This window comes from Carcharodon carcharias, chromosome 5, assembly GCF_017639515.1.
Source record: "Carcharodon carcharias isolate sCarCar2 chromosome 5, sCarCar2.pri, whole genome shotgun sequence".
Classification (NCBI taxonomy): domain Eukaryota; kingdom Metazoa; phylum Chordata; class Chondrichthyes; order Lamniformes; family Lamnidae; genus Carcharodon; species Carcharodon carcharias.
The window spans coordinates 123,573,813-123,717,991 of NC_054471.1; the positions used below are offsets into that span (position 1 = coordinate 123,573,813).

Genomic DNA, 144,179 nt, shown 5'->3' on the forward strand with positions numbered 1-144,179 from the left:
CATTTCAGCAATATGAATTCTTCCAGTATTTATTTTGCTTCACTCATTTTGCATGACTCCACTACTATTTAAGAACCATTGTTCTTATTCTTAGCAAGTTTACAGGTAAAATCCAAGATTTTAAAAACATTCTTGGTCAGTTTTTTTTTATATAGAGTTTGTTTCTCAACAGTTAATAGACCTGTTGACTTAACTGATGCCCCAGAAACTTGTCTTTTATGATTCTCACACAACCTTTTTGACTGCACATGGAATTAATGTAAGGTGCAATCTTTTCTTTCATTGCCTCTCCAATGCACCAGTAGGAAGTGAGAATTATTTATATGATAAGCATGAAATTGTACTGTGTGATATTACTGATAAATGTATTATAAATAATGTTTCTGTCAGCATTTAAAATGTCTTCATTTAAAGCAGCTTGCAAAAGAATTTCATAGTAAAACCCAAACATTTTAGTTATATCACACAACATGATTTCAGCTCAAAAATAAATAACTGCAAACATTTTTCTTGAGTTCTTTTTTCCTCTAACTGTCACTTTAATTTTGTAGCACTTATTTTTCCTATTAATTGTTCAGTTAAAAACTGACTGGCATCGTAAATGAAGAAGAAAAATGAAAATGAAACAAACCTACCAGTATCATGCCACTGACAAGTACACCTGTTCTATTTGGCCATTACTAACTTCTTGTCAGGAATGTGTAACAAACTAAAGCGACAGATTAGGTAGCAGGCATTTTTATCATTCCAGTCAATCAAAATGGCTCCTAACGTACATGAAATGAACCACTACATAAGTAATAATAATTCTCCAAACTACATACTATAATACTACATATAGAGGGATATTCATGTCATAAAGATATACTCTGAGAACTCAGTAAAGGAAATATATTTTTTTATTTGAAATACAGGTGCTTTTAAGCAGTTTAGTGGCATCTGTTGACAACAATGACACTAGCTCGGGTGTGTGCACTGTTTCTTACAGAGGTCATAAACAGAAACTTAAAAACAATACTTTAAAAGAAAGGTAACAGTTGGTTCTCCAGGCTTCAAATGACATTTATTACATTCCTGTATATTACAAGGCAGCAATCTGTTAATAATTAAAAGAAATAAAGAAAAAAAGGATCCTATTGTCATTTTATACAGAAACCAGAACATGCACAAATGCATATCACATTTGATGAGGAATCTCCAGTACTGAAGCTAAAGACTTCCCTTAACATGGAATAATTTTTCTCAGCATAGCTGGCTCTTTTTTAACCCTTAAAGGGCTAGCCACATTACTTGTTGTGCTAACCATCTGGATTTCTAATTTATTCGGTGGGGCAGGGATTAATTATGCCTAATGTTGTATAAACTTAGGTATATCTACACTTTCGGCTTCAACTGTAGTCCTTGAAATGATTAGCAGTGTCCATGAAGGTCAGGAATAAGGATTAAAAGTAGGAACCCAGCACTGGATCCGTTATACAGTGCACCTCTATAGGTTAGCTTGTTAATACATAGCAGCATCAGAAATCTCAGCAACCAAGTGAGGCTTTTAGTGAACAGTGCCCACTGTTGTGGGTATCAGTTTCTTATTCTGCCCTCTTCGTTTCTTGTTTTCAGGCTTTTCTTTCCTTACTCCTTCTCTGTTATTTTTATTTTCTTTGCCCCTATTTTTAGCTTGTTTGCCTTGCTTTGCTTCTTTGTTGCCTTCTTTTCTTGATTTCTTATTCTTCTCTTTGCCTTTATTTCCTAAAATGAAAGTGCACAGATTAATTATCAATAAATCAATTTAATGTTTAGGACACAAGAAAACATAGCATGAGAAAATGTTATTTGGTATGCTTTTGAAGAATCTGCTCTATCATGAACATTGCTCAACCCTATGAGGAAGGTAAATAAATGCAAATCAGGTAAAACTTCAGAATGCCCATCAAGTGTTAAATCCTACATCACACATCCTAATGCAAAATACTGCAGATGTTGGAAATTTGAAGTAAAAAAATAGAAAATGCTGTAGATAGTCAGCGAATCACACAGCACCTGTGGAGAGGGGAATAGAGTTTTTAACAGGCAGAATCTTTGCTCTTGTTGGGCAGGCTTGGCGGGGGCAGTCAGGGGCAGGCGGGAAGCCGTCCGCCGCCCGTGATTGAGGCTGGGAATCGATTTCACACTGGCGGGCCTAGCGGCAGCGCTCAGCACTGCCTGTGCAGGCAGGGGGATGAGGGCGAGCGTGAACTTCATGTATGCGCACGAGTGCATCCTTTAGAATCTCCCTGAGGCACAGAGCTGCCGCGGGGAGATGAAGTGTTTTAAAGAAAAATAATGAAGAAATTAAAAATGTTATAAAACATGCCCCCTCATGTGACTGTCATGTTACTAATGTTATTAATTAAACTTTAAAATTTTTACTTTATTTTTATTTGCTGTAGAAAACCTCATCCCACCCATGGATGAGGTTTCCTAGAAAGCTTGGCCTTTTCGTCTGCCCGCCAACTGTAAGGTTGGACAGGCAGCGAAAAATGTCAGTCAATTGATACTTCAATCGCCTTAACAGGCCTTTTAATTGTTGGCATGTGTGCTGCCAATTTCTACGCGTGCCTGCTGACAGAAATATCACATGACTGCACATTGATATCAGGACGCTCGCCCAACATCAATGCACGTCACTTTACGCTCGAGCAGGTCGGGCGCACACCTGCCCACCGAGCTAAAAATTTTGCTGTGTGTTTCAGGCCAGTGGCCTGAACTGGAATAAAAACGGAAATTACTACAAGCCCTCAGCAGAAAGAGAGTGCCTGTGGAGAGAGAAACAGGGACAATAGGCGGAATCTTCTATTCTGAAGTCTAAGTTCGTTGGCTGACGTGGAAGTGGGAGTGATACCCACTCGGTCGGCTGACCACGAGTGATCTTGCACTGATCAGTTCATTAAATACACATCTGTGTGGAGAACGTTGAACCTCATGGCGGGAAGGGCAGGAAGTTGCTGTCCCCACTGTTACCTTATGGGCTTAAAGGTCTGGACCCCATATTTAAAGGGCAACCGGACAGCTATTCATTCACTGCAGGCCAGGAGCTTCAGCCTGGATATCTGTAATGTCCCAGAAGTGGAAACAAACTGCAGCTGAACTGTCCAGCAAAGCTTCCCTGGAGACTCTCCCCTAGGCCGTCCAGCAAAGATGGGAAGTCCTGTTTCCCCCGGGATGGCAGCAGATGACCCTTCTGTCTGACCACAGCAGCCTGAATGGAGGCCGCAACAGAGGCTAGTGGCCGTGGAGTCCAGCACAGAGACACACAGGAAGTGCAGTGCAGGAAGAGGATGAATGATCTGCGGTGCTCTACCAGATTAAGTGCACCGTTCACTCACTGCAAACTAACACACTCATAAGGGTATCAAGCAGTCTAAGTGCACAAGTATACAGGGATGTCATGCAGGAGTTTGGGTTGCAGCACTCATCAGCAGATGGGACTGAATGTGTGCCAGCCACTTCATGATCAAAATCTCATATTAGTTGCAGGGCAACCGGCTTCTTAATTTCTCACTGGGGAGGACGCAGCAGCTGCCACAGGCAAACATGCTCCTGAACTGCTCATGAACAATTGGCATCTCCATCAATCTTTCTGCCTTTCTGCAGGAGAAGAACGCCAACACCAAACGTGAGTGCTCGCAGGCCAGAGGTGGAATTGCAGACATCAGAGTTCTCACCCCTTTCGAGGAAATGCTGCAGAGATAGCCAGGAAAGAGCAGGACCATGCCTGTGCCGAGGGTGAGATAGGATTCCCCAGAAGCCAGTGAGGATTCCTCCAGTCTGCAGCTGTTAGCTGCGCCTACTGAGTGAGAGATGTGTTTAAATAAGGAGCCTGATTAGACAATCACTAAATCTTTCTTTTCTCCATTTCAGGCACCAGCAAGAGAACTGGGGTGGACAGCAACCTAGACCAACCCCAGGCCCATCCCCACCTCTGAGGTGGATGCTTCAGAATCCTCAGAGGATGCACCGTCATGGCGTTCACCTGCAACCTCCACCAGTACAGATGCAGTCACCTCGGTGAGTCCAAGTTCTAGAATAGGTTCAGGATCACAATCTGGCGAGCACATCACTGACACAAGTCCACAGCTGGCAGAGGCACTGACACTCGGAGGACTGCTGGAGAACAGGCCCCTGCTGAGCCCCATGCAGATGAGGAGTCTCTATACCCAGCCTTAAGAAACTTGTTGGAGATGCAGAGACAGGTGGGAAACATCAGGATATCAGGCGGAAATGCCTGAGGCCATGTGCAGACTGGACTGAAGGTTGGAGGAGTCCTTCCACGTTCTCTCTGCTGTTGTGGCTCCGGCATGCGAGCGTTTGGCTGCCTCTGTGGAAAGGATAGTGACTGCCTTGGAGACCCAAGTCCAGCAGAACACACAGTGGCTGCCAGCACTCGGACCAGTGCTCCGTTGCTTTAGTCATGGGCGCAGTGTATTAAGTCTAGTTGATGGGGGGTGGGGAGGGCACACTTTGACCTCACTCTAGGTGAAACCTTCTCTTCAAAGAATCTGGGAGGAATCAGAAATCATCGGGAGGAGTAGCGACAGCTAAGCATGCCGAAGGCTTCATCCCACAACATTCCAAGGGTGTTCTACTTGCTCCACCTGCCACTGACCCCATTGCCTGCAGCAGGTCAGGCTGAGGGCGTACCTAGGAATGTATGAACATAGAAACAAGAAGCAGGAAAAGGCCATTTGGCCCCATCGAGCCTGCTCCACCATTTAATAAAAGCATGGCTGATCTGATAGTTATCTCAAATCTGCATCCCGCCTACCCCCGATAACCAATCGCCCCCTTCCTTACCAAGAATCTATCTAGATCAAAGACTCTGTTTTCACTGCCTTTTCAGGAAGAGATTTCCAAAGAGCCAGACCCTCTGAGAGAAAAAAAATTGCCTCATCTCCATTTTAAATGGGCGACCACTTATTTTTAAAAATTGACCCTAGTTCTAGATTCTCTCAGAAAACAAAACATCCTCTCTACATCCAGCCTGTCAAGGCCCCTCAGGACTTTATATGTTTCAATCAAATTGCCTCTTACTCTTCTAAACTCCAGTGGATACAAGCCTAGCCTGTCAAACATTTCCTCATAAGACAACCCACCCATTCTAGGTATTAGTCTGGTAAACCTTCTCTGAACTGCTTCCAGTGCATTTACATCCTTTCTTAAATAAGGTGACCAATATGATGTGGTCTCACTAGTGCTCTGTATAACTGAAGCATAACCTCCCTACTTCTGTATTCAATTCCCCTCACAGGAAATGATAACATTCTATTAGCTTTCCTAATTACCTGCTGTACCTGCATACTAGCCATTTGCGATTCATGGACTAAGACACCCAAATCCCTCTGCATCTCAGAGCTCTGCAATCTCTCGCCATTTAGATAATATGCTTCTCTTTTATTCTTCCTGCCAAAATTGACAATTTCACATTTTCTGACATTATACTCCATTTGCCAGATCTTTGCCCACTCACTTAGCCTTTGTAGATCATTTTGTAGCCACTGTATGCCTTCTTCACAATTTACTTTCCTACCTATCTTTGTGTCAACAGCAAATTTGGCAACCATCCCTTCATCCAAGTCATTTATATAAATTGTAAAAAGTTGAGGTCCCAGCACTGATCCCTGTGGCAAACCATTTGTTACATCTTGCCAACCTGAAAAATACCCATTTATGCCTACTTTCTTCCTCCTGCTAGCCAGCCAATCTTCTATCCATGCCAATCTGTTACCCCAAACCACAAGCTTTTATTTTCCACAAGGTAAGTTATCAAGTGCCTTAGAAAATCTAAGTACAGTACATCCATTGGTTCCCCTTTATCCACAAAACATGTTACTTCCTCAAAGAACTCCAATAAGTTTTCCCTTTCACAAAACCACATTGACTCTGCATGTTTACCTTGAACTTATCCAAGTGCCCTGCTATAGCTTCTTTCATAATAGCTTTTAACATTTTCCCTATGACAGATGTCAAGCTAACTGGCCTGTAGTTTCTTGCTTTCCGTCTCCTTCCCTTTTTGTATAATGAAGTTACATTTGCCATCTTTCAATCTAATGGGACCTTCCCCGAATCTAGGAAGTTTCAGAAAATTAAAACCAATGCATCAACTATCTCACTAGCCACTTCTTTTAAGACCCTAGGATGAAGTCCATCAGGACCTGGACACTTGTCAACCGCAGATCCAACAATTTACTCAGTGCCACTTCTCTGGTGACTGTAATTTTCCTGAGTTCCTCCCTACTTTCCAGTTCCTGATTTGTAGCTGCCTCTGGGATGTTACTTATGTCATCTATAGTAAAGTCTGATACAAAGTACCTGTTCAATTCATCTGCTATTTTCTTGTTTTCTATTATCAGCTCTCCAGATTCACTTTCTATAGGGCCAACACTCACTTGTTAACTTGCTTCTTTTTTAACCATTTATAGAAACTCTAACTATCTGTTTTTATACATCTGGCTAACTTTCTCTCTTACTCTTAACCTTTTAGTTATCCTTTGCTGTTCCTTATATTCTGTCCAATCTTCTGGTCTTCCACCTATCTTTGCACAATTATATGCTTTCTCTTTAAGTCTGATACTATCTTTAACCTTCTAGTTAATCACGGATGGTGTGTCCGTCCCTTGGACTTTTTCTTATTTGTTGGATTGTACTCTGTTCTGTGTGTCCTGAAATGTCCCCTTAAATGTTTGCCACTGCATCTCTATTGATCTATCCCTTAACTTAATTTGCCAATTCTGCTTTCATGCCCTCATAATTGCTCTTATTTAAGTTTACAAACATAGTCTCGGAACCACTCCTCGCTCCATCAAATGTAAAATTCAATCATATTATGGTTACTGCTACCTAGGGGCACCTTCACTATGAGATTATTAATTAATCCCATCTCTTTGGACAATACTCAATATACTATAGCCTGCTTTCTTGTTGGCTCCAGAATACTCTGTTCTAAGAAACTATCCCGGAAACATTCTATGAAATCCTCATCTAGGCTACCTTTGCCCATCGGACTTTTCTAGTCTATATGTAGATTAAAATCTCCCATGATTATCATTGTGCCTCTCTGACAAGCTCCCATTATTTCTTCCTTTATGCTTCATCCTACCATGCAGTTACTATTAGAAGGCCTGTACATGACTCCCTACAAATGACAGGAGACACTTAGCAGGCCAGGACCTGCTAAGCCTCAAGCCACCAGAGGATGCCCGCCAAAGCCCTTACAGTCAACGCCCTGAAGTCAGGGTACCTCTACCTAAACTCTGGATGTAGGGGCTGTACCCAGACATAGCAGTAGGCAAAAAAAAATTTAGAAGTATTGAAGGCACACAGTTGTATAATCGTATATAGTTTTGGCACTAGTAAATACATGTTCACTTGCACTGTTTGGAAGTCTCCTGGATTCGATCTTGCTGCTAGTTGTTTCAATGGTCGTGGGAAGTTAAGAGTCTAGAACCTGGGCCTCTATCATAATCTTATCATGAATGCCCACAGTTTCAGTTATCCTACATTATCAACATAGTGACTACTTAATAATCGCACATGTGCAGGATTAATCACTGGCTATCAGTTGTGAGTGTGCTGCCAGGCCACACATCATGCAAGTCATTGCTTGCAGCTCACCATGTTGTGACCTCTGAAAATGTGTTCATCTAGATCATTGTATCTCCTGCTGTTTTTGTAGGTATGGGTGGATACCACAAGTACTCAAAGGGAGTTAAATCTGCTATGTGAGTGGCAAGGAACACTGTGGATGCAGTTTCAGGGCTGTGAGACTGAAGATCTATACCACCTTCTTAACAGTAGAAAACCAGAGGCTTCACTACATGTCTGGAGGAAACTGTGCTCAGCATGCTCAATCATGATTGGCCTTCCTTGGTGATTTGTCATTTTCAACTAACATGCAGGTGACGCAGCAAGTAAGGAGGCAGCGGGCATATTAGCCTTGACTGCAAGAGGGATTTGAGTGTAGGATTTAAGAGGTCTGTGCTTGAAGCCTTTGTCAGACCTCACATGGAGATTTGTGTGGCCTCCACGTCTCCTTATGAAGGGTGGTAGCAGATCTCGCATAATGGGTTTGCAACGAAAGTGTATTGGACATCATTTATGGACCAGGGTTTTAGTGCGTGAGGAGAGATAGAGTAGATTGGATCTATGCTGGATCATGCTGAGGACTGGGAGGCTGGCTGTCCATGTGAAGCATCAGCAACTCTAACAGACCTCTGCAGTGTCCGTTCAGGAAAGATACTTACTTTCACTGGGTTGTACGCAATGATGGATCACAATCTTCACACTAATGCTAAGGCCACCTAGGATTGTGATTTGTATGGATTGCTGCGATTGGAAGGTTTGGAGTGGTTGCACCTCAGCAACCCATACTGCAGGTGAGGCACTCTCAGTCAGTGGACTCCAAAGTTACCTCAAAACTTCTTGGTACGATAAAGATGTCAAGGGATATGGGTTGCTTCAATGGTTGTGGGAATTTAAGAGTCTAAAACCTGGGCCTCTATCATAATCTTATCATGAACGCCCACAGATTCAGTTATCCTACATTATCAACATAGTGACTACTTAATAATCGCACATGTGCAGGATTAATCACTGGCTATCAGTTGTGAGTGTGCTGCCAGGCCACATTTCATGCAAGTCATTGCTTGCAGCTCACCATGTTATGACCTCTGAAAAAGTGTTCCTCTAGGTCATTGTATCTCCTGCTGTTTTTGTAGATGTGGGTAGATACCACAAGTACCCAAAGGGAGTTAAATCTGCTATGTGAGCGAGTGATGATCAAAGGACAGGTACATGGTCATTCCTCATCAATCTGCATGGGGGAGCGACCTCAAGGGTCCAAATGGTGGTCTCATGCTGCTCCTACTTATGGACCCATCCATCTGGTTCTACTTGAAAGAGCTCTCTGCCAGGTTGGTCCCCCCTTTGAGAGCTGGTGTCAGAATGACATGAGTGCATCCATGCCGAGGTTAGGTTTGACATTGTTTCCAAGTTTCCAGGCCCATGGACTTTGTGAGGGCATGGATGAAACCACAATTTGATTTACAGGTGTTTGAGGTCACGGGAGATTGGAGTGCTGTGCAGCTTATCATGCCGTCAATCTGGTATCTATCAGATTGGCACGGACCTGTCTGTTGTTTCATAGCCCTGCCATGGCCTCTGCATGGGGCTCAGTGACATCCTGGCCCTTGTCAGCTCCATCCCCTTCACTGTCCTCATCGGAGGAGAAACCTCGGTCCTCCATATCTCCCTTGGCCAAGATGCCCCCACTTCGTAGTACTAGGTTGTGCAAGACACAGTAGACAATAATGATCCGGGACACTCTCAATGGTGAGTATTAGAGACTGCCACCTGAGTGGTCCAAACATCTGAACCTCATCTTTAGGAGGCCTATCATCTATTCAATCATGGACCTGGTGGAGGTTTGTGCATTATTATAGCTCTCCTCAGCAGCACTCTGAAGATGGTGAACCGGTGTCATCAGCCAGGTCTTCTGGGGGTATCCCTTGTCCCCAAGGAACCAGCCCTACAATCGCCAAGATCCTTCAAAAACCTGTGGTACCAGGGAATGGTTCAGAATGTAGATGTCGTGAGAGCTCCATGGGAACTGAGCACAAACATGCAGTATTTGTCTTCTGTGATCACATATCAGTTGCACCTTCAAAGAGTGGAATCCTTTTCTATTAATGAATGTGACTGACTGTTGCCAGGGAGGCCTTAAGTCGGCTGTATGCAGTCAATAGCTCCTTGCACTCATGGAAACCTGAGATTGCTGCAAATCCCAACGCTCTTGCAGCCTGGCTTTCAGGATCCAGGTGGAATTGGACAAGTTGGTGCGCTCTCCTGAACAGGGAATCTGTCACGTCACATATGCAATTGTGTGTCACTGACTGGGAGATGCTGCACAGGCCCCCAATGGAGCCCAGGAAGGAGTCACTGGCAAAGAGGTTTAAGGAGACAGGACCTTAAATGCCACTGGCATGAGATTCCCTCCAAGTCCTTGCAGCCGTAGGTCATCATGGAGAAACTGGCAGTGTGTGTAACCACATTCTGGGACATTCTTCAGCACCTTTGGCATTGCCTTTCGCTCATTTGTAGATAACTGAATCGCCTGTGATACACCCATGGTTGGGCCAATATTCGCTGTTGCCTTGGACCATGTTCACCAGCATCCTGATCTTCTTGAGGCCCACTGCCTCTTGCTGCTCAGGCTGTTGCTCCTCCTGGCCCTGTGCCAACCTGCGATGGTCTCTCCTTCTCATCTGGATGAGAGCCAGTACCAGGGCAGAGTTGCCTAGAGCCTGCATCATCAACACCTCAATGGATGTGTGAACACATTGAAGTAATAAATGTAGTGCGCAAAGCCTTTACAGGTTTCCTTCCATCTCAAGCCAGTAAGCCAGTGCTAAGCCATGTGCCTGCCTGCTGTCTAGACATGGCATCCCACCCCATTCCTTCCAGGTAAAGGAAATCCTGGAGAACCAGAGATAGGTACTCCCCCCATTCAAACATGACTGTGTATGGAGACATTGTTCTTTGGCAGGTGTTGAGAGCCATGTGCGAGAAGCTTGCCTCCACTACCTTTGAGACTCTATAGAAAGACCATCAGCTTGGCATCATAGAAAGACTAACTACGTGAGTCTTTGTCAGGCATGACTATTCAGCAGTGAGGATGGAGGTTTGGAGTTGTGAGTTGGTTGGCCTCCACCATCCTTGGAGGCGTCCACTTCCCTCCCTCCCATCATCCCTGCCTCTGACTGCAACCGATGGTATGGTTCTCAGCCAGCTGCCTCATCATTATTAGGGTGTCCCTTTAGTCAGCCAATTGTGCTGACCTTGAACTCCACCCACAAGAAAAGACTCTCCCCTCCACTTCAAGAGATTGCACTTATTGACTAACCACGTTCTCCAGGTCAGATTTTAAAAATAGTGTGTGTCACCTTTCAGACTTGCTCCACCAACTTCTGCCCTTCCTCTGGCCATCAACTTCCCTCACCCTTGACCCACCCAACATCATGATTCCTCTCTCCTCTGTTACCCTTGAAACCACCACACCCTCTGCCCCCACCTCCCTCTTCCCCCCCACCTATTATCCTGGATCCTATCACGATCCACCTCCACATGCCTTCCTTCCCCTCAGATCCGACACCATTACTGTCCCACTGTCCACCCTGACCCTGACCATTATCTGAGCCACCTGTATAGACCGCCCCCATGATACCCACCCAAATATGAAACCTTCACTTACCAGACCATCACCCTGGAACTGCCACTCTATTGCCTCCCACTCCCCCCTCTGACTGTGACTGTTTCCTCCTCTGCCCAGTACCCTGAGTTCAATTCTCAGGATCCCACCATCGACAGCACTGACCTTGCGCCCTAGGTCATGTTCTCTCCAATCATCCTTTGCTCATAAACTTCCATTGCACAGCCAGCTACAGGACCCTGAGACCCAACAAGGAAGGCCGTTCCCTCCATTCAATGTCACTGCATCCTCTCATTCCCTTGCTGCCTCCCCCTGCCTTCCATGAACAGTCTCTCTCCCACTCTTCCCTGGACACTCACCCACCCCCCACCCCACTTCTCCAGACATTCTCTCCCCCTCTTCCCCAGACACTCACCCCCACCTTCCCCCTTGCCCAGACGCTCTCTTCCCCAGGCACTCGCCACCTGCCCCTCCCCCCCCCACTCCCTGGACACTCCCCCCGCTCCCCCACCCTTCCCTGGGCACCTTCTCCCTTCTCTTCCCTGGCCACTTTCTCCCTTCCCCATTTCTCCAGACAGTTACCCCCCCCCCCCACACCCCCTGCAGCCTCCCCCTTCCCTGGACAGTCTCAGAGTCTCTCCACTGCACCTCCCTGGACATTTTCCCCCCACCTTCCCTGGACACTCTCCCCAACACCCACTCCATCCTTCGCCTGCCTCCCGTTCCAGCCTTCATGCAGCTTTTGCTACCAGTAGCTGATACATCAAGTTATAAGCGGTCCCGAAGGCGGCAAAAGCAAAATCTACTGACCCCAAATACCCGAAAGAAGTGAAGCTCGCCAGTTGCAAGCCACCAATATACAGTCGTAAAACTGAACATCCTGATTTCTGATTAGGGAACTTAATTTGGAAGGGGCCTTTTACTGAGCGTGCATGATATGCTAATGCATGCTAAAGGGCTTCCTGACATCGTTTTTTGGGAAGCTCGCCTTTCAAGTCCTGAGAACAAAATTCCGAAAGTTTAGTCTTACATCGGGAAACTGATTTTTGGCCTCATCTCAAATTAAGTTCCTCTGCCTGCCAGGCTTCCCACTGCTGACAGGACCAGAAGATTCTGCCCAACATTACAGGTCAATGAATGTCGGAACTGTTTTGATCGCAGTATAACAATTAACTTAACAAATGAGCAGTATGACATTACTTCTGGCATCCCCTATAATAGTAGTCCTACTCTGCAGTTGTTATTATTTATAATATACGTGTCTTCTACTTGCAGGTTTAAGAACTATAATTGAAGTAGTTTTAAGCTAAATTGCCTCTCCTTCATGTCCCTTCTAGCTGGGAAATGTGCAGGAGCAGAGAATATGAGTAAAATGCCTCCTCCTACTGAGCAAAAAGAAGGCACAAAAAAAGGTATTAAATGTTATTTGTGTTGTGAAACAATTATTTGTAAATATACTTCGAATCACACTGTGCAAAGTAACTTTGGTGAACAGCTGTCAGGTCATTTTGAAAGAAAAGTTCAAAAAAGACCCACATCCATTGGAAAAAGAACCCAAATACCTTGATCAGTAATCAACAAAGCTTGAAACATAGACATAGCCACTGAGTTATTGTTTGACATTCTCTTATAATGATAATATTACATTTCACAGCTGCACTACAAAAAAAGGGAAGAAGTCAAACTCAATGAATGGCACATCCTGAGGCCCCCGGGTGCATTTCGGCATTTCTTAGTCATTGATGATGAAAGGACCCTGAGATCATTGCACTTCTGACTTTTAGTACGTTGCAAACTATTTAGAGCAGTCGAGATAAAGGAGGAGGGTTTTTGTCATAACCGATATGTCTTTGTCCTCCATAGGAATCTTATCAGCTGGGGAATGCTTGTTTCCTTCGTCTTTCTTCTTTTCCATTTCCATCCTGACTACTCAAACTAACTATATCTCTATCACAGTCATTGTGAAACAGCTTTGAACTCCTGTAATGCTTCCATTTTATTTCATGAGTATAAGTCTCAAAATTTACTTTTGGTAAGCTGCAGCTGTGGATAGTGCTTTGCAAAAGACTCCTATAAGCAGCACAAGCACAATTGACTCAAGACTGTTGTTTATATAGTAAAAGCATAATTTCAGCACATGTAATTGAGTATTCCTTCAGAAGTCAGGGTTCTAAGCACCTCCCCCCAACCCCCCAATTTTTTCCCCTCTACTCTTGCTCTCTGTACCTCACACAAGGAGCCAATTCCCATGTGTGTCTATTTTCTCATGTGAGAAATTTGAAACTACAGTAGCATGGTATGGAAGCATACAGTCTATGACAGTCTTAGATTCAATCCCTGGTCTGGAGCATAGGAACAGGAGCAGGCTGTTCAACCCTTATCTGCCATTTTATTTGATCATGGCCAATATGTCCATCTACATGCCCAGTTCCATAACCCTTAATACCCTCCCCTAACAAAAACATATCAGTCTAAATTTTGAACTTTTCAACTGATGTAGCTGCAACAATTCTTTGGAAGAGAGAATGCCAGATCTCCACTACTGTATTCTGTGCTCAAATAGATATTAGGGCACTGGAATATGATGCCTGTAGACTAGACAGTGGGGGTGGTGGAGGAAAACAGCCAAAGCTCTTGCTCAATGACATAGCACCATGCTCAATTCTCCTTCCCCACCTGACCAAATTATGTTGCTTTATTGGTATAACCTTATTGGAGATTTCGGTCCATTTTTCTTTGTTGAATAGTCTCAAGACAGTCCATTGTGATCAGAAACACCAGAGGCTGCTGAATGCTATTTCACCATCAATAATCAACTGCTTCTTGCCATCTGAATCCACTATGCCTTAATGATGCATAGTATTGAATCTAGACTTGATAGTATCACATAATTCCCTAATACTTGTTACAAGGATGTGCTTTTCAAAGATACAATTTCTATTTTTTCTTTTTCTGGGTGGATTTTAGAACAACTGGTACCCTCTCTACAGACAATGACAAAACTGCCCAGTGTGATGCAATGCACACAATTTTGCATTCAATCCAAGTGGGATGAAAACAGACACTTCACCCCAGGGTGGGCATGAAAGAGCCCATCCCTTGTCGATTCACATCATCCTGAGACTTTTCAAATATTTCTGAGATTGGACATCAAAATGCAATGATCTGTTCTGAAACAATAAATGCAGCAGACGTGAACTAATCGAACTTATCTGGAATATGCACCCAGCAAAGTACTTTATGGATGCTTCACCAAGCAGGAGGCAAAGAACAAAAGACAATGTTATACTGAACAGAGGCTGCTGAAGCTGCGTGCCCTCTCTGTCTCTCTCTCTCTCTTTGAAGTACTGCCTGGTTTGCAAAGTAACCATCCTGAGAAGAGAAACCAACTGCAAACTGTGATCCTTTTGGAAAAAAAAGTGGAAATCTGCTCCACACAACTACATCCAGGAAGACAGCTGAATGAAACGGTCAGAGTATGGAACCACTGCATCAAGATCAGCCAAGGAACCACTAACTGTATCTTCCTTTGTTTTATTTTTCATGAACTGTAAAAAAATCCTATAAGCCTATCCTCTTACTTGCCATCTGAACTGGTGTGTGCCTTGTCCCAGACAAATGCATGTGACATATGAATGGTGGCTGTGATTTACCTAGGTATTTTTTAGCTCTGGAAATAGTTTCAATAAACTTATCTTGTTCTTTGTTTAACCTAAGAAAACCTGCCTGACTAATTCTTTAAAACCTAAAAGTGTAAATAGTGGGACTCTTAGAGAATTGACAAACATATCCCCTCTGCTTTCACAAAAGAAACGTTATGGTCAAACCTGGAGTCGGAGAATCTTCATGTAGTCATAACATACTACAATTATCTATCCTCACCTCCTTCAGTGTTCTTTTCATCATATCCATTATTCCTTCTGCAATCCCTATCCTCAATTCTCTCATCCCTTCCCCAGTCCTCGTATTTATATTACTTCAATCTTCCTCATCCTGTCTGCAATTCATGCCATCATTTCCTTCTTCCCCCTTTGGATTCCCTACCCTCATATCGCTTATTTGCTCTCCCATGCCAGTACTCATCGCTTTCATGCATTTGCAATCGCTCTCCTTATCTCCTCCCTCCCTCCAGAAGTGAGCTAGTAGTGCCTGCTCTCGACAACAAGGCAGAATCAACTAAGCGTAGAACAAATAAGTCAGAGTAAACCTGAAGGCAGTTGAGACTGGGGGAAAAGTTTCCACTGGTTGGAATCATACCTAGCACAAGTGATGATGGTTGTGGCTTTTGGAGGCCAACCATACCAGCCCTGGGACATTGCTGCAGGTTCCTCACGGCCATGCCCAAGGGCCAACTATCTTCAGCTGCTTCATAAATGGTCTTCCGTCTATCATACAGTCAGAAGTAGGGCTGTTCACTAATGAATGGAGTGTTCAGCTCCATTTGTAATCCACCAGATAATGAAGCAGTTCATGGCTGAATACAACAAGACCTGAACAACATCCAGCTAGAAAGTGACAACATTCATGCCACATAATAACCATGTCCAACAAGAGAGAGTTCAATCATATCCCCTTCACTTCCAATAGCATTACCATTATGCAGTACCCATCATTTACATCCTGGGGCTTGCCATTGAGCAGAAATTCAACTGGACCACCCATACGAATGTCACGGTCACTCATTTCCTCCTTTTAGCTCAGTTCTTGACTTTACAAAGCCTTCGCAGCAACCACATGACACAAGTCAGGAATGTGATGGAATGTCTGGTCAACCTGGACCTTCAAAGCATCAGCACAATCAATGGCGCAGGCACAATTAAAACCCCTTGAAAAAAACCATAATATGTTCTTGCAGGTAATTAGGTAATGCTATTATCTGTACACTTTCTGCTGAAGAATGGTGATTTTTAAAAAAAAATTAATGTATTTGAGATAGCTATGAAGCTATGCATGCTGGTTGTCTTCACCTTTCCTTAAAGCTTGTGCCCTTGTAAGTGAATTTATGCTCCTGTGCTTTGCAGCTATGGCAGCAGGACCCTAAACAGCAGTTCAGTTGCTCTGTAATCTGCACTGGAGGGAGCTGGTAAGAGGGTGGCACTGTGATACTAAGCAGTAGGTGATAGAACAGGGAAAACATCTGGCTATGAAGACTGGTGTTGCTAGATTAGGAGGGTGGCATTAGATTGACTTTGAGGTTTCTCTTTTTATTCCAACTGACATGGAACAAGGATGGTCCCTACGTGTGACAGGGAAACAGATATTTGTTGCTCAGAAGAGGCTGAGGGGAATTACTTCAGCAGCTGTAAAAGGGATTCTGGTTGTTTCCCCCCATCTGCCTCCAAATAAACAATGATCACAAAAGGGTGTGGGCTGGGCAAATGGCACATAACTGAACATCAACAAGCACAAATGACAAACAGCAGCAAAACTATATTTTGTTCAAAATGGCAAAAATATAGACCTATCTTGGCAATATCGACCCATCCTTTAAGATATATAGTACTGAAACAGTATCTCTAGAGTCAGTCATGCCAGGTTTTTGCCGTTGGAACTCTAGTTGCCGCCATTGCAGGAAATTTGGGTGCACAGGTCTCCGACACTCATTTACATTCATTTACATTACAGAGCACCATGCAGATGCAGTCAGATATCAGACACCTGAGAAAACCATGAAGTTCGTGTGCAGTGCTATTAAAAAGCAAAATGAGGGAACTTTCAAGTGTGTGCCAGCTGCCTGATGCCCATGTGACCCCACCTAACCATCGGGCAGGCAGAGCATGCTTGAATGCTGTCATTTTGCTCCTCTATAGTTTGCCTTGCTCATGTCACCTGACTGAACTTCCTGCAACGACCTGAGCTTGCCTGTATTTCTCAATGCAGGTTATTCTTATGCTCAGGTGGTTGGAAATTTTCCCCAAGAAATCTTGATAAAAGAAATATGTGAAAGGTTCAGATCAGTTACTGACTGTATAAAGCTTGTAGCTGCTGCTGTGTGAATTAAAATGTGAAAAATTAAGTCACCTTCTATGATGTAAGTTTAATTAACATATGAAGATTCAAATGCCTCTGACCTTCCTTGTCACTTGGGGCACACTAATGTTCGAAGGAAAGGTGAAATAGTCTTACTGAATGCTTCATATTTGGACATTTGAGCTTAGCTGTACACAGACCTGCTGACAAATCAACTTTTGGCCAGTTTGTGCCAAGCTGCAGTCAGTTTATCCCTGTTCCTCCATACCGCTTGGCTTTGGTGATTCCATCATATTCAGAACTCCTTTTTCGTTTTTGTGTCTGCACTTCTGGTCATGCATTCATGCACATGAAATTTGCTGCCAGGTTTTGAAGATCACGCTAGTTTTAGCATGTTAGATACCTGCACGAAATAACTTGGCTGTATTCCTCATTGCTTCAGCCACAAGTGACTCCAGTTTAACGGCTCACTTACATCATTTTTGCAATTTAGAGCTGCCAATACTCCTCATGAATTTTCAGCATTGTGATCAATGTGTGAGTGTGGGAGAGAGAAAGGGAGAGAGACTGAGTGTGGAGCAGAGAAAGTGAGTATGTGGGAGAGAGAATGAGTGTGGAAGAGAGAAAGAGAGGGAGTGTTTGGGAGAGAGAGTGGGAGCTTCAAGGTATCAAAATTTGTACCAAAATCAGGACGCACTGGGGCCGATTTTCTCCACCCTGATTTAGGGTAATAAGAGGGTGAAAGAGGCTGGGAAATCAGCTCCACTTTCCTACGGAGTGAGTGTGGAAGACAGAGTGTGAGTGTGGTAGAGAGGGAGAGATTGTGTGTGGGAGAGAGAGAGAAAGAGAGTGATTTTGGGAGAGTGAGAGAGAGTGTGTGGGAGAGTGAGAGTGTGGGAGAGAGAGAGATTGTGTGCAGGAGAGGAAGAGAGAGTGTGTTTTTGGGAGAGTGAGAGAGTATGAGTGTGAGAGAGGGAAGGTGAGTGTGAGAGAGAGACTGAGTGTGTGTGGGAGAGAGGGAGAATGCAGGAGGGAGAATGAGTGCAGGAGGCAGAGAGAGTGAGTGTGGGAGAAGGAGAGAGCGTAGGTGTGGGAGAGAGAGGGTGAAGGAGAGACAGTGGGAGAGAGTGAGTGGGAGGGGGGTGTGGGAGAGAAAGAGAGTGAGAGTGTGGAAGAGAGAAAGAGAGTGTGAGTGTGGGAGAGAGAAAGGGAGAGCGACTGAGTGTGGAGCAGAGAAAGTGAGTATGTGGGAGAGAGAATGAGTGTGGAAGAGAGAAAGAGAGGGAGTGTTTGGGAGAGAGAGTGGGAGAGAAAAAGGAATGTGTGGGAGAGACAGTGAGTGAGCATGAGAGAGTATGTGGGATAGAGAGAGTGAGTGGGTGTGAAATAGAGAGCGAGCATGGGATAGAGTGTGGAGAGAGAAAGTGGGAGAGAGAGTGAGGGAGGGAGAGAGAGTGAGTATGAGGGGGAAAGAGAGGGAGTGAGTGTGGGAGGGAGAGACAGTAAGCGTGGGTGGGAGAGATTGAGTGGGAGGGAGACAGAATGTGGAAGAGGGTGAGTGTGTGGGAGAGAGAGTGGAAGAGACAGAGAGAGGGCATGTATCGGGGGAGAAAGAGAGTGAGTGTGGGAGAGTGAGAGAATGAGAGAGAGACAGTGTGGGAGAGAGAGAATGTGAGAGAGACAAAGCACGTGGGAGAAGGAGAGACCATGGGAGAGAGATTTTGGGAGAGAATGAGTGAATATGTGTGCGTCTGGCTCACTCGCAGTCTCAGGGTTCCCACTGACCCTCACCCCCACACCAACACCCAATCAAACCCACTCACATAGTGGGTGAGAGTGAGTGAGTGAACATCAAAAGATTAGGAGTGAGCCAGGCAAACAGACTTTGTCCCTCTCACACTCTAATGATGATCTTTATTAATTAATCTTTTTTAATTATCAATTTATTGCTTTGACTTTGCTTTATTTTGCTCAGCAAGTTGTTTCTTTCCTTCATACCTCAACTTATTTTGAAATTCATGTTTAATGTTGTGCTCAACCTTATCTTTCTGAAATTTGCTCATTTTGCCCTTGAGTGAGAAAAAGAAATGGAAATGTAGCTGCCCCAAGTGAAAAGGTTGGACAAGCCTGGATTAGACAGTTGGTCAGTGCAGTTTATTGTGGGATTAGACACTGGTGCTGAGGCCGTCTGGTGGTGGGATTAGGTAACTGGGGGCTGCGCTCCATCAGTGCAGGTTAGATGGTTGGTTGATGCATGCTGTCTGAGTGATTAGACAGTCTGTCCGCACTCTCTGCTGGTGGCAGGCCATCAGCTAAAATTGTCTTTTACATTTCAAAATACTCCATTGGCCGTGAAGCACATTGGGACCATATGGGGTCATGAAATGCACCATACAAATGCAAGTTCCTTCTTTCCTCAATATTATTTGCGTCCAACTATGAACGTATAAACGTACAGACCTACAGAACTGAATTTAAAATATATATATTAGTTATGATACAAACCATGATGCATCACAAATACACAGAGGCACACATGAAGGATAAAAACTGCAGCATTACAAAGTTTCTATAATGCAGGTCTCTTTATGGTCCATTGGACTATAACCTTTTCACCCTCACTCCACCTCCCAAACCCTAACGTGTCTCTCTACCCAGGAAAGTCCCAGAAGGAAAAAAAAACAGTAAAAACTGGGAGATAATATGGGTCCGAACTGGTCTTGCATACTATAAAATGGAACACCAGTAAAGCTGGGAAATAAGAGTACTGGTCCAAACTGTTTTTTCCTTTAGGGGTGGCAGAGCCGATCCCCATCTACCCACTGAACCAACCTAGCAAACTCCAAATGACCTCCCTGCTCCTACTAAACAAGTTTCTGACTCTTTTTTTGCCTGCAGCAGCCACTAAGAAGTGACTTCAACCCTGCCAATGTGCAGTGTTATCTAACTGTATGTAGTTATTTATATATCCCTGTCTCCATGATTACCAATGCCAATTATAGGTGATTCAGATGCTGTTCAGATCTTTTGGGTTGAATATTCCCAGCCCTTGGAGTTGGGGTTGGAGGTGATGGTGGGAAGGGGGGATGAGGGGTGGGGTGAGGTGGGCAGGGGCCAGGAAAATATGGACAAACTCGCTGACTCATTCCCACCTCAGTTGTCTTTCCATAGAGTCTGGCAGTCAATTAGAGCAATTAAGATGCCACTCAGGAGTCATTCTGTGACGACGACAGATTTTCTTACCATCAGAGTGGCCACCCCTCCCCACCCACTGAGTGTGAAGCCTGCCAGCTCAGTGGAGGCAATTAAAGGCCACAACCTCATTTGTCACTGCTGGCAGTGACTCTCTTCCGCCTCAATGATTGTATTAGCTTCAGGCCTCTTTATTTGATTATTTCATTGCAAGCAGCCAAGGCTCCCTCCATACTGAGGTACTCTCATGGTCACCTGCCTGCCTCAGCAGTGAGACTGACAGTCTGACATCACTGCAGGCCCACTGATTAGGTCTCCATCCTCAGGAACCTACAATTAAGAGGCAGCCCCCTAATGCCTCCCTCTCCTCCCCACCGCTAAGAAGGGCATGTTGATGACATGGGCGAACTCGGGACCCCCATTTAGGCCCGCGCTGAAAATCTAGACCTTTGCTTCCTCGGTAGCAATAATAATCCTGAATTCAATTATTATCCCAGCTTCCACTAGATAGCGCACTCGCAACATAAGAAACCTTGTCTGGGTCCACAGTCAGAATAGGATCAAAATAGGATCCATCCACTTAACTGTCCAGACAGCCACCAGGTTTTTACATTTTTTTTTATTTGTTCATGGGATGTGAGTGTCACTGACTGGGTCGGCATTTATTGCCTGTCCCTGATTGCCCTTGGGAAGGTGGGGATCAGCCAACATCCCCATTTCTGACCTTATGATGGAAGGAAGGTCATTGATGAAGCAGCTGAAGATGGTGGGGCTGAGGACACTATCCTGAGGAACTCCTGCAGTGATGCCCTGAGACTGAGATGATTGACCTCCAACAACCACAACCATCTTCCTTTGTGCTAGGTATGACTCCAACCAGTGGAGAGTTTTCCCCCTGACTCCCATTGACTCCAGTTTTGCTAGGTCTCCTTGTTGCCACATTCGGTCAAATGCTACCTTGGTGTCAAGGGCAGTCACTCTCAGTCTTCCTGCACATGTTATGAATGGATAGCTGTCAGCTAAGCTCTCCAACTACCTATGCCTGTTAACACTCACAGGGCATTTGTTATCTCAAAACACTTAGCTACCATTCAGCTTAAGGGCTCACTAATTTATGCAGATCACTGCTGAACTGAAACTCAGACTTTGAAATAATTATTCAGAATTACTACTGTGCTTTATTACAGTGTTCTACATTTTGATTTTAGTAGAAAAATAAACCAAAACATCAGGTGAAAACCACAGCAGTAATTTCCTGACCTGGAAACTGGATTGCAAGTTATACTTAGTAAATGGAATACTTCCCACAGCCTCAACTTTTACAATATGACATTAATATTTCCATAACATGTAGAAGTCAATGAATAAAGAAGTTATGCAAAAAGCTAGGGCAGAATTTTCCATTTATGAGACTAAGTGTGGTAGCGGGTGGTTTCTGCGGCGCCCACCCCACTGGCCAGAATGGCGGAAACTCTATTCCGTGCTTAGAAGCTTATTATTTATGCACCGGCGAGTAGCGGTCTGATTCGTCCGCCGCTGTCAGCTGGCAGGGCCGAAGGTCTAAGCGCCACATTTAAACACCAGTCCAACACATACATCTCACTTTCTCCAGCCCATCTGGCTTCAGGACACGTGCAGAGATGTCTTCCAGTGACAAGAAGAAGGCCAAAATCCTCAAGTAGGAGGCAGCACCCCGTCTCACTCACCAGGCCCTCCAGGCCTTGATCTGAGGAGTGCGGGCGCACAGGCACATCCAGTATCCCAGGGGCGGCTGCAGGAAGCACAGCAGCTTCACCTCTCCGGCCTGGGAGGCCGTCGTGGAACAGGTCAGTGCGGCTGGCAACCGTGCCCAAAATGCCACCCAGTGCAGGAAGAGGATGAACGATCTCATCCACTCCACCAGGGTAGGTCATCCTTCAACACCCTCTAATATCAAACTCTGATCATGCCATCATGTGTTCAAACAGCTACTATCTTCAGAGATCTCATGCATCCATTAGCGGAGAACTCAGATCAACACTCACTCTCTCACCAAGACTTTCACATCTCATCTGTCATGTTGCTCACACTCCATCCTCTGGCCCTTCTGGGGAGGGCTCACCACACACAGGGGACATGCATCTCACCCAACCTCTGCTCCATCCCTTATCATCACTTGCCTTTCTTTCTTCATACAGGCCAAACTGACGCACAACAGGCGCAAGAGAGCACAGACCGGGGAAGCGACGGCTGCCATCATTGCCCTCACTGAGTTCGAGGGGCTGCAGCTGAGCTGGCTGGGGAGGGCAGGAATCACTCCTGTGGGGAAGGGGAGATCGGCCTCTCCCACCAACCTAGTGCGGATCACAGCTCCATCACTTCATCAAATCCTGATAGTCACAGTGACTCACATGCAGTCTTATCCAGCTCATGCTCATTAACTGAAACTCTATTTTCTAGGTACCAGCAGATCGAGGTCCATAAGCCAGTTGAGCATCAGTCCGAGCCCCCAAGACCACGTCCAAAGTGGAAACTCTGGAAGAACCGTCACGGTGCTCAAGCACACCCTCCACCAGCTCAGAGACACACATGTTAATGGGCACAGATATAGATTAGGCTTCGGCTCACTTTCTGGATAACACCTTACTGACATGCCCCTGCAGCGGTTGGAGGCAGGGACAGCCCCAGCACTCGGAGGGCTTCTGGGGACCAGCCACACACTCAGTCCGAGTCAGATGATGAGCCTCTGGAAGCGGCCACCATAGAACTCGATGCAAGGACAGGTGGCAGGACACCAGGCAGAGATTCAATAGGCACTCAGCAGACTAGGGTGAGCAATGGAGGACTCCGTCCATGTTCTGTCTGATGTCGGGGCTCTGATGTGCGAGCACCTCGAGGTCACCATGGGAAGGCTGGCCCCATCATGGAGACCTTGGTCCAGCAGGTCTTGCTGGATTTGCGCTCAGCCCTGCTCTCCATGGTCACACACTCTGGTGGGCATCATCAGGATGTAGGTGGCATGGGGATGAGGCACCTTGACTTCCCTCCAGGTGTACCATCTCCTGCAGGAGTCAGGGCATCCACAGAGAGGATGAGCATCATCCGGACACCCAGGGGCCTCCTCTCAGGACACTCCAAAGGTGTGCAACTACTCACAGCCCCCTCTGCCTGTGCCCCCATCTACTCCAGCTTCTCAGGCCACCACAGGTGCTTCTACTCCTGAGCAGGTGACCCTTATCAGTCTGGGATTCCCCCAGGCCTTGGGCCACCAGAGAACGCCCACTAACGTCATCACAGACACCACGGCATTGCATTCAGCCGGCTGCCGCCACCTCTGCTGCAGATTTCATGGCTGCACCCAGGCCTAGCGATAGGGTTAGGAAATACAAGAAAAGGTTATGTCACTTTTGGGTCATGGATGTGCTAGACATGTAAAGAAATTGCAATTTTTTGAATACATTTGATGATTATGCGAATGTTTTGAGCAACTGAATCCATTATGATTTTGTACTTTGGAATCCTCTTATTTCAAGGTTTAGCCATCCTCCCACTCAGTGATAGTGTCCCACTGTGAGATTAACATCCCTGTGATGTCAGCCTCAGTAGAACTAGTGTCCGCATCCCTTGTGTGATGTCAGGGAGATGTGTTTAAACCTTTATTGGAAATATACGATGTAAATGTTTCTAACCCTTCTTCCTCAAGGAACATCACTGAGTGAGGGCAGCTCATCAGCTTTAATAATCTAGAGGCATTTGTGTCTCCTCAGTGGTAGTGGCAGAAGAAAAGACTTGCATGGGAGGAGGAGATCCCTAGACATGTCCACATCTCAGTTGCAGCAGTGTTTGCATCATTAGATGGCAGTGAAGACTTCAAGTCTCCTCTTGCATCGCTCTTGTTCCTCAGTGGGCTCTCAGTTCCCAGAGTGAGCTCACTCACAGGGCAAAGATCATGGCCTGGTGATTCATGAGGCCAGAACACGCAGATGTGAATGAAGGACTTGTTCTCGCTGCAAGTGGTTTTATATCCCCTGAGATGAAAGGGAATGTCACTGAGGGCTAGGAGAGATGTGACCATATGCCCTCACTTAACTTTACTCTTCCTGGAACCTGTCATAATTAATGTATCATGGACATGTCTCCAATGTCTTCCTTCCTCCATGACGTGATCGCACTTATGCTGACACTCAGCAGCCTCCTGAGATTCCTGGGCCTCCAGATCTTCATCCTCTGATGAGTTCTCATCCTCCTCCACTTCATCCTCTGGCAGGGGTTCACCTCTTTGCATGGCCAGATTATAAGGGTGCAATACACTGTGATGATGCGGAAAACCTGTTGGGAGTGTTTTGGAGTGAACCACCTGAGCGGTCCAAGCATCTGAAGCGCATGTTCAGAAGCCCTATGGTCTGCTCTATAAGGGACTGTGTGGAGCTGTGAGCAGTGTTGTACCTCTCCTTAGAACGACTCTGAGGGCGATGCACCAGTGCCATCAACCAGCTGTTCAGTGGGTACCCCTTATCCCCAAGCAGCCATCCCCACAGACATAATGACCCCTTGAAAATCTCAGGTACCTGGGAGTGACACAGGATTTAGGAGTCATGGCAACTCCCAGGTTTCTTTGCACAAAGGTGCAGTATGTGGTTCCAGTGATCACCCACAAGTGGTACATTGATGTAATGGTAGTCCTTGTGGTTTATCAACATTAGGGGCTGCTGCCATGGAGCACATATAGCCACATGGGTGCAGTCTATTGCACCCTGCGATCTAGGGAAGCCTGAGATGGTGGTGAAGCCAGTGAATTTCGCAGCCTGGCTATCTTCATCCAGAACAAACCTGACATAATGATGGGCCTTCCTGTAAAGGGCATGTGTGACCTCCTTTATGCATCAATATGTTGTGGACTGAGAGATGTTGCACAGGTCCCCTGTCGATCCTTGGAAAGAACCAGAGGCAAAGAAGTTGAGCATTGCAATAACTTTCAGAGCCACTGGCAGGGGATACCCTCTAACTCCATGTGAGGTCAGGTCTTCATGAGGAATGTAGCCCTGTTCGCCCTTCCCCCTCACTGCCATTCCACAACCTTCCCTCCTTGTTGCCCTCTTGTGCTTGTCACCCCGACCCTCGCCTCACAGCCCACCCCCAGTTGAAGTGCTAGTTATGAAACTGGAGTTCTGCCTGACTACCACGCACAGTGCTGTCCTGTGGATAGCAGCCTCACCCGCCAGGAGTAGAAGACCCCTGCGCTCCCCAGCCCCGGCCGCAGTACTGGTTTCTGTCTGAAAGTGGAGGCCTGCATGAGTACCCCAGTATAGTGCTGTCCTTCGGAGTAACGTAGGCAAAGAGCAGGAGCAGATCAACCCCACTGCCCCAGCAGTGTGACGTTCATCACAACAAGACTGGCACAGAGCTATGGCAAGTAGGTTATATGTGTTCCACTCATTTCGAAGTTATGTGCGAACTGAGGTCCGCCTTGTTTTCAAACGGGTTTGGGGTCGATGTAATTTTCCACTGGTGTGGCGGAATATTGGAAGGCCTGACAAGATTCCAGCGAGCAGCTGTTTTAATGAACATTCATGAGATGTTAATGAATGCAAATGGCGTTCATACCACTAGTCGGCAGGATAATCAACCGACCATTAACCCACCATTGGGAGAATTGCAAACTGCTTTTTAAGCTGTTGGATTTCCAACTTTTTTCTTGCCGCTGGATTCTCTGCTCCCACCCGCCACAAAACTCGCTGTGGGCAGGATGGGAAAATTCCACCCCTAGTGTTGGTAATCGTGACCATGAAACTATCCAATTGTTGTAAAAACCTATTTGGTTCATGCATCTCATTTAGGGAAGGAAATCAGACATCCTTACCTATTTTGGTTGATGTGTGACTTCAGATGCATAGCAATGTGGTTGATTCTTAACTGACCTCTGAAATCATCTACCATGCCACTCAGTCAAATCAAACAGCTACAGAAAAATAAATGAGGAATAAAACCAGATGGTCCAACCATCTAGGCACCGGAAATGAGATACCCTGCCCAGTCAACCCTGCAGAGTTCTCCTCACAAACATTTGGGAGCTGTACTAAAATTGGAAGAGTTGTCCAACAGAATAGTCAAACAACAACCTGACATAATCTACTCACCAAATCAAAACTTTCAGGCAATGTTCCAGACTCTTCCATCCCCATCCCTGGGTGTGTTCTGTCCACTGGCAGGACAGACCCACCAGAGTGACTGTGCAATGGTTTACAATCAAGAGGGAGTTGCCCTGGGAATCCTCAACATTGATTCTGAACCCCATGAAGTCTCATGACATCAGGTCAAACATGGGCAAGAAAACATCCTGTTGATTGTTACCTATCACTCTCCCTCAGCTGAAGAATCAGTACTCCTCTATTTTGAACACAACTTGCAAGAGCACCATGGGTAGCAAGGACACAGAATGTACTCTGGCAGGGGACTTCAATGTTCATCACCAAGAGTGGCTTGATAGCACCACTACTGACCAAGCTGGCTGAGCCCTGGAGACATATCTGCTAGATTGGGCCTGCAGTAGGTGATGAGAGACACAACAAGAGGGAACTTACCTTCATCCTCATTAATCAACCTGTCTCAGATACATCTAGTGATGATAGTACGGGTTCGAGTGACCACTGCACAGTCCTTGTGGAGACAAAATCCCATCAACACACTGTGCATACATTCCATCAAGTTGTATGGCACTACCATGGTGTTAAATGGTATAGATTCAGAACAGTTCTAGCAATGCAAAACTGGGACCCCATAAGGCACTGTGAGCCACCAGCAGGAACTACAGAATTGTATTCAACCAAAATCTGTAACCTCATGGCCCAGAATATCCCTCACTCTACCTTACCTTCAGGCCAAGAACTTAACCCTGGTTCAATGTGGAGTGCAGAAAAGCATGCCAGGAAAAGCACAAGGCACCCTAAAAATAAGGTGCCAACCTGGGAAAGCTACAAAAGAGGGCTCCATAGATGCTAAATAGCAGAAGCAGCATGCAATAGACAGAGCAAAGTGATCCCACCCCAACCAACGGATCAGATCAAAGTGCTGCAATCCTGCCATATCCAGTCGTGAATGGTGGTGGACAATTAAATAACTCGCCGGAGGAGGAGACTCCGCAAATATCCCCATCCTCAATGACGGGGGAGCCCAATACGTGAATGCAAAAGACAAGGCTGGTTTTGCAGCCATCTTCAGCCAGAAGTGCTGAGCGGATGATCCATGTTGGCCTCCTCCTGAGGTACCCACAAATGCCAGTCTTCACCTAATTCGATTCACTTCACATGATGTCAAGAAACAGGTGAGTGCACTGGATACAGCGAGAGCTAGGGGCAACATCCTGGCTATAGTACTCAACATTTGTGCTCCAGAACTAGCTGTATCCCTAGCCAAGCTGTTCCAGTGCAACTACAACACTGGCATCTACCCGGCAATATGAAAAATTGCCCAGGGTATGTCCTGTCCACAAAAAAGCAGGACAAACCAATCCAGCCAATACCATCCCCTTTCAATCATTAGCAAAGTGATGAAAGGTGTTATCGACAGTGCTATCAAGTGGCACTTAGTCATCAATAATCTCTTTACTTGATGTTCAGTTTGGATCCTGCCAGAGCCATTCAACTCCAGACCTCATTACTTCCTTGGTCTAAACATGAACATAAGAGCTGAACTCCAGAGGTGAGGTGAGAGTGACTGTCCTGGACACCAAGACAGCATTTGACTGAGTGTGGCATCAAGAAGCCCTAGCAAAACTGAAGTCCATGGGAATCGGGGGGAAACTCTTCACTGGTTGGAGTCACACCTAGCACAAAGGAAGATGGATGTAGTTGTTGGAGGCCAATCATCTCAGTCCTAGGACATCACTGCAGTAGTTCCACAGGGTAGTATCCTAGGTCCAACCATCTTCAGCTACTTCGTCCATAACCTTCCCTCTATCATTAGGTGAGAAGTGGGGATGTTCACTGATGATTGCACCGTGTCCAGTGCCATTCATGACTCCTCCAATACTGAAGAAGTCCTTGCATGTATGCAGCAAGACCTAGACAACATTCAGGCTTCGGCTGATAAATGGCAAGGAATATTCACACTGCATAAGTGCCAGACAATAACCATCTCCAACAGGAGAGTACCTAACCATTTCCCCTTGATGCTCAATGGTGTTACCACCACTGAATTCCCCACTATCAACATCATGGGGGTTACCATTGGCCAGAAACTGAACTGAATTAAGTATGTAACCAAGGGGTTTGGTATTAGGATCATTGCTTTTCTGTATTTATATTAATGACCTAGACTTAGGTGTGCAAGGCTTAATTTTAAAGATTACAGATGACACAAAATTTGGAAGTATTGTGAACTGTGAAGAGTAGTCACAGATTCCAAGGGGCCACAGACAAGCTGGTGGAATGGACAAACACATGACCAATGAAATTTAATTCAGAGAAGTGTGAGGTGTTAGACTTTGGTGGGAAGCACCATGAAAGGCAACATAAAATAATGGATACAATCCTAAAAGGGGATATAGCTTTTGGGGTGGGCCACTATCCTTAATAGCGAAAGTAGCCCCTACGGCAGCCACTTAATTGGCCACCTCCCTAAAGCTGCCTCCCTGGATCCTGTTGCCTGTCAAAGGCTCCCACTTCTGGCTCCGATGACAAGACATCGGCTGCCTGCACAAAATTCAGCCCATTGTGTCCAATTCTCAGCACCACGCTTTAGGAAGGATGTGAAGGCATTGGACAGGGTGCAGAAAAGATTTACAAGAATGGGATCCGGGGATGAGAAACTTCAATTATTTGGTAGATTGGCAGAGCTTTGGGCTGTCTCCTTAGAGAAGGTTAAGAGATTTGATAGAGTTATTCAAGTTCATAGGAATCTGGACAGAGTAAGTTGGGAGAAATTGTTCACCTTGGTAGAAGGATTGAGAACCAGAAGACATTGATTTAAAGTAAATGGCAAAAAAAAGGCGACTTGAGGAAAAGCATTTTTATACAGCAAGTGTACTGCCTGAGAATGTACTGGTAGAGCATTCAATTGGGACTTTCAAAAGAGAACGGGATAATTATCTGAAGAGAAAATATTTGAAGGACTTGGGGAAAAGGTAAGGGAATGGAATTAGCTGAGTTGCTCGTACAGAAAGCCGGAACAAACACAGAGGGCTGAATAGGCTCCTTCAATTCTGTAACCATTCTGTGATTCTATATTATAAATATTGTGGCTACAAGAGCAGGTCAGCAGCTGGGAAATTCTGCCACGAGTAACTTATGTCTTGACTCTCACAAAGCCTGTCCACATACAAGGCACAAATCAGGATTGGATGGAATCCTCTCCACTTACCTGGATGAGTTCATCTCCAGTAACATTCAAGAAGGTCAACACTGACCAGGAAAAAGCGAGTTATTAATTGTACACTTTCACAATTTATGCCAAAGAGGCAGAGACTCAGGAATATCATGAGAGGAATCTTTTTCATATTATTTGAATGTGAAATGTTTTACCACAAGTGGTTATTGAAACTATAACATAATTTGAAAGGAAATTGGATACATGTTTAAAGTATATGAAAGCATACAGGAAAAACACAGGGAAATCATAATTGACAGATCTGGTTGCAGCAATAGAGGCACAGTGGGCCAAATGGCCTCTTGCTGTGCTGTCATTTGAATCTAGGGCAGGGTATCAAATGGTGCCAAGTGTTTTGCATATGCTGTTTAACATTTTTTTTACGTTCTGTGCCTAACAATGTTGGATGTCTGATGCCCATCAGCATTTCATGCGTGGGTCACCAAATGTGAGACACTGTTCATTTGAAATCCTGCTGCTCCTCCCATTAACATGTTATTGGTTAGTATTTGTGAAATATTGTCAGATAGCAACTCTGAGATGTTGTTACAAAGCAGATTTGAGACACTATTTTTGATTATCACACATGAAGCACTGTCAAGTGCCAGACATGAAATATTAAAAGGCATAGAATTACGTGTACAATTCTATGAAATACCTTATGAAAAACATTAGAGGCAGATGTTACCTTTTAACAGTGGTAAAAAATAAATGGTAGCAGATTGGGCGCCCGTAATATGCTGCGTTCTTTATACACATATCCAATTCATTTTTTCCTTCAACTTAATGGAAAGGAATATCAAATGATGGTAGATAATAGGCTGCCAATCTGCTACTGCCTGTTTTTCAGCACCGCCAAAAGTTAAAATGAACTTTTATTGGCCACAACATACAAAAGCATTGTGGGACACCAGGTGCAAAAGCACCTCTGGTTACCATCTATCAAACACACTAGAAAACCAAACACAAAGGGCAGAATCGTCCCAGATTTGCAGTAGCGGGTGTGAAAAAAGACGTTTTAACTGCAGCTGCAATGATGGATTTTCGTGCCATATCTTCCCTTTCCTGGGGTGTCCGGCCTCATTAATAATGCATTCACGGAAAACACGCTGGATCACTGGTGGGCAAACTCAGATTTGCCCACCACATGTTTAAAGTGCACCAAAACACTGTCTACTTCAAGTCTGCAGACCAGGACTGCTCCAGGTGACAGATGACTCCGAAAGCAAAGGTGACAGCAGCCTCTCTGGGGTGCCTGCTGGAAGCAGTGGAAGGCCACTGCAACGTCTTCTACCCCTGCTCTGGCCACAGGAGGTCTGTCAGAGTTACCAATCTGGCATGGGAGATGGTGGTAGCACCACCGGAGCACAGAAAAGGTCAGCCATCCAGTGCAGGAAGAGGATAAATGCTCTCATCCATTCCATCAACCACCTCTTCACTCTCAACAGACACTCCCAAACCCATCACATATTCTCAGGGATCTCACACCTCCTGCTTTTGACCCTGCTGCCATGCACTAATTATTTCTACTTTGGTTCACAGGGAGCTCTGCCAAGTGACCGACATTCTCAGCCAGTCAGTCCCTCAGCTCCAACCACGTCCTCATCTCCAGCCAAAAGGACACCTCCTCCACTGAAGAGGTGGAAATAAGCAGCCTGGAAGACCCGTCACATCGCTTACCCACACCCTGCACCAGCACAGAGACACACACCTCAGTGGGACCTAGATCTACAGCAGGCTTGTGTGCACAATCTGACAGTCACCGCACGGACATGTGTCCACAGAAGGCAGGTTCAGCTTCCCAGCACTCTGAGGACTGCTGGGGTAGAGGCATCTCTGAGGTCGGAATCAGATGACGAGTCTCTGGATTTGGCCTTCCAACTCATCGTGGAGAGTCAGCAGAAGGCGGAGGAAAATCACGCAGAGCTGTTGGAAGCTCTCAACAGAGTGGCACACGAGTCAGAGGAATGTGTCCACCTGCTCTCTGATGAAGTGGTACCCACACGTGTGCATACAGCAATCTCCATGGGGAGGATGGTGGACGCCATGGAGACGCTGCTCCAGCAGAACATGGAGATGCGTGCAGACCTGCACTCCATTGTATTAGCCATGGGTGAGTTCCCGCAATGGCAATGCAAGGAGGAAACGTCCCCCCAGGTGCTTCCCCTCAAAGAGTCAGGCCGGGGCCCTCAAGCACCTGAAGGGAGGAGGAGCAGCAGCTGGACACCCCTGGGTCATCCACTCAAGAATCTCAAAGGCTGTCTGCTCCCTCCAGGTCCCCTTTGCCTGTGACCCCCTCAACCTCATGTTCTGTCACCGCAGAGGGAGCAGTTGGCCCCCAGGAGGACAACAAAAGCAAGCCAGGGTTTCTCAATGCCTCAGTTCTCCAGAGGACGCAAACCAAAGTCATCATGTGCAATAGGGCCAACCATTACACAGGCTGTCTCTACCCCTGCTGCTGATGTCAGGGCAGCAGCTAGGAGAAGTGGGAGGCCTAGAAAAATTAAGAAATTCTGATCACAAGTGGTTGCACAGATGAACACATTTTGTCACTTTTTAACTTGAGAACATTTCACTGAGTAACGTGTAATGTTGTCTTTCAGCTTCATTGAAAGGCTTCGCAAGTCACCTCCCTGCATCCCCCCAAGCTCCCCCCAACTACCCGACCCTCCCATTAGTAATTCAGCTGCACACAGCTGGACGATGAGTGACTCTGGAGGGCGAAGTATATGTGTGGCAGGGCCTTTCGGAGTCTGGTGCAAGCATTCTCCCATGCACACGGAAACTTTATCCATCATACACATCTCACTGTCCTGAGCATTTTCAATGCTGCCTGCTGGGGTTCTCTTTCAGTTGTCCATCTGCACTGACCTGAATCTCCACCCACCCACTGACTGCGCTCCCATGTGGCTCCTGTGCCCGTCCAACACAAACTCTGGTCACTTTCGATTTGAAAAATATGGTCGTTGTCAAGTTTCTCGTAAGCTCTCCCAGCCTTTCCCCTCCTGCAGTCACCCATGTCCTTTCCCCCATCACAGTCAACCTCCCTGGCATCACCTTTGACCGCCCCACCATCACTTACTAACTGAGATGTTCAGGTGAGTGTGCACATTCCTTACCTCCCTGAGAATCCAAACCCCATTCACATTGACTTCCCCGACCTTCTCCTTCCCACCCCCAGGGTCCGTGTTTGCCTCTATGTTCCCACCAATCACCCTCGCCACCCCTTTTACCACTAACGATCCATATCCTCGTTCCCAACCTACCAGCTCCCTCTGCCCCCTCTCACATTCACCATTCTGCCCTACCACACCACCCTCAGTTTGCTCCCCTAGGAGGCAGTCACTGACTCCGCAGACCCCCAGCCTTGCATGTTCACGTGGTCGTACTAACTCCTTTACGCCTTCCTCCACCCCTACTCCCACCTACATCTGTATACCTTCCCCCTCCAATCTCCCTTCTTTACAACTTTCTCCTCCCCTACACCTACCTCCCCTCTTGCAGCATTCCCCCATTACACCATCCTCCACCTCGTATTCCTTCCTCCCCCCATACTCCCTCCTCCCCTAACACCCCCCTTCCATCTCCCAACCGTACCCCAATGACATCTTCGTCCCCCCCACTTCCAACCTCACCCTCCCGACATCTTCATACCCCGACACCTTTGTGCACCACTTCACCCCGTCCAACCTAACTCCCAACCCCCCCCACTGCCCCGGTACACCTTCCTCTCTCACTCACACCTAGACCTTCCTCTCTCCTGTGACCCCCAGCCACCTTCGCTGATCATTTGTACCAGACAATGGTGAAGCCTGTGAAGTTCTGAAGCAGGCCCAAAGCATCAATGGAGACCATGCGATACACGTGTTCCTCCAGGGTCAACATCTTCTTCTCAGACCCTAATGCTAAGTCCCAACGTCTGCATGTCATGCTTGTTCAGATGTGCTCTGGGCCATCAGTGGGATGCAACCCGGGTTCACTCCGGCCTCCAACAGGACTCGTGACCCGCCATGGCAGACACCATTGGATAATCTCGATGTGATTTCACACCAGCATGAAATCGATTTCTGCCCACCAATGGGAGCAGACGATTTCAGCCAAAACCTTGCGAAAACCACATTTGAGACACTGTAGCAGGATACTTCTGCATTCCACACACAAATCATCATCAGATACAACTTTTTCTGATTTAAGTCACTTTAATACAATTCAAGAAATTTAAGAGTAAAAATGGCATTTCTGCCCCTTCAAATACCTCTCAAAAGTGACTGCAAAAGATCCTGCCCCAGAAGTCAATGACATTTAAGAGGAAAGTAACTTAAGAAGATGACAAGTATTGGGACAGAGAATATGTGATCTAAGGGATGATCTAGATAAGTGGAATTTTATCATATGTCCTCTCATTGTATTATACTGAATGAAATGCTGCTTTTAAATTTGTGATATGTAGAAATTGAGTGTTACTGAATGTATTTACATGCAATTTCAGAAATAATTATGTTCATTTCAAGTATATAAATTTACTGCAAATTTGTTATGTTGACATTGATCACCCGAGAAAAATCTTCAACTAATGTTTGTTGTATTTTTGTTTATTTATTCATTCATGGGATGTGGAGTTCACTGGCTGAGCCAGCATTTATTGCCCATCCCTAATTGCCCTTGAGAAGGTGGTGGTGAGCTACCTCTTGAACCATTGCAGTCCATGTGGTGTAGGTATACCCACAGTGCTGTTAGGAAGGGAGTTCCAGATTTTGCCCCAATGACGGTGAAGGAACGGCAATATATTTCCAAGTCAGGGTGGTGAGTGACTTGGAGGGGAACTTCCAGGTGGTGGTGTTCCCATCTATCTGCTGCCCTTGTTCTTCTAGATGGTGGCGGTCGTGGGTTTGGAAGGCACTATCTAAGGAGTCTTGGTAGTTTCCGCAGTGCATCTTGTAGATGATACAAACTGCAGCCACATTGCGTTGGTAGTGGAGGGAGTGAACATTTGTGGATGAGATGCCAATCAGGTGGGCTGCTTTGTCCTGGATGGTATCCAGCTTCTTGAGTGTTGTTGGAGCTGCACTCATCCAGGCAAGTGGGGAGTATTCCATCACACTGCTGACTTGTGCCTTGTAGTTGATGGACAGGCTTTGGGGAGCCAGGAGGTAAGTTACTTGCCACAGCATTTCTGACCTCTTATCCTGCTTTTGTAGCCACCATATTTATATGGCTAGTCCATGTTGATAGTGGGGTATTCAGTGATGGTAATGCCATCGAATGTCAAGGGGCAATGGATAGATTCCCTCTTGTTGGAAATGGTCATTGCTTGGCACTTGTGAGGCTTGAATATTATTTGCCACTTGTCAGCCCTAGCCTGGATATTGTCCAGGTCTTTCTGCATTTGGACATGGACTGCTTCAGTATCTGAGGAGTAGTGAATGGTGCTGAACATTGTGCAATCAGCGAACATCCCCACTTCTGATCTTATGATGGAAGGAAGGTCATTGATGAAGCAGCTGAAGATGGTTGGGCCTAGGTTGGATGTATCTCTACTGCATTAACATTAACAATTTAAAGAAAACTAAGGAAAAACTTGACAATTTTACACACACCTCAAATTCTACTTGAGAATGCACTTTGTTAGCTGTTTGTAAACAGCACGCAATTACAAATGGGCAAAATTTGAAAGGAAATTAGAACAGACCTTAAAGAACATAAAGACATCCTTCCACCTTCTCCACCTTTGCATATTACTCATTATCGGCTACTCAGTCTAAGCCAGGAAAACACAAGCCCTGAACTTCCTTGTGTTCACAGCTAACAGTGCTCTGTGATTGGCCAAAGGGAGGAAATCAAATAATGTCTGCTAGGTCTTTCCCCATTCTGGTAAGGGTGTCATTGTTTGCATTGTACTCTCGCCATCAGCATAGCTGAGAAATGGTAAAAATCATCCAATGGAGACAAGTGAGTTTGCCGTCCCCTACAGTTGAAGGGCTTTAATAGTGAAAACAGTGCTGATTGTGGCTGAAATGACCACTTGTACTAAGGGGGGAATTTTATGGAACCTGCAAGAGTGGGGAATGTGGAGGGGCTGGTGAGTTATTTAGGCTGGTCCTGATCACTTCCCCCTTGGCAGGATTAAACTTCAAGATTAAGTCAGCGGCATGTTTCTGGTGGGCTGCGCCTCATGCCATCCCGTGGTGGACTTATAATGCATTTGCATGCTCGGAAACTGATATTAAAACTTTCTATAATTCCATCCTACCTTCAGGATTAAGTCAGCGGCACACAAGAACCTCAAGCATGGTTTTCATTCATTTAAAGGCAGCATGGAACTATTGGCTTGGTGCAGTCATGCCTGAGGACAGTGGTTTTCTATGTTGAACTCTGTGACACAAGGGAGGGGAACAGGAGACGGGTAGCTTGCATGGAGCTGTGGACCAGCAAGAGTGAGTCAGGGATGAGGGGTGGGGTGTGGAGTGGGGTCATGGGCATGGAGGAGTGGAGGAGGGGTCCAGGGGAGGTCAACAGATGGGGTTGGCGGCATGGAGGAGTGAAGTGGGATGGGCCTGCTGTCCTAGATGTAGTGGGAGGGTGGTGAGGACAGTCAGTTAAGGTAAGAAAATGAGGGACCTAAAGGGCGGAGTCAGTACTGTTGACATGTGTGTCCATCTCAGGGTGTTGGCTGGCAGAGTCCTAACAGGGCTTTGAGGTGACTTACATTATCCTGGCTGAAAGTGATTTTGGTCAATGTCGTCTAACACAAAGAAAGGAGGACCAGCTGAGCTTGCAAGTTCAGTCATGTCCCATCGAGTGGTGAGGACAGAGACATGGACATTCAAAAAACAGTGAATGCAAAAAAAAGAGAAAATTTCTTCCACAATAAAGGAAATGTCCCTAATTCCCAGTGTCCAATGCATCCCAACCATGAAGCGCGCCAATATCTATGGGCGGAATGGCCTGTGCCCGCTGGCATCGAGCATGCTTGGCGGCGTGAGCGGACAATATGGCAAGAAGGCCAGAAATCGGTTTCACAGTGTCGTAAAACCAGTTTGCGATCGTCTGCTCAGCCCGTTGATAGTGGGCTGCGTTTCCCGCCATTGGACGTCAGAACCTCATCGTAATACATCTGTATATCATTATAAAGCCAGCCAGCCAGAATCATACCCCCCATGCTGGATCATCCATCCACGTCAGCGTGATTCCACGCCAACCTGTTTCATAACAACATATAAAAGACACCCATGTGACAGGCTGCACTTTGAGGGGAACTTGGAGGTGAGTACACAGTAACATTGCACTGAGCTTGCCTGGGTCGCCAGTTGGACTTCAAGGTTGAAGTGCATTGGAGGCATGGGGCCAAGGGCTGCCATGCAGTTGAGGTGACTTGTGGGGAGGGGGAGGCAAGGGTTGCCTTGCAGTTGAGGCAACTTGTGGGAGAGATGGCAAGGCTACACTGTGGTTGAAGGTAGGGCACAAGCACGTGCAGGGTGGGGGGAAGGAAGCGGCCACGCATTAGGGAAACCTTGTATAAAGTGACCATTCCCCTGCAGCTGAGACTGTTCAGGTGCAGCCACATTGAGATGCTTGGAGTAGGATCTCTAGGTTCTCTGCCCATTGAAGCAAAGCAGAGACATGCAACTGCCACCAGGTGCTCCAGAGCTTTTCACCCTTTGGACACAGACTGCAAACTAATGAGCATTTCAGTGGACTGAAGCACAGTTGGACAACTGGGCACATTGTACAATCTCCTTGCTAAAGCTGGCCATGGAGCAGTCACTGGTGTAGGCACTCTCAGCCCCTTGCAATGACAGCATCCCAGTTTGGACCAGTCTCCCACATAGTTCAAGCTAACAGTGTAGCCTTGCTGTGAGAGTTAGGAGAATACCTGTGCCTGAGCTGAGAGCACAGCATGCAGTCCAATGGGCAAAGCTGCTGCCGATCAGTCAAGTGGAGTGGGGTGGAGGCGGTTGGGGTTTGAGGCAACCAGGCAGTGCACTGATCTCTGGCCATCCAAGTGGTGGCCAGCACTCTCCGGGGTGCATTAAGGAACGTTCAGACTTAACCAAGAGAGTTTCTTAGTATGCCCACGCTAACACATGTGTCGCTCTCCTTCATCCTGCAGGAGGAGAACATCAAAAACATGGAATCTGGTGAACGAGCTGTATGCCTTGTGATGTACAGAGAGCAGAGATGACGGAGAAGAGACAGAGACGATGGAGAAGAGAGCGAGGGAGATGCCTGGCTGCGCAGAGGGAGGAGTAGCACCCTCTGGAAGAAGGGGTGGCTGGGGCTCCCACAGACAACGCTGAAGATCCACAGCAAGCCATCTTTGGTTGGCGCCTAGATAGACCCAGGGTCTATAGATGCCGCCTTTCATTCCTGCAGATGACCGAAAACCAGTGTCGCCGAAGGCTGTGCTTGTCTAGGGAAATGGTCGGTCACATCTGCCAGCTGCTGCAGGATTTGGCACTATGGGGACATGGAGGGCATCCACTGTCAGTGGCTGTGAAAGTGACTGCGCCACTCAATATTTACACCAGTGGCTCCTTTCAGGGCACCACAGGTGACCTCTGTGGGGTATCACAAGCCTCCACCCACAAATGCATCCATGAGGTCATGGATGCCACCTTTGCGAGGGCACACAACTTTCTGCATTTTGCCCAGCACCAGGGCAGCCAGCATGCAAGAGCGATTGGATTTGCCAAGATCTCGGGTTTCCCACAGGTGCAGGGTGCAATCGACTGCACTCACATGGTGCTCAGACCTCTGTTGCAACAAGGGTCAACCATGTCAACCACAAGGGCTTCCATTCATTGAATGTGCAGCTGGTGTGCGACCACCACAAAAGCATCCTGCAGGTCTGCACACAGTTTCCAGAGATTGTTCATGACTCCTAAATTCTCATCAGTCACAGATCTCTGACGTCTTCCGGGGTCCACAGTGACTGCAGCGTTGGCTCCTCAGGGACAAAGGATACCCACAGAGGATGTGGCTGATGACACCCATGCAGTGGCCTCAGACTGCAGCAGAGTGAAGGTACAACGAGGCTCATGCTGCAACTCGCAACTTGTTGGAGTAAACCATCAGGATGCTGAAAATGAGGTTCCAGTGCCTGGACCGGTCTGGTGGAGCCCTGCAATACAGTCCACAGAGGGTGTCACACATCGTTGTCACCTGCTGTGCCCTTTACAACCTGGCCCTGCAACGGGGAGACGAGGAGGAGATGGAGGAGCTGGAGGCCTCCTCTGGTGAAGAGGACTCCAGCGATGATGAGGGTGAGGAGGTCCTGAAGGTGGCAATGATGGTGATGAGGCCGTCGCACTGGCCAGACGAGGCAGGCGCGCTCAGGAGGCCCTCATAGCTGGTAGATTTGTGGAGGATGATGACAACATGCAGTGAGGTGACCCAACAGATCCTCATCATGCATTTGTGAACATTTGACTCTACTCTGGCTTATGGCAGCTCGAATACCCTCTGTGAGAAATCTCCTGTCATTGAGAAGCAGTGGAGGCCCTAATTCTCGCTCAATTGCAGGAGGATGGATGCAGTGGAGGCCCACTGTGATGACTTCTATCCCCGCTTTGGCGTCCAATAGGCGCTCAATGGACACATCACCGAACCTGGGGGCAGCAGTCTTTTTGCCTTTTGGAGCCACGTCTTCTGTGCAGCTGTCGTGGGCTGGGAGCACTGAGACGTGCACTTTAAATATGGTGCCCGGCGTGATGAAGCAGCGAGGTGATGGCGTAGTGGGTGAATGAGAGCCCTTCTTCAATTTAAACGGCATGTTTCTCGGGAATGCATAATTAATAAGGCGGGTTTGGGATGAAAAGGCATGAAAAGTTGCCATTGCAGCCAACAGGTAAAAATCTGGGACAATTCCTCCCTATAGCTCTCTGACTAAGCTAACCTCAACAAATAACTATGATGCACACATGAATAAAATGAAACAATGTAATGTGAAATATTTACAAGTGAAATTTAAATTTGAAAAACCCCTGTGCCACCTTTGTGCTCTCAATAGGTCTTAAGTGAGTAGCAATGGAGTTGGTTAGGAAAGTTGTAGACATGATGCAGAGCCTCATTTTTTGGCCAGCAGGCTCTTTTATGGCCGATCTATAGGTATGAAAAACTTCCTCCACCATGTGACTGCAAGTGTCTCTTGTGCATGCTGCCAGCACTTTAAATTTTAATTGGAATCAAGTGGGAACTGGAAAAAGGAAGAAAGTGGAAGTGGCACCGTCAAGGTTAAAATTCCAGCTTAAAAGTGCATTTGGCAACAATAGAGATTATGCCGTCATGTCCTCTAGTAGGGTTTGAGCCCACAATCTTCTAAATCAAAGGAAAGAATGCTATCAGTGAGGCAACATAAGACATAAGTTACCAAGTTTTCAAGCATTACTAAAAATTTGCTCCCAACAGAAAACTGTCACCAGAAGCACATATTTAGGAAACTGTGGGCACATGCCTCAAGTTTTCCTGTTCACGTAACATCATCCATCTGATAACCATCTCTGCTGCCTATGATAATGAGACAATACATTTTCTGAGTTTATTAACCATTTCAACTGTAAGGCACCCTAGAGTGTTGAAGACATTATATGACTGCAATCCTATCTTTCTATAATTGAAGCCTTTTTAAACCTTTCAGTTAACCATTAACCATTTCAAATACTAGATGTCCTAAAGATTTAAAAAGGCTTCAATTATAGAAAGATAGGACTTGAACTTCTTTAATAATGTCTTTCAACTCCTCAAGGAACCCATAGGCTGCACAGTCAAGGAATTACTTTTGATGTATCATCACTATTACAGAAGCAAATATAGGAGTCAAATTGCACAAATCGAGGTTGCATAAAAATTAAGATAAATGGGGATGTTGGTAGAGAGTGGAATGCTGTCGGAACATTGTGAGAATTCTCCTGCTCTTTCAAATATTACCATGGAATCTTTTACATCCATAGAATTTCCATTTAATCATACAGCTGGCACCTCTGACAATGCAGCTCTCCCCCAGTATGGCACTGAAGTCTTATCATTTGCAGCTTGTTACAATCAATTTGTAATGATAATCCTTCCTAAACTTATTGTTATTTAAGGACTTGAAGCAAGAAGTTATCAAATGCCTATTTGGCTGACACGTGGTGGAATGTTGTGAAGAGTCCAAGGTAAAGCTGAGATCAGCTGATATACTTCATATCATGTTTGCCTCTTGTCCTCAAATACCATTCAATGTAAAATAAAGTAGCTTAAGTTGTAGTTAAATGTTAAGACTTGATACAAAATAACAATAAAGCAGGTGTAGGCATGGTAAACTCCAATTAAAAATCTCATCACCCAAAATATACCTGGGCTGACAGTCTGTAGCCCTTCAAGTGCACAGGCATGGCAGAAAGATCTCAAATTAAGCAAGGACCCAGAAAATTTGGACCCTGGCCTTCTACACAAGTTTTAGTGGAGCCTCATTTGGGAAAGAGCCTGCATTCAACCCAAGTCAAAAGAAGCCAGATGGCAGTGAACGCGCATTCAGGTCAAGGGTTTCCTTCCCCAGTCTGACAGAATGGCTTCAGCCAGTGAAAAGAGCCAGTGAAATGACTGATAGAGCTAAGACTATGAAGAATGAGCTTCCAGGAGAAATAACCTGCAGTTTACTGTACTTACAAAAGGTTTCTAGCACTCTGATTTGTAATATGTGGCACTTTAGATGGATTAATTGTAATGGAGGACATTCATAAACAGATTGTGTCTATTTGGTCCTAGCTTTCAGATTGAACACATTTTCAATAACATTTAATCATATTTCAATCATATCATATCCTGACTGCAGAGCATTGAGACTTTGTTTTCAGTTGCTTTCCCAGGAAAAGGGAAAAGAGACTAAAATGAAAGGTGAGTTAAATGTCTTGCACTACCCAATGACCCTCCTACACCACCTCCAAGAATAACATTCACAAAGGACTGGGGATATTTCAGACTGAATTTGCTGCTGGTTGTGTGCAGCTGGTTTGATTCAGGTGAATGGTGTCAAGGAAGTTGTGCAGCTAAGGCTACTGTTTGGTCTGTGCTAAAAAGGTGCCCATTGCACTTCTCTTGTGGCTGTATGTCCATGGCAATCACCCTCATTTTAATCAGGAGTCTTATTAAATATGTACGCAACATGTTAATAAAGTCCAGGAGCAAGCTCCTCTTACTTTCTGATCACCCATGCAGTGATGTTCCTGCACATTGGGCATTGCATAATATCAACATTCATACTACATAATGATACATTGCATCCAACGGGACCAAATCTTTGTCAAAACACTGCTATGTTACTACTTGGATAATGTCTTGAAAGCACCTCAATTGGAATAACCTAAAGACAAATATTTTCTCTTTATATTTCTTATTTGAAGTTAGAGCTATTCAAGTTTTCATGTTGTGAGCTAATGAAGTATTTGGAGGTGGGAAGGGCATTTAATTGGGCGGAGGCTGGTGGGTGAGCACCCCTTCACCTTCCTAACTCCACTCCGATTAAATCTGGAGTGAGAAGGCCCATGATCGACCTTCCTGCCCTGCAGCCAATTGAGGCCCTTAAGCAAACAATTAATGAACAGTTAAGGGCCTCATCCTTCCGCCGCTAGTATTAACCCAGCTGTGGATGGGCCTGTCACAATGCACCATGCATGACAAGTAAACCTGTGTGGTTGTTGTTGTCTCCCGGGGAGGCGGGTGCATGTGGTCGCTCACTCAAAGGCATTTAGTGCCTGACTGAGGGACCAAGCATCGGGTAGGGGAGCCCTGCTAAGAGTCATCCTCCTAGCCTTGCTGCCAATCCCCTCCTTCATGCCCTTATATTTCACTCCCTGCCCCCACCGCACACCACCACCCCTCCCCACAGTGAGCTCCACCCCACAATATCTCTCCCTCTATTACTTACCTGTGATCTGGGTCTCTCCATGATTCTGGGGCTCCAGTGGGGTCTTTCCTGCAGCAACCACTGCCACCCCTGTGGTGCTATGGAATAAAAGAGCTGCCAGCCTCTGATTGGGCAGCAGCTTTTGGTAGGCTGGAACTCCACCCCCGGGGTCCTGATTCCAGGGAAAGGCCTGTCACTGGCCTCTCCACCGCCTGATTGGCTCATGGTTTGGCATGCCTTCCTCAAAGGAAGCAATGCAGGTCTCTTGACGGCTCTTCTGCCAGCAGGCAAGACCCCCACGATTTTCACAAGATTCCACCCACAAAGTTTAAATCCATGTTCCCATTAACTTGCATGCATCTCTAATTGCTAATGTTAATAGATCTTGGTGTTCTGATTCAGGATGGATCCGCCAATGGAGCAACAGTGCTAATAAAACAAGATATTTTCCAACCTCCACACCCACAAAATACAAAACCAATAAATAATCCATTTTAGTACAAATAGGAGTAAGGTGCCTTGGCTTTGAGGCCAGAATATGAGGAGTGAGGGCATTGAGAGACTTGATATAGCTCTAGGCCAACTGGCTTGTTAGGCTTCAGGCCACTAGAGAGCTAGTTAGTGATTTGTGCCATCTGCTGCAAGAACACCCGATGAAAATCTGAACCACAGGGTAGACACTGCCAGTGCCAGACAAGTATAATTCCTTCCATTCTAGCACAACTTCTGCAGTGTCAATCAATGCCCTTCCCCAGATACATTCCAGCATAGCTGATCATCTCCTCTGCTATCAATCGTTTCCAATTATCATTGCATTGCTTTATTTCCAAAAGTGCTTGATGATAACCAGCAGATTCTTGCTTCTCCTCAGCCATTTGTTCCTTCTCATCTGTGACCCACCCAAGAGATGTGAAGCCACTGACTTTCCCAGAATGTGTGAAGCTGTGCTGAAGCTTGCATTCAAGAGAGGGACACAGGATCCCATGAGTAGCTGTCTTGTTCTGGTCCATTGGCAACACTGGCAGGCTGATGTATCAGGGCTACAGTGACTGAAAAGTGATTTAATGAAACTAATTCCACATCTCTGTGATCCTGGTAGTCTGTCCTGTGTGCAGAAAGTGCAAGTTGGGTCTAAGGTTTCAGACCTGCACTCTGTTCAAGTACAGTTTCTTTGATTTCCTTGATAGTATTGCAAGGTTGTGGCATTAACCCTAACTATATAATGCTATTTCAACACAGCTTGCCTAAGCTATGCACGTTGTTTTTGTACTCTACTGTGGGAGTGAAAGAGAAAAGAGGCAAGCCATTAAGCCATTAGAACACATAGCGCTAGATTGAAAGCTATCTGTTATTTTCTTTCTCTTACTTCTTTGATTTTTCTTTATATAAGTGAGGCAGTTTTGAACCTAGCTATGGCCTCCTGCCAAGCTTACCTATTATCCTCAGGGCATGCAACTCTCTGTACTTACAAATATAGCAATTCTCACATGCATCTCACAAGCAACATCTCTACTTGACCAGGCATGAGACATGGTGCTGGGATGCTGCACCACTCAATCACTTGCTCACAAGCTCAGTTTCCTGCTTTTACTTTTATTGCACCAGTCACTAACATTGGGAGATTTTTTTTTGTCTGAACCAGTCTTTAGAAATGGCCAGAAAATATTTGCAACCATTTGTAGTGCTAAAAGATCTTGAGGTGTCAACATTCATCCAATTAAGCAACAAAAGAACCATAAAGTTGTGTCAGGGTTTTGCATTGGCTGGCAACAAACATAAAACATGTTCATGGACTACACTTTATAGCAAGTATACTTGAAAGGTGCTATGAACTACAAAACAGGGCAACTCTCCTTATACTCAACTCATGAAATAGGCCTTCAATTATCTCTCCCGTCAGAGATTTCAGATGTTATGCTGCTTCTTCACTTGCCTGAAGCTTCCATTTCCCGCTTCCACAATCATTTTGCCAGCACTTAGTTTCCTCAAACACACAAAAAGCCTCTGCAACAATATTCACTCTTTAAGTACTTATACCTCTCTGATATTTTGCCCTTAAGGCCTGCTGACATATCTCTATCACCAGTGCAATACGGCTACCAGCTCACAATGAGTACTTTAAAGTCCTGGGAGGTCGGACTGGCTGACAGTCAACCACTGTCATGCTTTATGATTTTCTGCTTTACCCCATTATCAGAAATACACGCCATGCCTCACTTTGCAAAGAAGTTCAGGTTTATACATGAGTACAGCTTGTACACAGAATTATGCTTGTTCCCAACAGTGGAAACAAAATAAATGAAGACCTTAAATTTTACAGTGCACCCCACTCTCTGAACTGATGGGAGACTCACAGTACCAAAGCAAAGCCCCAGAATTAAAATAATTGGTCAGAGGCCACATCATAAAACATTTCAGTAATCAATAATTGTGAAAATAGTTCTTTAAATTTTCAGTCCTAGAATTGTTCATTAAGAAAGAGAAGCATTAAGCTTTACTCATGTAGCCTAGAAAGCCTACAAAGCTGTTCAGAAGGTGAGTCAACCTCATCATCTCAAGGACATATAAGGAAGGGCAATAAATGTTGGTCATGCCAGTAATGCCCACATTCCATGAATGAATTTTTTAAAAAAATTATGCAAGTCTATGTAAGAACTGCTACATGACTATCAATCAAGTGCGCCAATAGCATTTCATGCTCACCATTTCTGAAGAACATAACTTAATAATTTCCAAAAAAAGAGACATTCATCTTGCACTTATCAGGACAATTTGCAAGAATATCAAATTTAAAGGGAACAACAATCTATACTGTATGAGCAGAGAGTGCTCATGCGTTGGCAAATGGACTCTGATTGGTAGAGGCATTGCCATGGAGAATGCATTGGTTCATGCTGACTGACATTTAACTGCCAAGCATTGTTTGAAATGTAAACCAGGCGGCTTGACTCTATTTGGTCAAAACATTGTCCAGAGGAATGAATCAGTGAATGGCTTTCACTTACTTTGTTTAGCTGAAACAGGCAAAAAGTGTGTCCATGTTCTTTTTATCTGAAAGAACAGGGCCCTGTATATTAATATATGTAGCTTCCAGTACAAGCAAATGCACCACACTGCAAGCCCGACTGATGATATTAAATTGGCTCCCAGTGTAATTCTTAGCACACTGAGGATTATTCAGCAAATGTTGTCCATTTGCTGAATCACATCTAATGTTGGACAGTGTATTTCCGATATGTGAATGATAGGTTTGCTATATTTAAATCTGTAACTGCAAGTAACTCACATATCTTAATGGGCTCCATCCTGCACTCAAATTCATCTTTCAAATGGCGCAGTCAAATGAACTCCCCTTCCTTGACATACTAGTTGAGAAATCTGCCAGGGGATTCTCTACCATGGTGTACCATAAACCTACCTTCACTGGTCAAGATATGCTTTGGAATTCTTACAGTTCCACACAGGATAAGATTGATCTGATCGGCAACATCGTAAGCAGGGCCTGAGCTATTTGCTCACCATGCAATCTTGATGCTGAAATAGGGCACACCAAAGCATCCTGCAGGATAATGGCTACCGCGATCAGATCATTTTGCTCTGTATATTGCGCAAACTCATGAAAGTGCCTAAGGCCATCACTTCCGGCTCTGAAAAGTGCCCTGAAATGGCAAGATATTTCAAAAATTTGAGCAACAGTGAAGCTAGCTGTTTCACGCTGCTACTATGTAATAGTAACTCAAGTGGTATTCACCACTAATCGGATGCTACCATCAAGCCAAAAAGATATCCTGCCTATCACTTAAATGAGTAATGTGGCATATGAATTTCAGTGCCAGTGTGATACTAGGTATGGAGGCCATGTAAGGGGCTGCATCGCCTGTGTTGCTTACTAGGCTTACCTGTATTGGCTATTGTGCCAACGGTGGACAAATTATGCATAGCCTATTGACTCTGCCTACCCAGTAGTATGGCTTCATACTTGCATCCACTTTGTAGTAATGCTTCCACACTGTAATCTTTGGGTTGGTCCAAGAGGTCTTTTTGGAATGCTTCCATTAGGGTAGATGATATTACAAGCTCAATTATTCAGTCAGCTAGCTCGGCTGCTGTGAGTTTGCAACCATGCCTCTACTCTCTGCACCTATTTGTGAATTGGTCAATGGTCTCTGATGGTTGTTGCCCAAAGGACATCAATTCCAGACAGTGAATTTGGAAGTTGAGCTTCTTTCGTAATTGAGCTTCAAGCATTGACCATATTTTAATGGATTTTGAAGATAGTCGTCAGACAGACCTGATGAGGCCAGCCTGTGAAGGCCTTCATTGCCTATAGCAATTTTGTTTTTAATGGCTTGTTTATCTGGTTCAGAAATATTGAGTTCCATAAAAGACAGCTTGACGTGTTGCCGGAACAAAGTAAATTCAGATGGGAGATCCATTGCCTTTTGATTTAATATTGGAAATTTTGTGATCATCTTTAACTTTTTTCAGGATTTTTGATGCTATCTGGAGCTTTTAACTCAGATTCCCCCCAGCTCTTTTAGAGTTAATTTCACTGTGATTTGCAGTACCTTTAGTGGCCACTGCCTTAGCTGGTCATAGGTTACTGCTTGATAGCAATGGTGGCGCTGTTGAGCTATTTCTGATTTGTTCCCCCCGCCACTTCCCTGCACCCCCCACCTCCCCGCCCCCAACTCCACCAACCCCAGCTTACTTAAGCTCCAAGATAAAAGCAAAATACTGCAACTGCTGGAAATCTGAAATAAAAACAGAAAATGCTGGAAAAACTCAGCAGGTCTGACAGCATCTGTGGAGAGAGAGAGACAGAGTTAACGTTTTGGGCCCGTATGAGTCTTCTTCAGCTCTGCTGAGTTTTTCCAACATTTTCTGTTTTTATTACTTAAGCTCCACCTACTTCGGTGAGAAAATGGTTGCAGGACTTCAAAACTGAAAGCAAACATTGAAACATTGAAAAAAAGCTTTTTAAAGGTTCATTTTAGCTGTTCGGAGCTGTTTCTGGATAGATTTTATTTCAGATCTCCAGCATCTGCAATATTTTGCTTTTATGTTACTGGATAGATCCTTCTTCCCAGCCCAGGCTGCAGTATTTAGCTTTCCCAGACCTCCCATAGGGACAGTAAGCAATAATGGTAGAGTGGCAACTGGGTCAGATTGCCACTCTGCTCGTAAGTACTTACCTTGAAATCTAGCCACTCCTATCACGCCTGACCTTCCAACTCAGGCTAGGTGAGATCACTCCAGTGCAGTGGGTTTCCAAGGCCTACAGTAGAGGTCAGCTCAGTCGAAGTTATTAAGCCATGGCCCCTTTCTCATGGCATGAGCTGCCATAAAGCAAGTAAGTTTAAAGGTCCAGCTACTTTCACAAGCCAGGGAGAAGATAAGCGTATAAGGTAAGTGGGTAGAACTGGGGTGGGAGTGGAGATATTGGGTTGAGTCAGGTTGGGGGAGGAGGGTTGTCGGGGTGTAGTAGGGGCGTGGGGTTAGTCTTGTGTGAGGTTGGATGGGATTGGGGAGACCTGTGGAGGGTAGTTGGACTGTAGTGGGGGTGGGGGGAGTCTCATAGGGGGAGTCCTGTGGGCGATTGTCAGAGACGGGTAGTAGGGGATGGGAAGAGTCCCGTAGATCACTGGTCATGGTAGGTGTCTGGAAGTCCTTTCCAAAGGACCTTCGGTGTGGAGGAGAACAGTGCGGGATCAATGTCCTTGGGATCTCTCTCTCGTCTCAGCTTGTCAGGTTTTAAAATACAGACAAGTTATACTGAAATGAGGACTTCTAGATACTGATAACTACACTGAATTTCAGACAAGGCAGGGAGAGAGCAAGTTGGGCAACTTTCTCCTTTTCAATCTATTCCCATCCTGTGAGTGGTCTGGGAGGTGGGGGAGTACTGTGGAGGGTCAGGGTGGGTCATTGCTATAGTTACCCAGATCTAGAAGTGGTTTTAATTCTTAGAACTTTTTCTGGATAACTATTGCTGTAGGACGGTCAGAACCATCGGACGTTTGTGTTTTAAATCGCATTTTCGGATGGTTCCCAGTACAGGGAAATTGACATTTCTTCTGCCAGATACTTCGGTCCCTTGACATTCACAGGCTTGTTGCCTCATTGCACATTTGAAAGTTACATTGCCCCACCAAATATTCTTCTCCTGAACTGGACTTATCTGGGTCTCTAGAGTGTGGTATGGAAGAGAAAGGTAGGAATCATCCCAGATTTGCACTAAGTATGGTAGCGGGTATGAAAAATGACGTTTTACTCGGCAGCCACAATGGCTGATCTTCGCACCATATCCTCCCCTTCCCAATGCAGCGGCCAGCCTCATTAACAATGCATTCACAAGAAATACGCCAGACCGCTGGCGGGCGGCCTCCGATTTGCTCACCATGCTGTTACCTCACTGCTTCCTCACTCTGGCACTATATTTCAAGTGCAGCCACGCTCACAGTTTTCAATGCTTGTAGCAAAGGACTGCTCCAGTGAAGATATGGCCCCAAATGCCAAGAAGAGTGCAGCTCCCCCGATTAAGTGACATGTCCCTGGGATGCCTTTTGGACACCATGGAGGGAGGGCCGCCGCGATGTCCTCTACCCCCACTCTGGCTGCAGGAGGCCCATCAATCACACCAGTCTGGCTTGATAGGCGGTGGCAGAGGTGGTCAGTGCCAACGCTGCAGAAAGGAGGTTGGCCATCCAGTGCAGATAAAGGATGAATGATCTCATCCATGTCACCATTTCAGCACTCTCAATTCACCCACTCAAAAATCCATCACACATTCACTGGCATCTCACTCACTACAGCTCAAGGGACATCACCACTCACTCTTCACACACACTGTCAAATCTCCATCTGGCCTCATCTTCTCTGGAAATCACCTCCTCATCCCATCCATGGCTCCACTCAGCACATATGCATGCCTGCATCCTTCTTATTTGGCCTGACATGTGCCTTGCTCACACTCTCTCCATTCAACAGGAGTGGCCCCAGGGCAGGGTGGAGCCAGATATCAGGGTCCTCACTCCATTTGAGAGTCATTGCTGGATCTGGCCATAGGGGATGTGGACTTATGGTGGGATTGGTGGCAAGCATCCATGTAAGGATCCTGTACCAGATCATCCTTCTGTCAAATCTACTCTGAGTCCACTGTTCTGTGTATAATGCAGCTGCCAAGCACTAATAATCTCCACTTTCTGTCCTAAACACATCTGCCACATCACCCTCAGGCAAGCTTGACCCTGACCTCAGCACCGAGAGAACCTCGGATGAGGACACTGTGGGCAGCACCATTAAAGAACCATCACAGCACTAACCCACACCCTCCACCAGCGCAGCGACACACACCTTAGTCGGAGCTAAATGTACAGCAGCCTCAGGATTATAATCTGGTGAACACAGCAAACAATCTGTTCCACAGCAGGTGGAGGCAGGGACATCCTTGGTCCCCGGCACTCGGAGACTGCTAGAGGCAAAGAAGCTGCTGAGTCTGAGTCAGATGGTGAGCCTCTGGTCTTGATCCTCAATCAGTTGGTGGAGCTGCAAATATAATCACGGAGACAGCAGGAAGGGATGTCTGGTGCACTCTTCAGATTGCAAGGGACAATGGAGGAGTCTGTCTGCCTTCAGGCTCAGGTGATAGCACCAGCATGCCAATGCACCGAGGTCAACAATGTTAGGATGGCGGCTGCTATGGAGACCTTGATCCAGGACATTGGTCCTGCACTGCTGCATGGGCTGAACTCCATTGCTGACGCCATAGTTGACCTCCAACAGTATCATTGCGAGAGGAGTGCAGGGCAGCTTGATCTCACTCCAGCGTCCCCTTCTCCACAAGGAGGCAGCCAGGGGCCATCGAGCACCCATAGGGAGGAGGACCAGCAGCTCGACACCCCAAGGCCATCCACCCAGGTGACTCTGGGAACGTCTGGCCGATCCAAATCCCATCTTCCTGTGACCCCATCATCTCCAGCTCCACAGGCTAAGGAGGACCTGGCCCAACCAGGACTGCTAAAGCAGGCTGGGGTTCTCCAGGTCTCAGCCCTCCAGAGGATGCCGGCCAAAGTCATCACAGATGACAAGACGTATCAGTCAGCAGGCTGCCTCCATCTCCACTGTGGATGTCCAGGGAACACCAAGACGTCATGGTAGGGTTAGGAAAATTAAGAAGATGTAGTTACACTGCATGGGCACAGGTGTTAATCACTTGTACATAATGTCCACTATTGTTAATAAACTCGCAAGAATGTCTCCTTGTCTATAGTTCCTTGTTATGATGAGCAAGAATTCACGTCACTCAGTTGTGAAACCTTGATTCCTGCACAAGGTAAAGGCAGATGTCTCAGTCCAGGGCCTCTTCCTGTGCCGTGTGTAACCAAAGTGATGGTCTGCCTTCACACTCACTGGACACATTACTGATGTCTGCACCTCGATGGTGCTTGTAATTGCTGCCAGAATGTAGTGGGCAGGCATCACAGAGTTCTGTTATTCTCTCTGTGTGCCCTCAGCACCTTTAAGGTGGGGTTGACACGCATCTCTTCAGCATCTGTGACCAGTGACGGTGTGCTCCTGAAGGGGACAGGTGCTGAATACTGACAAAGGATCAGGTGTACTGAAAGTTTCATGGCTGTGTCTCCATAATATGACCCTGATCACAGAGTGCAAATGAGCTTCCCTCAGCCAGAGTCAGGCGTTCACGGAGGCAATAGAGTGTCATCATCATCTTCCTGGAATCTATCAACTATTAGGGCCTCTGCTGCGTCTCCATGCCATGAGCCTGAGCACTGAGGATATCTCCGCTGCCATCAACCACACAGGAGTCAAACATTCACAGATGCAAGGCTTTTTTTTATTCATGGGATGTGTGCATCGCTGGCTAGGCCAGTATTTACTGCCCATCCCTAATTGCCCTTATTCAGAGGGCATTTACAAGTCAATTACATTTGCGCAGACCAGGTGAAGACAGTAGATTTCTTTCCCTAAAGGACATTAATGAACCAGATGGGTTTTTACGACAATCAATGGTCACCATTAAACTTTATGCCATGGTGGGATTCAAACCCGGGTCCCCAGAGCATTCCCCTGGGTCTCTGGAATACTAGTCCAGTGACAATACCACTACGCCACCGCCTCCCCAGGTGAGGACATCAGTACTGTACTCACTGCATCTCGCCATCATTCTCCACAAATCTTGTGGCTATGAGGGCCTCACGAGCGTGCCTGCCTTGTCTGGCCAGGATGAGGGCCTCATTGCCGGCAGCCTCACCTTCAAGGAGCTCTTCACCCTTATCCCCTTCAATGTCCTCCTCATCGGAGGAGATGTGCAGCTCTTCCATCTTTATCTTAGCCAGGTCCTCCCGCCGTTGCAGTGCCATGCTGTATAGTGTATAGTAAGCTATGATGATGTGCGGCGACACCCTCTAGAGATTGTATTGCAGTGCTCCACCAGACCTATCAAGGCACTGGAATCTCATTTTCAAAATGCCTATCATTTGCTCCACCAAAGTCTGGGTTGCAGCATGAGCCTCGTTATACTGTCACTCTGCTGCAGTCTGAGGCTGCTGCAAGGGCGTCAGAAGCCACATCCTCTGCGGGTATCCCTTGTCTCTGAGGAGCCAACCCTGCAGCCTCCGGTATCCCTGGAAGATGACAGGGACCTGAGACCTGCTGAGGATGTAGGAGTCATGGACAGTCCCTGGGAATTGTGTGCAGACCTGTAGGATGCATTTGTGGTGGTCGCAGACCAGCTGAACATTCAGCGAGTGGAAGCCCTTGTTGTTGACATAGTTGCTTGCTTGTTGCCAAGGAGATCTAAGTGCCACATGAGTGCACTCGATGATACCCTGCACCTGTGGAAACTGGAGATCTGCACAAATCCCAGCGCTCTTGCTTCCTGGATTTCCTGATCCCGTGCGAAATGCACAAAGTTCTATGCCTTCGCGAAATGGTGTCTGTGACCTCCTGGATACATTTGTGTGTAAAGGCTCACGAGATCCCACACAGATCACCTTGGAGCACTAGAAGGAGCCACTGGTGTAAAAATTGAGTGCGACGGTCACTTTCATGGCCAATAGCAGTGGATGCCCTGTTTCCCGTGGCGCCTGCAAGAGGTGGCATATGTGACTGACCCGTTCCCTAGACATGCGCAGTTTTCGGCGACACTGGTTCTCAGTCATCTGCAGGACTGACAGGTAATGTCTATAGACCCTGGATCTAGTAAGGTGCCTATGAGCGATGGCTCACTGTGGATCTTCAGCTGTGTGTGGAGGCCCTGCCACACCTTCATCTTGAGGGTGGTGCTCCTACCATTGGCAAGCCACGTGCCTTCAGCGCATTCTTTTTCTTCTCTGCTCCCTGTTAGCCACGAGGTATACTGCTAAATCACCAAGCTCCATGATCCTGATGCTCACGTCCTGCAGGATCAAAGAGAGTGACGTGTAGGTTAGCATAGGTATCATAAAGGTCTCTCTTGGTTAAGTCTGAAGGCCCCTTCGTGCATGCCGGTGAGTTCTGGCCACCACTTAGATGACCAAGTGTGTAATGCACTTCATGGCTGCCTGAGCCCCAACCACCTCCACTCCACTTGACTGATTGGCGGCAGCTTCAGCCACGGGACTGCATGTTGTGTTCTCAGCTCAGGCGCAGGCATTCTCCTAACCCACACTGCAAGGCTGCGCTGTTCGCTTGAACCATGAGGGATACTGGTCCAAACCTGAACAAAGACATTGCAAGGGGCTGTGAGCGCCTCCACCAGTGACTGCGCCACAGCCACCTTTCACAAGGGGATTCTAGAACTTGCCCAGTTGAACAATTGTTCTGCTGCCCCCTAAAACGCACATTAATTTGCAGTCTAAACCTGAGGGGTGCATCTGGAGGATTTGGTGGCACTTTCATGCTTTTGTGTGGCTTGAGTGGGCAGAAAAGCTTCAGAGGCTCAACTCCAAGCTTGTCAATGGAGCTGCTGCTGAACGGTCTCAGCTATGGAAGAATGCTCACTTTTGACAAGCTTTTACAAGTGTGTGGCCGCTTCCCTCACCCCCTGACATGTGCTTATGTACTTCCATCAGTCTGTGCTGCTTTGCCCCCACACTCCCAGCCTCACCCTCACTGGAGCTGGGAAAAGGTGACTTACCTGTGCCCCCTGAATGCGTCGCACCTCTTCCTATATGTCACGAGCATTGTGCAAGGCTGTATGCTCTCACGTCCGAGTTCCCCTTGAAGTTCAGCTCACCAGATGCATGCCTTTTAAAGGCAATCGTGAAGCATGCTGTTCTGAAGTCACCCGGCATTGGGGGTAAATTTGACATGGGGGGATGATTCCAGGGTGGAGGCACAAGTGCATTAAAATTAGGTTCCTGACAGGCGGAGTGGAAGATTGCAAACTGGTTTCACAACGGTGTAAAACCGATTCCTGGCCTTCTCGCCAAATTGTCCGCTTGTGTCGCCAAACACATCTGCCACCAATGGGAGCGGAAAATTCCAGCCAAAGTTTACTCAAATCTTGTTGAGCCAATTTCTGTCATTCACAGATGGATTAATGAATCGTTTGTCATTTATGATGATTGTGTAGCACGTTAAGTGCTGCAAAATTAATAAATGATTGATGTCTCAGCTGCATTTGGATTGGCTCCTATTTTTTCTTGCACCAATCAAGTTGACTTCCAAACAAATGTCACATTCCAAAACCACCATTCAGCAACAGAATTAGTAGATTATGAAGTAAAGTGCTTGTTCTCCCAATTTTTGAACAGGGTGATACGTCTTTCTGAAATTTTAAATTAATATTTCACAACAATAACTGAATCTATACATAACATTTTGTGCATTATGATTTAGATTAGGTACTGTTCGATACACAATTTTAGTTTCCTTCCCTCAGATAACAACTTGTGTTCATTTTGCAACTTTAATGTAATAAAATATCCCTCTTCATAGAGCTTCACAGGAAAATTATAAAGCATATTATGACGAGCCAAATAAGGAGATTTTAGGCGGACTTTGGTTTCAGAGGGTATTTTATCAGATGGGAGGGTGGATGGAAGGGGCCCTTATGCCTTTTCACGTCTACTTTTATTAAGCCTGTAGCGGGATGGCTCGTGGATGGCCTTCTCACTCTGTCGCCAATTGAGGCCTTTAAGTGGCAAGTGAATGGTCACTTAATGGCCTCATCCACCGCCGCTGGTGTTGACCCAATGGCGAGCGGAGATTCGCCAGGTAGGGAGCATGACAAGCAAACTCTGGTGTCTTTGCAACTCCTGGGGGCGGGTGGGAGGGATGGCTTCTTTTTTCAAAGGTACTCAATGCCTGATCAAGGGACCCAACATTGGGATGGTGGAGCTCACAGAGAGCCACCATCACTCACCCGAATCTTTGTTTGATCCAAGGCCTTGGGTGGGTGTTATACTGGTAGCAGCCACTGCCTCCCTATTGGTGCTGCTGAATATAGAAGATCTGCCGGCCTCTGATTGGACAACAGTTCTCAGCAGACAGGAGCACCACCCCAAGGTACTTGATCTCAGGAAAGGCCTGCCGCTGGCCTGTTCAGTGCCTGGCTGGCACAAGTTGTGGTGGGCCTTCCTGAAAGGAAGCGACAGGGGGCTCGCACCACCTTTCCAGCTGGTAAGCAAGTCAATCATTGCCTCCACAAGGTTCCACCCATTAGGACAACAGCTTGATCAAAGAGATAAGTATTAAGAAATGTCTTTATGGAGGAAAGCAGGGTAGAGAAGAGGAGAAGGGTAGGGAGTTTGAGGCCTAGGCAACTGAAGGAATGGCCACTAATGGTGGAGCATTAAAATTATGGATGCACAAGAAGGCAAAATTAGAGGAGCCAGATATCTTGCAGTGTCGTTAGGCTAGAGGAGATTAGAGAGCTAGTGGGGAGCATGAGGCCATGGAGGGATTTGAAACCAGGCAAGGGAATTTTAATATCAAGGCATAGCTTGACCAGGACCCAATGAAGGTCAGTGAGCATAAGGGTTACAGGGAATGGGACTTGGTACAAATTAGCATACAAACATATGAATTAGGATCATGAGTAGGCTGCTCAGCCCCTTGAGCCTGCTCTGTCATTCAATATGATCATGACTTAGAAACAGAGAGCAGAGTTTTGCATGACATCAAGTTTGCAGAGGGTAGAATGTTGGACACTACCCAAGATTGCATTTAGTCAAGTCTAAAGGTAATGAAAGCATGGATGATGGTTTCACCAGCTGATGAACTAAACAGGGGTGAAGTCAGGAAATATAATCTGAAGGTTCAGTAGATTTCTGGGTTCAGGGTATTGTTCTACTTGAGGAGAGATCAAATAGAACAATACCCTGTTCTATGGGTAGGTCATATTCCTATACCTAGGATATATTCCCTCAAGTTTAGAAGGATGAGAGGTAATCTCATCTTAAGGGATTTGATAGGATAGATATGGGGAGCATGTTTTCCTTGGCTGGGGTCACAGAACTAGGCGTTCTGTTTCTGAATAAATTCTACTTCTTAATAAAGAGTCAGCTATTTAGGACTGAGATGAGGAGAAATTTCTTCATTTAAAGGGTTGTGAATCTTCGGGATTCTCTACCCCAAAGGGCTGCGGATGCTCAGACATTGAGCACATTCAAGGCAGAGATTGATAAATCCCTTAGTATCTAAATTTTAAAGGATATAGGGATAGTGTAGTAAGGATGAGTTGAGGTAGATCATCCTTGATACTACTGAATAGTGCAGCAGCCTCAAAGTGCTGAATGGCCTGCTATTGCACCTATTTCTTACATAGGCGAAAACACATATGTCACAAAAACTAGTATTTATTGCTTTGCATCTATATGGAATGTAATCCCAATACTTAAGGATGTTCAAGACCACTAGTAATCCTATGCCTTTTATAAGAAGTAACTGGCTGATATTTTTTGCATTCAAGCAAATTGTTGTCTATAGTGTATTGGGACTACTTACTTTTGTGAACCTCATTAGTAATTCTTCTTTTTATAGCTTCAAATATTTTGTTTTTAAAACTTACAGAGGATAATATGCGTGCTAGTAGAAAACATTTTGTCAAATCTTTGCTGAATCTTAGTCAAGTAAATGCTACTAAATCTCCCATCCAACTAAATTCAAATCAATCTTATTTGTTGCATCATGCACATGTGGAAATCATGCAAGTTAATTTGGAGCAAAAAGAGGGCATTTTGGACATAAGGAGTGTGTCAAATCTTCAACCTTTTTGCAGTTTTTATTCGTTGCTCATCCTTGGAGATACTTTAAAGATTTGGAACTTGCTGCAAGAAAAATAAGGAGCTCGTCAACAACACCCTTCTGTTCAATGATATGTAGGACATTGCAACGCAGGCAGCCCAACTGCCCTGCTGTCCAATGTAGAGGTGAGCTTAAACCCGTTTACAGCCTGTGTTCCTTTAACTTGTCAACACAATAAGATTCTGTTGAGGAAACTGCTTTCCTGATGAATTAGATAATAATCCAGATGACACTTTATCAAAATACAAACATCCTGTTATGCACAAAGGGCCCTATCCTACTAAAGTATTTTTGCATGCAAGTTAGGGTTGTGCTACACACTTTTTTGCTGCCTTTTACCAAAACATTACTTTCAATATTTTTGTACATTTGTAAAAATATGTCACAAGTTTAATTGGAGAATCAGGCACATACTATAAAAATAACATTGACTTGGAAGCCTGAGGAACTATTGTCATAAATTAAAATTATAATGATGGGAATGCTCATTTGCCTCAATAGAAATAAATATTAATAATTAGAAATATTGCTATGCTGGTTAAAAGCTGCTATCTTTTATATACATCTGTAGCATGAAATACATATTCCAGCGCCTTCTAATTTTTTGTTTGTGGAGTTGAGCTTGAGTCTGTTCCAGCCTAATGTGGTGCAATACAAGCAATGTGAACTGTCTCACCCTGTGACTTAATGGGGAATCATTGCATGATGCAGCACTGAGGAATTTCTTTTGAGAATATTGAGGTTTGATTTGGATCAATGATGGGTTAGTCATAGGACAAAAGCAGTTGTCTTCATTGTTTCTGTTCTGGTGGGAGAAATAAATCCCACTCCTGACCATTATCAGGGGAATGCCATTATAAAATATTTGTTTCGTTTTCAGAAGAAGATTAAGTTGTCAGGTGAAGGTTAAGTTTAGCTGGTTAATAGCCTTGTGACATTTACTCTTCATACATGGGGCAGAATTTTCTCCCCATCGAGGGGCAAGTTCAGGAGTGGGCGCATGCAAGTGTGCCTCCGATCAGCGCCCCCAACTGGGGGGGTACCGCCATTTTACATGGGCGGGCCAATTAAGGCCTGCCCCGTGTGACGCCCTCCAGGAAGCGCAAAGCGCTTCCTGGATGGGCAGGAGGGGAATTCCCTCAGCCAAGAGTGTGCTCTTCCACGCATGCGCGCAGAAGAGTGCATATGTCTCCCTGAGGCTAAGTGCTGCCTCAGGTAGATCGGCGCCAAATTCAAAAATGGTAAATGTAGAGATATAAAATTTCCCTGGCATGTCCCCTCATGTGACACTGTCGCACGAGTTGGGACATGCCTATCACTTTTAATTAAACTTCTATTAAATTTTTAAAAGCCTGTGGATGAGGTTTCATGCTTTTTCTAAAGCCCATCAGGACTCCCGCCAAACTTAAGGTTGGATGGGCAGGTCCATTAACTAATATAATTAATTTTTAAATTGTCTCAACTGGTTGTTGACAGGTCGGTGGGTGCACAGCTGATTCGACTGCACCCCTGCCGATTTGAAAATTGAAATGATGTGGGGTAACATCGGGAGTTCCGCCTGACGTCATCCCGCATCTTTTTACGTGTCGGTGAGCGGGCCCAGCCCCCCACTTGCCAACCTCAATATCCTGGCCATGGGGAATAGCCGTGAGGGTAAGTTATCAAAGGGTTGCTGCCAGCTTTGGGAGATGAGGGAGACTGAAGAGGAAAAACTGGAAACTATTAGTACAACGCTTTACAAAGAACCACAGAAGAGCCATAGAATTATTACAGCATAGAAGGAGGCCATTTGGCCCATACTGCCTCACTGTAGAACAATCCCATCTGTCCCTTTCCCCTGCTCTTTCCTTGTAGCCCTGCAGGTTTAATTCCCACAACTGCTTATCCAATTTCTTTTTGAAAGAACCATACTGGTTCTTGGAGGTCAGACAGATGAATAACTTGTTCGGTATTCCATTTTTATTGATCATGTTCAGTATAACAGTATTAGAAGTGGAACAAGACTCAGAAAATTCCCTTTACATCATGTTACACAATATTAAAGATAATGCCCAACTACTATGTATAGTTCTCAAGTATCACTCTGTATCCATCTAAGTGTCCATCTGCAATCAGTTTGAATCTTCAGAATTTCAGTCCAGTGCTCTAGCAGTAAGTAGTTTCAACTGACTTAAAATTTGAATATGTCTTCAATGGTGATATTTAGCATAAAACTGTAAATAATAGTTCAGAAATGAGCTAAATTAGCAAAGTTGGAAATTTCCCCAGTGTAGAACGTTTAACCCTTTTCTCAACTTATGCAATTCTGCTTGAAGCTAGTGCAAACACATGGGCCAGAATTTCCCACTCCCACCGGTGCCAGGAATAATGCCGGATGGGTGCACCTAATATGGTGGGAGAAAAAAATGTTTCCTGATGGCCGGTTAAACTGTGCGAATTTTGTTCTCTTTATTTTCAAGGGGGGGTTAAAGTTGGGTTGCGTTTTCTGACGAACAATGTGGGCAACCCCATTTGCGTTCATTAGCATCTCATGCATGCTAATTAAAAGGCCACCTCGCTGGAATCAAATGCATCCTCCAAATTAAGTTCCCGCCAGCAAGAATTTAGAACATTCAGTTTTATAACTATATATAAGCTGCATGCACCCAGCGAACTTCACCTCTTCCATGACTTTGAGGTCAGTAGATGTTGCTTTCTCCTTCTTGGGGACCTTGCATAATTTCACTTGAGTCCATTAACAAATGTTGCACCGAGACTGGACAAGGGACGCAGGCAAAGATTGGAAGGGACGGGGGCTAAGGTGGAAGGTTGGAGCAAAGGCTGGACAGGGGAGGCAGGCTTATGGGGTAACGCTTTGGAGAGAGACAAAAGAAGTGGGGTGGAGAGGATCTGGGGAATGTAGGGGAGTGGGGGGAGCAAGGAAGAGGGGAATGTCTGGGAAAGGGGGCAGGGTGGCATGGTTTAGAGGCCGGTGTCAGTGATGTTGACCATGGGGTCCTGGGGAGAGAACTCAGGGCACTGGTGATAGGAGAGAACAGTCACAGTCAGAGGAGGGAGTGGGATGTGGCAAGGTGATGAGAGTCTGGTAGGTGAAGGTCTTATCAGATGGGTCATGAAGGGGGTCAAGGCAGGTAGCTCAGATAATGGGAGGGGTCAAGGTCAGGTTGGGCATGGCAGTGGTAACGGATGTCAGCTCTGAGAGGAGGGAAGGCATGTGGAGGTGGAACATGATAGAGCCCAGAGTAATGGGGGGAGGTTCAAGGGTGACAGTGGGGAGAGGAATGGTTATATTGGGTGGGTCTATGGTGATAGAGGGAAGTTGGTGGGTGAAAGGGGGAGGGTAGAAGGTGGTGGAGTGAGTTTGACAGGTGATGCGCACCATTTTTAAAATCTGACCTTGACCACACAGTTAAGTCAGTCTGTGAGATCTCTTGAGGTGAAAGGAAAGTTTTTTCAGGTAGGTGGAGTTCAAGGTCACCACAAGTGGTCAACTAAAAAGGCACACTAATAATTAAGAGGCAACTGGATGTCAAAGATGCTCACTTGTGTTCTTCTCTCTATGATGAAACCTACATTGGAGCAGGTTTGTTTCCAACTCATAGGTCTCATAACATCGAAATCCCAGCAAGGTGTGAAGCTGCCATTCATTCTGTGCTATTGCCATCGGCTGCAGTCAGAGGCAGGGATGAAGGGACAGAGGGAGGTGGATGCCTCCAAGGGGTACGGCTGGTGGAAGGTAGCCAACACACGACTCCAAACCTCCATCCTGCCAGGTGATTGGTAATGGCTGACAAGGGCTTATGCTGCCAAGGCAATGGTCTCTTTATAGAGTTTCGAGGGTAGTGTAGGCAAGTAGAAAAATGTCCGAGTGAGGCTTCTTGCACATGGCTCTCATTACCCTGGTCAAAGAGCAATGGCTCCATACACATTCCCGCAAAAATGGGAGGAACACCAATTTCTGGTCCTCCAGGATGTCCTTTACCTGGAAGAGATGGACTGGGGATGCCACATCTAGAGGGAGGCCAGGCAAAGGGCTGAGCACTGACTTGCTGGTTTTCAGATGGAGGAAAACTCATAAAGGACATGCTCACAGAATGTATCACTTCAATTTGTTCACACATCCACTGATGTGTCAATGATGGGGCTGCAGGCAATCATGCCTTGGTACTGCCTCTCATCGAGATGAGGAGTAGCAAGGCTTGTCGCTGGTTGACACAGGGCTAGAAGGAGTAAGGGCCTGAGCAGCAAGAGGCAGCGGTCAAGGGGCTGGTGAACTTGGACCACTGCAATGGTGAGCATTGGTCCGACCATGGGTGTTGCCAGCGGTGCTTTTATGTCCCGAGATTTGGTTGCTCACATCTGCCAGCTTCTCCAGTACAAGCTGTGGTTGTAAGGACTCTGGAGGAGTAGTGCAGAGCTCCTGGCCTGCAGTGAGTGAATGTCTGTCCAGGTGCCCTTTAAATATGATGGCAGGACCTTTGACTCCATGAGGTAACGTTGGAGCGGGCAACTTCCTTCCCGCCTGCCACGAAATTTGCCAAGCTCCTTGTGGATGCCCAATTAATGAGCTCAAAAGCGGCAGATTGCCCGTGTTCACCAGCCCGCCGACCAGTGGGAATCATGCCAACCATCATGCCCGCCACCGGACTTAGTCTCCACAATGAAAAATTACGCCCATTTACTAGATTTTCAAATTAGTGTTATTTTAATGCCAGTGTTAACTGGTTTAAATAAATGAGCTAATGCCAATTGAAAAACCTAGGCTCCACTGTGGGTCCAAGATTGAACTAGAAATGAGCTCACAAACACAATTTGTACAGATAATGCAAAATCTTTGGAATCTTTGGAAATTTGATCAAGGCATCAATAGAGCTGAATGACTTTGCTGTTTATCCCCTATCATGCTTCTTTGTAACTTCAGTACTATTTTAGGATATGTATAGAGTCCAAAGTCGTCAGTGTACACTACATAACAATTTGAAGATAAGTGTCTTTAATATCTACAGAATCCAAGTATGTGCAATTAGAAGTGTTTCTGTTGAGGCATTCTGTTCCTCATTTTCAGAGACACACTTATAATCATGACCTCCACTTCCTGGAACCTTGTCTTTTAATCCCAATTGCTTTGTGTGTTCAGTTTTGCTGATACACTGCAGCAAATTCTCCATCTCGTATTAATTGTAGTCTAGCAATAAGATTTCTTGGTTCTGGTATTAACATCATATGAAGGTAATGAGAAATCTGGATAATTGCACTCCTAACCCATGTACACATTGACAATGTATGATTCTCATTTTCTTCCATTCTATATTTTTGATTTTAACTGGGTAAAATTCCAAATAAAAGGTGTTTTCCACAGACCAAAATATTTGCAATTGTTTCAATTATTTGCTTTTCTAAAATTACTCATTCCCAATAAGAAAAATTTTTCTGACTAGTCAATCTCTAAAGGCATTGTACAAGGGTAATCATGACACGGGCCTGACTTTTTGCCATGATGGGGAGCCTCGCCACCATGGCAAAAATGGTGGAAGTTCCTGAAAATCATAAGTCCCATCCCTGAACACAGCACTTCCCATTTTTGGGAGGGGGCAGGAATAGACGGTCTTAGCATTTCGTGCATGCGTGGCTCACGGAGGCAGCTGGCATTTAAATCATCAGCTGTAGACTTGATATGAGCAGGTCTGAACTTTGTGCATTTCTTCGGATACCCAGGGTAGCCTTTGGAGAGGTAAGGTACCCCTTTGGGTCTGGTCTTGGGGCACCTTTATGGGAGATAAGGTGCCCTCTGGAGGAGGTCAGGTGCTCTTTGGAATTGTTAAAACTAGGCATAAATGTGTGTAAAAGATATATAAACTCATTAACTGTCAAGCTCATTGGAGATGTCAACAGACCTATCAAAATCAATTGTCACAACTGTCAAGAGAACCTGGCAAAAACAACAAGAGGACCTGTCAAGAGGACCTCTCAAAAGTGTCAAGAGGAACTGTCAAAAGCACCTGGCAAGAGGCCCTTTCAGAACTCTCAATAGGACCTGTCAAAAATGTCAAGAGAAACTGTTAAAGCGCATGGAGCTGTCAAACTGTCCAGCTGTCAAGGCATTTAAAAGTCCTAGGCTTTGAATCTATGAAAAAATTACCTGGACTGTTAAAAAAAAAAACATTGCTTGCTATTTCACTCTGTCTGTTGACATAGCCTGAGGGCTTCCATTACTGGATTAATGCTGCATGACTGATTTTACAACCATCTATTATCACAGTAGGGTGTTGCCATTTCACATTCAGATTGACAATTACAAGTGGTTATAGATGCTTTGAAGTGGGACTATGAATTCTAATACCTGTTGTTATAAGGATTGTGCTCTGAATTAAATATTTGTTGCTATAAAGCTTAATGTGGTTGAAGGAATGTAAGTGTAGTAAATGATTTTCATGAATGAGAATGTTTTTTTTCAACATGAAGTCTGCAATAGACACTTAGAACTTTATTTTACAGAACTTTATTTTTTCTCATCTCTGCATGGGCCCTGATGTCTGCCCATGGTGGATACTGGATGAGTTAGCATGTAGATGTCAGGGGCAAAGGGTGGTGGCAGAGGTGTCTGGGTTGGTGTGTGTTGGCACTAAGTTGTTATAGAGGCTATAAAGGGCCATGGGGGTGGGTACAGTGGCATAGATTGGCACAGAGGATATGAAGAGCTATGGGTGGTTGGTACAGTGACATAGGTTCACATGGAGGGTATGTGGGATTATGGAGAGTGGGTACAGGGCATGAGGTGGCATGGGTTGGCATGGATGGTGCATGGGGAGTATGGGGTGTGAGTTAATGTGAGGGGTGAGGCCCAGAGGGATATTTTATGTTTTATTCTTTTCAAAAAAAAATTTGGACACGGTGCTGGAAACAGGCCCTCGCCCAGCCCACCTCCACACCCGGCATCCTCCTCACTAGTTCCAGGGTTGCCCACCCAGGATACTAATACAGCCTGCCCCATCCCCACTGCCCAGACCAAAAATCTGATGTCCGGGTAGCTATTTTTAAAAGTCGGGTTCACAGAGCCGAGAACTCTCCTGACTCTGCCACCTCAACTCTCGGACAAAATTCCAGGCCCAAGTGTTGTCTTCAAGTTATGTAGCAGTGGGTAATCGGACTAGGACATCCAAAGTTAAGGCAGTTCCCATCTTAAAGCAATACATTCTATCCTTATTTTTTTGTTTCTGTTATAATGTCCCATGTCCACACTGATAATGGAAATGGCCGATGTAAACTTGTCATATTTTAAATAAAACTCTCCTGCTGGTAGTGACAATGTAGCACTTCCCCTGGCTTGAGTGTATCATTACAGCAAGATATGTTTACATAGACCATCTTCAGTATATATGTATATATATATATATATATATAATATATACAATTTATAATTTAAAAAATTGACAGGAGAAGCATTCAGGTTCAAGATATTTTTTAAAACATTATGAAGATTGTAGAAATTTTCATGTTTAATTGACAACATTACAACAGTGATTACATTTCAAAAATACTTCTTCGAGTGCAAAGTACTTTGGGAAGTTCTGACATTGCAATAGATGCTATATAAATGCATTTCTTTTTCTATTTTTTTTACCTTCCTTATGACAATGACAGTGTAATCCTATCAACAGTTCAAGTGGAAATGCAACACAACTAATAAGCTGGAACAACCCTGGCAATTGCCTCCAGCAACATTTTTGTAAGTGATTACTGATCTTCTAAGGCAATTGCAGGTGACAGTGGTCCTTTGATGTTAGATGTTGGGGTGATTGTCATGACATTCACAAGTCAATGGAACTCAACTTACACTTACACTTATGAACCCTGAATAAATTCGCTATGAAAACTTTATGGACACTTTTCTTATGAAAACTGAAAAATGTTGGTGACGTCAAGAAAATGCTTTATCCATTGTATTTGGATTATCAAACAATTGTAGCACTAACTTCAGTTTAAATAGTTACTCTATTACTAATTATTTATGACATTAATTTATTTATTTCAGAAGGTGGGGAGAGTGGCTCAGTTCTTTGAAGCCCATGACACAGGTTTTGTCGTAGGCAGTGAAACAAGGATACTCGCCACTGACCTCAAAGAAAGCTGCCCACAAAGATCTAGCAATCTGCATGGTGTGATGTTCTCCCTTTCCAATGGCAGTTTAAGCCAATGGCACCAAGTCTGGGTGATATCTTGGTGTGCAGCAGCAGTGATGTCAGCAAATGGGTAATTACCCAATCACATTGAAATACCTACACAAAAACCAGGAAGTAGAAACCACTGAATTCCTTCACTTTTAATTTAAAAAAAATTTGGAAAGCAAAATGAATGATATGATTGGATTAAGAGAGAAGCTGGAAAAAAGATTGACAAACATTTTAGAAAAGAAAAATGAACAAATTCTATATAAAATATAATAGGCTTAGTTAAGATAGATTGAAAACCTTATTTTATACATGGAGGAAATTCAGCTCATCACAAAGTACTGAAAATTATTCATTTATCAAAAAATACAAAAGGGACCTATTTTTCTGATCTATCATAAATTATAATGAAATGCTGTTAAAACTTGTGTTGCATATAAATAAGATAGTTTTGGTAATATTATCAGACAATCATGACACATCAGCAGCAATGATCATTTAGCACTTTCGAGAAAATTGTCAAAGGACAACTTGATTAGTTATAAATCTCCCAAACTTAGCGCAGGATCTTCCAGTTGGTGAGTGGGGATGGGGCCCGCTCGCCGACATGTAAAATGACACAGGATGATATTGGGTGGATCTCCAGGCGTCACCCCATGTCATTTCCATTTTCAGGTTGGCGGGGGTACGATTGAGGCCAATTGAGGCCATTGACAAACTAATTAAAATCATTAATGGATCTGCCCATCCAACCTTAAGGTTGGCAGGCAGATCAGGAGCCCTGGCGGGCTTTAGAAAAAGCATGAAACTTCATCCATGGGTAGGATGAGGTTTCATGAGAGTATTTAAATTTTTAATAAAGGTTTCAATAAAAGTTATGGATATGCCTCAACTCATGTGACAGCGTCACATGAGAGGACATATGTCAGGGAAATTTTTCTATTATTTGTATAACAATTTTTAATTTGGAGCTGAACTCCCTGAGGCAGCACTTAGCCTTAGGGAGATGAATGCGCTCTTTCGTGCGCATGCATGAAAGAGCGAACTCCCAGCTGAGGGAATCCCCCCCACCCGCACAGGGAGCGCATAGCGCTTCCTGGTGGATGTCAAACTGGGTGGGCCTTAATTGGCGCACCCACGTAAAATGGTGGTGCGCCCCCAGTTGGGGGCGCCGATTGGAGGTGTGCCCACCCGTGCCCACTCCTGCACTTCCCCCCCCAACAGGGGAAAATTTTTTCCCTTAGTTATTGTAACTGTGGAGTAATTGCATTGGGAGAATGGGCAAGTAAGAATATACCTGAAATGATGTACTCCAAGGTATTTTGACTGGTTAAACATACCAAGAAAGGCTAGCATTTTAGCACCTCTCATAATTTCAGGATACTCAAAATCACTTCACAGTCGATGAAGTTCTTGGAAGCATAGTTACTGTTGTATTGTTCTAATGTAAGGAATGTGGCAGTTAGTTAACACACACAATATGATAACGATCAGATAATCTGGTTAATTGATGTTGGTTGATAGATACATATTGGCAATGACACAAGGGAGAACTCCCTTGCTCTTCATTAAAATAAGTGAAATGCAATCTTTTACATCAACCTTACAGGTTCAATATCTCATTCAAAAAACAAAATAGAAGCACCCCTCATAAATGTCCACTCAAGGAAATTTTCTCAGTTAACTATCCTCACTGTTTTCCTCCCTCAGCTTCTGCACTGAGTGGCTTCTCATCCGAGATGCTTTCAACTCTGTCTCAATTCATCATGTTCTCTCTCCTCTAAGTTCACTGTCCCGCTATCCTCTCTTAATCTCATCCTCTATGTAAACTCTCCAACTCATATACACAGCCAATCCCTTGTCCTTGTCATTTCGTGTGGTCTTGCTGGGTTCATCAAAGGCAGATAAGGCCATCTCACTCACCACCCACATCCTGTTCTGCCTCCAAATCCTATTTTCTTCTGCATCTGCCCCAGGGAAAAAAATCTCCCTACCAATTCACTTACATCTGCACTCTCAAAATTCTAACAATCCAGTCTCTGACCATTTGTTCACCACAATATTTCTGCAGCTATGTCTTTGCCCAATCACACCCTCAACTTCACCTTTGAGGCCCTAGAGACCCAATAAAACAATGACTCTCTCTTATCCTGGTCATACTCCCTTAAATCAAAGGTAGGATAGCCAGTATGGTACCATTATTCGAGAAGGGGAGAAGGGATAAACCCAAGAACTACAGGCCAGTCAGTCTAACGTCAGTGGTGGGGAAACTATTGGAAGCAATTCTACACTTGGAGAGGCAGGGATTAATCAAGGACAGTCAGCATGGTTTTGTTAAGGGGAGGTCATGTCTGACCAGTTTGATTGAATTTTTCAAAGAGGTGACCAGGTATGTAGCTGAGAGCAATGCATTTGACATACTTGGACTTTAGCAAGGCTTTTCATAAGGTCCCGCATGGGAGACTGGTAACGAAGGTAAGAGACCATGGGATCCAAGGCAATTTGGCAAATTGAATCCAGAATTGACTGAGTAGCAGGAAGCAGAGGGTGATGGTCGAGGGGTGTTTTTGTGACTGGATGTATGTGTCCAGTGGGGTTCCACAGGGTTCAGTGTTGAGTTCCTTGCTGTTTGTGGTATATATAAACGGTTTAGACTTGAATATAGGAGGGTTGATCAGTAAGTTCGCAGATGGCACGAAAATTGGTGGTAAATAGTGAGGAGGATAGCCTTAGATTACAGGAAAAATAGATGGGCTGGTTAGGTGGGCTGATCAGTGGCAAATGGAATTTAATCCAGATAAGTGTGAGGTAATGCACTTGGGCAGGACAAACAAGGCATGGGAATACATGATGGATGGTAGAACACTGGGAAGTACCGAGGATCAGAGGGACATTGGTGTGCATGTCTACTGGTCCCTTAAGGTAGCAGGACAGGTAGATAAGGTGGTTAAGAAGGCATATAGGATACTTGCCTTTATTAGCTGAGGCATTGAATATAAGAGCAGGGAGGTTATGCTGGAACTGCATAAATCGCTGGTTAGGCCACAGCTGGATTATTGCGTGCAGTTCTGGAATCCGCATTATAGGAAGGATGTGATTGCACTAGAGAGAGTGCAGAGGAGATTTACCAAGATGTTGCCTGGGCTGAAGAGTTTTAGTTATGAGGAGAGATTGGATAGACTGGGGTTATTTTTCCTGGAGCAGAGGAGATTGAGGGGGGACATGATTGAGGTGTATAAAATTATGAGGGGCGTAGATAGGCTAGACAGGAAGGAACTTTTCTCCTTGGTGGAGGGATCAATAACCAGGGGGCATAGATTTAAGGTAAGGGGCAGGAGGTTTAGAGAGGATGTGAGGAAGTATCTTTTCACCCAGAGGATGGTGGGAATCTGGAACTCACTGCCTGAAAGGGTGGTAGAAGCAGAAACCCTCATAACATTTAAGAAGCATTTGGATATGCACTTGCAATGCCATGGCATACACTGCTATAGGCCTAATGCTGGAAAATGGGATTAGAATAGTTAGGTACTTATTTGACCGGTGCAGACTCAGTGGGCCAAAGGGCCTTTTTCTGTGCTGTAGACCTCTATGACTCTATGTATGAGGACTTGAACGAATATGATAAGCAGCTGGTTTAGCAATCCACTGCCAGATCTGGACCACATAAAGCATTAATATAAAAACAAAAAACTGCGGATGCTGGAAATCCAAAACAAAAACAGAAATACCTGGAAAAACTCAGCAGGTCTGGCAGCATCGGCGGAGAAGAACAAAGTTGACGTTTCAAGTCCTCATGACCCTTCAACAGAACTAAGTAAAAATAGGAGAGGGGTGAAATGTAAGCTGGTTTAAGGTTGGGGGGGGGGGGGGGTGCAGGGAGAAGTGGGGGGGTGGTGGTTGTAGGGACAAGCAAGTAGTGATAGGAGCAGATAACCAAAAGATGTCACAGACAAAAGAACAAAGAGGTGTTGAAGGTGGTGATATTATCTAAAAGAATGTGCTAATTAAGAATGGATAGCAGGACAAGCAAGGTAGCTCTAGTGGGGGTGGGGTGAAATAAGACTAAAAGGGCATAAAAGATATAGATTTAAAAATAATGGAAATAGGTAGGAAAAGAAAAATCTATATAAATTATTGGAAATAACAAAAGGGAGGGGGAAGAAACAGAAAGGGGGTGGGGCCTTACTCTCCTCTGCTAAAACTGCTGATTATTCCAGGATCCTGGAATGCAAAGGTAACACCCGACTTCTTTTCTCTACTGCAAGCCATCTTCTTAAATCCCTATCTCCTGTCTCCTCTACCTTCACCTCCAGCAGCATGGAGGAACTTTCTTTGCTACAAAGATTAAGACCATCCAATCAGCTGCCTCTCCTACTTTCTTCCCTTCCCCGAGCCCACTGGGCTGAACTTCCTCTAAGGCCTAAACCCCTGCCCTAGCCTTAAACATGTTCTCTTCTATCTCCCCTCATGTCCTCTTTGAGCTCATTTTGCCATTAGACCCATCTCCTGTCCTCTCAGTCCGATTCATAGTAAACTACTGAACCACCACCTTCTCTCCCTGGCTACCATTTTATTTTGACATTGTTAAAAGTTATTTTTTCTCAGGTTCTGTCTCTCTACTTTCTTCAAATCTGCCATCATCAACCCGGCCATCTTTGCAAATTACCTCCCCATCACCAGCCTCCAATTCCTCTCCCAAGTCCTTAAATGTGTCATTGCCTCCCAAATCTTCCCATCTTTCCTAGAGCTCCAAATTTGAATCCCTCCAATCAGGTTTCCTCCCTTGCCACAGAACCAAAACGGCTCTTAGCAAAGTCACAAATGACCCCCTATGTGACTGTGATAATAGCAAACTATCCTTTCTAATCTTTCTTGATCTGTCTGCAGCCTTTGACACAGATGATCATACCATCTTCCTCCTACTCCTCTCCATCATCATCCAACGGGGTAGAACAGCACTTACCTTGTTCCATCCTTATCTATCTAATCATCGCCAGAGAATTGCCATCAATGGCTTCTTTTCCCATTCCCACACAGCTATCTCTGGTATCCCCATGGATTTATCCTATTTTGTCTTATTTATCATCTATACGCTGCCCTCAGCAACATCATTGGGAAACACATCATTCCACATATCTCACACCACCTCTCTTGACATATCCACTGTCTTTAAATTATCAGACAGTTTGTTTGAGGAGCTGAAATTCCTCCAATTAAATATTGAGAAGACTGAAGCCATTGTTTTCGTCCTCGCTACAAACTCTGCTGATACACAACCGACTCCATTCCTTTCCCTGGCAACTGTTCCACCATTGGGGCCCTAAGATTTGGAATTCCCTCCCTAAGGCTCTCTGCCTCTCTACCTCTCTCTATCCTCCTTTAGGAGACTCCTTAAAACCTACCTCTTTGACCAAGTTTTTGATCATCTAATCTAATATCCCCTCATGGAGCTCAGTGTCTTATTTTGTTTTGTAATGTCTCTATAAAGCGCCTTGGGACATCTTATGATGCTAAAGGTACGAATTAAATGGAAGTTGTTGTTCTCATTAATGTTAAGCTCTTCCAAGAGCTTAATTTTTACTAATATTATGCTACCCAATGTATATGCATAGAATTTCTTTGTGCACTATTTGAACAGTTGTAAACACATTTCAAGTAAGTGGTTAAAATCAACAGAACACAGTGCACAAAGGAATACTATGTGTTGAGCAATACATTCCCAGAGGAAATTAAACTCAAATAAACAGGCACAGCCAGTTTAACTCTTTTAGGGAATGGTTACAATCTCCAAAAATACACCATGTTATATGTTCAGATAGATTAATGAGAACCTTGAAGCAAAGCTGTCTGGCAGCAGGATGTGTGAAGTCACACAGGCCCAGCTGGCCAGCGCTCATGTTAGTTACTGTTCTGTGCTAATACCTAGCCCTTTACAATGACAGCAAGTGCCTCTCAGCTTTCAGAAATTGCAGCAAAGCTACCATAGGTTCAACAGGATTTGTTATATGCTTCTGTATCCTTTTTGGCTCATTAGTTGGCTATGGACTCAACCACTCGTACTACTTTCTCAACCAGGGGAATGTCTCGTAGCAGAATCACACAAGAACCAGCTTGCAGAAGTTCATATGCACAAGGGCTAAGTTCATGCACAGATCACATTAAACACATACATTCAGTTGAAGAAAATAGAATAAAATATTTCACTCATTATATTTTGCAAGCTATCTTTCTTTTATTAAAATTAAACATAATACTGTGTTTGTAAATATGTCGAATAAAATGTAACGGTGGACAATTTCACAGCTTATTGGAAGAACTGACCAAAGAAAGCCTCCCACACCTATTACTTTTGTTGCAGTGATGTCTGTTTTGAACAACACAACTGCAATAAGCAGCTCCTCATCCAAGGTCACATTGATGCTTTTTTATTCTTTCGTGGGATGCGGGAATTAAAGCCAGCGTTTGTTTCCCATTTCTAATTGTCCTTGAACTGAACATTGCTGTTGGTCTGGAGTCACATGTAGGCCAGACTAGGTAAGGATGGCAGGTTTCCTTCCCTAAAGGACATTAGTGAACTAGATGGGTCTTTACGACAATCGATATAATTTCATGGTCACCTTTACTGAGGCTAGCTTTATATTCCAGATTTGTTAATTGAGTTTAAATTCCACCAGCTGCTGTGGTCCCCTCAGCATTAGCTTGGGCATCTGGATTACTATTCCAGTGACATTACCACTATGACACCATCTCTTCTGCCAATTTGACTAGCAAGAAGTCTTCAGTATATGCTGTATAAGCTTGCTGACTTGTTATAATCATATTTTAAGCCTTTTTTCTGAGGTCAGTCCAAGCATCTGAAGTGATATTTTAGCATCCGAAATGTCTGGTCAGCGAAGGGCTATGTGCACTGTATCTATGGTGGGGTGTGGGCGATGTGCAGATGTGTGATCAACCATAGTTGCAGTACATTACTTATATCCCTGAGACCTTGAGCAAACTTACATCCATCTCCTTATAAGAGTTATAACAATTTTTCAATTGCTTAAAACTAAAACATCATGGGTTGGATTTCACAGCCCCATGCCAAGAGTGCTTTTGCCAGAGGGGGCATGTAAAACATGTTGGGTGCCCAGCCTACCTCCTTCCCACCCTCTCTGCACCTGTTCTCCACAATAGAAGGGGTGGGTAAGGCACCCACTAGGCTGCTCACCCTTAGGCCCATTGAGGCCCTTAACTACCCAATTAAGTGGCAATTAAGGGCCTCAATCCCTAGGTTCCGATATCTCCCTGCCCTAAAAAGCCTGGGACTTACCAGGGTCTGGTCACCATTGATTTTTTTCATGGAGCTGCTTGCAGTCCCAGCAGCACCCACTACTGAGTTCTGGTGCTGCTGGGACTGCTAGAGCTGCCAGCCAATCAGATTGGGCAGTAGTTCTCGAGAGTGGGACTTCCTGTCCACTGAGGGGTGGAAGTCCAACCCTTAGCCAGTTTAACTTATCCCCAGCATGTTATTGCTTCAGGGCAGGCTTTCTAAAAGTTCGTGTGCCAAAAGCGGGTGTACTGATGACTGAAGTGAAAAATAAAAGAAAAACCTAAAAATGCAAAGGCACATGTTTTGTTTTCATTCCCTGCCTTTTCACCATTCCTGTTGGCCCTGTAGGACTAACTCTTCTGTCTTTCAGTCTCTCCTGTCTTTCACCCTATCACAGACCTTCCTTTTGTCCTTATCCCACCCAGCCCTTGCTCAAAACCTAATATATTTCTAATTGTTCCCATTTCTGATGACAGGTCATTGACCTGAAATTCTGAATTGTTAACTCTGTTTCTCTGTTTACAGGTGCTGCCTGTGCACCCCACCCCCCACCAAGTCTTTGCAGAATTTTCTGTTTTTATTTCAGATTTCCAGCAACTGCACTATTCTGCTTTTAGAGAAAATGAGCTTTTAGCTTAAGATCACATGAAAAACTTGCACCTTTAACAGTATCACACTCTCACAGTACTGTATTGAATTGTTATTGTGGATTATACACAGTGGCACTCGCACTCATGGGCAGGATTTCCCGGTTGACGTGCGGGAGGTGGGGCCCACTCACCGATGCATAAAACGATGCGGGATGACATCAGGTGGAACTCCCGACATCACTCCGCATCATTTCAATTTTCAGGCCGGTGGGGATGCAGCCAAATCAGCCGTGCGCCCGCCGACTTGTCAACGGCCTATTGAGGCCATTTAAAAATTAATTGCGCTAATTAATGGACCTGCCCATCCAACCTTAAGGTTATTGGGGCAGGCCAGGAGCCCTGGCAGGCTTCAGAAAAAGCATGAAACCTCATCCACAGACGGGATGAGGTTTCATGTAGGTTTTTAAAAATTTAATAAAAGTTTAACTAAAAGTGACGGACATGTCCCAACTCATGTGACAGCGTCACATGAGGGGACATGTCAGGGAAATTTCATTTTTCTATTTTTAACATTTTTGAGTTTGGCGCTGATCTCCCTGAGGCAGCACTTAGCCTCAGGGAGATGAGTGCACTCTTTCGTGCGCATGTGTGAAAGAGCGCACTCCCGGCTTAGGGAATCCCACCCCCCCGCGTGCACAGGGAGTGCATACCGCTTCCTGGCGAACGTCATGCTGGGCAGGCCACATAAAATGCCTGCCCACTCCTGAACTTCCCCTTGAGTTCTGCCCCATGACATTCTGGCTCAAAAGTGAGAGTGCTGCCACTGAGTAAATGCTGATCAAGTTGTTTCTGTCTATGCCCTAACCACTCCCATTCCTCCAGTAAGAGAAATCCAGCAATTACTGCTGCATACTGTACTAATATGGTGGGACAGAAATCTCTTCTAAGCTTCACTGTGAATGCTACGGCAACCTTCAGTTGTGTAAAATATGACGTTAAATATACACTTGCCAAAGAACCTTCAATGCAGTGTTTTTACGCATGTTTACCATAATTAGCCTTAATAAGCACAGCATTTTTTTGTTCCTTTTCACTGATGTTTTTCTCAGTTGGGAATTCTTAGAGAAACTCTAAATGTGGTCAAAGTGCTCTCTTTGGAAAATCTATCACCTTTTATCCATCTCTCCTTTTTCATTAAAGTTAATGAAGGCAAGGATTTTGGCTCCTGGTTCTCTTGTTATCCTTGTTATCCAGAGAGTTCTAGGGCACAAATGTTCTGAGTGCTGACAAGTATGGCTCAAATTGGTATCAAAAATGTGACTCCATGAATTTTCCAATACATAATGTTTTGCTTAGGGTTTTTCAGGGCTTTGCACCGCCCTTTTCACGAACAAATTTAACAAACAAAAATGTTAGCATCCTGCCATGTTTGTGACCCCAGCCCTTGCAATCTTGCCAGTATAAAGGAAACATTTTAAAAGTGTTTGGTCTCAACTTCCTTTTTGCCTGGTTTGCCAAGACACAGAACACCAAAACTCATCATGTAATGGATAACTTTAGAGACCTTGGAAGTGTTCAACACAGCAAAGGATTAAGAGGCACCCTGCATGATTATGGTTTGGAATATATAATGTCAAGGAAAGAGAATTAGTACATTGACCCCTTCCCTCCCCCCATAAGAAGTACGCCACTAAGATCTGTTCCGGTCTAGTGGCTATTCAGATAATTAGATTCAATGCTTAAAACAAAATGTTCCAGACCAAAATTAATAAAGCATATTCTTGACAAAAATAATAAGAGGTAAACAGCAGAAGCCTGAGGACATGCTGAGTTTAAATTGTATGCAGTTCACTTTTGGTGAGTTCAAGCTTTGACCCCTCAGCGTATGTGAAATATAAACACTACAGCTCAAAGGATACAGTAATTAGTTTTGAGTTAATTTTAAAAGGCTGCAGCCTGCTGGATAATCATGAGAGAAAGGTCATTAACTACACTGGTGTCCATTACCTATACTTGCAGCTGCGATACTGCACAGCGCTACCAACATACCCCAGCTCCAGCCAGCAAGCACTCTGACCTAGTCATAATTTGACTGGACGAGGGTCTCGCCTGGGAATTCAGATGTTTTTCTTTTATACTGAAGGGAAATTTAAGACAAGAACTGCACCATAGAAAGGTTAAATTACAGACATAAAACACCCTTTAGTATTTTTACAATTCATTGCCAATTACACCATAAAAAGTTAAACACGGCATTGCAGCTGCAGATTTATTAACTTTCATTTGCACCTTTGGGAAATAGCTCTGCTGAACTCTGCCAGTGACTGTTTTTATTTAATTCATAATATTTCAAATCTGCACAATGAAATTGGAATTTCTTACTATTTTGATTTTATAGGCTGCTGCATTGTATTACACACTTATTTTATTGAATGGGATCTATTTTAATGTTTGACTTTTGAGGTTTGAAAGTTCTTGGCTGGTTTCCCTGCCTTTTCCAGCAGTATTTGACACAGTATGAGGAATATAAGCCAGGGACCATTTGTCAAATCTTATTGTGGCAACAAGCAATCTACTATCTTTATCAAAAAGTATTAGATTACAATGCAGCAACTTGGCTATGACCAGGCAAGCCCTTGTTGCTTTAGTTCCTTTGGTAAGTTAGAACAAGGTCTGCAGTAAAAAAGAAAGACATCATTAGTTCTGTAGGCCATGTTTACATCAAGCATTTTGATCATAGATTATTCTAAATTTGCGACCAACCACAATCAAAAGTACTTTTCATAAAATATATTTAATGCACGCACCTTCATTTTAAAAAATTGTTAAAGTGATTCCTGTCAAAACTCTGCTTTTGCAATAAGACTGTGTGCTGGCAGCTTTATGAGTGTGTACACACTGAAGGTTACCAGAGTGTCTCTACATGTAGACTTGAAATCATTTCAATTGGTTTTGGTTCAAAATCTCAGAGAAGCTCTCAAATGAACAACATAAATTATGCTGAGATTGCACGGAACTAGATTTACTGCAGATTAGTAACATTAGAATTCCAGGAAATAAAATGACTACAGTTTCCTATGTCAGCTCACAGGCTCTGAAAGGAAGATACAATGAATGGGTTTTAAAAAAAATATATTTTAAAGATTTATATTCTACATTACTGCCAAATAGATTCACTTGCTTAGGCTAGGAGTCAGGCATGTCTGAAATTTACTTCTGCAAAGATTTTCAATTCATTATCATTATGTTTATTGGTTTCTCAAGCAGTATCTCTGACATGATAACAGTCATTACTGTGGATAGTGATTGTATAAAATGAATGGGGATTTATGAAATAAAGTTGGGTTACTTATAGGATTGTATCATTACACTTTGAAAATTCCTGTCCCATTGTAGCTTCATCACCTGTATGTTTCCACAAAGAACAATTCTAGCACCCATTGAGCACGAATTCTTCCCAGTAATTAAGAGCTCATCCCACGTTTACAACAAACACAGATTAGTAGTTAAATGAAATGATGTGGTAGAACAGGAGATCCTTACTTTACACCCAACTCTTAACTGCATTTGATTCCACATGTGAATAGAAACTATGAAACTATAAATACGTCCCTCACTGCTTACAGTAGAAGAAAAAGAAAGACTGGCATTTATACACCACCTTTCAAAACCCCATGATCTCCCAAGGTGTTTTACCTCCTATAAAGTACTTCTGAAGTGTAATAGCTGTTGTAATGTAAGAAACACAGAACATAATATGCACTCACAAGCCCCCACAAAATCCAATACGATAAGGACCAGACAATCTGTTCTTCTTTAAAGCTGTTGATTCAAAGATATATATTGAGCAGGACAGAAGAAATAACTCTCCATTTCTTCTTTGAAATACTGCCTCAGGATGTTTTACGTCCACCTGAGAGACCAGATGGGGCCCTGGTTTAACAACCTATCCAAAATACTTTTTCCAACAATGCAGCATTCCCTCAGCACTGCACTGAAGCCCTAGGGCATGTAAATGACAAAAACTATAGGCCCCAAATTTCCTCAATGGTTCCAGTGATCTGAGGATATTATGAACTGGGCACCTACCCCATATACAACACCCCCCATCCTGCCCCCACTTTGGGCCTTGACAATATTCCAGCAATAGTACTAAAGACTTGTGCTCCAGAACTTGCTGCACCCCTAGCCAAGCTGTTCCAGTACAGCTACAACACTGGCATCTATCCAACAATATGGAAAATTGCACAAGTATGTCTTGTACACAAAAAGCAGGACAAATCCAACCCGGCCAATTACCACCCCATCAGCCTACTCTTGATCATCAATAAAGTGATGGAAGGGGCATCAACAGTGCTATCAAGCAGCACTTGTTTAGCAATAACTTGCTCACTGATGCTCAGTTTGGGTTCTGCCAGGGCCACTCTGCTCTTGAACTCATTACAACATTGGTTCAAATATGGACAAAAGAGTTAAACTGCAGAGGTGAGGTGAGAGGCCGCATTTGACTGAGTGTGGCATCAAGGAGCCCTAGCAAAACTGGAGCCAATGGGAATCAGGGAGGAAAGTCTCCTCTGGTTGGAGTCATTCCTACTGCAAAAGAAGATGGCTGTGGTTGTTGGAGGCCAGTCATCTCAGCTCCAGGACATCACAGCAGGAGTTCCTCAAGGTAGTGTCCTCAGCCCAACCATCTTCAGTTGCTTCATCAATGACCTTCCTTCCATCATAAAGTCAGAAGTGAGGATGTTCGCTGATAATTGCACAATGTTCAGCACAATTCACGACTCCTCAGATACTGAAGCAGTCCATGTCCAAATGCAGCCAGACCGGGATAATATCCAGGCTTGGGCTGACAAGCGGCAAGTAACATTCATGCCACACAAGTGCCAGGCAATGATCATCTCCAACAAGCGAGAATCTAACCATTGCCCCTTGAAATTCAATACCATCGCTGAACCCCCCACCCCCCCCCCACCCCATGATCAACATCCTGGAGGGGTTACCCTTAAAATCTGTTGCTTTCCAATTGAGTGTTGGAAATTTTGTGACCATCTTTTATGGTTTTGCAGAATTTTGAATGCTATCTGGAACTTTTGACATTGTGCAATTTTCTTTCAGCTCTTTTAGAGTTAAATTAGCCCTGAGTTGCAGTACCTTTAGTGGCCACTGCCTTAGAGGATTATAGCTGTGAAGAAGGGTCATACAGACTCGAAACATTAACTGTTTTTTCTCTCCACTGATGCTGTTAGACCTGCTGAGTTTTTCCAGCATTTTCTGCTTTTGTTTCATATTTCCAGCATCTGCAATATTTTGCTTTTATCATAGATTATTTTTTTGACTGCAATGGTGATGCTATTGAGCTCTTCCTGAGTTTTCCTGGTTTAACTCTAAACTCTGCCCACAAAGCAGTAATTTGGGCAGGAAGATGGCTGCAGGACCCCAAAATTGAAAGCAAACAGCAAAAAAAGACATTTTACAGGCTTCTTCCTCTGTTAAGAGCTGTTACTGGATAGATTCTTCTTCCCAGTCCAGTCTCCAGTATTTAACTTGAGCAGTAATGAATTCTCCTGTCTGTGGAATTCTACTTAAAGTGGGACCACCTGCAGTCTGCTGTTTAATTTCTGTTCCTGCTTAAACTTTGCAAATTTGACTTTTATTAATTAAGCTCTTCCAGATTTGAACAAGCTTACCAGGACCTACTGGGCTTGGCCTAAATAGCCAAGTGGTTATGGTACTGGGTTTGTAACCCCCAGATCAAGAGTTCAAATCTCACAATGGCAAACTATGAAACAATGTAACTTCATCTGAAACAGATGGAAACAGGTTTACTCAAAAGAGTATCAAGAGTTCAAATCTCACAATGACAAACTATGAAACAATGTAACTTCATCTGAAACAGATGAAAAACGTGTTTGTACTCGAAAGAGTTACCAGGACCTACTGGCCTGCTGCCTGGAGCAATGTCGATCCCAGAGCACAGGTTTACCATGTGTAGCATACCTAGAAAGAATCCTTCTACAGTGAGTCTTAACAGTTGTTTCATATTCACAACAGCTCTTTTCTACTGCTGGATGTGAAGAGTTAAAAGTTTGTGTATTTTGCAGTCAAATCTTCAAAACCATGCTGCCACTAACTAGCAACAACCTTACATTCTTCTTTCCTTCAATGTAAATGTTCCAATCATATACAATGATTGGTGAAATAATAGTGTGAGTTCTTATTTGAAGATATGTAGATTATGTTCACTGGGAGCTCAGTATAATACGTATAATCTTTACCCTGCTGCTTATAGACTGCCTACAAGTCTTGGAGCTAATACATCACATCCTGTGAGTTAGTGATGATTGACAGTAGCTTAAGATACACTTTCTTAAAGGTGCATGAACCTCATATCACAACACCTCCCACTGATACCACAAATTCAGTAGAGCCAACACTGGAGGTCACCATTGATCACAACCATCATAGCGTGTTGGACTTCTAGCTGCTGTCATATAAGAGATTCAAAGGTTGAGGGTTCGAGTCCCACCAGAGTCAATCAGGGTCACATACTGAGAAATTTCAAAGTCTTTGGTCAACAGTCATTCACTCTGTGGTATTAAGGAACAAACAAAAATTTTACGAGCATCCTGATATTTTCAGGTATACACAAGGCATTCAATTGACTTTCCTGCGCAAGTAAAATTTGCACAGGCAGGCATTGTTAGTTCTCTACAGTAACCTGAGCAGAAGAATTCCAGTCTATTACCCTATCATAGATTAATAGAATGGTTACAGCACAGAAGGAGGCCATTTAACCTGTCGTGTCCGTGCCAGTTCTCTGCAATAGCAATTCACCCAGTGCCACTCCCCTGCCTTTTCCCTGTCACCCTGCAAATTTATCCTCTTCAGATTAAGATCCAAGTCTCCTTTGAAAGCCAAAATTGAATCTCCAACCATCACACTCTCAAGCAGTGCTTTCCAGATCCTAATCGCTCTTTGCATGAAGTGGTTTTTCCTCATGTCACCATTGTTTCTTTTGCCAATGGCCTTAAATTGGTATTCTCTGATTCTCAGACCTTCCACCAATGGGAATAGTTTCTCCCTGTCTACACTGTCCATACCCATCATGATTTTGAATACCTCTAATAATCTCCTCATAATCTTCTCCAAGAAGAACACCTTGACATTTAGTGACATTACTATCACTGAATCCCCCACTATCAACTTCCTGGGGGTTATCATTGACCAGAAACTGAACTGGACTAGCCATATAGCTACTGTGGCTACAAGAGCAGACCAAAGGATAGGAATCCTGTGGTGAGTAACTCAACTCCAGATACCACAAAGCCTGTCCACCATCTACAAGGTACAAGTCAGGAGTGTGATGGAATACGCTCCACTTGCCTGGATGAGTGCAGCTCCAACAAACACTCAAGAAGCTTCACACCATCCAGGACAAAGCAGCCCACTTGATTAGCACCCCATCCACAAACATTCACTCCTTCCACCACCGATGCACAGTAGTACACAGTGTGTACTATCTACAAGATGCACTGCAGGAACTCACCAAGCCTCCTTAGACAGCACCTTCCAAACCCACGACCATCACCATCTAGAACGACAAAGGTAGCAGACACATGGAAACACCACCACCTGGAAGTTCCCCTCCAAGCCACTCAACATTCTGACTTGGAAATGTATCACTGTTTCTTCACTGTCGCTGGGTTAAAATCCTGAAACTCCCTCCCTAACAGCATTGTGGGTGTACCTACACCACATGAACTGCAGCAGTTTAAGAAGGCAGCTCACCACCACCTTCTCAAGGGCAATTAGGGATGGGCAATAAATGCTGCAGTGAAGCCCACATCCCGTAATTGAATTTTTTAAAAAACAGCCCCATAAAAATGAATTATTTTTGGTGTTGTACAAACAATCAATTGTGCAGAATATTTCTAATCGAGAAACTAAAATTATTATTCTGAACTTGTTTATGATTGATAGAAATTTCACAATTATTTTACAAAGAAAGAATGGGTTAGCATTGGAGAAAACAAACATGCAGGCATATGTATTCCTTAGGCCTTACCACTGCTTCACCTATTATATGGATTTAGCACTGGGTGAAAAAAAAAAGTATGATTAAACTGTTCTGAATCAATTCCATTCTGATTATGAACTAGAAACACTGGGTTCACTGATTGATTCTTATATTACAGTAGTATAAAATATGGATTCTTATATTATGCATTTGATTCCGAAAATCCCAATTTTTTTCTCTCTTTCCTTGAACTTATACATTCGGCACACACCATATACATGATCAGACTTCCTTCATTTGTATTGAAGACATTAACTATAGTTATAAGTTAGGAATTCCCTCCCTTTGCCATCTTGGGTAGCTTTCATTTTTGTGACTTCAGCGCAAGATGTGGTTTAATATGGTTTTCTTCAAAATTAGCCCAGGCAGCCACACTTTAATGCAAATAACATAACCTCAGGTATAATTCCAGTGACTGAGATCTGTACAGACTCTAACATTACACTACAGGTGAGTTATAATGTCATTCTGCTTTCTGCAGCAAAATCTACTTAAAATTGACATATTTTCAGATTAATTTAATCTGAAATTAACAACCTCACCAATAAATAAGATGTAAAATCAAACGAGGTAATGTGGCAAGTTGATCTTTCTTCACTGCCATTTTTTCCCATTTTAATTGCAACTTACTCATTTGAGCCTGAAATTGATCTGTGACAAGTAGAATGTCCTATTTTAATTTTGAAACCCAGATAGTTGTTTGAAGAAAGATCGAATGAAAATTTAAGACAGATTGTGGGCAATTTTAAACTGATTCGAACCCACCCCCACACAACCTTGGGTTTTGGGCTGTGGCTGTCTGGAGAGGCGGGTCAGTGATTATAATATTTAAATGAGGCTCTGCCCCTCAGGTTTTGAGATTTAACTCTAGCGACTGTGGGCTTGGGTTTCCTGGGGGTCTGGAAACACAACAGCTAATGTGAGGCTGGAGCTGTCAGATTTAGCATGCACTTTCCCAGCATTGCTGGTGGTGTAGAGGGAGCAGGAGTACTTCCAAAGACCCCTCAAGCAAACCTTCTGCTGTGATCTTTCCAACTCCACAATCTATCCGTTCCCATAATCTCTCCCTCTCTTCAATCTCTGCCTCCCTGCGATCCCTCCCTTGCCACGATCACTCCCTCTCCATGATTGCTACCATCTCCCAAGGACAACACCTCAGTCTCTCCCTCCTCATGATCTCTCCCTCCTTGCGGTCTCTCCCTCTCCATAAATATTAGGACCGGAAATGTAATTATACTTGGCTGTGTTGACCAAACTTGCATCAGGTATTTTGGTTAGGATCAAAATAACATAAAGCCCCATAATATTTTCAAATATGCAAATAAGGAGTATAATACCTGTTTCAGGTCCCTGCCTTGAAATTGGGCAGCCTTGATTTCTGCTGGCATTGGGCCCACTGATCAATATAATCAAGTCTACATGCAGCATAACCAGAGTCCTGGAGATCGGCACCAAAAAAATATGTATTTAACAATGCTTATCTGAATGTGGAGCTTGGTCCCCTCTCTAACAGCTCACCCATCCTCCTTTCAGACCTAACTGAGAGCTTCTGCCAATGAAGCAATGGCGCAAAATTCAAATTCTATTAGCTGGCGAGCTGCTTGTCTTATGTAAATGAGGCCAACATTGGGTGTGGCTCAGATCTACCTGTTCTGGCAAAGGGATCGCCTGCCAGTTTCTAGGCCATTAGTTTACAAAAAAATGTTTCCAAATCTTGTGACACCAAAGATTCAAGTCAGGTAACAATGTATTTTCTGCTTGGAAGTATAGTTGGCAGTTAATTGATTTTGCACTGATTCCCACGTTATCTGAATAAAGCTTACAAATTTTGTTATGGTCATTCAAAGGAACATGACACAAGTAGGCTGCTGTTACTAAACAGTTTGCTCCCAGTGCATAAGTATAACATGTGCTATTGATTGCTGGTAGCTGGTAATTTATTGATTACTTTTTACAGTTACTTCAGGTCTTGTTCAGGTCACTTCAACAGGATTCCTACTTTGCGTAACGTTGCACGTGTTTGCCACAAGCCTGAGATTATGGTTTTTCATCAGCAAAAGTACAGAAAACATTGCAATTAAATATTAAAGTGTAATAATTTACAAATCATTCAATTGACAAAGTGGACAGTTACTTTTCTAGTTAAGTATTAGTTAGTGCAGTATACAGTCCTGACAATAATAACTGGTAACAGTTTTGGTACCATGCATGGTAGACTCAGTTATTTGAGGCACTTGTTATTCTAATATTATAAGAGTATGGTGTTAGTTCTTTTGGTGGCCCACTATCCCTCCTTGGGAGTCAGGCTGACCCTTGCAGAGATTCTCTTACCTTTTTCACCTGTTGGGCATCGTTTTTTCTGCACAGTACATTTTCTTGACTCAGTGATTTTTGGACAGGGATTGCCATGTGCTGAAGGAAACTGCACAATGTCTCGTTTCCTAGTCTCACTGCCTCTCCGGAAACCACATGTCTTCCCTCGCTTTGTGCAGGGACTCCACGCGCTCCACTCGCTTACTTCACAGTGCACTGTAAATGGATAAGCAAAGTTGTTCAGGATCATTTTATTTCACTTTTCTCAATTAACTTTTCCCCCCTCCTCTCCTGCAGGTGCTAATTTATGCTGTGTTGGGGCTTTATATATAACAGATGATTTCTGTCCTAAACCATATATGAGCCTAAATGTCAAGTGTAAATCGACTGTTCAACTGAAAATCCAGTTGTTCTGTGTTGGTGTACTTTTATCAGAAGTGGCCAAATAATGACAAGAAGCAGGGTCCCTGCCAACCTTCCCCCACCATACCAGGTTCATTGAATTGAATTGTAATGCCCTTACTGCCAACTCAATATGAAATAATCCAACTTGGCTTAGACCAGGAATTAAATATTCTTGGTATGTAGAGTTCAGTTTGGCATTAAATGCTAAATTTACCAGCTGCATTATTAGGGGACACCTTTGAGACCATCTGATTTTCACTTCTAATTGTACTTTAATGTGAACAAGGATGAGTTATAATTTCGCCATTTATTGATGGCTGTTGAACTTTACAAAGAACAGGTTGATACTGACCAAAATTTTGCAAGTGTAGAGGCAATGGCTTTAAAAGTTTAATTCTGGACAAAAGTTATTTTTCTTTGGTGAGGTACAAAATTATGAATTAGCTGCCAGTCTTGGCTCACAAGCTGCCTTCTCAGTCCTAAAATGTTGGTCAGGAATTTCCTTGGGGCTGCTCCTACTCCTTCACCATAACTTCATCAGAAGTAAGGCATAAACCCCATTCACATGTGTAAAGTTATAATGGAGCAGCTCTGAGGAAATTCTAGAGCTTCCTCTGAATCTAACTTTGACTTTTGGGATAAACTTTAAAGTTTTCTTTCTCCAAGGGCTAGAATTAAAATAAGTTTGAACAATCTCACTGAAGTTCCTAAGGAGTGAAAAGTCCACAGCACAATTCCCTCCCCACCCCCCCTCCCCCGGACACCTACTTCCCGTCCCCACCTCACCACTGCCCACCCTACCCCACTAATTATACTACAGCATCTTACTTTAGGATTTCTGACTAAGCCACCTTCAAGGACAATTGATGCAAAATGTTAAAAATGGTATTATTCAGTTAAACTTGGCTCTTGGTGAAATGGTGGTGAGGTAAACAATGAAAGGCAGTTTAACAATCTGGTGATAGTTCATCATACTTAACGCTGCAGCGATAATCCTATTCATTCTAACTTAGTGCGGTCATTAGGTTTGCATGGGGGATTGAACTCTTGGTTGGGTGGGGTAGGATAGTCTATGTGACTGAATGCTGACACTAAAATCGGGCTGACTTGAAAAAAGCAGGAGGTTTCAAGGAGAAGAGGTCCTGCTGTTTCCTCCACAGCCCTGGACTGAAGGGCAAAATTAATTTTCTTACCATCAGTAGTTGTACAGCAAGCAAGATAATTCCAAAAATACGAATCTACCAACAGCATGGTGAGTCCATTATTTTGTTTAGGAATGGAAAGTGAAGTTAGTTTTGATTGTAACTTAAACCCTGTATATCCATGTGCTGTGATACAAAGTTGCATAACAATCAACATGGCCTTGTCCCACCAAACGGTTGTTCAGTTTGCCTTTGCAGAGATTGAGAAAGTACACATGCAAAAGACCAAGGGCGGAATTTTCCCGTCCTGCCGGCAGTGGGTTTTGTGGCAGGTGCAAGTAAAGAATCATCGACAAAAAGTCACAAATCCACTGTCATAAAAACAGGTCGCACTTCTCCCGATGGTGTGTTTATGGCAGGTCAGTTATCCTGCCGATTTGTGGTTATTCCACCGACTCGTGATTATCCCGCCGACTCGGGATTACCCCGCCGACTCGTGATTATCCTGCCAACTCGGGATTATCCCATCGAATTGTGATTATCCCGCTGACTCGGGATTATCCTGCCGACTCGTGATTATCTCGCCGAGTCATGGTTATCCCGCTGACTCGTGATTATCTCACCAACTCGTGGTTATCCCGCCGACGCGTGGTTATCCCGCTGACTCATGGTTATCCTGCCGATTCATGGTTATCTCACTGGCTCATGGTTATTCCACCGACTCGTGATTATCTCACCGACTCCTGATTATCTCGCCGACTCGTAGTTATTCCGCCAACTCGTGGTTATCCCACCAACTCGTGGTTATCCCACCAACTCGTGATTATCCCGCTGACTTGTGATTATCTTGCCGATTTGTGATTATCCTGCTGACTTGCGGTTATCCCGCCGATTCATGGCACGAACACCGTTTGCATTCATTAGCATGTCATGAATGCTCATTACAACAGCTGCTCGCCGGAATCTCATCAGGCCTTCCAATCTTGCAAGAAAGAAATTACGTTGGCCTCAAACCCATTTGAAAAGGGGTGGCATGCACAAAGCGGACCTCAGTTCACTGGTGACTTAGAGATGAGTGGAGTATACATAGCCTTCCTGCCATAGCGCTGCGCTGGTCTTGTTGCGATGAACGTCACACTACTGGGGCTGTATGGTTGGTCTGCTCCTACTCTTTGCCTACATTGTCCCAAGCAACACCACTGTGCTGGGGTACTCATGCAGGCCTCCACTTTCAGAAACTAGCATTTCAAGCAGGGGGGCTGTGAGGTGAGGGTGGGGTTCATGAACACGAGGTGGGCAATGGGGAGGGAAAGCTGTGGAATGGCAGTCAGGGGAAAGGGCAAACATGAGGTGGGCCTTTCTAGGGCTGCCCTCTAACCTCTTGTTGCTGCAGGAGTGAGCAGGACTTGCTTAGAAAGAAAGGAGGAAGATCTCCTTACGATGAAAGCCACTGAAAGCAAATGGTTTCATTAGCACTGCTAAAGGGCTACTCAAAACTCAAAGGCTTCACATCACAGTCGCTGCATCTTAAGAGTAACACAAAGGAATGTAGAATTTGGGAATGCAGACAATAGTGAAGGAGGCACAGCTGTATCATATATGAAGGCCTGTCACGTGTTCACCAGATGTGACACTCCTAATGGGCCATAGGGGATCCACTCATTGACCATGAGCAACTGATTGGTCATTAATGTGCCAGATCAGAGATTGGAGCACAGAGCTAGGTTGGGTCATTCATTTCACTGAAACTTTAGCATCTCATGAAGGGCTCAAGATGTTCCATATCTGCGATGCCAGCTTGGTCACCTTGATGTGTGAGTTAGTGTCTCAGGGACAAGGTGGCATCAGCCACCATGCAAGTAGGTCAGGAGTAATTATGGATCCTCACAGTTTCTAAACGTGTCATCGTCTGAACTTCTCTTTCTTGCCCTGTGAATCATTAATGTCTTCAATGTTTCCTTTTGGAGAGAATGCAAAAGCAAATATGAATCCAGGGCTCAATGATGCCTTTGTCAGGGTCCTAATGCAATGCAGGAGGCAAAGAAGGGAGAGGTGACTCAGCACGCAGCTCCAGTAGGAGGGATATGGTCAAGCGGAGCCACAGCATGAGCAGGAGGGTCAGGACGAGAGACCCAGAAACGGGGAGACTCATCAGACCTAGGGTTTATAGTCCAAGAGTATCCTATTTACAAATGAGTGAGAGGCAATGTGGTATACTTCTACGCTTGTCCTGAACTCTGGTACATCACATATGCCATATTCTTTGTGAAGACCTGACACTACGTGGAGTTGGACGGTATCCTCTACCAGTGGCTTTGAAGGTGATCGCTGCACTCAATTTCTTGCCCTCTGGTTCTTTCCAAAGATCAACAGGCGACCTGTGCGGCATCTCTCAGTCCGCAACACATCGATGTATAAAGGAGGTCACAGATGCCCTTTACAGGAAGGGCCATCGTTAAGTCAGGTTTGTTCTGGATGAAGATAACCAGGCTGCAAGATTCACTGGCTTCACTGCCATTTTCGGCTTCCCTAGAGTGCAGGGTGCAATAGATTGCACCCGTGTGGCTATACGAGCTCCATGGCAGCAGCCCCTAATCTTTATAAACCGCAAGGGCTATCATTCCGTCAATATATAACTGGTGTGTGATCACCAGAAACACATACTGTGCATTTGCACATGCTACCCTGGGAGTTGCCATGACTCCTAAATCCTGTGTCACTTCCAGGTGCCTGAGATTTTCGAGGGGGCATCATGTCTGCAGGGATGGCTGCATGGGGATAAGGGATACCCACTGAAACGTTGGCTGGTGGCACTGGAGGGTCGCCCTCAGAGTCGTTCTGAGGAGAGATACAATGCTGCTCACAGTTCCACGTGCTCCTTTATAGACCAGACCATAGGGCTTCTGAAGACACGTTTCAGATGCTTGGACTGCTCAGGTGGCTCACTCCAATACACTCCACATAGGGATTCCCACATCATCACAGTGTGTTGTGCCCTTCACATTCTGGCAATGCAAAGAGGTGAACCCCTGCCAGAGGATGAACTGGAGGAGGATGAGAGCTCATTGGAGGATGAAGATCAGGAGGCCCAGGAACCTCAGGAGGCTGCTGAGTGTCAGTATGAGTGCGATCACGTCATAGAGAATGGAAGACATGGGAGATGTGCCCATGATATGTTAATTGCTAACATGTTCCAGGAGCAGTGAAATTAAATGAGGGCTTATGGTCACATCTTTCCTAGCCCTCAGTGACATTCCCTTTCATCTCAGGGAATGTCCAACCACTTGCAGTGAGAACAAGTCCTGCTTTCACACTTGTGCATTCTGGCCTCATGAATCGCTAGACCATGATCTCTGCTTTAATCCACGGTGCCCTGTGAGTGAGCTCACTCTGGGAACTGAGAGTCTACTGGGAACAAGAGTGATGTGAGAGAAGACTTGAAGCCTTCACTGCTATCTAATGATGCAAACACTACTGCGACTGAGATGTGGACATGCCTAGGGATCTCCTCCTCCCGTGCATGTCTTTTCTTCTGCCACTACCACTGAGGAGATACAAATGCTGCTAGATTATCAATGCTGATGAGCTGTCCTCCCTCAATGGTGTTCCTTGAGGAAGATGGGTTAGAAACATTTTCATCATATATTTCTAATAAAGGTTTAAACACATCTCCCTTACATCATGCAAGGGTGTGGACACTGGTTCAACTGAGGTTGACATCAAAGGAATATGAATTACACAGTGGGACACTATCACTGAATGGGAGCATTCCAAAGTACAAAATCACAACACTTTCAGTTGACAGGAACATTCACATAACCATCAAATGTATTAACAAAAGCGCAATTTAGTTACATGTCTAGCACGCCCATGACCCAAAAGTGATAGCAATTTTTCTTAATTTCTCTAACTCTAGCACTAGGCCTGGCTGCAGCCCCGACATCTGCAGCAGATGTGGAGCAGCCTGTGGACTGCCACGTCCTGATGTCTGTGATGACCTTGGCAGACGTCCTGTGGTGGGCCGTGGCCTGGAGGGCCCGGGCCTGATAAGAGTCACCTGCTCAGAGGCAGAAGCGCCCTCAGCAGCCTGAGGAGCTGAAGTGGATGGGGTCACAGGTGGAGGGGGCTGTGAGCAGCTGCACATCCTTGAAGTGTCCTGAGAGGAGGCCCCTGGAGTGTTCGGCTGACACTTATCCTCCCTGTGGGTGCCAGAGCGCCTCACCCTGACTCCTGCAGGTGATGGCGCATCCGGAGGGAGGTCAAGGTGCCTGGTCCCCATGTCGCCTACACCTTGATGAGGCCATGGAGTGTAGGACTGAGCACAAATCTGGCAGGACCTGCTGGACCAAGATCTCCATGATGGTCACTTGCCATCCCATGGTGACCTTGAGGCCTCACATATTGGAGACATGACATCAGACAGAACATAGATGGACTCCTCCATCCTTCGGTCTAATCTGCTGAGTGACTGTTGAATTTCTGCCTGATGATTTGCTGCCTGTTTCTGCATCTCCAACATTGATTTGGTGGCCACTTCCACAGGCCCATCATCTGACTCAGACTTAGTGCGTTGCTGGTCCCCAGCAGCCCTCTGAGTGCTGGAGATCTGGGCTCCTGCCTTCAACTGCTGCGGGGGCATGTAAATGAGGTGTTTCCCAGAAAGTGAGCCCGAGCCTAATCTACATCTGTGCTCCACCAACATGTGTGTCTCTGAGCTTGTGGAGGGTGTGTGTGAGCAACATGATGGTTCTTCCAGAGTGTTCTCTTTGGATGAGGTCTGTGGGCTCACACTGGTGCTGGACTGGCTTGTGGGCCTCGATCTGCTGGTGTCCAGAAAATAGAAAATAGAGTTTCAGTTAATGAGCATGAGCTGGATAAGACTGCATGTGAGTCACTGTGATTGTCAGGATCTGAAGAAGTGATGGAGCTGTGATCCGCACTAGGTTGGTGGGAGAGGCCGATCTCCCCTTCCCCACAGGAGCGATTCCTGTCCTCCCCAGCCAGCTCAGCTGCAGCCTCCTCAAACTCAGTGAGGGCAATGATGGCAGCTGTCCCTTCCCCGGTCTGCGCCCTCTTGCGCCTGTTGTGTGCCAGTTTGGCTTGTATGAAGAAGTAAGAAAGGCAAGTGATGAGAAGGGATGGAGCGGAGGTTGGGTGAGATGCATGTCCCCTGTGTGTGGTGAGCCCTCCCCAGAAGGGCCAGAGGATGGAGTGTGAGCAACATGATAGATGGGATGGTGGTGATGTGAAGGTCTCGGTGAGAGAATGAGTGTTGATATGTGTCCCCCGCTAATGGTTGCATGAGATCCCTGAAGAGAGTAGCTATTTGAGCGCATGATGCCATAATCAGAGTTTGATATTGGAGGGAGTTGAAGGATGACTTATCCTGGCAGAGCGGATGTGATCATTCATCCTCTTCCAGCACTGGGTGGCATTTCGGGCAGGGTTGCCAGCCACACTGACCTGCTCCCCAATGCCCTCCCAGGCCAGAGAGGTGAGGCTGCTGTGCTTCCTGCAGCCATCTCTGGGATAGAGTTCATGTCTGTGCCTGCACCCCTCTGATCAAAGTGTGGAAGGCCTGGTGCGTGAAGCAGGGTGCTGTCTTCTTCTTCAGGCTCTCGGCCTTCCTCTTCTAGCTGCCAGACACTTCTGGTGGGCTGGAGAGTGAGATTGTGTGCTGGCCTTTAAATATGGTGCCTGGACCTTCAAACCCACCAGCTAATGGGGAGGCGAGCGAATCAGTTCTTGGCCTGTCAGGTGATTGAGACCAACACGTGTCTTTGCATAATTAATAAGCCTCCAAGCGCAGAATCAGGCACCAGTCCCACCATTCTGATCGACGGGGTGGGTGCTTCTGAAACTGCCTGCCACCGTGCTTGGTCTCATTTATGGAAAATTCTGCCCAAGAATATTGTCTCAGGGCAAAATGGCATATTATTGTTACACCCCAAATTGTGCTAATGCTTAAATAGACGTTGTGCAGTGTGAATCAACTCCCATAGAAATAAGATTTTCAGACTCCTTAGTGGAGCAACTAATGCCATTGAAACGTGGAATGATATCTATGACAGACATGAATTGTAACATAGGCGATATAGCTGGTGTGGATAATGATTTTTTCAGTGGCATAGAAGGCATTGCTTCTAATGTTAATATTGTTACAGTCGATTGAGGACCTTTATAGATCTTTCACATTGTTGTTACAAAGTATCCTTCAAACAGCTGGCCTTAGCATGTGCCAGAATTTTTACACATAGTCTTCAGCCGCTTCTGTAAAAGCCACACTTTGCGAATTGGTGGGTTAAGCATCCTATGGACACCAGTACAAAGAGAACTTTACTCTGCACATTGCACAGCTAGTACCCTTGATCCCAACACTGATTGTAAAAAGTAAAAAGTGTCGGGTCACTCTGTAAAAGCAAATCTCCATTTGATGTGCAATAAGCTCATCAAGAATGAATTTATACCTCACAACATTCAACTTGAGCACATAGGTGTTGGAAGTGTTATGTATGCATCTTGCACTACGTCTGCTGTATCTCATCTTGAGTGAACCTCATTTCATCAGGCACAATAATAGATCAGTTGTCAACGTCCACCTTGTGGGATAAAAAATGTAAAGAGAAAGAGTACCCTCCATTTTAGATTGGTGTAAATGATTTAAGCTTAAAGGAGGTTCTCAGAAAGTTCTAAGGGATGAATGAAGATAAAAAGACCAAAGTTAATGCAATCTTTCAGAATTATAAACCCTCTTTATTATGGTAACGAGTAACATTTTAGTTATAACACTATTAGTGAAGTAACATTTACTCCTACAATGTTTTATAATTGCAATAATGTAGGGTCTTTCAATTATATAACCATTTTCCTGCAGTATCATGACATCTTTCTGGACAGCCATTATATTTGTGTACCAAGATTAAAATATGTAACTATATTCCTCCTTAAAAGATTAAGTAGGTAATATTTCAACTGAAGAAAAGAATACTTTAAAATGTTAAGCATTAAAAAATTACCAAGGTATAAATATTCCAGAAACTAAAAGAAATGTGATTCCTATTTTTAAAAGTTAAGTATGTATTTTGGCATTAAAAGAATTTAATAGAAACAGCCTGTTTATTCTAATAGCACCAGATTCTGATGTTATCCAACACATAACTTGTGGTAGGTGTAACATGCTTGGGAGGAAAAAAGGTGACTGTGTCCCCCAAAGCTTTTCACCACTAAGATTTTCCTTCTGTCATTTCTGGATGTGTTGTAGTAATTGATAGAGATTGATTGCTATGATCAGTAAACAACTCCAGGTTTCATTGTATCATGTGACTATCAAGATGGTAGAACGTGAACTCAATGGATATAGGTCTTCTGTCATCTCACAATTCACATGTTCCATTGTCCCATACTCTGTTCTTTGTTTCTAATCCATTTTCTAGTTTGCTTTTAACCAGGCTTTTCCATGACTTTCTCATCCCCTCCCTCATCTGGATATATTTATCCCTTTTTGTTCCTTATGCATAATGAAGTCTACTATTTCATCAATATTTTCCTTTGCTGCTTTTTTTCTCATGTATTTTCTCTTTTTAATTCATTAATCAAAGGATGTGTCACAATTTGCAGCTCTCAGCATTGAAGGAAACTGCACATTGTCTCGCTTCCTTGACTCATAGCCTATCTGGACATCATCATCTGGACAGCCATTCTGCTGGTTATAAATGGTGCAAAATTGGAAAGGAGACTGCTTGTTCTTAAAATACTTTTAAATCTGAATATTCCTATCAATATTTGATCAATAACTCTGCATTCTATTGTGAGTGCAGAACAATTTGAGGTGCTATCTTTCAGATCAAATGTTAATCTGAGACTCCATCTGCCCTCTCAGGTGGATGTAATAGATGCTGACACTACTTTGGAGAAGAGCAGTGCAGTTACTCAGCACCCTGGCCAATATTTATCCCATATCTCCTTTACTGAAACAAATTGTCCAGTCACGATTGCATTACTCCTTGAGGAACCTTGCTGTATGCAAATTGGCTCGGCATTTCTTACAATAGTGATTACACTGGCTGCAAGGCATTTCAGGACATCTTGGGGCATGAAAATCACTATGTGCTGATCAGCCTTTTTCTTTGTGTTTAAGTTGAAGAAGTTCTCTTACCAACAGGAGTACACTCCATTGTCTGGTTATTTGGAATAAACTCGTCAGGGCAGATATCAAAGCATCTTCCTCTATGCAAGTAGAATCCTGGTTTGCACTTTGTACAGAAATTTTTATTGAAGCATGTATCACAGTTGTCAGCTCTGCATCCTGAAACAGATTAAAAAGCAGTTAAAACATGAGAGGTGGTAAGTAGACTTTCCTCTCTGTGCAATTAATTTGGTATAAAATTGAACACAGTATTACACAATCTAAACCTGATAGACAAGACAGGTAGGGGGGAAATCTATCTAATTTCATATAAACGGAACCTAACAAATTGCTTTAATGATGGTTGGAGTCAAACCAGTGAATGACCTGAAGGAATTTAATAGCATGTAAATGTGTAAAGATAGGATTTTATAGTGGCCACTGTGACAGAGCCTGCAGATGTAACGTGTGGTCTCTGCTTTCTTTACTGTGTGAAACATGTTTACTGGCAGCACATTTTAAGAGATCATTTTGTTCCAGCATTTCATAAAGGCTGCAGATAACAAATAGTACAACTGGCAATGCACTTTAAACATAAAACTTTAGAAATATACAAAATGACCACAAAGTACACAGTTTAGTGGAGTGAATTGGGTTTTAAATGAACAACCAGCAAGTTCCATCTTTTGGAACTTAACACTGCATATACGTGACATCTTTCTAGCAATGTCCTGAAATGGAGGAGTCTGGACTTCAGATATAAATTAATGGAATACAGAAGTGATAAACAGCACATTCAAGCCACATAAACTCTACAGCAAAATTGTACTTAACTTGGTTTATTCTTTAGTGTAACAGTGATATGGTTTACATAGAAATGGATCTACATTATGGCTCAATTATAAAATTCTCATCTTTCTGTTCAGATCCCTCCCCCTATGATCTAGTCCCTCCTGACATATGTGACCCCCTGTAGCTCTCCAAGATGTAACCTTCCAAAATCTCTTGCTCCTCCAATTCTGGCATCCTGTGCATTCCCAATTTTCATTGCATCATCATTGGTGGCTGTGCCTTCAGCTGCCGAGGCCCTAAGTTTTGGAATTCCCTTCCCAATTCTCTTTGCCTTTCCATCTCTCTCCTCCTTTACATCACTGCTTAAAATCTATTTCCTTGACCAAGCTTTTGGTTATCTGTCCTAATACCACTTGGCATGGCTCAGTATCAAATTTTGTCTGATAATGCTCCTGTGAAGTGCTTTGGGATGTTTTTACTATGTTAACGGTCCTCTATAAATACAAGTTATTGTTGTTGTACATAACAACATTACAATACAATCCTGACTAGGCTTTAGAAAAGTATTTAATTAGCTTTAAAATGCATAGGGGTGTCCTGAGGTCAGGAATGGCGTTATATAACCACATGTCTTCTGTTAGTCTAGGATAATATGATAACTCATGTATGCTTACAGAATGAGAAGTGGAACCATATTTTCTGGAATTAGATAATAAATTCATAAAATAACATCTGTCTCACTCACTGCCAAGAATTCTAAAGCTTCAAATCTTGAGACACAGTTGGGCAGAAGCTGAAGGCAAGAAGCAGAATTCAATACTTAAACTAACTGATTGAAATAGGGTGAAGTTAGCATTTAAAGTTATTTGTGTTCAATGATAAGCAATTTTCCTTTCTGTGTGGAGCTGATCACATGAGGCTTTGGTTTTGTTAGAAACAAAGCTATTTTCATTTCCAATTTTAACAGCACTATATAATATGTACAGATTGTAGAAAATCCTGATGATTAATTACAGATTATTTCTTGTTAATTTTATTAATCCTTCTGTTATTAAATAGTCACATAACATTAATCTTTTTTATTTAAAAACATACTGGGATTTGATCCCAAGGTTGTAGTCGAATCTTGGAGTTCACAATGTAATTATAAATTGTTTAGGTTTTTCTCTCACCATTAAAACTGCTACTTGAACTCCTATATTGCAGCTATCCTCAAGTAGTCTGTATTATCTTGACCACATATAGCAAGAATCCTAAAACGCTGTTAAACAACATCTCAAAACTGGCAAAAAATAGTTTAAAATGGACACCATTCTTTCTAACCAGAGAAATATATTAGTGAATTTAAGTAATGTACGGGGCAAAGTGTGAAATCACATATGCTTATGTTGAATTGTGGAACAAAAGCTTTTGTGAAAGTAAAGTCATAGTTCCTTCAATGGCTCAATATATGGTATTGTGTCAGTCTGGCAATACTAGGTCCCCAGTTTCTGTTTAAGCACTACAGCAATATTTTTCATCAACTATGCGGATATTGTTACTATACAGCGTAATGGTATTGAAATTGTGAGTGATGCAAGCTCATATAGCAAATGTGAGGGAGGATAGCAGCTAGTGTATCAGTTAACCATAGTGTTTCAAAGCTAAACAAAGGAAAATTAAACCAGGTTTCCTAGTTCTGATTGGTGTCTGGTAATCTCTGCAAGAAAGAGCACGAGAATGAATTTCAATTGAGGAGAAAATCAGACCGATTGGGAACAGACTGCCAACACTCACTGTCTCGGGGCATACAAGTTGCCCCTTAAGCAAAGTATAGGAAAGCTGATGGTGGATATGAAACCAATCATCAGAAAGACCCAGTAGTTTCAGTAGAGTAGACTATGGGCTGTTGGTTGGCAAGTGTGCAGCTGTACAAACTAAGGAACCTGCACAATTGATCCCTGGCTTGTTTGCCAATTTCAGCCAGGCCAGATTAGCATTTTATGCTAAGGAGGGAAACAAATCAGCCTGGGTTCTCAATCCTGATCATTATTGAATGTTTCTTTTGGAAAATGTATGTATGAACTTTGAATGAGAATGATTGACCTTGCCTGTGATTTGTCCAGTGTTGTATTGCCTGCCAGTATTCATTCTGTTCACTTATCAAGAATGGGTCACTGGTGAGTTATGGAAATCTGCTGGTACCTGTTGTCACTGCTTTTAGTAGAAGATAAGAGAAAATTAAGAAAAATAAACTTAAATAATTATTAAAATTAAATACAAGATATTTTGATTTTTTTTAATTCATTTATGGGATTTGGGCATCATTGGCTAGGTCAGCATTTATTGCCCCATTATTAATTGCCCTTGAGAAGGTGGTGGTGAGCTTCCTTCTTCAACTGCTGCAGTCCATGTGGTGTAGGTACACCCACAGTGCTGTTAGGAAGAGAGTTCCAGGATTTTGACCCAGTGACAGTGAAAGAATGACAATATATTTCCAAGTCAGGATGGCGAGTGACTTTGGTGGGAACATTCAGGTGATGGTGTACCCATGTGTCTGCTGCCCTTGTCCTTCTAGATGGTAGCTGCCGTGGGTTTGGAAGTGCTGTTGAAGAAGCCATGGTGAGTTGCTGCAGTGCATCTTGTGGATGGTACACTCTGTTGCTACTGTGTGTCTGATGGAGGGAGTGAATGTTTGTGGAAGGGATGCCAATCTAGCGGGCTGCTATGTCCTGGATGGTGTCAAGCTTCTTGAGTGTTGCTGGAGCTGCACTCATCCAAGCAAGTGGGGAGTATTCCATCACAATCCTGACTTGCGCCTTGTAGATGGTGATGTTGACTAATGAAACCTCTGATTTTAAAGTATTATCCTTTGAGGAGAAATTTTTGATTTCACCAAGGTGAGCAGTGGCAATATGGACACGGAAAATTTACAAGTTCTTTACATGAACTTTATTTTCACAAATGCTCAGTATGTAGGGAGTGTGGCTTAGTGTCATTTCCTAATAGAACCTCTCAGCTTTCTGCATATTAGGCCTAAGATGCTTCTGTTGAGATTTTTAAAGTATTTGTGTTGAGGGACGCATATGGGAACCAAGCTAAAATAATATTAGAATCCTGTTCTATTATAGCATTTAATAACCTTTAGTGATAGATAAGCCTTCTGCAGTCCTCTTTGGCTCAAATGTCAATACAAGACCAGCATGCTATCCAGTTTCCTTTAAAATGCTTTTGCCTCTGTGAAATGAGCCGTTAAGATAACCAACACAACATTAACCTCCAGGTGGCACCCATATGTTTTAGACACTTACGTGTACATTTGTTCATTTCTGGTGTTCGGATTCCATAATATCCACTTGGACAGGAGGAAAGACAGACACCGGTCTGGCTCATCCCATTTCTTTCCAGAAAGAAAAAGAGTCTGGGTTTACATGACAGGCATCCATTATACTCAGAACATCGATCACACCCTTTTGGGCAACTTTGGCTCACATTTGCGTTGGCTGGTAGGAAACAACAATAGTTATTATCTAACTGGCTATTAATACTACACAAAATTTAAAGCATAATATTCATGATCAAAATTAACCTATAACAAATTATAACAGGATAATAGTAATTTCAGTAATATGATGGATGGCTATTAATAACCATTTAGTAGTGTTACTTTGGTAGTTCTAAAATCTGTTGAGCTAGACTACTGGTTAGGTCACAAGATCACAAAAGAATTAGGAATGGGCGAGGTCGTTTGGTCCATTTTAATGCATCCATTCAAAAGCACTTTATAGCACCCTCAGAGCAATGTCCAGTTGTCTCTTAAATTATTAAATCGTTCGCCTCCACTACTCGGAAGGCATTCTTTGTTTTTATTCAAACTTGGGATTTGAACATCACCAGCAATGCCAGCATTTGTTGTCCATCCTTAATTGCCCTTGAAAAGGTTTGAAAAAGAATCTCCTAATATCAGCCTGAAACTTGTAATTTACTAATTTGAATCTGTTTCCTCTTGTCCTATTCTTACAATTTACTTTGAAGTAATATCCTTCATAACCTTTAACATAGGAACATAGGAGCAAGAATAGGCTATCCAGCCCCTCGAGCCTGCCCCTCCATTCAACTAGATCATGGCTGATCAGATACCTCAATGCTATTTTCCCATGCTATCCCCATATTCCTTGATGTCATTAGCATCTAGAAATCTATCAATCTCTGTCTTGAACATACTTGTGGGCTTCCACAGTCCTCTGGGATAGAGAATTCCAAAGATTCACTACCCTTAGTGAAGAAATTCCTCCTTATCTCAGTCCTAAATTACTTGCCCCTTAATCTGAGACTGTGTTCCCCTGGTTCTAGACACCTCCCCGCGCAACACCCCCACCACCACCTAGGGGAAACATCCTTACTGCACCTACCCTGTCTAGCCCCTTATGACTTTTGTAGGTTTCAATGAGATCACCTCTCATTCTTTGGAACTCTAGAGAATACAAGTCCAGTCTCCTCAATCTCTCCTCATTGGACAATTCTGCTATCTCAGGAATTAGTATGGTGAACCTCTGCTGCACTCCTCTATGGCAAGTATATCCTCTCTCAGGTAAGGGGACCAAAACTGCACACAATACTCCAGGTGCAGTCTAACCAAGGTTCTATAAAATTGAAGCAAGACATCTTTATTCCTGCACTCAAGTCCTCTTGCAACAAAAGCCAACATACCATTTGCCTTCCTAATTGCTTGCTAAAACTGCATGTTAGCTTTCAGTGACTTATGAACAAGGACACCCAGGTTCCTTTGGACATTAACATTTCCCAATCTCTCACCATTTAAGAAATACTCTGCACCTCTATTTATCCTACAAAAGTGGATAACCTCACACTTACCCACATTATATTCCATCTGCCATATTCTTGCCTACTCACTAAGCTTCTCCAAACTCCCTTGACACCTCTTTGCATTATCCTCACAACACACATTCTCATCTAGTTTTGTGTCATCCACAAACTTGGAAATATTAAATTTGGTCCCCACATCCAAATCATTGATGTATATTGTGAACAGCTGGGGCTCAAGTACAGATCCTTGTGGTAGCCTACTAGTCACAGCCTGCCAACCTGAGAATGACCCATTTATTCCTACACTCTGTTTTCTACCCATTAAATAATCCTCAATCCATGCCAGTACATTATTCCATATCCCATGTGATCTAATTTTGCATACTAACCTCCAGTGTGGGACCTTATCGAAAGCTTTCTGAAAATTCAAATACACCACACCTACTGGTTCCCCGTTATCTAATTTGTGAGTGACATTCTCAAAAACTCCAACAAATTTGTCAAACATGGTTTCTCTATCATAAATCCATGTTGATTCTGCCCAATCAGGTCATTATTTTCTAAGTGTCCAATTATCACATCCTTTATAATAGATTCTAGTATTTTCCCTAATCCTGACGTCAAGCTCTCAGGTCTGTAGTTTCCTGTTTTCTCTCTCCCTCCTTTCTTAAATAGTGGGATTACATTTGCAATCTTTCAATCCACAGGCACTCTTCCAGAATCTTTAGAATTTTGAAAGGTGGCCATCAATGCATCCATTATCTTTGTAGCCACCAATTTCAACACTCTGTGATGTAGATCATCAGGTCCCAGGGATTTGTCAACTTTCAGTCCCATTAATTTCTCCAATATTACTTTTTTATTAATGCTAGTTTTTTTTTCAGTTCCTCATTCCTGCTAGTCCCTTGGTTCTCTTTTATTTCTGGGAGCTTTTTTGTATATCCTTCCATAAGGACAGGCACAAAGTAATTATTTATCTTCTCTGCTATTTCCCTATTCCCTATTATAAGTTCTCCTGTTTCTTCCTATAATGGACCCATTTTGTCTTTGCTAATCCTTTCCTTTTACATTCCTCTAGTAGCTTTTACAGTCTGCTTTTATGTTTCTTACTAGCTTACATTCATATTCTATTCTCCCTTTCTTTGTCAGTTTCTTGGTTCTCCTTTGCTGATTTCTAAAATGCTCCCAATCCTCTGGCTTATTACTTTTTTGGCAACTTTATAAACCTGGTCTTTTAATCTAATATGAACTTTAATTTAATTTTTTAGCCACAGTTCACACTTTTTCTGTTGGGTTTTTGTGCCTTAAAGGAATGTATATTTGTTGAAAAACATGTATTAATTCCTTAGATGCTAGCCTTTGTCTGTCTGCCGTCACACCATTTAATGTATTTTCCCAATCTACCGCAGCCATTTTGCCCTTCATACCTTCGCAGTTTCCTTTGTTTAGATTAAAGACCCTAGTTTCGGATTGAACTACATCGTTTTCAAATGTAATGGAAAATTCTATCATATTATGGTCACCCTTCTCTAAAGGCTTTTTTTTAACAACGAGATTATTAATTAGACCTTTCTCATTGCATAATATAGGATCTAAAATAGCTGGTTCCCTAGTTGGTTCCTCAACATCCTGCTCAAGAAAATAATTTTGTACACATTGCAGGAACTCATCCTCCACAGCATTAGTACTCATCAGATTTATCCAAGCTACATGTAGATTGAAGTCATCCCATGATTACTTTATTACCCTTGTTACATGCCCCTCTAATTTCCTGATTTATGCCCTGCCCTAAATTACCACTACTGTTTAGTGACCTATAAACATTTCCTACCAATTTTTGCTACCCCTTGCTGTTTCTTAGCTCCATCCAAACTGATTCAATGGCTGGGATTTTGCAGTCTCACCTGCCACAGAACAGGAACTTCCTGCCCGAAGTCAACGGACCTTTTGCTGGCCCATCAAATTTTCCGTCCTGCCCGGGATGATTCTTGCAGTGGGCAGGACCAGAAAATCCCACCCTACGTCTTGTTTTTCTGATCTAAGATACTCTCTCACTAATGTGCTGATCTCATCCCTTATTATCAATGCTACCCTACCTCCTTTTCTTTTTTGCCTGTTCTTCCTAAATGTTGAATATCCTTGAATGTTTAGTTCCCAGTCTTGGTCACCCTGCAGCCACGCCTCTGTAATGGTAATTAGGTCATACCTGTTTACTTCTATTTGTGCCATTAATTTACCCACCTTTTTGTGAATGCTGCATGCATTCAGATAGAGTGCCTTTAATTCTGTCTTTTTACCATTATTCCATATTTTGACTCTATTTGATGCTGACATTTGTTTTGGCTGTTTTCCAATTTTGTTCACTACATTTCTACTTGCCATTATCAGCTATGTTTTACTCCTATCTAAATTTCCTCTCAGGTTCCCATCACCTTGTCAAGCTAGTTTAAACCCTCCCCAGCGGCACTGGCAAATCACCCCGTGAGGATATTAGTCCTGATCCTGCTAAGGGGTAATCATCCTCCTTGTGTGGGTCCCACCTGCCCCAGAATCAGTCCCAATGCACTAGAAATCTAAAGCCCTCCCTCCTACACCATTTCTCCAGCCACATGTTCATTCATTCAATCTTCCTATTTTTATACTCACTAGCATGTGGTACTGGGAGTAATCCTACTTTTCAATTTCTTTCCTAGCTCCCTAAAATTTACTTTCAGGGCCTCATCTCTCTTTCTGCCTATATCATTGGTACCAATGTGAACCACAACCTTTGGCTGTTCACCCTCCCCCAAAGTAATGTCCGGCAGCTACTCAGTGACATCCTTGGCCCTGGCACCATGGAGGCAACACACTATCCTGGAGTCATGTTTATGGCTGCAGAAACGCCTGTCTGTTCACCTAACCATTGAATCTCCGACCACTATTTCTCTTCCACACTTCCTTCTCCCCACCTGTGCAGCTGAGCCACCCGTGGTGCCATGAACTTGGCTCTTGCTACACTCCTCTGAGGAACCATCCCCTCACCAATATCCAAAATGGAAAATTGTCTAGTGAGCGAGATGGACTCAGGGCACTCCTGGACTACTTGCCTGGTACTCCTAGACTGTCTGGTGGTCACCCACATCCTCTCTACCTGCATGGCCCTAATCTGCCATGTGACCACCTCTTTAGATTTGCTATCCACATAGTTCTCAGCTTTGCAGATGTATTGCACTACTCCAGCCATCGCTTGAGTTCTGAAACCAGGAGCTCAAGTTTCTGCAGCTGATGATACTTCCTGCTCATGTGTTTGTCTAGGCCACATGAAGCATCCACAACTCCCCACATGCCATAGGGTGCACATTCCACACAGACAAGCTGTTCTGCCATACCTTAAGCTTACTTTTGGACTATTCACTATAAACTGGAGACTAGAAAGTAGAAAGTAGAATTACTCACCCTTACTCACCAATCAGCTCCTCCTTCTGTACCTATAAGGTAGGTACCTAAAGTTTACGTAAACTTTTATGTTTTTCTATAATCCAGCTATTTATACACCTTTCCTAAAGGTAGTGAATTATTCTAGCTACCTGCACACAGACATTTAGAGTAGATAATCACTGACCAATCAACTTACAACTTTCCTGTGATGTCACTTCATTTTTTCACTCTTTCTTCAAAATCAGCATGTGTTGATCCAAGCAGCTGACTGGTGCGCCTCTCCATCCCCCAGGTAAGTGCGGGGCTTGAGCCTCAGCCCTGATTTATATCCTCCTGCTGTGGACCGGTTTCATGCAGGTCCGCCCCCTCTCTAACTTGCAGTTAAGTCCCTGCTTCGTTCATACAGGTTGCAAGAACTCAGAACCAATCAACTACCTGTTTTCCTGTGACATCACACTATATTTTTCTCAGAACATGGTTGGTCCATTCTGGAGACACAGACTGGACTGGGCTGACTGCCTTTCTCAGGGTCTCCCTCTTGCTCATGTCTCTACGTGCTGCTGTCTGCCTGCTCGGGGTCTTCTTCTCACCCATTGCTCTAACATACCCATAACGATTTTGTATTCCACTATACGGTCACCCTCCTGATGTAACCTTTGCATGCTGAAAAGTCCAAATTACTCTAGTTTTTCCTCATAACTCAAACTTCTAATATTGGATATCAGCCTCATGGCTCTTCTCTACATTGCTTCCAGTACTTGAAAATCTTCCATTGCCTTTGTGACCAGAAGTGAAAAACAGTTTTTTAAAAAATTCATTCATGAGATTTGGGCAGCGCTGGCAAGGTCAGTATTTACTGTCCATCTCTGATTGCTCTTGAGAAGGTAGTGGTAAACCACCTTCTTGAACTGCTGCAGTCCATTTGTTGCAAGTACATCCTAAGTGCTGTTAGCAAGTGAATTCCAGGATTTTGACCCAGCAATGATGAAAGAATGGCCATATATTTCCAATTCAGGATGATGTGTGACTTGGAGGGAACCTCCAAGTGGTGATGTTCTAATGCGTCTGCTGCCTTTGTTCTGCTAGGTGGTAGAGGTTGCAGTTTGGAAGGTTCTGTTGAAGAAAGTTTGGTGAACTGCTGCAGTGCATCTTACAGGTGATACACCCTGCAGTCAAGATGCTGTTGGCGAAAAGAGAGTATGTTTAAGAAGGTGGATGGGGCACCAACCAGGGAGCTGCTTTATCCAGGATGGTGTCAAACTTCTTGAATGTTGTTGGATCTGTACTCATTCAGCCAAGTGGAGAGTATTCCATCACACTCCTGACCTGTACCTTGTAGATGGTGGAAAAACTTTGAGGAGTTAGGAGGTGAGTTACTTAATGCAGAATTTCCATCCTATTGATTGCTCTTGTAGCCACAAGGCATGCTCAGTTCTGGTTCATGGTGACACCCAGGATGTTGATAGTGGAGGATCAAGTGATAGTAATGCCATTGACCTCAAAGGGAGGTGGTTAGATACTCTCTTGTTGGAGATGGTCATTGTGTGGCACTTATGTGTCACTTGTCACTTATCACCCCAAACCTAAATTTTAGCCAGTTTTGGTGCATGCGGATACAGGCTGCTACATTATCTGGGGAGTTGCAATTGGAACTGGACATTGTGCAATCATCAGCAGACATTCCCAATTCTGACCTTATGATGGATGGAAGACTGTTGATGAATCAGCTGAAGATGATTGGGCTTAGGGCATGGCCCTGATCAACTCCTGCAGTAATGCCCGGAGGCTGAGAAGATTGGCCACCAACAACATCGACCATCTTTCTTTGTTCCAGCTTTGACTCCAGACTTTGGAGAGTTTCACCTCCTGCTTCTACACACCATCACCCACCCACCCCCACTCCCCCCACTCCCTAATCCTCAATTCCCATTGACTTCAATTTTACTGGAGCCTCCTTAATGCCACAATTGGCTAAATGCTGCCTTGATGTTAAGGGCAGTCACTCTCACCTCTGGAGATCAGCTTTTATGTTCATGCTTGGAGCAAGGTAATCCTGGCAAAACCCATACTGAGCATCTGTGAGCAGGATATTGTTAAGTGCCACTTGTTAGCAGTCGATGACAATTTCATTTACTTTGCTAAACGTTGAGAGTAGACTGATGAGGCAGTATTTGACCAGATCGGCTTTTTGTGAACAGGACATACCCAGGCAATTTTTCACTTTGTTGGATTGATGCCAGTGTTGTAGCTGTGGTGGAACCACTTGGCTCAAGGTATGGCTAGTTCTGGAGCACATCGTGTCTTTAGCACTACAACTCAGATGTTGTTGGGATCCATAGCCTTTGCTGTACCCAATGCGTTCAGCCAATTCATGACATTACATGGAGTGAATTGAATTGGCTAAAATCTGGCATCTATGATGGTGGAGAGCTCAGGAGCAGGCTGAGTTAGAGCATCCAAGTTAGCACTTCTGGCTGGAGATGGTGGCAAGCACTTCAGCTTTGTCTTTTGCATTCATGTGCTGGACTCCACCATCATTAAGAATAAGGATGTTCATGGAGCCTCCTCCTCTTGTTAGTTGCCTAACTGTCCACTACCATTCACAACTGGATGTGGCAGGGTAGCAGTGCTTTAATCTGTTCCATTGGTGGTGGGATCACTCAGCTCTGGTTCACAAAGTACAATCTGACCTAAGCTTTGTACAATATGATCATGGATTGAATTTTACTGAATTGGCTACAAATTCAACACTCTGTTGGTGTTGTTGCTTACTACTCTGCATTGGTTGGCCATGTTTACCACTAAGCCTAAGATTTCGAGTTATGTTCCAAAACTTTATCCTTTGCAATTTCAACATTCTTTATTAAGTACTAGTGTTGCTAATTTTTCCTTCCAGTGTGTAGACATATGTTCAATCTCACTTTTGCATCAAATCATCATTTCCAAGCATCCAATGAATGACACCAACAGCAACAACAACTTGCATTTACATAGTGTCTTTAATGTAGTAAAATGTACCAAGGTGCCTCAAAAGGGCATTATCAAACAAAGATTGGCACCCAGCTGCATAAGCTATTAGGACAGGTAATCAAAATCTTGGTCAGAAAGTAAGTTTTACAGGGCACCCTGAAGGAGGAGAGGAAAATTAGAGAGGAGGAAAGGATTACTAGAGCTTAGCACCATCATTGTTATAATATGTCAAGAAATAGGAACTAATTGTTATGAGAATGTACATCTGGGGTGCCACATTTTTCTGCTGCATGTAGTCATGTGCCAAGTAACAATACATCTATTCATCAGTCTATCAGCTACGTGGAGAGATGCAAGAAATATACATGATGAAGCTCTAGCATTCTGAGTCTAGAATGTGATTATTTCTAACTTATGGGAACCAGTACACATTAGAACCACAAAAAAATGGAACAATGAAAATTGGGGATGTGCAAGTGACCAGAATTGGAGGACTGTAGTGATCTCAGAGGGTTGTAGGAGGAGATTACAGAGACATAGAGGAGGCTATGGAGTAATTTGAAAATAAGAATCAATATAGTAATGATGATTAGTTCATTACTGATGTTGTCTTTAAGCCACTTATTAAGTATTAAGTATTTATGTCTTGGAGAAGATTCTTTCTCTGCTTTGAGAAATTTTGCCCCATTTAGGCCTCTAAATATCAACATATTTACTATGGCAACCCTGATCCAAAACAAAATAGTTTTAGTATAAATTTTGAAAATATGTGTCAGCCATAATGTTTCATGGAAATCCCTGTGACAACACCAACTATTTTTAACTATCTAAGTATATCAGATCAGTTTGTGACTGTACATGCATATTAAGACATTATACTTCTTTTATATGCTAATAAAACTGATTTAATTTATTGAAGATGTTGAAATATTGTATTTTATAGATTTTAGTGTTTTACAGACTTTTATTTTAAATAAATAATTTCAAGACAGTAATCCAGTGTTTTATTTTGAATTGAATGAAAAATACAGTGATGTCTCAAAGGTGAAATGGAAAGTAAAACCAAAATAAATCTTCCTCCTCAGAAACACATAATCAAATGAGTTTCACATTGGCTTGATGGCTTATCTGACAGAGTCAGCAGTGTTCCCTCTTGGGAACATTAACTTCCTAATATAGAACAGCCAACTCTTAACTTGAATAGCAAAAGATTCAATATAATATATCAACATAAAGCATGGAAATCCACAATAAAAGGACAAAATTAGAAAAACACAGCAATTGGATATTTAGTATCCTTGTAGCACTTGAATGCATGCACCACAAATCAGAGCACATGTGTTTGAATTTCAGTTTTGTTGTACATTGACACTTAGGGCTGAATTCTCCCGGCCCCATGCTGGCGAGCTTGGAAGTAAGGGAGCCAAGTAAATAGGGGAGAGACTTTACGGCCTTGCCCGTGTGTTGAAAGCAGGAGGCTTTCCTGTGGCAGGCTGGAGGGGTCATCAGGGCTGGAGGCTTCATCCCCTCTATCCTGACGGACCTACCGCCTTAGATTTTGTTTATAGCTGCATTGCTCTGCAGCCCAGTGAAGCTGCCTCCATGTTGAGGAGCCTTTGAGGTTGTTGACCTGCTTTAGCAATGCCCATCTCTCCTGGTGGGGGTGCCGAGATTCCAGAGCTGGCCTGTGATTGGGCCTGCAGCATCGAAAGCCAACCCGCCCTCTTTCATAGAACAGCAAGGGTGGAAGTGTCCACTTAGGAGGCTGCCTCTCAGAAGATTGCAACACTGGTCTCTTTGTCAGCAAGTGCAGGCTCAGGATCCCCATTTGATCCTGACATTGGGGTCACGAAGCCTGTGGCAAAATCCAGCCCTTAGCCTCCCTATGTCAATCTCAGTTATGTTGTAATGGTTAACGAGGAATGAGGGCAAGGTAACTAGCAAAGGGAGTGGAAAGGAAATTAGGAAAAGTTTACTTCATATCATGTTTGAAAGGCTGGGCATAAAGTTCCATTGTGAAAAGGTTTATGGAAATCGGGAGAGCAGTGTAGAAAGCTTAGAGGCCTGTGGAAGTGATAAAACTGGCAAGAAAATCGAGCCTGTACTATTGTGTGACTATGCCTATCAGGAGAGATTTCTGTACCACACACAAAGCTCTGCTCTCCAAGTTGCTTTTTAATCTGAAAAATAAATTATATATCTGATATTCTCCAGGGAAACAGTTCCAATTTCTCCAATATATCTACATAACTGATTTTCCTCAGCTTTGGAACCACTTTCCTGAATCTTTTCTGCATTCCCTCCAATGCTTTCACATCTTTCCTAAAGTATGATGCCCAGAAATGGGTGTAATGCTCCATTTCAGGCCAAACCAGTGACGTGTACAAGTTTAACATAACCACCTTGCTTTTGTACTTTGTGCCCTTATTAATAAAGCCTAAGATACTTTATGCTTTATTAATCACTCTCATCCTGCCCTACTGCCTTTAATGACTTATGGTCTTATACACCCAGGTAACTCTGCTTCTGTACCCCCTTTAGATTTTTATCCTTTAGTTTATATTGTCACTCTGTGTTCTTCCTACCAAAATGAAACACGTTGCGCTCCTCTGCATTAAATTTCACCTGCCACTTGACTGTCTATTCCACCAACCTGTCCAATCCTTTTGAAGTTCTACACTATCCTATTATTCCCTGTTCACAATGCTTCCAAGTTTCATATCATCTGGAAATTTTGAAATTGTGCCCTGTACGCCAAGGCCTAGGTCATTAATATATTTCAGGAAATGCAAGGATCCCAACATCAGCCCCTGGGGAACTCCATTACAAACCTTCCTCCAGTCTGAGAAACATCCATTAACTACTGCTCTGTTTCCTGTCACTCAGCCAATTTTCTATCCACGTCATTACAGCTCCTTTATTGCATGAGTTATAGCATTGCTTACAAGTCTGTTGTGTGTCACTTTATTAAATGCCTTTTGGAAGTTCATGTACACCACACCAACAACATTATGCTCGTCAGCTCTCTGTTACTTCATCAAAAAAACTCCAAGTTAAACACAGCTTGCCCTTAACTCCAAGCTAGCTTTCCTTAGGTAGCCCACATTTGACTAATTCACAATTAATTTTGTTTGGAATTATTTATTTTCTAATGTTCTAGAAACCTCCCCATGATTGAGGTTAGACTGACTGACCTGCAGTGGTTTGGCTTTACACCTGTTTTTGAACTTTTTGCACTACCTTCGTTTAACCACTACCACCTCCACCGTCCCCACCGCCCTGCTCCCCCCATTAAAAAGCTTGAAGAAGTTAGTCAAACAGGATTTACAGGATAATTGGCTTGTATTTGCCATATTTATCTCTCTCCCTCTTTTTTTGATAACAGTTTAGCATAACTGTTAATATATCAATTGCATTTAATTAAATGCAGGTGGAGGACATTAATTGTGGTTTTACTTGAGTACATGCAAAGAGCCAAATAATGTGGGGTGGTTGAGTTCGGAGATGTATACTTGTTTCACTCTATAAATAGATGCAAGACTGAGTAAAGATTAGTGTCAATATCATCCGTCACTGATAGGCTTTCTGGATTAGAATAGACTTTGTGCTCTGTTCCTCTGTTGTAACACCAAAGATTCCACTGCACCTTTAACAATCTTCTCAACTTTTCCTGCCACCTGCAAAGATTTATCTACATACACCATTTTCTCTCTGTCCTTGCACTTCCTTTAAAATTTTATCATTTTGTTCATTTTTCATCTCCTCAATCTTTGTACAAAAATGTATAATTTCATACTTCTGCACATTAAATTACACTGGGCTGCCAAGTCCTGAAGTCCATTAATATCCTCATTGCTTAATGTATTTCCAAGTTTTGTTTCATCTGAAAACTTTGAAATTATGCCCTGTGCACCCAGGAGCACAGTAGTCCAAATACTGGCAACCTTGGGAATATTACTGTATACCTCTCCCATATCTTACTGTTCACCAATACTCTCTGCTTTTTGTCCCTGAGCCAATTTTGTATCAATGCTGCATCTTCAATCACATGGGTTTTAACTCTGCTGTTGAAAAGCATATGCACAACATCAACTGCACTACCCTTGTCCACCCCCTCCATCACTTCATTAAAGAGCTTATGAAGAATGAGAGGTGATCTTATTGAAACATATAAAATCCTGAGGGGATTTGATAGGGTGGATACCAGGAGAATGTTTCTCTTGTGGGAGAGACTAGAACTAGGGGACACAGTTTAAAAATAAGGGGTTTCCCTTTTACGATGGAGATGAGGAGAATTTTTTTCTCTGAGAGCCATTCGTATGTGGAATTCTCTTCCCTAGGAATCAGTGGAGGCTGGATCACTGAATTTATTCACAGTTGGGTTAAATAGATTTCTGATAGACAAGGCAGCCAAGGGTTATTTGGGGAAAGCAGGAAAGTGGAGTTGGGACCAGATCAGCCATGAGCTTACTGAATTGCAAAGCAAGCTCAAAGGGCCAACTGGCCAACTCCTGCTTCTAAGTCCTATGTAAGTTATTCACTTTAGCAGGAAAAACAGGACATTACTTCAAAGGAGAGAGAATGCAGAATGTTGCAGTACAGAAGGGTTTGGGTTTCATTGTATATGAATCACAAAACATTCGCACGCAGGTATAGCAGGTAACGAGAAAGACAAGTGGAATGTTGTCCTTTATTGCAAGGTAGATGGTGGTTGGGGGCAGTGGCATAATGGTAATGTCACTGGACGAGTAATCCAGAGGCCCAGGTTAATTCTCAGGGGCCATGGATTCAAATCCCACCAAGACAGCCAGCTGGAATTTGAATTCAGTTAATAAATCTGGAATATAAAGTTAGCCCCAGAGATGGGGACCATGAAGCTATCATTGATCGTCATAAAAAAACCATCTGGTTCACTAATGTCCTTCATGGAAGGAAATGTGCCACCCTTACCTGATCTGGCCTACATGTGACTCCAGACCCACAGCAATGTGGTTGGCTCTTACCAGCCCTCTGACATGACCCAAGGTCAGTTCAAGAGCAATTAGGGTTTGGCAACAAGTGCTGCCCTTGCCAACAACACCCAATCCTGTGAAAGAATAAAGAAAAAGATGGAGTATAAAGATTCAGAAATCTTGCTACAATTGTCTAGGGCATTGGTGAAACTATACCTGGAGTACTGTGTAGCAGCATTGGAAGAAGTTCAGGCAAGGTTCACCAGGCTGATTCCTGGCATGAAGGGGTTGTCTTATGAGGAAAGGTTGAGCACGTTGGGCTTATACTCATTGTCATTTTAAAGAATGAGAAATGATCTTATTGAAACATATAAGGTTCTAAGGGGACTTGACAGGATGGATGCTAAGAGGATGATTCTTCCCATGGGAGAATCTAAAAGTAGGGGGCACAGTTTAAATATAAGTGGTCTCCCATTTAAAATGGAGAAGAGGAAGATTTTCTTCTGTGATTTTCTTTTATTTGGAATTTTCCTCCACATAGAGGAAAGGCTGGGTCATTGGATATATTCAAGGCTGAGTTAGACACATTTTTGATTTACAAGGGAGTCAAGGGTTCTGGGGATAGGCAGGAAAGTGAAGTTAAGGCTTCCATCTGATCAGCCATGATCAGCTTGATGGGCCGAATGGCCTACTCCTACACTTATTTCTTACCAACCTATGATCTGGAGCATTAGAAAGCCTCCAGCTATGGAACTACGTGAGTGCAAATCTTTTCACTGACCAAGGTATTCATCCAACTGCCTGAGCACTTTTTGGACTTTGAATTACACCACGTTGGAGTTAGACCCCCCCGCCAGTGCAAAGCTCCAGCAATATGCATTGGCCTCCTGCAGAGGTCTCACGCTGCTAAGCTTCACTGGGCTCCAGAATCAATTTTGGATCTCACTTCAGTTACACTGCCTCTTTTGTATTCAATTGTATCTAAAGGCCACTTTTTTTCCGACGTGAAAAAATGACAATTAAACGTTAGTTTAGTTGCCAATGGCGAAAGGTATGTACTAAATTACACTCAGCGTTTCTTCTTGGGGTTTAAACAGGTCCCAAGAGCAGGAAAGAGTGTTGCTTTACGATTAGGTGTTTTGGATGGAGTTTATAATGCATAATGTCAGAATTTACTTTCTACAAATCGAAATAAGCCCGTATGCTCCAGATAGCAGTCTGATTTGCAGACTATATAAATTCAGGTACACACATGTGTACATTATACGGTGACAGTGCCCATCACCTGACATAGCCCTGCAATAAATAGCAGAAGGTGGTCGTGCCATATTTCACTGATGTGAGGGAGGGCTGTCTCATCGCAGCAAGTGTTATTGTGCAGATGCGGCATTATCCCTGTGCAGGCATTTAAATAGTGCCGATTGTTCGGGAGGTCTCCTGCGGTGCATTTCAGAGCCGCGGTATCAGACAAATGATTTGTGGTTTCGTGTCTCTTGTGGACACGTTAAATACATATCGCCGAGTTCCAGCTGTTTAAAAAGCAGCAGTACTGTTAGAACCAAACAAATCACATGTTTTTATTACCGGGACCAAATGTAAACAAGAGTGACATTTTAAACATCATCCTTGCGGCCGCAATTTTGACCCATCAATAAATTCAAATTTACTGGTGAAAACTCTGAACATGGGACTTTTCGGCTGTGGTCCATCCAAGAACGATTCACGATTGAAGGCAATACAATTCTGAAGCTAAAAGTGAAAATATGCAGATATCCGGAATTCAGCTAGATTAAAAGCATGAAAATGACTCAAGTAACCCGGCAACAATATAATAGACAGGGGATCAGAACTGGTGCAGTTAGGGCAGTTAGTTTCAATCTGTGGGAGCCTGATCTCTATATTCCAGTTCCCTGTGGGGTTAGTGAAACGAGTTGTAGTTTTTTTTTAAAGGTTCAGTCTAAAACTCGGACCTTAACCTATCAAGTATGGATCCTGAAGCGCCCGGAGTCAGTAACCATAATTGGGTCATTAATGAACACAAATATTTATCTAGTATTATCAAGAATAATTGTACCACAGCGAAATTGCAAGTACGAAAATAAAAGTTGCATGCCTCTCTCGCATCTCGAAATTCAGATATTGGTCTCTGAAGGTTAAAGCCATTTAATAAAGAGAATCGAGCAAAAAAGTATTCATATTTCATCCCTCCATGTGGCTCGAGACTCGCCGCTCAGAAGAGGACAGACACTGGCTGTCCTGTTTGTGTAAAAAAATAGTCAATGTTGTTTTTGTAATAGGAACTGTTGTTGTGTTTGGACCCGGCCATTCCGGGGGCTCGAAGAGGAACGCTATGAATCACTTTTATCGTTCAGAATGTCAGTGGAAGCAATAAGCGGATCATGACGCTGTACAAACAAGAAATACCACAATTGGATTTTGAAAAAGCTAACGTTTCCCACGCTGAATTGTCATGGAGGAAGGGAAGAATGGGATCACCATTTTTGCCCCAATCCACACTGTCCTGTACCACAATTTGATAATAGCATTTGAACTGTTAAAGGACGCTACGGATATTAAATATTTTCATTGCGCACTGGCATTGTAAAATAAAAAGCAGCAGGGCTTTGAAATGAACAGGTCAAACTCTTATATATTTCTAATGCTTCTCTAAAATAACTAAACCAGATGTGCGTAAATAATGAAGTGTACTCCCGTGGGACAGCGACTAGGCTTGTCGACATTGTCAGCATGTGCCTTGTTTATGAATCCACAGATTCATTAGATCCTGATGTCAAGCAAGGCTCTTGTTAGGTTTGTGGCTGATTATTGCTGAATAATTGGGGATTGAACCGTACAGAATCAAGTAACAACGATCCCGTTTATTTTTTTTTTGCCCTCTTCTGCCAATGGCGCTCAATTGAAACTAGTGCACAAAGTTCCAATCTTGCGAACTGGATTCTTGGGAATGATTCGCTAACACTGGGCTGACCGCCTTCGCCTCCATAGAGCATTCGAGTCACCGTGAGCATGGGTTAGGGCAGGCATAGAAACCACGACATCTTATGCAGGTACATTTTTTTTTACTTTCCTGAGTTTGTATTCGCGATTATACGAACCATTCAAATGCCCAGATGAGCCGCCCACAGAGTACTCACTGAAACAACGCCCGCCTTTCCACACGATTCATTTTTACTTATTTATCTCGCATACTGTGTCACATATCCTGGCAAATGTTCTAGTTTCAAGTGCACAAAATTGAACTAAAAGGTTTTTCTGTCTGGTTTCGTTCCTAAAATTTTAGGTTGAAAGGCATGTTTCACTCCCTCAACATTTCCAATTAGGCCATTCACATATCGCATAAACTCCCTATATACTAATCTGGCGGTGTAGACACATCTCCGATTTTTACCCAGTTCTTGATTTTACTACTGCAACAAGCTTTCATGGAACAGGATCCTATTGTAACTCTGCTCGGTTTCCAGCGCTTTGAAGACAGTTGAATCTCAGTTGTGATGTTAATGCCTCTTCTCATCATCTCGGTGTCAGGTAAATCCAGAAGGATTGAAGACAGTTTCCTCTCATCGAGATTTTCAGTCACTTAGGATTGTTTTTAAACCCACAGGCTAATCTCTTTCTGCCAAGTGCCAACATTCAAACATTCATTACATTCACATTGACCAAACCTTCTGCCAAAATGACCAAACCTTCTGCCAAAATCTAACTATCAAACTCATTATTTCTTTTATTGCCAAGGACTGGGGGTACCCTCGTCCAATTCAATTCGGCTAGAGTCATTAACTAGTCACGTTAACATCAAAGCAGCAGTAACAGCCCCGGCCAGTTCAACGGGGATTTTTGGGATTAATTTCAAAATGAATCGTTTTCTCAAAGCAACCTGCAAACGCCGCTGAGCCTTCAGTGGAAACATATTCTAAGCGCAGATCTGTGTCTGCTGAGCGATCTCCTGCCAGTAAACATACATATGACGAGATGTAGAGATTTGGGAGCACGGTTTTTGATGGGGATAGTCCCCGTCCGCCCTCTCCGGCTGCGGATACATCAAAGGGACAAGATGCCTGGAGCTGACTGCAGTAAAATTATCCATCGCTTTTCAAATCCTGTTTTCATTTGGTCTAGAAAATAACCCTCATTTAAAACGGGGTGCGCGCTCTTTCTTCTGTTATTATTGACCTGAACGGGTAAAGGAATCAGGCTTTGAAAACCAGCTTGACGTTGACTAGTTTTACAAGCGACTCTCCCTCATCCTACACCACCGCGTCTAAAACCAGCCAAACTAACGACGAGGAAACAAGCGAACTATGAATAGGGATGGATGAATCGGATTGAATCCAACATCTGACTCCCAAATCTTTTATTTTAATCATGAATTTGTATCCTATTTCTGAAGTGATCTGTCTACGCTTCATGCTGTGTTGGCAGCAGGATGAGATTAGTCAATGACTAAAATGAATTCAAAATGTTGGCGCTGCAGCTAAACACTTAACACGATCGATATTAGCTGTGCTAGAAACAGACATTCTCCAACATCTGCAGTATTTTGCCTTCCCTAGAATCGCAATGCTCTGGGAGATGAGATTATGCTAATATTGAGGAATGAGAGTGGTTTAAACACAACGCGGTCGTTGTCACACTGCCTTTAACAACATTTACACGTTTGGGAATCAACTGGTTATTTTGTAAAGTTGTAGCTAAACTAATATTGTTAAAGTAACACACGCACCAGACAAAAGGCTGCACTTTCAGCGGTCATGCACGGAAATACATTTAGAAATAATATTTTACAACACAAGATGTCGCAGTAGGTGTTCGTTTGGAAAGCTCATATATGAAAAAAGGCGATTCAACTTGGATCAAAAGGGGGAGGTCTTCGAGCGGTGTTTTTAGCACAACTAATCTGCGGGGCTGGCACGCAGTAACAGGAGAGGCTGCTCCCTCGGAATTTCCCCTGAGACTCCTCACTATAAGCGGTAGTATCGGAGAACATGTGGGCGGGAAGGACCTCTAACTCATTAATGAATGTTAAATGGGACACGGGAGACCGGCCCCACACCACCCGTTGCAGATACGGTTGTGACAATGATTGCACACTAAGTGTTTCACTTGCACGACATTTCAAAGGCGGCTAAAGGAAACAAAATACAAAATCGTCCCCTTTCAGGTCAATGGTTCCAACTAAAATTGTTATTTGGGCTTTCGCAAAATGTGAAAAAAATCTATGAAAGAAAAGCTGAAGAAGTTCCCAGAGGTGCGGAAGCTATTCGCTATTATCTATAGTAACCGGAGAAAGGTTTAAGTTTTGTTGAAGAGTCATACGGACTCGAAACGTTAACTGTGTTCCTCTCCGCAGATGCTGTCAGACCTGTTGAGTTTTTCCAGGTATTTTTGTTTTTGTTTTGGATTTCCAGCATCCGCAGTTTTTTGCTTTTATTTTTTGCTTTTATCTTAAGGTTTAAGTTTTGTTCGCTCTGAGTCCAGTCTCATCCTTTCTAACTCTCTGATCTCCGTCTGCTCAGTGAACGTTTTCCTCTCTCAGTTACCGCTCTGTGAGGCGCTGTCATTTTCATTCAACAACCCCAACCGTTCAAATCAAAATTCACTTTACCGTTTCCCACTTTCGCGAATTCTGTCAGAAAGTGGAGAGTGACGCTCTTTCCTCCGGCTGCCTGCGCTTTTAAAGCCCAATGTTGGAATTGTGTCATCGAAGGTCGCTGTGCCTAGCTCTCCTCTCCGCGGTGGGTTTTGGTTTCTCAGTAACAGAACTCCAGGTGACAAGGGGTCACCTCTTAAACGCAAGGTGTCCGCACGGTCTTCGAAGCAACGATTCCACTCAGCGCTTTGGGAGAGTGCCTGGCTCTCGGAACCGAGAGCTTCACCTGGGCTGGGCTGCTTTGCCGCTATGATGCCCCTTCCTTTGCGATAAAAGTTACTGTTTCTATGATTTTCAAAGCATAGATTTGTAAAGAAAAACGGTATCGTCACATGGAATTCAAACCTAGAGGATATAGCAGGCGCATTACCTTTTTGTAGGGGTATGGGGGAGGGGTGGAAGCCATGAGGTAGCCGCATCTTTGGAGCTCCCGCTTGTTTTACAATTGTCTTTCCTTTCGTCAGACTAACATGAGGAGGTCGCTCAGGTTTTCTTTTCCGAAGTGAGGGGGTGGGGTTGGGGGGGATATGGGAACGGATGATCACAAGAGCTTATGAATAAGAGTGTTTTCAAACAGGTTTTGACGAGCTGAATTCTTGCAGTTTAAGAAGATCCTCACTATCACACATTGGGCGTTTATGGACATCCGCAGAAATCAAGGACCCGTAAAAAAAAAACCTACACACCCTTTATTTATAGAGTTGCTATTTTAGAAGCTTTAAAAAAAAACTTTCTGGAAATTCAATAACCATTTCCAAAATCTGTTCGTTTACTACCTTTTGCTTTCGGACTCTCTACAACACACTGTGTCTTGTGTTTAATCAGTATGTTGCGGGAATTAAATCCTGACATTAAAAGTCATCTGTGATGGTTATTTTACCTGAAGAAAATAAACATCCCGAGCACTTCCTAATGTCTTAACTTTATAGCAATGCACACGAGATAGTCTATTTCAGTTCCGACACAGCGCTAAGGAGCAGGAGCTGCGAGGAGTGGCTGTCAGTGAGTTTCAGGTTACATGTAGTTGACCAAAGAAGCGAAGTACTGAAATATTTCTGCAGTCAAACAGAAGAAGCACATTAACTCCGCGATCTCATGGCGATAAGCAAAGTGTCAAGTACAAAAGCGCTCTCAGCCGCACAGCTCTATCCGATGGAGCAATATGCACTTATTGACCCCGCTTCGGTGACCTGATTATTCGTACCCTTGACCTACAAGTTTTGCGAAACACACGGGCGAGAATGGATGCTGAACGCTGCTGCTAAATGTGTATTGTCCTATCAACTGGGAACCTTTCCCCTCCACAGGTATTAAAAGGGGGGCACGCAGCAGCAAACTCTCGCAGAGGGGGGATTCATTATATCCTGGTATCTTTATTTAATACAACACTTCTCACAAACGAGGACACAGCACACCGCCCCCTTCAGTGTTTGAATTTCTGCCATCCTTCGCGCAATATTTTTTTAATCTCAATTATTAAAAGCAACAATTAAGGGATACTGACCCTGTTTTCACATCGACCCCGACTCACCAGTCCACTGACTCCCCAGTGTTGAAACGGGCCTGTAGCTGACATTGGGAAAAGGATAGCCGCGGTCTGGAATGAGCAGGGAAAGTGGACTGTGCCTCCTCTGTGCCAAAGTTTCGCATAATTCTAATTTTCCACCAACTAAATGAATCGCCGATTAGAGAGCGGCACCGGGAAACTAAGTGCAGGCTGATTTTGTAGATCACCGCATCTTGTTAATACTACTTTAACTCTTCCCATCAACGGATTGAAGTGCCCATTGACAGAAAAGTTAACTGAAGCCCACTCGCACCACCCCCTCCCCAGCCCCCAACCACCCAGAAAAATGGTTTTGCTAGGGCGATGTTCTGAATTTAGATGTCAACATGTGAAAGGGGATCGAGGTAACAGAAGGCAGGAAAAAGAAGCAAAAATGTACCGGTATTTGGAAATTTAAACAGGTGTAATTGTCAAAAATAATCAAACTTACTTCGTCTGTGTCGCCTTCCTCTGGAGGCGTTTTGGCTGCCCATGTATTCCATACAGTTTAATAAAATTAGAACCACAGAAATCAGTCGAAATTGCATAGTAACCTGCGGGTGATGTCTCCTAAGAGCAGCTACTGCAGTGACTCGAAGCTCACTTGGGGGAATCTCCGGGATATCCTCGGCCGTAAAATCAAGTTCTTAGCTATCGACGCAAATGTAGCAAGGAGAAAGAAGTGAAGGCAGCCTCTCCAGATCTATGGTGCTACAACGTGCCGACAGATGTGATGTAGGGCCCCGGAATCACTGGCCCGAGCTGTGAGTAACATCTTACAGCCAAGTGTTTTGGAAGCCTCCTCATAGAACTCGGAGTGCTGGGGTCTCACCTCTTTAAAAAGAAACGCCTTGCACAACCCCACACCAGGTCCCGTCAACATCTGCTCTGCCGACTGCACTCAAAAACTGTCACATTTAACACCTTCACAGCCACCCACTTCTCAACGATCTGAACAAATGCCAATTTTTTTTCTCAAAACTTGGGTAAGCCTTTCTGGAATAATTTTCTAGCTATCTGATTGCAGTTCATCCAGATCCTTAAATCACAGGAAAAATTCTTAGATCAGCAGTCTAACTGAAAGAACATAATTTTTTTTAACTAAATAGGCCTTTCAATTTTTTTATATCAGATTTGGTTTGGTGCCATTTCCCTTTACACTTATAAAGAAAAAGGCAAGATAAAATATCTTCAGACTTTCCCCCCACAGTGCTTATTACAATCCAAACTCTTGTCAGTGTTACTGCGATTGCTGGCCACTTTCTGCCTTCTGCTGGAGGTTCCCGGTCGTGCCAGATTCACGGTGTTGTGCTAAACATCATCGGAGCTCTGCAAGTCATCGCTTCCAGCCGCTTGATATCTGCAGGTTATTTACAGAGTTGCAGCCCCACTTTCGTTCAATGAGTGGAGGTGTGAAGCGTATATGGCGGTGTAAGCAGCTGAGATTCCTCCGAGTTCCAGCGCTGATGTTGTTCGCACTCTTGAGGGCGATATGACTGAGGAGAACAGCACTGGGCAGATCATATGACGTGAGGGGGCGCACAGAATCTCGACAAGCCAGCATAAGGTTCTGTCTAATATACTTGTCTTTTCTCAGTAAATATGGCCTGGCCTCGCCCCTTCTGCAAGAAGGCGTTTCTGTGCGGATTCATTTAACTTTTCCAACAGAGCGAACAGCAATTTTCCGAAGACAGCTAGCTCTTCCAGAGCTCATCTTATATACTTTTGGTTCGATTCCAATTGCATTCAAGTCAGTGTTTTAACCCGTATTCCATGCGTGCGATATGACCAACAAAGCTATTTCATTTCCACGGGTCTTCCAATGCACAAGCTTTCATTACAATAGATGGGAGCAACAATTTCAGAAAACACTACACCCCACTTAAGGCCACAGTAAAGAGAAGAGGTCCCATTTTGCGGAATGATGTTTTATCCCATGCAGAGGATTTTGTTTTAATGAAATAGCAATACTGAACAGGGATATCCATATGTAAGGAACAGCTGATAATTCAGGAATAAGGAAGCCGGGGGTAATCCTATTAAAATAAAAGCAAAAAACTGCGGATCCTATTAAAATTGGTTATACTGTGGGTGGTGCTTTCAATGTAAATTACCACCACTCCCCCCCACCCCCCCCCCACCGCCTTTGAATTTTCAAATATTTTCAAATAAAGCCTTTTCTTCATGTAGTTTTTTCCCCCTAAATCAGAATGTCTGCCAGTTAAAGGGCTTCAACGGGTGTCATGAAATCAGAACTTGATAGCAGTGACAGCAAAACAGTACAACACAGCTTAAATAAGACGCTATCACAGCTCGCGATCACTTAAGTTGTCGAAAATTTACAATGAATAATAAGTTTTGTACAGCTTGCAGAACGCAGATAAAAGCTGTTTGAGAATCGATACACCCAGAGCCTTGCACGCAATAAGAATTTTAATTCTGTCGAAGGGTCATGAGGACTCGAAACGTTAACTCTTTTCTTCTCCACCAATGCTGCCAGACCTGCTGAGTTTTTCCAGGTAATTCTGTTTTTGATAAGAATTCTAGTGTTGCCCTAGTAAAGTAAATGCAGGCTGGATGTTATTGTTGTTACTCAGGAAAGGTCATTGGACCTGAATCATCAAGCCTGTTTCTCTGTTCACGGATGCTGTCAGGTCTGCTGAATAGTTCTTGCATTTTCTGTTTTTATTTCAGATTTCCAGCATCTGCAGTATTTTGCTTTTGTATGAGGTATTCCTCCTCCTCAATTATTTATGGGTGCAGGGAACACATTTTTAACACCTAAAAGCAACAATGTAACTGTCAATTTAGTTAGATTTTGTTAGAACCTAATATATTTACGTGGTATAAAACAGAAAATAATGGAAATTCTCAGCAGGCCAGCTGTGGAGAGAGATGAAGAGTTAAAATTTCATCGGAACCTGAAATGTTGACTGCTTTTTTTCTCCAGCGAGGTTGTCTGACCAGCTGAAAGCTTCCAGCATTTTCCATTTCAGCTTTCCAGCTTTTTGAGCTTTTGCTTTTATTTTAATATCTATGCGGTACCTTGATTTGCATACTCCATTTTTACAGCCCATGTCATTAGTCCCAAAGCTTAACATTCAAAAGGTTGGCAAAATAACTATCACTATTCCACAAGAAATTGTTCCAGTGAAATAATGTAGATATTAAGTCTGTTCATATACACAACCAATCAAGTAAGATTCCTGGTGGTGAACTCTTTAGCTTAGGAACATAGAGAAAGGAGCAGGCCATTCAGCCCCTTGAACCTGTTCCACCATCCAATCAGATCATGGCTGATCTGTATCTTAACTCCATCCATGTGCTTAGTTCCATAACCCTTAATATGCTTGATCAATGAACCAGGCTTTTGTTAGCAGACGTTTGGGAGCAGAGAGTTTCAGGTTTCTTTGTGTAAAGTTCTAATTTAAGGTTATGTCCCCTTGTTCTAGACTAACTCACCAGTGGAAACAGTTAGCACTCTATGCACAATAATTCAGATGAATATATTTTTAAAAGATTTTAGATAAAAATGAGTTATTTCCCTAGGTGTGGATGTATAAGTTTGGGCAAAGAATGGTTTAAATTGTTTTGTCCATACTCATTGTTGCTTTCTGGTTTATGAAAGAAGACAAATCGATACTAGTTTTATTTTTGCAATTGAGCTAGAGATGAAAGGTAAGGAATGACAAAGGTGCAATAACATTGATTGATGTAGTATATAAACCACCAACTAGCGGAAGGAATGTAAAGAAATACATTTGCAAAGAAATTACAGAGAGGTGCAAGAATTATAGAACAACTATAATGGGTGACCTCAATTATCTAAATATAGACTAGGATAGGAATAGTGCAAAGGAACATGAAGGACGAGAGTTCCTGGAGTGTGTTCAAGATAATTTTCTGCAGCAGTATGTTTCCAGTCCAATGAGAGGGCAGGCACTGTTGGACCAGGTTCTTGGGAATGAATTGGATCAAATAACAGTGGGAGAGCATTGTAACGTAAGGTTTAGGTTGGCCATGGAGAAGGACAAGGTACAATCCAGAGCAGGGATAATCAATTGGGGGAAAACCAACTTCGATGGGATGAGAATGCCAAGTGAGTTGGAATCAAATGTTGGCAGAAAAGATGATGGCTGAATAATTGGCTACCTTCAAAGAGAAAGAATTGCAAGCAATATCAAGGTATATTCCCTTGAAGGGGAAAGGTAGGACAAGTAAATCCAGAGCATCCTGGATGATGAGAGAAATAGAGGTGAAGATGAAAATGAAGAAGTACATGTATGACAGATGTCAGGTAGAAAATACAATGGAGAATCAGGCTGAATATAGAAATACCAGAGAGGAAGTGAAAAAAAAAATCAGAAAAACAAGGAGGGAGCATGAAAAGAGACTAGCGGCTAATATAAAAAGGAATCCCAATATCTTTTATAAGCATGTAAATAATGAAAGGGCAGTAAAAGTAAGGATAGGGCCAATTAGGGATAAAAGAGGAGACTTGCATGTGGAGGCTGGAGAAGTAGCGGATGAATTGAATGAGTATTTTGCATTTGTCTTTACAAAGGAAGAGGATGCTACCCAGGTTGAGGTGAGAGAGGAGGTAACTGGTACACTCAAGAAGGAAGAGGTATTGGAAAGGCTAATTTTACTTAAAATTGATAAGGTAACAGGACCAGAAGAGATGCATTCAAGGCAACTGAGGGAGGTGGGAGTGGAAATTTCACCGAGGCACTGGTGATAATCTTCCAGTCTTCCTTAGACACAGGGGTGGTGCCGGAGGACTGGAGAATTGTGAATGTTACACCTTTGTTCAAAAAGGGGTGCAAGGTTAATGCTGGCAATGACAGACTAGTCAGTTTGACTTCAGTGGTAGGGAAACTCTGGAAACTATACCTCGGGACAAACTCAGTAGTCACTTTGACAGATGCAGGATAATTAAGGAAAGCGAGCATGGATACATTAAGGGAAAATCATGTTTAACTAACTTGTTGGAGTTTTTTGAGGAGGTAACAGAGAAAGTTCTTAAGGGAAACACTCTGTGGAGTGATAAATGGTTGTTTTTCAGATTGGAGGAAGGTTTGTAGTGGAGTTCTCCAGGGATCAGTATTGGGACCCTTGCTCTTCTTGATATATTAATGACTTATACTATGTGCTGATTTCAAAATTTGCAGATGATACGAAGATTGGAAGCATTGTCAAATGTGATGAGGATAGTCTTGAATTTCAAAATGACTTAGACATGTTGGTAGATTGGGAAGACAAATGGCAGATGAAGTTCAAGGCAGGGGAGTGTGAGGTGATTCAATTTGGTGGGAAGAATGTGGAGAGATAGTATATAATAAAGGGAGAAACTCTAAAGGAGGTGCAGGAGCAAAGGGACCTTGGTGTATATGTACATAAGCCATTGAAGGTGGCAGGGCATGTTGAGAGAGCAGTTAATGACGCAAATGGTATCCTAGGTTTTAATAATAGGGGCATTGAGTACAAGAGTTAGGAGGTCATGTTAAATTTGTATAAGACACTAGTTAGGCCTCTTCTGGATTACTGCGTTTGATTCTGAGTGCCATACTTGAGGAAGGATGTGAAGGCATTGGAGAGAGTACAAGGGAGATTCACAAGAATGATTCCAGGGATAAACAAATGTAGCTATGAGGATAGATTGGAGATGTTGGGTCCGTTTTAATTGGAGAAAAGAAGGCTGAGAGGAGACTTGATAGAGGTATTCAAGATCCCGAAGGGTATGAACAGGGTAAATAGTGAGAAGCTGTTCCCACTCGAGTACATCAAGAACTAGAGGGCACAGGTTGAAAATAATGGGCAAAAGGAGTAAAAGTGATATTAGGAAAACACTTTTTACCTAGACAGTGGTTGGAATCTCGAATGAGCTTCCTGAAAGGGTGGTGGAGACAGGCTCGATCGCGGTATTCAAAAGGCAATTGGATTACTATCTGAAAAGGAGGAATGTGCAAGGTTACAGGGATAAGGCAGGAGAGTGGGATTAGGTAGAATGTATTTCAGCGAGCCAGTGCAGACTTGATGGGCTGAATGGCCTCCTTCTGCACTGTAAAGATTCTGTGGTTTTGAGCCAAATTGTAATAATAATTACAAATCAGTTTCTGCATTTATGTAACTACCTCCCATACATTTTGCTTCTTTGCTTTGGAATCTTATTAATCAGGGTGGTATTTTTGTATTTTACAATGAATATTGCACTATCTGGATAGTAGTGTTTAACTGGTGTGTTGCAATAAACTATAGTTGTAAAACTGGATTAACTTTCAGAAATATTTTAAAATGCTTAATAAACAATTAAATTGTAGGGTATTGAAACCAGATTTTCTTTTTTAACCTTAGTCCTGAGTATACCACCATACCCATAATATGGTTATAATATCTTCCAAAATGCTCTGCATGTCATCATTGTAGTTCGACCCAAGCAACTTTGCCTTAAGGTGCATCTGTTTGTGTTCACTATATTAACTATTTATCGTGATCTCAGGTTACCATCAATAGACTTATTTGTATTTTCATTTTAAGTTAAATAATCTATTTGTTTAATGCTAGATCATCATAAACAATGCTACTAATCTCTAATCACTTCTAAAAATTGCAAGCCATCAATATGAAATTTACACTGGTTTTGTCTTTAGCCATGTACCCATTATTTACCTCATCCCATTTATTATATGGTATTTTTTATGATCCTTATGTGTTACCTAATATTATTAACATTATAGCAATCTTACTTTACACTTTTGTTCATTAGCTTTACTTCTTTATTTCTTAACACTTCACAAATTTACCCTTAAATTGGAACGTTTCCTAGTCTCTACTTCATGCTTCTCTTAGAAACATCTCTCCTGGTTTCTAACATAAACTTTACTAAATGAGAATAAACTGGATCATGAACTCCCATCATCATGTACATTTAGGTTTGCGCTGTTTCTTCTAAAAATTACAAACCATTTAATCTTAACCCTAAACAAATTTTCATATTAGTAGATTTGTATGTGCTAATGAGATTTATGAGGTCCAGCCAGTCGTAAATGCTGAGAGAATCATTGAACAATAGAGAAGTCTCATTAGAATCGACATAAACTTACTTGATGCCTTTTTTAAAAAAGTGACAAAAGAAACTCAGACATCTGCAAATCTATTAATTACATACTAATATTATATAAAATAACAGTGTCTATTGTACAACAATGACAACAAACAGCAGCTTTCTTTGGTGTTGGGGGGTATGAACCAATGGAGGCTATTGAGGATGGGAATGCTCAGAGAAAACTGGAGGTCAGCATAGAAACACAACCCTAGACATTTACCAGCAATTTAAGGAAAATCAGGCATCGATCAAAATAATGAGATATTAGGAAGAGTGATCAAAAGCTTGGTCAAAGAAATTCATTTTAAGGAAAATGTTGCAGGATGAGAGGGAGTTGAAGAAGCAGAGAGGGAATTCCAGAGTTTGGGACCTCGGTGGCTGAAAGCAAAGTGACCAACGAATGAAGTGAAGGGCAAAATGATGCACTATGTCCTGGAGTCAGAGGAATCAAATTTTGGAAATGGGGGAGAGCAATGTAGAGCTGGAGAAGGTTATGAAGGCAGGGAGGTGGAAGACTATGGAAGAGTTTAAACACAAGATTGAGAATTTTCACATGCTGGGGAGCGGGAGCCAATGGAATTTAATGAGGATGGGAGCGATAGGAGAAAACGTGAGGATTATCTGTAAAATAATGCAAAGCCAGCATGACTTCCGAAGGGGCAATTTTCCTTGATCAACCTCTTTGTTCTTTTTGTGGTAATTAATTTTCCAAGTGGATGCTACAATATGTCATATCAAAATTTTCAAAAAATCTTTGTCAAATTTCTGTGTGAAAGGACACTATTTAATCTTAAATCATTGGGGATTCAGGTTACAACCTGATCGTGGGCAAAGCATTGGGTAGGAAGCAGTGTATACCTGCCATGGGAGTGATGTCAGGGGTTTGGGGAGAGCTGGTGATTAGTGTCTCCCAAGGATCAGTGTTGAGATACCGACTACTAATCTATTAATTACTTTGTTTCAGAAGCACAATGCAAACAATAGCTAGAAAATACCAAACTGGGATTGGTGCTGCTGATTCTGAAATGGCAAGCAATCTAAAATGGATTAAATACAATATGTAAATAGATCAGTGAAAGATGATACTTGATGCGATGTAAGTGTAAGTTACTCAACATAGGAAGAAAAGCTGTGTAATGTACAAATTACAAGAATGGTGTCAAAATAAAAAAGATCCACTCAAAAAGATTTAGAGATGTTAATAGATTTGAGAGAAGTCTTGTGGTGCAGTGGATAGCATCCCTGTCACTGAAGCTCTGGGTTCAAGTCCTCCTCCAGGACTTGACGGCGAAGGAAGGTGTCCTTATAACACAGCCATATCAGCTTGTAAATCTTTCCAACATACACCAATGGCAGGCTGTATGAGTGGGAGAGATTATTGGGCAGCCATCTGATGGAAAGAATGTTTGAGCCTCTACCATCACTATCCATAGCCACAGGGTACAACATGCATGTAAAAGTGTGTGTTGCCACAACAACCTGGACTTCTTGGGGGTGTTGATTGGCTCAGTTGGTTGGACAGTCAGTGTGAATCAGATTGGTGCCAACAGCCTGGGATGTTATTTCTGTTCTGGATGGGGCATACTCAGGAACAGCCACTGGGTGGAGAATGCGGCACTATGGGCCAGACGTTCCTTCACGCAGAGAATTGAAGAAGACGAAGAATAGATTTGACACTTAAAAGGTCCAGTCACTGCAGAGCAACATTCAACAGAGCAAACAGAATGGGTTGTGTAGTCAAAACTCTAAGGTGAAACTGTACAGTTCTCTGGCTAGACTACATATGAATTTGGAGTAGGAGCAGGCCATTCAGCCCCTTGAGTGTGCTCCACTATTTTATAAGATCATGTCTGATCTGGGTGTGGCCCCTACTTTCTGTGTACTCCCTAGACCTTTTGACTCATTCGTCAGTCAAAACTTTATCCAACCCAGCCTTATACATATTCAATGACCCTCCCTCCACTGCTCTCTGAGGAAGAGAATTTTATGCACTAACGATCCACTGAGAGAAAAAAATTCCCCTGACATCCTTCTTAAATTGAGACCCCTTATTTTTAAACTGTGTCCCCCGGTTCTTGTCTCTCCCATAAGGAGAATCATCCTTTCAGCATCCACCTTGTCAAGCCCCATCAGGATCTTATATGTTTCAATAAGGTCACCTCTCATTCTTCTAAACTCCAATGGATACAGACCCAGCCTGTTCAACCTTTCCTCAAGAGACAACCACTTTGTACCAGGAATCAGTTGAGTGAAGCTTTTCTGTACTGCTTCTAATGAAATTATATCCTTTCTTAAATAAGGAGACCACAACTGTACATAGTACCCCAGATGTGGTCTCACCAACGTCCTGTACAACTGTAGTAAAACTTCCCTATCTTTATACTCCATTCCCCTTACAATAAGCAAGAACATCTAATTTCCTAATCACTTGCTGTACCTGCATACTAAATTTTTGCGATTTGTGTACCAGAACATCCAGATCCCTCTGTACCTCAGAGTCCTGCAACTTTTCTCTATTTAAATAATATGCTTTTCTTTTCTTCCTGTCAAAATGGACAAGTTCACATTTTCCCACATTATACTCCATCTGCCAAATTTTTGCCCATTCACTTAATCTGTGTCCCTTTGCAGACTCCTTATGTTCTATTCACAACTTACTCTCCTATCTATCTTTGTATCATCAGCAAATTTAGCAACCATACATTTGGTCTTTTTATCCAAGTCATTGATATAGATTGTAAATAGTTGAGGCCCCAGCACTGATCTCTGTGGCACACCACCTGTTGCATGTCATATTGCCAACCCAAAAATGACCCAGTTATCCTACTGTCTGTTTCCTGTTAGCTAACCAATCATCATCCCTACTCCCTGTTTCCTTTAGCTAACCAATCCTTTATCCATGCCAATATGTTACCCCTACATCATGACCTCTTATTTTGTGAAATAACCTTTGATGTGGCGCCTTGTCAAATGCCTTTTGGAAATCCAAGTACATCACATATTACTTACTACTTCCTCAAAGAACGCGAAAAAATTAATCAAGCATGATTTCACAAGACCATATTGACTCTGCCTAATTACATGGGGGAGGAGATGGCGTAGCGGTATTGTCGCTGGAATAGTAATCTAGTGACTGAGGGTAATTTTCAAGGCAGATGGTGGAATTTGAATGCAATAAAAATCTAAAAGTCCAATGATAACCATGAAACCATTGTCCATTGTTGTAAAAACCCATCTGGTTCACTAGTGCCCTTTAGGGAAGGAAATCTGCCGTTCTTACCTGGTCTGGCCTACATGTGACTCCTGTGTGGTTGACTCTTAAATGCCCTCCGAAATGGCTGTGCAAGCCACTCAGTTGTATTAAACTGCTACAAAGCCTCAAAAAAGGAATGAAACCAGACGGACCACCCAACATCGACCTAGGCACCGGAAATGACAATGTCAAACTCAGCCCAGTCTACTCTGCAAAGTCCTCCTCACTGACATCTAGGGGCTAGTGCCAAAATTGAGAGTCTGTCTCACTGACTAGTCAAGCAACAGCTTGACATAGTCATCCTCACGGAATTATACCTTACAGATAATATCCCAGACACCACCATCATCATCCCTGGGTATGTCCTGCCCAATGGGCAGGTGAGGGCACAGTTGTATTCAGTCAGGAGGGAGTTGGCCTGGGAGTCCTCAACATTCAGTCCGGACCCCATGAAGTCTTATGGCATCAGAGCAAACATGGGCAAGTAAACCTCCTGCTGATAACACATACCATCCTCCATCAGCTGATGAATCAGTGTTCCTCCATATTGAGCACCGCATGGACTGATGGTGGCAAGGGCAGAGAATGTACTCTGGGTGGGGGACTTCAATGTCCATCAGCAAGAATGGCTCGGTAGCACCACTACTGACCGAGCTGGCTGAGTCCTAAAGGACATAGCTGCTAGACTGGCCCTGCAGCAGGTGGTGAAGGAACCAACACCACAAGGTGGTGAGGGAATCAACCTCACTAACCTAAATAAAAGCAAAAAATTGCGGATGCTGGAAATCCAACACAAAAATAAAAATACCTGGAAAAACTCAGCAGGTCTGGCAGCATCTGCGGAGAGGAACACAATTAACGTTTCGAGTCCGTATGACTTTTCAACAGATCTAAGTAAAAATAGAAAAGAGGTGAAATATAAGCTGGTTTGGGGGTGGGAGGGTAGAGCTGGATAGAGGGCCAGTGATAGGTGGAGATAGCCAAAAGATGTCATAGACAAAAGGACAAAGAGGTGTTGAAGGTGGTGATATTATCTGAGGAATGTGCTAATTAAGGTTAGAAGCAGGACAAGCAAGGTACAGATAGCCCTAGTGGGGGTGGGGTGGGATGAAGGGAAGTGATCGAAATAGGCTAAAAGGTAGAGATAAAACAATGGATGGAAATACATTCAAAAATAATGGAAATAGGTGAGGAAAGAAAATCTTTATAAATTATTGGAAAAAAAGGGGGGGATCGGAAAGTGGGTGGGGATGGAAGAGAGAGAGTTCATGATCTAAAATTGTTGAACTCAATATTCAGTCCAGAAGGCTGTAAAGTGCCTAGTTGGAAGATGGGTTGTTGTTCCTCCAGTTTGCGTTGAGCTTCACTGGAACAATGCAGCAGGCCAAAGACAGACATGTGGGCATGAGCGCAGGGTGGAGTGTTGAAATGGCAAGCGATAGGGAACCTCACTAACCTGCCGCAGATGCATCTATCCATGACAGTATCAGTAGGAGTGACTACCGCATAGTCGTTGTGGAGACGAAGTCCTGCCTTCACATTGAGGATACTCTCCATCGTATTGTGTGGCACTACTACCATGGTAAATGGGATAGATTTCAAATAGATCTAGCAACTCAAGACTGGGCATCCATGAGGCACTGCGGGCCATCAGCAGCAGCAGAATTGTTCTCGAACATAATTTGTAACCTCATGGCCCAGCATATCCCCTACTCTACCATTACCATCAAGCCAGGGGATCACCCCTGGTTCAGTGAATAGTGCAGGAGGGCATGCCAGGAGCAACACCAGATATACCTAAAAATGAGGTGTCAACAGGACTACTTGCGTGCCAAACAGTATATACAGCAAGTGTTAAACAGAGCTAAGCGATTCCACAACCAATGGGTCAGATCTAAGCCCTGCAGTCCTGCCACGTCCAGTTGTGAATGGTGGTGGGCAATTAAACAACTCACTGGAGGAGGAGGCTCCACAAATATCCCCATCCTCAATGATGGGGGATCCCAGCACTTCAGTGCAAAAGGCAAAGCTGAAGCATTTGCTAAAAGCTTCAGCCAGAAGTGCTGAGTGGATGATTCATCTCGACCTCCTCTGGTGGTCTCCAGCATCACAGATGCCAGACTTCAGCCAATTCAGTTTACTTCATGTGATATCAAAAAATGGCTGATGACACTGGATACTTCAAAGGCTATGGGCCCTGACAAAATTCTGGCAATATTACTGAAGACTTGCACTCCAGAACTTGCCGCACTACTAGGCAAACTGTTGAACTGCTGCAGTCCATGTGGTGTAGGTACACCCACAGTGCTGTTAGGAAGGGAGTTCCAGCATTTTGACCCAGCGACAGTGAAGGAACGGCGATATATTGCCAAGTCAGGATGGTGAGTGACATCAACAAACATTCATTCCCTCCACCACCAACACACAGTAGCAGCAGTGTGTACCAGCTACAAGATGCCCTGAAGAATTCACAAAGGCTCCTTAGACAGCACCTTCCAAACCCACAACCACTACCATCTAGAAGGACAAGGGCAGCAGATAGATAGGAACACCGCAACCTGGAAGTTCCCCTCCAAGTCACTTACCATCCTGAGGGGAATATACTGCCATTCATTCACTGTCGCTGGGTCAAAATCCTGGAACTCCCTTCCTAACAGCACTATGGATGTACCTACACCACATGGACTGCAACAGTTCAACAGCTTGGTGAGGGGTGCGGCAAGTTCTGGAGCACAAGTCTTTAGTACTATTGCCAGAATATTGCCAGGGCCCATAGCGTTTGCACCATCCAGTGCGTTCAGCCATTTCTTGATGTCATATAGAGTGAACTGAAGGCAAGAAGGCAGCTCCCCTCCACCTTCTCAAGGGCAATTAGGGATGTGCAATAAATGCTGGCCCAGCCAGGGAAGCCCACATTCTGTGAATGAATAAAAGAAATTAAGGTTTTTTAAGTGCCCTGCTATAATCGCCTTAATAATATATTCCAGCTTTTTCCTGATGGCTGATTTTAGGCTAACTGGCCCGTAGTTTCCTATTTTCTGTCTGGTCTATTTCTTGAACAGAAGAGTCATATTCACTATTTTCCAGTCTGATGGGAACTTCCCAGAATCCAAGGAATTTTGGAAACTTAAAACCAATGCATCTACTATCTCAGCATCAACTTCTTTTAAGATCCTAGGATGAAGTCCATCAGGACGTGGGAACTTGTCAGCCTTTAGTTCTAATATTTTCTGAGTAACCTTTCCCTGCTGATTTGTAATTGTTTTGAGTTCCTCCCTCCCTTTCAACTCTTGGGGCAGAATTTTATGATTTGGCAAGCGGGGGCGGGGCCTGCTAGCCGATGCGTAAAATGATGCACGGAGATGTGGGCGGGATCTCCCAATGTCACCGTGCCCGATTTAAATTTTCAGGAAAGTGGGAGCGCAGTGAAATCAGCTGTGTGCCCACCGACCTGTCAATAGCTAACTGAGGCCATTGACAAAGCCAGGGGCCCCAGTGGGAACTAGAAAAAACATGAAACCTCATCCACGGGTGGGATGAGGTTTCATGTAGGCTTTAAAAAATTTTAATAAAGATTTTGTTAAAATTATGAACATGTCCCAACTAATGTGACATTATCACATGAGGGGACATGTAAGGGAAATTTTATTTTTCTATTTTTATCTTTTTTACATTTACGGCCGATCTTCCTAGCCTCAGGGAGATGAGTGCACTCTTTTGTCTGCATGGGCGAAAGAGCGCACTCTCCATTTTGGGATCCCCCCCCCACCTCCCACCTGCACAGGGAGCGCATAGCGCTCCTGTGCCCATTTAAAATGGCAGTGTGCCTCCGATCAGAAGAGCACCTATACATGCCAGCCCATCAACTTCCCCCTTGATGGGGGGAAAATTCAGCCCTTAATTTATTATTATTCCTGGGATGTTATTTGTGTCTTCTATAGTGAAGACAGACACAAAATATCTATTCAATGCATCTGCCATTTCATTACTTCTCATTATTAATTCACAGACTAACTCTCTGGAGGATCAACGCTCATTCTAGTTACTCTTTTTTTTATAAACACCTGTAGATCTCTTACTGTCTGTTTTGATATTTCCAGATAGCTTTCTCTCATACTCTAATTTCTCCCTTTTGTTTCAGTCATTCAGTCTTTATATTCTGTCCATCTTCTGACCTGCCACTAATGTTCATGGAATTATATGCTTTTTCTTTCAATTTGATACTATCTTTAACTTCTTTAGTTAGGCACGAATGATGCATCCTTTCCCTAGAGTCATTCTTTCTCACTGCAATGTATCTTTGCTGTGTGTTATAAAATATCTTCTTAAATGTCTTCCACTGCATCTCTACTGACCGGCCCCTTAAGCTAATTTCCCAGTTCTCTTTAGCCAGCTCTGTCCTTATTCCCTTATTTAAGTTTAAAACACTAGTCTTAAACCCACTCTTCTCTCCCTCAAACTGAATAAGAAACTCAATTATGTTATGATCGTTGCTACTAGAGGCCCCTTTTTCTATGAGTTCATTAATTAATTCTGTCTCATTGCACAATATTAAATCTAGAAGAGCCTGCTCTCTGGTTGGCTTTCGATCATGCTGCTATAAAAAAAAAATTTCCTTGAAAACGTTCCATGAACTAATCTTCCAGGCTACCATTGTCAATCTGATTTATCAAATCTATACATAGGTTAAAATCAACCACAATTATTACCATATCTTTCTCACAAGCCTCCATTATTTCATTATTTCTTCCTGCGCACCCCATTCTACAATGTAATTACTGTTACAGGACCTATAAACCACTCCCAGAAGTGAATTACATCACAAGATTGCAAGCTAATTATAGAGAAACAATAAATGCAAATTGTTGTTCAGATTATCTTAACTCCTCAACAATCCAGAATGACTCTAAAGTCCCACCATTGAACTAGTCAACTGATTATTATTAATTCCAAGGTTTTCATCTCTGCTACAATATCTGAGACTCCATTCCAAACATTGTTTTTTTGTTTGAGGAAACACTTTATGATATTATTGCTAACTTTCCCTTTTACAAGTTTGAGCCTGTGACCTTCTATTCTACTCCTACCGTTTATTTTAAATAATTTTCTACATTGACCTTTTCTATACCATTTACATTGTATATTTCTCAATGATATCACCTCTCAGATTTCTGAGTTTCTGCAGAAATTTTTCTCATAACTGAGACTTATGACTAGGGATCATCCTTGTTTCTTATCTTTGTGCAGCGTTCAACAACAAAATGTCTCCCTTATGTCCTGTAACCAGGAAAGGATACAGTATTCAAGGTGTGGCCTGACCAGAGCAATGTAACATTTGAACACAATATCCTCTGACTTGTATTCTAATGTTTCAGCTATGTAGTTTAACAGTCTATTGCTTTATTGATTACTGCTTTGTTTTGGTTGTGTATTTTGAGGGCTGAGTCTATTAAGAACCTCAGGTTTTTTGCAACATCATCTTTAGCTACTTCAATACCAATCATTAAGAATGAGCAAAATTCATTTTCCTTCTTACGTGCAGTACTTTATAATAGCCTGTATTAAGTGTCATCCGCCATTATTCTACCAACTTGCATATTTTATCCAGCTCATTCTATAATGTCAGAGTTAGCTCCTCTGAATTATTGCTCCTCCTAGTTTGGTATCATCTGCAAATATGATTAGTTTACTCTGAAATTCTGCATCCAAGTCATTGATGTAAATTAAAAACAGCACTGACTCCAACAGCAATCTTTAAGAGATCCCACTTAGTACTTCATTCCACCTCTAGCAACTCCGCTAGCAAGCATCAATTACTTTCTCCCGTTCAGCCAATTTTTGAATCCCCACAACTTCAAGATTACCTAATAGTCTTATATATGAGACTTTGTCAAATGTTTTCTGGAAAATCTAGCACTGCACATTGTTGGGAAGCCTAGAGGTTTCTCTCCATTTGTACCCAGAGAGGCATGTTTCCTGGATACAAACAATTTTTTTAGGCTTAAAGAATCACAGAAATTTAGGTGCGAGTTACAAGATGCCCTGGCCTGACAAGGATTGGCGCAATATTAATATTGAACCAATTATAGTTGAATATTATCTTCAAACAGCATTGATTGTAACTGCAGCATTTAGAATAGTTTAGGAGAACAGAAAGACCTGAAATTCTGTCAGCTGAGGAAGTAATAAAGTAATAAGTGCATGTTGTGGAGGACTATGATGGTCAACAAGCCAAATTCAGATATCCAAAATTTACAGCTTTTGTTTTTACCTCCATCATATTATACTGTGTCTTATTTGAAGCAGTGCTTTTCCTAAGTCTGCGAGTATTACTGTCTCGTAGCATTATGAACATTTTATATCAAAGAGCAAAATCTTTTTTTCAATTTCCCTAATTCCACAATATATTCTTTACTGGCTGTATTCCACTACTTTATGAAAAAAACATATTTTGTTGGTTTTTTAGGTGTGATATATCCTTACAATCTGGTATCAATAATTCAAAAATAATCTATTATCTTTGAAACATTTCATTGATATTCAATTTGTATTTAGAAAGCATAGATTATTGCCCTACCATTAATTTACCCCTAGGATTGTGAGCTAAGACTATAATAATTTCTTCAAAAATCTGTTCCTGATTTCCTTATTTTTGTTTATTGGACTAATAAAATGGGAAATGCTATGAAACTTAAAGAAGCTTTATAAATGAAGCAGCAACTGAATGTTTTGGAAGGTTAGGGTGAAGTGGTTTGGTCAAGGCTGTCAACTAATTTCAAGTAACCTTTTTATCTATATTCTAAGTACTCTACTGATAATTTGAACCACCTTTTTATAAATGTCTCTAAAAACTGATTTAGACTGTTCTGAGCATGGACATTTTCCTCAATATTACAGTTTAGTTCTAGACATGTCTTTTTTCTCATACTGCTTCCAAAACTATGGAAGGTCAGCTGTTGGCATAAAGATCCTGCATCAACATAGAGCTCCAGTATCAGAAAAGGGATCCTATGTCAGAAAAGGGATCCTATATCAGAAAAGGGATCCTATATCAGTATAGGGATCCTATATCAGTATAGGGATCCAGTATCAGTATAGAGTTCCTGTATCAGTGTAGGGATCAGGTATCAGTCTATGGATCCTGTATCAATATAGAGATCTGGTAGAGTATAGTGATCCTGTTTCAGTATGGGGATCCAGTGTCATTATAGGGATCCTGTATCAATATAGAGATCCAGTATCAGTATAGAGATCCTGTATCAGAATATGGATCCTGTAAAGTCTGGGAAGAGTGTCCTCTGCAGTCACCGTCGCCGGGAAGCAGTCTGGGAAGAGTGTCCTCTGCAGTCACCATTGCTGAGTGAAAAAAAACAAAGAGTGACATCACAGGAAAACCATAAGTTCATTGGTTGGAAAGTAACTGCTTGTTTGAACTACCTATTCTAAATTGATTTCAGATTAAAGGTGACTACTGGGGTTCAGGATCGAAGGCCTAACACTTCAGCTTCAACTCAGCAGAAAGAGCGAGTTCCAGTTGATTTTAAAAAGTATATTTTGAATCTCTATTCTAATTTGCTTTCAGATTAAAGGTAAATAGGAGAAATATTTTACAGATTGATAGACTAAAGACCACTAAGGAATTTAAAAATAAATTGAAAAACTAATTAAATAAAATAGAAATGCAGGGCCAGGCAGTGTGTTGTAGCTGCATAATGTGGGAGCTGGTGGACCCCAATGTGGTTCCTAGTGACCACATCTGTAGCAAATGTTGGCTGCTCGAGAACTCCGGCTCAGAGTTGATGAGCTGGAGTCTGAGCTTCGGACACTGCGGCACATCAGGGAGGGGGTTAGTTATCTGGACCTGTATTTTGGGAGACAGTCATACCCCTTAGATTAATACCTTAAATTCAGCCAGTGTTCAGGGACAGGAGGGTGCAACTATGAGTGAGGCATGTAGAGGGATCCAGGAAGTAGCATCACAGGAGCCTCAGCCTTTGCCTTTATCCAACAGGTCTGAGATCCTTGCTCTCTGTGTGGAAGAGAGCAGGGACTGTAGGGAGGATGAGCAAACTGACCATAGCACCGTGCTACAGGGAGCCATTTAAGTGGGGCGAGAAAAGAGAAATGTAGTTGTAATTAGGGATAGTATAGTTAGGGGAATAGATACTGTTCTCTGTAGCCAGGATCAAGAGTCCTGAAGGCTGTGTTGCCTGCCTGGTGCCAGGGTTAAGGATATCTCATCTGGGCTGCAGAGGAACTTGAAGTGGGAGGGGGAAGATCCAGTTGTCGTTGTCCACGTAGGTACTAGCAGTATAGGTTGAATGAGGAAAGAGATTCTGTTGAGGGAATATGAGCAGCTAGGGGCTAAGTTAAAAAGCAGAACCAAAAAGGTAATAATCTCCAGATTACTACCTGAGCCACGAGCTAATTGGCACAGGGTCAATAAGATTAAAGAGATAAATGCATGGCTGAAAGATTGGTGTGGGAGAAGTGGGCTTGAATTCATGGGACAATGGCGTCAGCACTGGGGAAAGAGGGAGCTATTCCGTTTGGATGGGCTCCACTTGAATCAGGCTGGGACTAGTGTCCTGGCAAGTTGCATAACTAGGGTTGTGGTTAGGACTTTGAACTAAATAATGGGTGGGGTGGGGGGGTGGGGGGCGGGGTGTGGAGTGGAGGGTACAGTTGCTTGAAAATATAAAAAATCAATGTTTAAGGAGAGGGTAAGAGTGCAGGTTAGTGACGAAGCTGATTGTTACCAAAAAGTGAAAGGAAAGGACAGAGTGTGTGAACGCCATACTGCACCAAAGAATCATATTAGAGTACGGAAAATTGACAATAGGGCAAACTTAAAGGCTTTGTATCTGAATGTGCCTAGCATTTGGAATAAAACTAATGAGTTAACAGTGCAAATAGAGAAATAAATAGATATGTTTTGGTGGTGATTACTGAGACGTGGTTACAGGGAGAACAGGTTTGGGAGTTGAATATCCAAGGGTACTCAGTGTTTTGGAAGGATAGGCAGGAAGGAAGAGGAGGTGGTGTAGCTTTGTTAGTAAAGGAAGAGATCAGTGCTCTAGTGAGGAATGACATAGGCACTGGAGAGCAAGATGTAGAGTTAGTCTGGGTAGAAATAAGAAATAGCAAGGGAAAGAAGTCCCTGGTGGGAGTGATCTATGGATCCCCAAGCAGTAGCTCAGCAGTAGTGCACAGTATAAACCAGGAAATACTGGGAGCATGTAAGAAAGGCACGGCAATAATCCTGGGTGATTTTAATATGCATATAGATTAGACTAATCAAATTGACAAGGGTAGCCTCAAGGGAGAGTTCATAGAGTGCATCAGAGATTGTTTCTTGGAGCAATATGTTGTGGAACCAACCAGGGAGCAGGCTATTCGGGATTTGGTTTTGTGTAATGAGATGGGATTAATTAATGATCTCAGAGTAAAGGGTCCTCTAGGGAAGTGATCATAGCATGCTAGAATTTCAAGTTCAGTTTGAGAGCGAGTAACTTGAGTCCCACACTAGTGTTCTGGAGTTAAACAAAGGTACATAGGCTGAGGGCAGATTTAGCCCTAGTGGACTGGGCAGGAAGACTACAAGGTAAGACAGTTGATGAACAGTGGCAGATTTTTAAGGAGATATTCAATTCCTCCTAATTAAAATATATTCCAAAGAGGAAGAAAGATGGTAAGGGGGGAGAAAGCATCCATGGCTAAGCAAGGAAGTTAAGGATAACATAAAGGCAAAAACTAAGGCATACCAAATTGCAAAGGTCAGTGGCAGGCTGGAAGATTGGTAAACTTTTAAAGATCAACAAAGGGTTACTAAAAAAAAAAATAAAAAGAGCAAAGGTACATTATGAAAGAAAACTAACGCAAATTGTAAAATCTGATAGCAAAATCTTCTACAAGTATATAAAAGGAAAGAGAGTGGCTAAAGTGAATGTTGATCCCTTAGAATGAGACTGGGGAGTTAATAGTGGGGAATGCAGAAATAGCAGAGACGCTTAATCAATATTTTGCCTCAGTTTTAATGGTGGAGGACACTAGTACCATTCCAATAGTAACAGGTAGAACAGAGGGTATAGAGAAGGAGGAACTTAGAACAATCACCGTCACTAGAGAAAAAGTACCTAGAAAACTATTCGGATTAAAGTGTGACAAGTCCCCAGGACCTGATGGCCTACATCCCAGGGTCTTAAAGGAAGTGACAGCGAAGATAATGGATGCATTGGAAATAATATTCCAAAATTCCATGGATTCTGGAAAGGTTCCAGTGGATTGGAAAAATGCTAATATAACGTCCTTATTCAAAAAGGGGGAGAGGCAGAAAGTAGGAAAGTAGGAAACTATAGACCAGTTAGTTTAACGTCTGTTGTTGGGAAATTGTTGGAATCCATTATTAAGGAAGTAGTAATGGGGCATTTGGAAAGTCAAAATGCAATCCATCAGAGTCAGCATGATTTTATGAAGAGTAAATCATGTTTGATGAATTTGCTAGAGTTCTTTGAAGATGTGACATGCAAAGTGGATAATGGGGATCCTGTAGATGTAGTATATCTGGGCTTCCAGAAAGCCTTTGATAAGGTGCCACACAAAAAAATAATACAAAAGTTAAGATCAGATGGAGTTAGGGGTCATATATTAGCTTGGATAGATGATTGGCTAACCAACAGAAAGCAGAGAGTCGGGATAAATGGGTCTTTTTCTGGATGGCAAGCTGTAACTAGTGGGGTGCCACCGGTTTCAGTCCTTGGGCCCCAGCTATTTACAATCTATGTTAATGACTTGGATTCAGGGATAGAAGGTACTAAACCTAAATTTGCAGATGACATCAAAATAGGTGGGAAAGTAAGTTGCAATGAAGAAATAAGAAATTTACAAATAGATATGGACAGGTTAGGTGAATGGGGCAAAATTTGGCAGATGAAGTTTAATGTATCCATTTTGGTCAGAAGAATAAAAAGGCGACTTATTATTTAAATGGAGAGAAACTTCAGAATGCTTGAGTACAGGGGGATCTGGGTGTCCTCATGCATGAATCGCTGAAAGCTAGTATGCAGGTACAGCATGTAATAAGGAAGGCAAATAGAATTTTGGCATTTATTGCTAAAGGAAGAGAGTATAAAAATAGGGAGGTGTTGTTGCAACTGTACAAGGCATTGGTGAGACTGCAGCTGGAGTATTGTGCACAGTTTAGGTCACCTTACTTGAGGAAGGATGTAGTTGCATTGGAGGCAGTTCAGAAGAAGTTCACTAGATTGATTCCAGAGATGTGGGGCTTAATGAGGAGAGATTGAACAGTTTAGACATATACTCGCTAGAGTTTAGAAGGATGAGGGGAGATCTAATTGAGGTATATAAGATGCTAAAGGGGATGGACAAAGTAGACGTGGAGCAGATGTTTCCCCTTATGGGGCATTCTAGAATGAGAGGCCATAGTTTGAGGCTAAGGGGTAGTAGATTTAAATCAGAGATGAGGAGGAATTACTTTTCTCAAAGGGTCGTGAAACTGTGGAATTCACTTCCTCAGAGTGCAGTGAATGCTGGGACACTGAATAAATTTAAGGAGGAGATAGACAGATTTTCAATTAGTAACAAGTTGAAAGTTTATGGGGAGAGGGTGGGAAATTGGAGTTGACGCTGAAATGAGATCAGCCATGATTGTATTGAATGGCGGGGCAGGCTCGATGTGCTGAATTGCCTACTCCTGCTCTTAGTTCTTATGTTCTTACGTAATAGACTGGGGATCCAATATCAGAATTGAGATCCCATATCAGTATAGGGATCCAGTATCCTCTAAGGATCCTGCATCAATATAGAGATTCAGAATTGGTACAGGGATTCAGTATCAGTGTAGAGGTCCTGTATCAGTATACAGATACTGTATCAATATAGTGATCAGTATAAAGATCCAATATCTATATAGAGACCTTGGCATAATTTTATGCAGCAGGACTTACGGTCCAGCCAAAGTCAATGGAGCTTAGAATGGCTCGTCGCATTTTACGGCCCCTTCCCCACCATGGTGAGGCTGTAAAACTGTGACCCCTGCATCAGAATAGGGATCCTGTATCAGTGTGGGAATCCAGTTCCAGTTCAAAGATCCTGTATTAGTACAAGGATCCTGTTTCAGTATTGCGATCCTGGAATAGTATTGAGATCCCTTATCATTATAGGGATCCCGTATCAGCATAGAGATCCTGTATCTGTGTCAAGATCCTGTATCAGTATAGGAATCCACTATCAGTATAGGGTCTTCTAGCAATATAAAGATTCAGTATCAGTATATAGATGCTGTATCAATATAGAGATCATGATCAGTATAGCGATCAAGTATCTACGTAGGGATCCTATATCAGAATAGCGATCCTGTAGCAGTGTGGGGATCCAGTATCAGTATAGAGAACCTATATTAGTATAGCAATCCTGTATCAGTATAGGGATCCAATATCAGTATAAGGATCCTGTATCAGTATAGAGATCTTGTATGTGTGTAGCTCAGCTATTACTAACTATTGACATCCATCCATCTCAGGAGACGACGGACTGTACTCAGGGTGTATGTTACTTCTGTGTTGAACATCATCTGTTGTGGCTTTAGAGGCTGATTCATGAGCAGCAGTCCCTTCTGCAACTAGCACAGAAGAATAGCATTGGTCCAAGATCAACTGATGTTTTTTCTTTCAGGTGAGCACTCTTCTCCGCTATCTGGTCATTTATTTTGTCCCTTCTTCCTGACTGCTTGTCTTCAGGCATTCCGGTCAGCAGTGAGGCCTTCCCATGTATTGAGTCCAATCCCGGTCAAGTTAAAGTCTCGTTTGCATACATCCTTGCATCTGTTCCAAAGCAGAGCCTGCACTAACACTATGTTATTGATATAGTCATTCCCTGAATGATTTCAGTGTTCTTTGATGCGGAGTTAAGGGAATGATGAAGAATGGGGCACAACTATGATGCAGAGGGGCTTTGTTTAATTTTTCAGGACAGGAGAAGAACAGAGCATTGGAATTGCTGAGCAATTAGCTCATCTTTCACATTTCTTGCTGCAGGTTTTGAGGTGGCCCCTTTTCACCTACTGTTTCCTTGCCTTCCAGTGATCTGCCTCATTCAATGAGGAACCGCTGTTAGTGTTCTGCCCCTTCCAAGCAGAAGTCACTCTGCATGGCAAAGATGTGGAGGATGGAGAACAGTGCTATGAGGCAGGAGACTCTTTATGGGGCATGTTGTAGGGAGCCCCCAGGCTGTTCCAGACTCCTGAATCTATGCTACAAGCTCAATATATATCTGGTTGATCCCATAGTATGGATTATATGTGTGGTGTGTGGCTCAGTTGTGATAGGGTTGCAAAGAGATGCCATGAGTCACGTAGTGTGGATATCCTTTGTCCCCCAGCAGCCACTCTGTCAAGTTGATGAAGGGTTGACTACTAGACAGATGGTTGTGGTTTGCAGGATAAATGCATCATAACAGCTGCCTGAGTACATTGCACAAACTTGCATGATCCTGTCTGTGTGATCAAAGACGTGGATGCCCCTGGTTCTCCACTGCCAATGCAGTTCAAATGTTTTATCCTCAGGGAAAGAATCTAATCCCATGATTATTTTACAAACCTCAATAATATCCCCTCAAAATCTGCACTTTTCCAAATTATGAAGCCCCAACCTGCTAATGAAAAGTCCTTAAGCTTAAGTGACCCTCTTCTGAACGTTTATCAGTATCCAGCCCCCAAGATGTGAAAGATTTAAACTGGAACCTTATTTGAGATTAGCTGGCCAAAGACATGCACTAGGAAAAGTTGTATTTCTCATTTTATATTTGACTGCCCTTATCCTTATAATCTAATCACTTTTGCAACTGCCTTGTGGCATTGGTCAAAGTCCTTCAATAATTCATGAACTGTAATCCCAAATGCTTCTCCCACTCGGCAGCTTTGAGTTCACAACATGGTTGAAAAGGCGCTTACCTAAATGTATCATGCTGCACTTATATATAATGAAAAACATCTGCCAGACACTGACCCATTCACCCATGGTGTCTAGATCCACTTGCAAACTATTCTTTTTATCAATGATCCTAACTCCCACACATATGTTTGTGTCATTAGTAAAGATTTGGATTGTTCATGCAAATGCCTTCATTCAGATCATTAATAAAGATAGAGAAGAGCAACTACCTTAATACAGATCTCTGTGGAGCTCCACTAATGACCCAGAGAGGATTGATTACCTCATGCCTGAGGCAAAAAGATTCCATTTAGACTTTCAAAATTAATTTTTCTCTTCCTCCCTGCAGGCACTGAAGATCTAGCATTTGCTGCTCAACTTTAGAAAATTGGTTGGAATGGGCTCCAGTGAAGTGCTCTTGCCCGCCCAATCCATGTAAATAACCCATCTCCACAATCTCTGACAAGTTCAGGACAAAACACATGGGCAGGTGAAGATTCTGCTTCACTGTTCTTTCACCAGCAGAGCAGCACCCTAAGAACTCAGGGTCCTCTGTTCATATTAAGATATTTGTGGAATGATCCGTTTCATGCTACCTTTTAAAATTATTTAAAAACACATATTCATTGTTATTTCATTTTATCTGTGTCTTACAATACGTTGTTTGAACAGTGAATTCCACTCCATAACTTCTACTACCGTCACTGAAATCTGTAATATAAACTTAGATTGCATCATGTTAAAGCAAAACCCAAGTAAATTCTATCATCATTTCTGACCAGAAGTGCTAACTGATAAGCTTCATCCACCTAAAAGACTTTCTTCTTGATCCCTGTATTGCACAATAAATTGTGTTATCATGCCCTTATTCCATTCCAATGTGTGCTCTGCCCAAAGGCAGGTCCTTACCCTTTTTTTTCTTCATTCACGGGATGAGAGCTTCGCTGGCTGGGCCAGCATTTATTGCCTATCTCTAGTTGCCCTTGAGAAGGTGGTGGTGAGGTGCCTTCTTGAACCGCTGCAGTTGATGTGGTGCAGGTACACCAATGTGTTGTTAGGAAGGGAGTTCCAGGATTTTTACCCAGCAACAATGAAGGAATGGCGATATATTTTCAAGTCAGATGGTGAGTGACGTGGAGGGGAATTTCCAGGTCATGGTGTTCCCATCTCTCTGCTGCACTTATGCTTCTAGATGATAGCGGTAGTGAATTTGGAAGTGCTGTCGAAGGAGCCTTGGTGAATTCCTCCAGTGCATCTTGTAGATAGTACACACTGCTGCTGTGGTGATGGAGGGAGCAAATGTTTGTGGATGTGGTGCAAATCAAGCGGGCTGATTTTCCTGGATGGTGTTAAGCTTCTTGAGTGTTGTGGGAGCTGCACTTATCCAGGCAAGTGGGGAGTATTCCATCACACTCTTGACTTGTGCCTTGTAGATGGACAGGCTTTTTTGGGGAGTCAGTAGATGAGTTACTCGTTGCACGATTCCTAGCCTCTGACCTGCATTTGTAGCCACACTGTTTATATGGCTAGTCCAGTGCAGTTTCTAGTCAATGGTAATTACCAGGATGTTGGTAGTGGGGGATTCAGTGATGGCAATGCCATTGAACATCAAGGGGCGATGGTTGGATTCTCTCTTGTTGGAGATGGTCATTGCCTAGCACTTGTGTGATGTGAATGTTACTTGCCACTTGTCAGCTCAAGCCTGGACATTGTCCAGGCCTTGCTGCATTTTGACATGGATTGCTTCAGTATTTGAGGAGTCACGAATGGTGCTGAACGTTGTGCAATCGTCAGCGAGCATCCCCACTTCTGACCTTATGATGGAAGGAAGGATATTTTAAGGCAAATCTAGATAGATTTCTGACCCATCAACTGCTAAAATGAAAAAAAAACATAGAAACATCTACTAGTTTCTAGCTTGCAGTCATAATTTCCTTGATGTGTAAAACTTTATGGAAAGGTAGATATGCAGAATGAGCTAAGCAAGATGGGATGAGGCAAAGGGATTTTATTCCATTTTTGTACTACTCTGAAACTTGCTGGCTTGTTTATGAAAACACAAAAATTACTTGTTTAGTACTGATAAAGCTTTGAGATCAAGTGATAAAATTTACAATTGAGAGAAATGGAAATGAAAATTGGACTGTTAGAGCCCATTTTCCTGTGCTTAATGGTTCTACAGCATCAGGTAGAGCAAATTGGAGATAAGTTCTGTTATGACAGGTCTTGGCCTCTGATGTGCATTACGAGAAGCAATTCCAGCATTAGTGGGAAGCTATACTTGAAACACAAGGGGCATTCAAATGAGGTAATTTGGCACAGATTAACATCAGAACACCTCGTACATAAAATCACTGGGTTACACCTGGTAGGTGGCCAAAAGTAAGATCGCCCAGAGAAAAATAACATTATATTCCAGCTCCTTTAGACCCCTACACGCTTCCTGAAAGATATGTTTTAATGCTTTCTAGTCCAGCATAGAGAAGTAACAGGCTCCAAGGATACTGAGGGAAGCAAGGCTGGGAATTGCGATGGCACTGACCATAATTTTTCAGGCTTCCTTAGACTCAGAGGTGTTTCCAGAAGACTTTAGAATTTCAAATGTTACATCCTTGTTCAAAACGGGTGTAAAAATAAGCATGGCAACCACAGGCTAGTTTAATTTCTGTGGTGGGGAATCTCTAGAAATAATAATTTGGGACAAATTAAA

General features: G+C 43.4%; 1 protein-coding gene and 1 long non-coding RNA gene across 2 annotated transcripts; one reads left to right on the forward strand and one right to left on the reverse strand.

Moving 5' to 3' along the window:
• Positions 1–905: 905 nt before the first annotated feature.
• rspo3 (R-spondin 3) lies at positions 906–118,013 on the reverse strand. The gene is made up of 5 exons (XM_041187773.1): positions 117,614–118,013; positions 97,094–97,285; positions 93,042–93,191; positions 83,358–83,555; positions 906–1,743 (listed from the first exon to the last, which is right to left on the reverse strand). Exons 1-5 carry the CDS (start codon positions 117,708–117,710, stop codon positions 1,547–1,549), a joined length of 834 nt encoding a protein of 277 aa, XP_041043707.1. The 5' UTR covers positions 117,711–118,013; the 3' UTR covers positions 906–1,546.
• Positions 3,901–14,951, forward strand: LOC121277919. Its single transcript, XR_005943005.1, has 3 exons — positions 3,901–4,041; positions 12,574–12,648; positions 14,204–14,951. It is a non-coding gene; the product is annotated as an uncharacterized LOC121277919 (long non-coding RNA).
• Positions 118,014–144,179: the final 26,166 nt, after the last annotated feature.

Excerpts from the sequence above, each read along its gene's own strand:
- rspo3 (XM_041187773.1), bottom strand. The coding sequence starts at position 117,710 with ATGCAATTTCGACTGATTTCTGTGGTTCTAATTTTATTAAACTGTATG. Across the intron at positions 83,556-93,041 it reads AATGGAGTGTACTCCTGTTG|TGCACTGTGAAGTAAGCGAG; the intron begins GTAAGAGAACTT and ends ATCCATTTACAG. Across the intron at positions 1,744-83,357 it reads ATGCCCAACAGGTGAAAAAG|GAAATAAAGGCAAAGAGAAG; the intron begins GTAAGAGAATCT and ends CTTTCATTTTAG.